The 144179-nt window shown below is 46.3% G+C and overlaps 1 protein-coding gene across 1 annotated transcript; it reads right to left on the minus strand.

The window, feature by feature from the left end:
• Positions 1-12693: 12693 nt before the first annotated feature.
• On the minus strand, positions 12694-112662 carry LOC132400010 (potassium voltage-gated channel subfamily KQT member 2). Its single transcript, XM_059981054.1, has 16 exons — positions 112168-112662; positions 68367-68457; positions 65762-65888; positions 62173-62348; positions 61262-61387; positions 56201-56311; positions 53882-53977; positions 52634-52728; positions 50802-50870; positions 45666-45722; positions 37181-37395; positions 28875-28983; positions 28304-28435; positions 22259-22360; positions 18640-18763; positions 12694-15121 (listed from the first exon to the last, which is right to left on the minus strand). The coding sequence occupies exons 1-16, from the start codon at positions 112485-112487 to the stop codon at positions 14393-14395; spliced, it is 2679 nt and encodes an 892-aa protein (XP_059837037.1). The 5' UTR covers positions 112488-112662; the 3' UTR covers positions 12694-14392.
• Between the last annotated feature and the right edge of the window lie 31517 nt (positions 112663-144179).

A 144179-nucleotide genomic window follows, 5' to 3' on the forward strand; every position in this document is an offset into this window, starting at 1 on the left:
TGTATATTTTACTAATAAACACTGTTTGAAAATAGTATCACCAGACTCCAACGGATTCTTCTATCTTTGCTGGTCTGACACCCAGTTACAGGATACGTAACACTAGTTACTTTTGTACTATTCTAATGCTGTTTAGCATTGTGGCTTTCTGGATATTTACATAACTATTGCTGTAGGCCTAATTGTTTAATGCTATTGTTAGAGCCTTTGGGATAACACCAGCTGTAGCTATTACTTTAGGACAATGGAAACCCTGTTCATGTTCCAAAGTCGTTAAATTTCACCTTGTAATTCAATATTCAAAAGTGTTTCTTACTTTTGATTTCTGTACATTACATGTGCTTGGAATGGCTATTAACTAAGTTGTTCTTCCTTGTTCATCTGCGGCTATTACATCTGGACTGTTATTATGGATTGTCCTAACTGTAAGAACTGATCGATCATAATATAATTTGTGGTATTCTGATTCTAAAACTGGATCAGGCTTGTATTCAAAGTAAGGTGTGATTTCATTTATGAGTTTGTATTTTAAAGCAAGATTTTGGTGAATGGTGTTTGCCCCTTGATTGTGCCTGTGCACGTAATCAGATTGAGTTAAACTGCTACAGGATCCTGGAATGCATTGTTTCTGGGTTTTTCTGGCATTTTCTACATTTATTGTCTTGAATTTGTTGGTCTTTTGGTGTGTATTTTTAATCGTTTTTGTCAATCACCTGGTCCTGTATTGCCACAAGGAGCCCCTCTGTTGCTGGGAAGAGTCTCCAACACTTCCTTGTTGACTTCAGATCATGGGGTTGTCTTCCATGGAGGGTCATACAACCATTGGTTAACTTTTTTGTCAACAGTGATAATGACATCATTGTTCTGGGTGGTGTTCTCACCTAAGTTTAGTTGTGTATTAGCGGAATTGCTCTTGCTTGCGTGGAGTGCTGATTCCCGTTTTCGTTGATGAAAGTTTTATCTGACTGTTGTGTAGATTTTCAATGTCTGTTATTCCTCTTCCCCTTCTGTCCTAGGTAATGTTAATCTAAGCACATACAGTCCATGATGTTTTCTGAAATTTGTCTCTTCACTTCTTACTTTCCTTTGTAAACTTTCCGGATCAGTCTTGGACTGAGATATTATGCCAAAAGGATGGATTATTATAGGTGTAGCAAAAGGATTTATTGCTTTTCTTATGTTTTTACTGTTGAGCTTGCTTTGGCTGATTTTCTGAAGCACTGAAGTAAATTCTGTTAAAAGTTTTTCTTTTATCATGCTGTGATCTATTTTCTTTGCTCGTTGATATTCCAGATACTGATATCAGAATCAGAATCAGGTTTATTATCACCAGCATGTGACATGAAATTTGTTAACTTAGCAGCAGCAGTTCAATGCAATACATAATCTAGCAGAGGGATAAAAATAATAATAAATAAGTAAATCAATTACATTATACGTATAGTGAATAGATTTTAAAAACATGCAAAAACAGAAATTCTGTATATTAAAAAGAGTGAGGTATTGCTCAAGGGTTCAGTGTCTTTTTAGGAATCAGATGGCAGAGATCAAGAATCTGTTCCTGAATCGCTGAGTGTGTGCCTTCAGGTTTCTGTATCTCCTACCTGATGGTAACAGTGAGAAAAGGGCATGCCCTGGGTGCTGGAGGTCCTTAATAATGGACACTTCCTTTCTGAGACACTGCTCCTTGAAGATGTCCCGGGTACTTTGTAGGCTAGTACCCAAGATGGAGCTGACTAGATTTACAACCTTCTGCAGCTTCTTTCGGTCCTGTGCAATAGCCCCTCCAAACCGGAGAGTGATGCAGCCTGTCAGGATGCTTTCCACAGTACATCTATAGGGGTTTTGATTGTGGATATGTGTCATATTCATCCACCGGTTGCACTGTATCCTGCTGCTCTGTTTTATATTCTACTAGCTCTATTGCACCGTTCTTTATGTTTAAAGTTCTGCACTTATCTAGTCCAAAGTTCACGCTTTTATCTTTCAAAGATAGTTCTACTATTTGAATTAATTGCTTTAGCTTTACTACTGAAGGAACATATAATTTCAAATCATCTGAGTATAGAAGAATGTGTCAAGCTATAATTCATTTGGTTGTCTCTGACTTGATACCCTACTTTTGTACAGATTCAGTAAAATAGAGAGTGGCTTTAAAGCGAGGCAAACCATAGTGGGAAAAATGCACTGGCTTGTTTTGATAATGCTAGTTGTTCTCTTTGGGTTAAGACCATAAGACCCAGGAGCAGAGTTAGGCCATTCAGCCCATCGAGTCTGCTTCACCATCCCATCATGGCTGATCCTGGATCCCAATCAGCCTCATACACTTGCCTTCTCTTGATGTCCTGACCCATCAGAAAACAGTTTCCGCTTTCAATATCCTCATGGACTTGGCCTCCACCAGAGTCTGTGACAGAACCTTCCACAGATTTACTCCTCTCTGGCTCAAAAAAATTCCTCCTTACCTCTATTCTAAAGGGTCGCCCCTCAATTTTGAGGCTCTGCCCTCTAGTTCTGGATACCCCCACCACAGGAAACATCCTCTCCACATCCACCCTATCTCGTCCTTTCAACATTCAGTAGGTTTCAATGATATCCCCCCACATTCTTCTAAATTCCAGTGAGTACAGGCCCAAAGATGCCCAATTCTCCTTATATGTCAACCCCTTCATTCCCAGAATCATCCTCGTGAACCTCCTCTGGACTCTCTTCAATGACAACACATCCTTTCTGAGATATGGGCCCAAAACAGTTGACAATACTCCAAGTGTGGCCTGACTAATGTTTTATAAAGGCTCAGCATTATGTCCTTGTTTTTATATCCTATTCCCCTTGAAATAAATGCCAACATTGCATTTGCCTTCTTTACCACAGACTCAACCTGTAATTTAACTTCTGGGATTGCCTCCCAAGTCCCTCTGCACCTCCACACCATTGTTCCTTTTCCCAAAATTCATTATCATATAGTTCTCGACACTGTATTCCATCTGCCAATTTTTTGCCCATTCTTCCAATTTGTCTGTCCTTCTGCAATCACATTGCTCCTCAGCACTACCTACCCCTCCACCTATCTTCATATCATCTGCAAACTTTGTCACAAAGCCACCAATCCATTATCTAAGTCATTGACAAACAGTACGAAAAGCAGGGGTCCCAATACCGATCCCTGCGGAACACTAGTCACCGGCAGCCAACCAGAAAAGGCCCCTTTATTCCCACTCTTTGTCTCCTGCCTGTCAGCCATTTCCCTATCCATGCCAGTATCTTTCCTGTAATGCCATAGGATTGTGTGGTGAACTATGTACACCTGTCTGGACACGCCCCTCTGCTGACTGCTCCTGTGGCTCCTCCCACAGACCCCTGTATAAAGGCGATTGGGGCACTGCTCCTCTCTCAGTCTCCAAGATGTCGTGCTCCCTTTTGCTGCTAATAAAAGCCTATCGTTCACCTCCCTTCTCCAAGAGTTATTGATGGTGCATCAGATTGTGCCTTGTTAAGCAGCCTCGTGTGTGGCACGTTATCAAATACCTTCTGAAAATCCAAGTAAATGACATCCACTGCCTCTCCTTTGTCCACCCTGCTTGTTACTTCCTCGCAGAACTCTAACAGATTTGTCAGGCAAGATCTCCCTTTACAGACACCGTGCTGACTTTGACTTATTTTATCATTTGTCACCAAGTACCCTGAAATGTCATTCTTAATAATGGACTCCAACACATTCCCAACCACTGAGATTAGACTAACTGGCCTAGAATTCCCTTCCTTTTGCCTTCCTCCCTTCTTAAAGAGTGGAGTGACATTTGCAATCTTCCAGTCCTCTGGGACCATGCCAGAGTCAAGTGATTCTTGAAAGATCATGACCAATGCATCCACTATCCCTTCAGCAACCTCTCTCAGGACTCTGGGATGTAGCCCATCTGGTCTGGGTGACTTAGCCACCTTGAGACCTCTCAGTTTGCCTAGTAGGTTTTTTTTAAAAGCTTTCCAATCACCCAACTTCCCACTCACTTTTGCTACCTTATATGCCCTTTCCTTGGCTTTTATGCAGTCCTTAACTTCCCTTGTCAGCCACAGTTACCTACCCCTGCCATTTGAGAACAGTATCTTCTATGGGACATATCTATCCTGCGCCTGTGAACTATTCCCAGAAACTTCAGCCATCTCTGCTCTGCCGTCATCCCCACCAGAATCTCCCTCCAATCCACTTGGGCAAGCTCCTCTCTCGAGCCTCTGTAAATCTCTTTATTCCATTGCGATACTGATACGAGTGACATGCTTCTCTCTCTCAAATTGCAGTATGAATTCAAGTATATTATGATCAATGCCTTCTCGGGGTTCCTTTACATTACGCTCCCTAATAAGATCTGGGTTATCACACAACACCCAGACTAAGATGGCCTTTCCTCGAGTAGGCTCAAGCACAAGCTGCTCTAAAAAGCCATCTCATAGGCATTCAACAAATTCCCTCTCTTGCGATCCAACACCAACTGGATTTTCCCAATCCCCTTGCATATTGAAGTCCCCCATTTCAATTGCGACATTACCCTTAGTACATTCCTTTTCCGGCTCCCTCTGCAATCTCAACCCCACATCCTGGATACTATTTGGAGGCCATGATATTTCTTTACCCTTGTAGTTTCTTAACTCCACCCACAGAGATTCAACTTTCTCTGACCTTACGTCACAGCTTTCTAAAGATGTAATTCCATCTGTTATCAATGCAGCCACACCACCACCTATGCCTTCCTGCCTGTCCTTTCAATACAAAGTATATCCTTTGATGTTAAGCTCCCAACTACGACTCAGTGATACTCAGTGATACCCACAACATCATAACAATCATAACAATCTCTAACTGTGCCACGTGTTCGTCCACTTTATTCTGAATGCTACGCACATTTAAATACAGCAGCTTCAGTCCTTCATTTATCCTCCTTTTGAATTTTGCCTCTGTAGTACAATTTAACTCTTTACTTTGTCTGCATTTGTACCCAGTCATTGGCTTGTCCTTCCTTACATTCATGATACACCCATTATCAACTTGTAAACCTAATTGCTCATCCTTAGCTGATAATCCTGGTTCCCATCCCCCTGTCATATTAGTTTAAACCACTCCAAATAGCTCTAGTAAACCTGCCTGCAAGATTATTGGTCCTCCTCTGATTCAAGTGCAACCCGTCTCTTTTGTACAGGTCCCACCTGCCCCAGAAGAGGTCCCAATGATCCAGGAATCTGAATCCCTGCTCCCTGCTCCAATTCTTCAGCCACACATTTATCTATCACCTTATTCTATTCCAATCTTCACTGTTGCATGGTCATTAATAGATAGGGTTATTACAGATGTGTATAAGATGATGAGAGGCATTGATTGTGTGGATAGCCAAAGACTTTAACCCAGAGCTGAAATGGCTGTCACGAGAGGGCACCGTTTTAAGGTGCTGGGGCGTAGGTACAGAGTAGATGTCAGGGGTAAGTTTTTAATGCAGAGAGTGGTGAGTGCATGGAATGGGCTGCCCGCAACGGTGGTGGAGGTGGATACGATAAGGTCTTTTAAGAGACTCCTGGATAGGTACCTGGAGCTCAGAAAAGTAGGGGGCCATGGGTAATCCTAGGTAATTTCTAAAGTAAGTACACGTTCAGCACAGAATTGTGGGCCAAAGGGCCTGCATTGTGCTGGAGGTTTTCTATGTTTCTAGAATGCCAGTGTTTCATTAAATGTTGCAGGAATTTACAAATATTGGGTGCAGTTTATACTTATTAAGAGCTTCTATTAATCATGAGCATGAGACAGTCAAACGTAACTACATGAAAGATTTCTGTTTGTTTAGAATTACAGAATCTGTTATCAGTTGTTCTTTCCATCCTTTCACACCCTTACAGCATCCTTTCTGCCCTTCTGTGATATTATATCTGTGAGTGGTGATCAGTTGTGAAGTAAACAATGTTACAATTTTAAATATAGTTTGTAGACAGATAACAGGATAGTACATTGATTTCTTATGATTTCCCCTTGAGGCAAAAGATATATTTTACCCTCAGTCAAAAATTCAGGCACTTTTCAGGATTTTTAAGGAAGTTGTTGCTATGCATTGATAAGTACAGATGAGGCAAGGAATTTTTTTCTACCAATAATTATGAATATTACCACTGCCAGTATTTTTCCATCTTGGGTATTTTTATAACCTCTTTCACTTTGACACGAAAGAGTATTTTTCTGTTGATCAGTGTGGAAAAAAAGCTAAATTAGTTCCAGTGTGATTCAATGTTGTAAAACAATAAAAGGTGAAAATTCCAAGGGAGTGAATGCTTCTCTCAGCACTGTATATGTACTTTAATAATAAGTTTATTTTGATCTAAACATCTCAGCCAATGAAATAGTCCGTGCCTATGTGGGGCAGGACCAAGAAATATTCAAGTACTGGGTAGTCAATGCAGGTCAAGAGTTGAGTCTGACCACCTACCCTCGACATTCAATGGCATTTTCTTCAGCCAGCCCCTCCACCATCAACATCCTGGGGCCATCAGTAACCAGAAGTTGGATTTGACCAGTCACAGAAACAGGGTGTCCCCAATGGCTTGCCTCCTCACACCCTGAAGCCTTTCCATCTACAAGCCATAGGTCAGGACTGTGACAGAACACTCTGATTATATCGGCCGAGTGTGGATCCAATAACCTTCAAGGAATTGGTCACCAACCAAGCCACGGTTCTTCCCTCAGCAGAGCACAGTGTCTCCAACTGCAAAACGTGCCATCCCCATTCAGAAAGGTGGCATGGTTCTCCATTCGCCTCTGGGCCTCAGTTATAACACTCGGGCACAGGAGCGGAATTATGTCATTCGGCCCGTCGAGACTGCTCCGCCATTCCACCATGGCAGGCAGCGCCTCTATTATCTTAGGAGTTTGCTAAGATTCGGCATGACATCTAAAACTTTGACAAACTTCTACAGATGCAGTGGAGAACGTATTGACTGGTAGCATTACACCATGGTATGGAAATACCAAAGTCTTTGAACTGAAAGAGTTGCAAAAAGTAATGGATACAGTACAGACCGGTCATCGCGAGTGACGGACGCGGACTGGTCCACCGTGGGTGACGGATGCCATCAGGAAGGGGATACAGGAGCCTCAGGACTCACACCGCCAGGTTCAGGAACTGACATTACCCCTCAATCACCAGAGGAAAACTTCGCTCAACTTCACATGCGCCATCACTGAAATGCTCCCACAACCCATGGACTCGCATTCAATGCCTCTTCATCTCATGCTCACGATATTCACTGCTTTTTTGTCTTTTAATATTTGCAGTTTGTTGTCTTTTGCACATTGGTTGTTTGTCCGTCTTGTGCGCGTATGTTCACTGATTTTGTGTTCGTTTATATTTATTGTCAATATCCGCAAGAAAATGAATATCGGGGTACTTTATGGTGACGTGTACTTTGATAATAAATTTACTTTGAACCCTGAACCCCATTCTACTGCCTTCTCCCAGTAACCCTTGACGCCCCTGAAACAAGATGCTATCAACTTCCGCTTGAGTTCTGGAACTCCTCGCCACCAGCAATGGTGAGCACCTTCATCACATGGACATTGGTTCATCCCCACCTGGAGGGCCCTTAGCGCTCGTCACTGCGTACTGGATAATCGCCAGTAGACAACCCTGTCAGCCATGGAATCATGACCTCAACCAACGAGGCAGAGCTTGCCTGTACTTTGTAAGTGCATATCCTTTATTTAATAATATATAATTCGTGGAATCTTTACAAACGCGGTCAAACTCGCATACAGTCAGACGTCATCTAACCAGGTTGTCCTGGATAATATACAGCGGCACACACTCAGTCTCATTCACCGGAGTAGAGATACCCCCACACCCCTTCAGCCGCCTGCCTCCCCCGCTCATGAATGCAACCAGTTTCCCGACTGTGTAGCAACGTGTGGAACTGCTTCATACACTGCTGGCGTAGGCACCGTCTCCACCGTCACTGTATAGAACAAGGCTCCTCTGTGTATAGAAATTGTAAAAGTCCCGATAAATAGCTTTTATTAACCTTCGGAGTAAAAAGATCTGGGTTAGGAAACAGGAGTAGAGAGTGCTAGTTTTGCCACTCGATGCATGTTATTTCACCATTAAATTTTATAAATGCAATAATTTGTTTCAAAATAGCATTGGGACATGTGTACATGCCTAGCAGGATATCATATTTATTGTTAAAACTAACTACATCTGTTAATGCTGCGGATTCATGCAATATTCTCCCAGCACACCTGCCTTCAAACACAGGGGGAAATCCGGTACTGGGGTGGAGGGGAATCGGGGATTTGAAAAGCTGCAGGAATTCTTTAAGATCTGAACAGCTATTTGATCAATGAAGTGAGTTTTTACACTGAACACCGAGTTTTCCGGGGACAGGTAGTGAACTAAAATCTAGTTCAGGGGTTCAGAGAGCTCAAATGTGAAATTATAGATCTCCAGGGAATAAAGGACTACAAATATTAGTCTATTTGGGTTTTTTTTGTGACTGATCCCCAGGACTGGGGTACAGGCTGGAATTTAATCCGCCAGTTCGGAGGTTTAAATACAAAATAACAGATCTCCTGGAGTGGGTTCCAGGTTGGAATCCAAGCCAGGAACTCAGAGGGTGATATGGAGAATATGCCATATTCGGGAAAGTGCAAACTGCAATCTAATCCCGAGATTGACCGGATATACTCACAGGAATCACAGGGTGGAAATTAACTGAGGGTGGACTGATCCTGCACATGCTTGAGTTTTAACCAAGGGATTGCTAGTTTACAGTGTAGAGACTAATCGAACGGGTCGGGCTGTTCATATATTGAATAACAGATATTCGGGAGAAGGTACTAGGCTGGAATCTAATCGAGAGGTTGAAGGAGCACAGAAGTTTATACATAGAATAAACCAGGGGCAAGGTTCAGATTCAATGCAATTGAGGAACGTGTCTCAAAGATCACATATCTGGGAGATTGCAACTAGTTCACCGTAAGAGCGAAATTAGGGCATTCAACCCAGCCAGTCCGCTCCACCTTAACATGTGCAATAGCAAACCCCTGGGAGATCTCATTGAGGGATTCGGCAAATGATCACACGGTTTAACAAATATTCAAGTCTGAGTTACCGAATGGAAGGATTTGGGGCGAAGGGAGGCACAGGTGGCAACTTAATCCGGGGGCTGGAAACACGCAGGTCAAGAAGCAGCTGCTGGCAGACTGCTTCCACTTCTTGCTCTGCAAGAATCTGAAACTGGCAGAGAGAGGCAGTCTATCGGCATCTGAGAAGATATTGTGCCTTGAAAGAGTATTCAGCCCCCACTATTTTCACATTTTACTCAGTTTCTAAATTTAAAATATATTGAAAGGGTTTTGAGCTAATCGATAAAATATTAAGTCAAATCAAAAGAATTCCAAAACCTGCCAATAATTTGCTAAAAACCAAAATTGTGAGACTGAATAAGTATTTATCTTAACCCTTTGTAATTACGGCGCTACCTTTCCTCAGCTGCAGTAGATAACCCAACCATTACCAACTCACTCAATTTGTAAATGTAGAAAATTGGAAGATCTCCTGAATAAATAACCCCTCTCTCTGTAAAGTTCAAGTTTACAGTAGATTTTCAATGGGCCACACGGCAATGATGACAAAAGAGCATTCAAGACAAATCAGGGAAATGGTAATCTGGGGAAGGGTACAAGACCGTCCAAAGGCAATTTTTATACCCTGGAGCTCAGAACAATCCATCGCGAAGATGAAACCACTGCCTATTCAGGCCAACCCTCTGAACTTAGTCACCAGAGAAGAATGACACCTATAAGACAGGCTGCTACTATGGCACTTTGAGTGAGCTGCAGGCGTCAGTGGCTGCAAATGGAGATGAACTTCATGGCTTCACAATCTCTGAAGGTACTTTTTGTGGCAAGGAAGAAGCCTGACTGAAAAAAAAACTTTGCAAGCACTTAGAAGACACAGTAAATATGTGGAAGAAGACCTTGTGGTCTGATAAGACTGAAGTGGAACATTTTGGCCTCGGCATTAAGCAATACATTGGTGTAAATCATGCTGTTAAATATAGCGAGATCCTGGATAAAAATCTGCTAGCGTCTGACAGAAAGCTCAAACTGAGAAGGAAGTCTACCTTTCAGGACAACGACCCAGAGCACACTGCCGGAGCGGCTTCAAATGAAGAAAATGGATGTCCTTTGAGTGGCGCAGTCAGAATCCTGACGGATCGAACAACGCTAGCAAGACTTCAGGATTACTGTCCACCGCCGGTCATCAACTGACCTGGCACAGCTCCATCATAGTGCAAAGCTAAAAGAGACTCATCCAAAAAGACTACTGGCTGTAATAGCTGAGAGAGGTGGTTCAACTAAGTACTGAGCAAAAGGGGATGAATACGTTTAAAATGCTGCCATTACAGTTTTAGTATTTTTAATTTTTCATACTTTACAAGTGTCCTTGTTTTAGGGGCTCTGCTGTAACATTTTACATTGATTCACAAATTTTAAAAATGTCAGTTAAATTGATCAAAATTCCTGATTCTTACAATCATTTCTGTGAACAAAGTGGTGGTTGGGGAGGTTGTGCTGAATATTTTTAGAAGGCACTATACGTCTCTGTGAGTCTTTGTGTCTATGTTGGTGATAACCTGTCGCCGTTTTGATAACCGGTGTAAGAATTAACTCAAGGCACCTGTGAACCACAGCCCGCAGGACAGCACATCTGAAAACCCGTGACTAACAAAGCGATTCACATAAAATCATTAGCAAGCGGGACACTCTCGGTAACAGCTACCACCTACCTACCGTCTGTAGTGAAATATCCCAATGTGCTTCACAGGCAAAGGTTTGCTGAAAATTGCGGGTGTTATGGAGGAGAGAGGTAGCCAGATTTGGGAAGCGGGGGGGGGGGGGGTTCTGTTGGGTCATTTATTCTATCAGTGGTCAGTTCAGAGGGCACCTGCTTGAAGGACTGGGAGTGGTGTGAACCCCAGACCAGGGAAGGAGAGGTTTACCCATTACTAACGTTGAGTTTTGTTTAAACTAAATCTATCATGATCCGGAAGTAACATTCCTTGGGTTCCACACCCCCTACTTAAACCACTGTGAAAAGGCTCAGCGCCCCCGGGTGAATCAAACGAGCTCGCCGATTAGATTACCGAAATGAGAGCTCTTCGGGTGACCAGTCTGGGGCAACGCCAGTGCTCCTTCACGGCTGAATCTCGGGTGTGGTCGGCATTTCCGTGGCAGACTCGTCACCACTGGGACATGGATGCTGGAATATGTACGGTTTTCCCAGATGTTCCTTATTTACACAGTGCGTGCTCTTCAGCACAGAGGTAAAATACAATTCCTTCACCACTGCCTGAGATGCTACACCAGGGAAGAGTCTACACCTGTTGTTTCGTGAAAACAGTAGAGTGCAAGACCAATTAACTCCGCCACGGATGGTCTCAAGTCTGGCTGTGAAAGGAGGATGATTGGACATGGGACTAGCAACCCCATCCCGTAAAAACCCAGAACTACAGAAACATAACAGAAGTGCAAGGGCCTCATCCCTGGAAGAGGAGCGGTCCGCCAAGAAGACAGGCTACATCTGGGGACATCTTGAAAGACCGGCCCAGGACAGAGGACTCTGGCGACGGCAGATGCCCCAGTAAGGTGGTGGCACACTGCCGGCTCTTGCGTTTGTGAAACACCTTGGGATGTCCAGCTACATAAAGGACGCTGATAAACGCCAGCTGCGGTTGGAAAATCCAAGCAGTGTGTCGGGAGCAGGGCGAGAGGTGGACTTGGTATCTTAATAATCGGGCCACAGGAATTCCTGTGGATAAAGGTTGATGAAGCCTTGTATATACTGGTAGTGGCAAAAATGGTTAACTGTAAACTAGTCCCCAACTTCACAGTGAGTTCCGAGGGAGTCCTTTCAGGAGAGTTCGTGCTAACTACTCCGGAGAGTCGGTTGACCCATGCAAGGCATCTGTTTAAGGCACAAATGTGCAAAGCTGTGGCCGCCCTCTGTCTTGGAGTTGACGATCAGACTCTCAGACGTATATCAGTGAAAGACCACCTAGGTCAGTACGTGACACGCTTGTTCACATGAACATTTCCTTTGTTTGTAGACCGGAAGGGCTGCAGGGAGGTGGGAATCGGCGGAACTAAATTCTGGCCTGTCGGCGTCATTTGCAATTGGCTGTGGGAAGGCGGTGTGCTCTGAGAACGGACCAATGGGGGGGGGGGGGAAGATAAGGCAAGCGGGAGGTCCAATGGTAACAGACCCAAGCTATGGTCTGTTTTGAGCCACCGAGCGCACTGTCCCTGGGGTTTACAGTGGTGAGGGGGAGACTCGGAACGAAACGACGCTCAGCTTCCAAGGCGAAGGCAGGGCTCCCATTCCGAAAGCAACAGCCGCTACTCAGTCGCAAATGAACAAGCAGAACGATCGGTGTAGGTACCACAGTGGGTTCCGGGTCACCTCCGAAACTGTACGGCGGGGAACCCGGAGAGCAAACAGGTTAAGGCCTATTCAGAGAGAGAGCGAGAGAACCCCTCCCTCAGTACCGTTGTTTAGGAGGGATACAGCGAGGATACAAATCAAAAAATTTGAAGCAAGATGGGGGAGGAACTCAGCAGGCCAAGCAGCATCTGTGGAGAAGAAAAACCGTGAACGTTTCAGGTCGAAACGTCGGCTGATTGTTCTGTTCCATAGAAGCGACTTGCCTGCTGAGCTCCTCCCCCATTCTGACTGTGTTTCTTTCGACTTCCAGCATCTGCACATTTTGTCAAAACTAACGTTGAAGACGGTGTGGCAAAGAAGGGGCGGCCCGTGTCGAACTCACAACGATAGGATGGATAGCTGACCATAAACATAAGACATTCCGCAGATGCTGGAAAGCCAGAGCAACACATACTAAATGTTGGGGGAATTCAGCGAGTCAGGCTGAAGGGGAATAAACAGTCGATGACCTGGAAAGGGGAAGATGGCAGGAAAAGGAGGTGAAGGGGGACAAGCTAGAAGTGATAGATGAAGCCAGGGGGGAGAAGGGGTTAAGCACGAAGCTAGGAAATGATAGGTGTAAAGGTAAAAGGCTGCGAAATGAATCTAAAAGAAGAGAGTGGACTGTGGGAGAAAGGGAAGGAGGGCCACCAGGAGTAGGTGAGAAGAGGGAAGAGGCCAGACTGGGCCAATCCCCATAATTGTTCATGCCATCAGGTTAGAGTCTAGCTGACCATTGGGAGGACTGAATTAGAGTCAAATACATTAAATAAGATGCTAAATTTGCTGGGGGGGGGTACTAAGATATTAACAGTCAGTTCTGGGACAGGGATGGTGGGGTAGGGGAGGAACAGATATATTAACAAGTCTGTTCTGGGACAGGGACAGGTGTAGGGGGTTAACCCTTGTGTTCCTTATGGGCCAGGGAAAGTTGGACTCTGGACAGAGTGGTCTGTTCCAGACCTTCATTAACACCTGACCAGAGCCCCACGGGATCTCACAGGGACAGCCACTGTATAAACCGTCCGGGAGAGGCAGCCTGGGTACAGAGTTGTAGCCGCAACTTCACTCTCCCCACAACCTTCAACTGAAGCATTTTACAATGAAGCATATCCAACATGATTAAGGTCAAAAGTAAACGAGATTCTGCAGATGCTGGAAGTCCAGAATAACACACACAAAATGCTGGAGGCACTCAGGTCAGGCAGCAGCTACAGAGGAGAATCAAGTCAATGTTTCGGGCTGAGGTATAACAACGGTCTGACAATCTGATGCAGGGTTTCAACCTGAACACATCAACTACTTATTTCCCTCCGCAGATGCTATCCAACCTGCATTTTAAATGTGTTACTAAGGTCAAAGATACTCAGGAATGTAGGAACGTCAGACGATGAGACGGCTATAGGAGCTGCTTCACCACCTCTTCCTCCTCTCGGGAGAATCTTCCAGCTCCAGTTCCCTAACCTTACCTTTAGCTCCGGCTGATCCGTGCTTTCGGGTTTCCCCGGAAACTTCGCCACTGTTCTTCTCCCCCCAACCCCGCCCCTATCCCGCAACCACCACCCCTACGTGGTGGTGCGGAGGTGCCAAAGGTACATTCAGTAGTCGGACTCCCGGGCAGGCGGCGGAGGATCGGACGGTGGGATTGGGATGTGCCCGCCTGGCGCAGGGCAGGGAGGTTCGGTCCATGGGGAGTCTGTCGAGAACCCCAGGGGTGATCGGAAGGCGGGGTGGAGGCTGCAGCGTGCGGTCAGGACACTCAGGGATGGGGGGCCGCACTGACCCTCAAACTTGGAGCAGTGTGGCTTCCCCCACCCCACGCAAGCGAGGACTTACTCCCCCCGCCCTCCCACACCCCAAGCTGAACCACACCATGTTGTCTATTTTGAAATCCATGCAAAGTCGCAATGGGCCCCGTCAACGGTACAGGACCTCGGGGGTCCGGAGGGGGTGCATGCTTCCGAGTCCGTGTCGCTCTCCCCTTCAGCGATGTACAGCCTGGTCTTGGCCCAGGGGCTGACACCAGGGTAAGGGCCATGGCCAGCGCTTTCCAAGTTGTCCTTGGACTGCGAGATGCTGAAGCCGCTGTAGGAGCGCTCCAGCTCCTCGTGGTCCACCGAGGGGATGGAGATGGATGTGTCGCTGTCCCTCTCTCTCAGCGCCCCATCTGGCCGCTTACAGGCGTGTTCCCTGCCTGGCCCCCCGTGGCTGGACATCCGATCGTGGGAGGTGGAGGGTGGTGGTGGGATCCTGATGAAAGCTGTGCCATCGCCCACAGGCGAGGTGACAAAGGTCAACGTGCCATGGCTGTGACGGCTGAGGCCATTGGCCGAATGTTGGTGAGAGGAGGCTGACGGCGGGCAGCCCTGGGGCGCCAGTGTTGTCCCGGTGTGCCCGGGGAAGGGTCTGAGCACAGTGCACGGGCAGCCACTCTTGTTGGCATTGGTGTTCTTCTCAAGGAGCTCCATGTTGTCCACCGGGCTGTGGTACGGTGGTGCAGGGTCTGGCTCTTTGGAGATGAAGTAAGCCTGGCTCTCCGACTGTGGGATTCCCATCTGCTGCATGTAGATGTTGACTAGGAAGTCTAGCTTCTTCTCCATGGAGTGAACCTGCAACACAGAGAGCCTGGTCACTCATCCCAACCCAGTCACCACTGAACAGCTACCCAATAACTTGCTCATTAATGAGCTTACCCCCCTGACCAGCTACCCAGCAACAAGTCCTCTAACTTGACACCAACAACCCTACAACCAGTCCATTAATGACTTGCTCACTAACCAGCTCATTATGAGTTATGTTCTGACCAACTACACAATTGCCATCCCATTAACTACTTGACCACTAACCAGTTGCCCAATAATCAGCTCACTTAGGAGTTACCAGCTACCCAACAAACCCCTAAATAGCCACCATTAGCTGCCCAAGAACCAACCTATTAACTAGCCACCACTGACTAACCAGCCCATTAACCATCCATTCAGTAACCAGCTGCCCACCAACTAGTCACTCAATAACCATCTACCAAGTAAGCAGTCACCGTGAACCAGCCACCTAATTTTTCCATTTACTAGCTAACCCTAACCAGTAGCCCAACAGCCAAATCCATCCACGAATCAGTTGCCCAGTAACCAAGCCTGTTAAAAAGCCATTCGTTAACAAGCTGGCTATTGAACCCTCATCCACAGACCATTCACACACTAAATCACAACGTTCCAGTCTGCCTTGCTCCGATTTCCCTGTGCCCGTAGTCAGAATGTGACTGCTGTCCTTGGTTTATCACCTCATCGTCCTTTCTCAAGTTAATAACAAGCTCTTTTGCTTTATTAACTTTGAGGGAAGGCTGTCACGTCACATCACTAGGCTCCCCATCACCTTCCTGTGCTCAGACATCATTACATGAGATACGGCTCACTATGGTGATATCATCCACGGAGGGGGTGCTTGCTTCCAAGTCCGTGTCACTCTCCCCTCTCCACGCAACTTCATACATCTTCTTTGCAAAGACCCTTCCTCTCCCGGGGATAAGGTCTTTGGCATTTCTATTGTTCTGTTTTTGTGATGGGGTTGCAAGCCTCATGCCCACCCCATTTTGTGTCCTGCAGACTAAAAGAAAGAGAACTGAAGCCAGCCAGGGGCAGCCGGTTCACTGCCCTTCTCTACAGATACAAAAAGCTCGATGTACCTACACTCACGTCCGCATTAATACACAGACTTCCATGGAGGTGCATTTCAGAGCCAGGTGCAATATGTAACTACTACCTGATGCACTCTGTACACATACCCAGGGTCAAATCTCACTACCCTGCATGAAGTTAACCCCTAGGCTTAACTTATCAGCAGCATCTTCAATAATGAACCAAACTTCACACAGAGGCAAACAGAATCTCGAAATGTGACAGACTATCCCTCTGATCCTGAATCTAATGCTACAGAGTTCTGCCCCATAAGGATTGGATGTCTTATGAGGGCGAGCTAGGACTTTTCTCTTTGGAGTGAAGCAGGATGGAAGACAACTTGGTAAAGATGTACAAGATGATAGAAGTGGGATGCCATGGTATCACAGCGACTATCGTGATGCTGTTGCAGCTCAGGGCATCAAAGTTTGGAGTTCAATTCCGGCATCCTCTGTATGGAGTCTGTACGTCCTCCCCATGGAATGCCTGGGTTTTCTCCAGGTGCTGCGGTTTCCTCTCACAGTTCAAACAAGTAGCAGGTAGTAATTTCATAGATTATTGTAAATTGTCCCAAGTTCAGACTGGGGTTAAATCAGGATTGCTAAGTGGCAAAACTAAATAAAAATAAGAGGCACAGATTTAGTTGATAGCCAGAGACTTTTTCCCAGGACGGAAATGCATAATTTACTGTTATTGGAGGAAAGTATTGGGGGTGGTCAGAGGTAGGTGTTTTACACAGAGACCAGTGGGTGCATGGAAAGCCTTGCTAGTATGGTGTTTGAGGCAGATATATTAGGAACGTTTTATTAACTCATAGACCTAGGAGCAGAAATTCAGCCATTCAGCCCACCATGTCTGCTCTGCCATTCCTGCATGACTATTGTCCCTCTCAACCCAATTCTCTTGCCTTCTCCCCGTAACCTTTGACACCCTGATTAATCAAAAACCTATAAAACTCCACTTTCAACATACTCAATGTCTTTGCTTCTAATGACATCTTGTGGCAATGAAATCTAGATTCACCACCTCTGGCTAGAGATTCCTCCTTATCTTTGTTCTAAAGGGACGTCCCTTTATTCTGAGGCAGTACCCTCTGCTCCTAGACTCCCCAACTACAGGAAACATCCTCTCTACAACCACATTATCTAGGACTTGCAATATTCAAAAGGTTTCAATGAGGTGCCCCCCCCCCCCCCATCATTCTTCTAAACTCCAGTGACTATAGACCCAGAGCCATCAAAAGCTCTTCATATGTTAAGCCTTTATAATTCCCATAATCCCATTTCTTTTGTATTCTAGCCCTCTCGAAATAATGCTAACATTGTATTTGCTTTCCTTACTACCGACTCTACCTACAAGTTAACTTTTGGGGAATTCTGCACGAAGTCTCCCAAGTCCCTTTGCACCTTTGATTCTTTAATTTTCTCCCCCTTTAGAAAACAGACCATTCACTTTTCTACACTATTCCATCTGCCGCTTCTTAGTCCATTCTCCTAATCTGTCTAAATCTTCCTGTAGAGAGCCTGCTTCCTCAGCACTACTTGCCCCTCTTTGTATCATCCACAAACTTGGCCTCAAAGCTATCAACCCCATTATACAAATCGTTAACATTTTAATGTGTAAACTTCCTGCAGCCGCTGAGACATCCTGGACCCTAGCACCTAGGGGGCAACACAATCCTGGCATCTCTTCTGTGGACTCAAACTCCTGGTCTGCCCCAACTATCACCATCACTCTGCCTGACTTTACGCTTCCCTCCTGAGCCTCAGAACTGATCACAGTGCCACTGGGGTATATTTGTGCTGGGGAACTTTACACTGATGCTTTGCTTCTCAAGCCTGCACTAGAAGTGTGAGCATCTCAGAAACAGCCACTCGGATGATCCTGAGTGTATCCATCTCCAGCTTCCGTTCCTTTACCTTGTCAGTCAGGAGCTGCAGTTGGATGCACTTTCCACTGAGGTAGTCATCAGGGAAACTGTCAGGTGCCCTGCTATTATACACATTACAGGAGGAGTGTTCCTCTGCCTACACTTGTTATCCCTCCAACTTCGAGCTTAAGTGCTACCCTGCTCCTTTATCTTAAAAGCCTGACCACTCTAACACTGTCCACTCCAACATTGGCCACTCTGCTTACATGCTTCTTGTTGGTCCCTGCAAAGTACTTAAGAGATTGTTATGATTGCAGCCCGCCAAAGATAGGCACATGGTTTAAAAAAAAAGTGGAGTTGTATGTGAAAGAGAAGGGTTGGCTTGATCTTGGAGTAGGTTTAAAGGTCTGGGATAACATTGTGGGCCAAAGGGCCTGTATTCTATGTTCAATGGACCAATGGGCCGTCTCTGTGCTGTGTGTTTCACTGTGATTGGATCCTCCCTCAGTTTATGCCTCAGGTATCAGGTGACAAATCCTGAACTTGGTAGAGACCACTCTCTACACTAGTTGCCATTCGTTACCTGTCGTTCCATCTTGCCCAGCCGCCCCATCATACTGGGATCTTCTGGAATCTCTGTCTCCGCTGGAATCTTGGAGCGGTCTTTCTCCTGAATCTGGGGACCTCGGCCGACGATTTGGTCGACTCTGCCATTGGGGAGGAGACACACAGACAGCTCAGGAAATAGATTAGAATGTGAAGCAGCCCTGGGCCCAGCAGAACTATGCCATGACGAGCAGAGGTTAGAGTCAGAATGCAAGGCAATAGGTTAGAGGTTACTGGGGCTCTTTAAAGAGAAAGATTTGTCAGAAGAGGAAAGAATTCTTTTTAAGAATAGGTGGAAAGTTTTCTTTTTGTGAAGGGTGGAGGAGGAAATGGTTATGCAAAAAGCCTGAAATTGATCTGAACAGCAATTATCAGAAAGACATTTCCCACGATGCAACTGCAGAGTCATGCAGGTAAGTGAAACCAACAGACAGAAAATTAAGCACAGTCATGAAAAGCTGGCAGCTGAGACATTTACACAGATAGCAGCTGACGGCAAAGGCAATTGTCTTCTACAAACAAGCTGGATAAAGGTAGGCACTCAATAAGCCACTGAAGGGGAGATTACAATCTCCCCAGCCAATGGCATAAGAGTCAACATTGAAGTGAAGAGGAGTGAGCTTTTTTGTATCTCGGTCTCGGTGATTTATATGCAGAGTTATGATTCCACATTCAGCTGGGGTGGTGGCAATAATAATCCATTTATACAGGAGTACCACTCTGAGCCAGAGGTGTAAATTGACAGCAGGGTCAAAACATTCCACTCTGTGGATAGCGAAGTTCTGTCAGTACTAGACCATGCAAAACTTTCTAAATTCAGAGACTAAGATAAACTGCTGGAGCAACTTAGCGGGTCAGGCAGTACCTGTGGAGGTAAAGGGGTGGTCGATGTTTCAGAACCTGCATCGGGACTAAATGCAGTGTCAGGCGCCTTCAGCACAAGAAAGAGTGACCTCAGTTCTCACCTCACTGATGTGCCTGAAAGCCAGCCTCCAAGTACAACTATGTCCAAAACTTGGGAGGGGTGGTGTGCCAAGTGATGAGTGGGAAATGGATTCAGCATGTGGACAAACACACTTCATGTGGGGCTGATGCAGACACCCTCTGGGAGAGAAGGCATCAGGTTGGACAGGGGCCCAGGTCCTCACAGATGTTGCACCATGCCAGGGTGCTGCAGAGAAAGACTCCAGCTTAGGGGAGGGTGAGAAATGCTTGCACTAGTGGAGGTTGTTCCTCTGAGTGGCAGAGCGGGAAAGGGCAACTGCTGTTGGGAGCACTGAGTGTACACAAGAAGGGAGCCAAGTTGGAAGGCACTGTCAGTTTAAGAATTGACACTACCAGGAAGAATCCCCTCTCTGCACTACAAAGGAAGTGCATCGTGGAGCCTAGGATGTGCAAGGAATTTATCTTGGGCACAAGTCTGGGGAAAGGTGTCATAAAAGAATACGGCTTGTAGTCTTGGGCCACATCCAATAAGAAGTTGACACAGGTCAGTCAGATAAGGCTGAGCCAACAAATTTGAAACAACTCATTGAATCGACAAGAAAAAGGGTATGAATGGAGGATTTGGGGAGTACAGCCAGCAACAACTCTGTGGGGACCAAACATCACAGAAGGGGATGCCCCCATGTCTGAAATGTGGAGATTACATTGGGATCAAAAGGAAAACCTGTGCAGCAGAGACTCCTTTTCACAGGTGTTATCTTTTCTGTTCTTTGGCTGTTCATGGAGGCTCAGGGAAACCAAGTGGGTGTGCACACAGCTATTTAGTTTTGTAAATTCACATGCTTTTTAACCAAGCCAATAAAGGCACTTGTCAGTAAATATAGATTCTCTCTGTGCCTAACTCATCATTATTGTTGATGGTTAGTACCTATAACAAAGGAGAAAGGCAAGGGGTGAATTAGAAGACTACAACATGGAGAGGGTTCTGTAAAACCATACTTTGTGTTTTAACCTGTACTGGTTTAAGACAGAACTACACTTGCTTTTATAAAGCACTGAATGGAGAAGTGTGCTGCAGGCTCATCACAGACACTCAGTTTTACGGGATATCTTGAAGAAGACAGCTGCCAGGGGTTTGGAGAAGCAAGTCTAGAGTGAAGGAGCTGACGGGTGTTCAGAGGCAGTGAGGGGGTCAGTGGAGCTGCAGGATTACAGCTTTACACAGCAGCGCAGGGTTTTATCACAAGGTGGAAATGTCTTTAGTTCATCAGGAATAAGCTAGGGAGCAACACAGAAGCGTGGCAGTTAGCACAATGCTTTACAGCACCATCTGTAAAATTGGGGTTCAATTCCTGCTGCTGTCTGTAAGGGGCTTCTTCATTCTCCCTGAGACCATGTGAGTTTCCTCCAGGTGTTCTAGTTTCCTCCAACATTACATATATGGTATTGTGGGCATACTATGTTAGCGCCGAAAGTGTAGTGACATTTGCAGGTCGCCCAGCACAATTCTCACATTTGATTTCACACAAATGGCACATTTCACTGTTTGTTTCAATGTACATGTGACAAATAAAGCTCATCTCTTTTTCAAGAGATATTTAGAAACAGTTGGAAAATTTGTCCTCTCAAGCACCTCGAACCAGCTAATGAGAATCCAACTTGAGAGCTGCTCTTTAAGTTTGTTTAATGTATGAAGAGTGTTTGATAGTACTGAGCCTGTACTTGCTGGAGTTTAAAAGAATGAGGGGTGGTCTAAAAGAAACCTATCAAATGGTGAAAGGCCTTGATAGAGTGGATGTGGAGAGGATGTTTCCTATTGCATGAGAGTCTACGGCCAGAGGGACCTCAGAATAGAGCGACATCCCATTTGAACAGAGATGAGGATGAATTTCATTGGCCAGAGGGTGGTGAATCTGTGGAATTCATTGGGTATATTTAAAGTGGAGGTTTATAAGTTCTTGATTAGTAATCTGATCAAAGGCTATGGGAAGAAGGTCAGGAGAAAGGGGCTGAGAAGGAAACTAAATCAGCCATGGTGGAAAGGCAGAGCGGATTCAATGTGCCAAATGGCCTAATTCTGCTCCTCAGACTTATGCAGGACAGTGCTGGAAGGGTCTAGTGGTTGGGCAGACAGAGGCTGCCCTGGGAATACTTCTATGTTCCTTTGCCCAAGGCCTTTAATTCTGGTGGTCCACCATTTATCCAAGGCGAACTTTGGCATGCCAGCATTGCATGGGTCTCCAAATGGAAGCAGCTGACATGGGTTCCGGTGCCCTTGCCTCAAGGGCAGCCCATGCTTCATTCAACCACATGCTCTCATGCAGCGCCAACCCTAAAGCTCTGATATGGTTTGGTTCCTGTTCAGTCCCCAGCAGCAGGATCACAAAAATTCCCAATTGCTTAAAAAGAAGGCAAAAAGCTTTGAGAACTCTGCAGCACACTACAAGCAATAACAGCTAAACCCCTTCGTCAGTCAACCTAGACTCTCACATAGTGCTGAGGGATCTGGAATTTAACAAAATAATTAGAGGATATTTTGAATAGATCTTACTGTTTTTGTGAAGCAGGTGTATTCTTGTAGAAGGGGTTTGGCTGTTTGAATATATAATTCTTGAGTGAAAAGAAAGAACATTCTGTTGATGAGTCCTAACCTAGGAGAGTATTGGATTGAATCTTTGGAAGTGGTGAGGACTCCTTTAAGCTTCTTATGCCGGGGAGTTGAAGGGGGTGGGGGACCCACAATCATATCTATCCTGGCAGAGTAAATAAGAGAGAACAGCAGCAAATTGCATAGTGAAGTAACGTGAGGAGACAGAAGGAATTCGTATCATCACAGTCAGAGAAACAGCCAACCCCATGGCAGGCATGCCAAGGGCTGGTGGAGAGGTTGGGTAAGGAACTATTTGTCAGTGAGAGCTCCAACATTTGGCTTTCTCCAAAGGAAGGATGAAACGATCAGTTTCCATTGAAGATCATCAAAGCAGCTCCAAATCATGGGCTTTGAATTGGTGCACCTTACTGCCAACCCCACCACCACCACTCTGTGATAGACACAGGAGCATCCGCAGATGCTGGAAACCTTATGTTGCACACGTACAAATTACTGGAGGGACTCAGCAGGTCAGACAGCATCAGTGCAGGGAATGATCATCCCCTTCTTTTCCAGTCTTGGACCTCAACGTGGACTGTTCACTCCCCTCCATAGATGCTACCTGACCTGAGTTCCTCCATAATTTTGTTGTTGCTCACTCTGTGCTTATACATTTCTGCTCTTGTTCCATTCACCTGCCAACGTGGGGAAACATAGACCAAGGGTGAAGGTCGTGGGTCAAGAGTAGAAGTCAAAGAGAGAGTGTGAAGCAGAGTTTGTGACTAAGGATCGCTCAGCCCAGGGGTAAAGGACGAGGCCTCCACAATGTGAAGAGATGAAACTGATCACCAACCATTGTCAGCTGGTGATCTCAGCATCTCTTGTATCAGTGTGCCTCAGAACTAACAGCTGTAAGCCCCACACACCTGGGCTTTAACTCTCCTCTCTCTTATTACACTTCAGCAATCCATCACAGGACACTTTCAAAAGGCAATGCCTCAAAAAGATGGCATCTATCATTAATGAGCCATCACCCAGGACATGCCCTCTTCTCATTGATACCATCAGGCAGGAGGTACAGGAGCCTGAAGAGACACAACATTTCAGGAACAGCTTCTTCACCTCCACCATCAGATTTCTGAATAGACAATGAAAACTACCTTGCTGTTTTTGGACTACTTGTTTCATTTAAATACATACTTTTTTTTTGTATTTTTTAGATTTTTTATTATTATGCACTGCAAGGCAAAAAAAAAATTTCAAACATAAGCTGGTTAAATGAAACCCGACTGATTCTGACACTAGTTCAGACTGCACGATTATCTTTGCATTGTTCTGCTGTTTTAAGCCTGTCATTGTATTGACATCACATTTGCTTTGTGAGCTTTTTGCAAGAAAGGAATTTCATCTTACCCTGGGTGTATATGACTATAAACTTGTCTGAATCTAACAGGCACTGGAGAACAGAAATATGAAAATCTGCCAAACCTTTGCAAGAGTCCATACGGAAAAGTATTGTTTTAATCGTGCTGCAGACACAGGGTTCTGCAATGACGAGGGATTCAGCTTCTCTGCATGTGACGCTGGCTCACCTCACAAGACAGTGGGTGTTAGTTGGCCAGAGATCTCCCCAAGTGCCCTCCACCTCTCACCAACAGTGGGTGTCTAACTGTTGGAGCTCTCTCCAAACAGAAGATATGTGCCCTCTGCCTCTCACCTCCGACCACTTTGGGCATCAGCCATCCAGATCATTCCCCAGTTGTACCAACACCAACATCAGACAGCCCTAAAGTCACTGGTGAAGGTGGCTCCCTTCTACCAGGGAGCTCTGGAACAGGATTCATTCCTGTCACTGAAATGAATTTTGGAGATGGTGGCTCTTTTAACCTGCCTTGTGTCTATTCTCCAGCACCCACTTACCACACCAAAACCCCTCAACCTCTGATTGATTTCCAGCCCCTGACACATTCTGAGGAACCAAATTGAGATGCCACACCCCTTGCATAAAGAACATTTTTCGCCAGTCCTCACCTGCAGCGTTCTGAATTGAAGGATCAGTGGATTTGGCCTAAAGTTTCCTATACACGTTCTACCAAATCCTATAATCTCCTTAAATACCTCAGTCCTTCACTCCTTAATCTCTTTGTTCAGATTACAAGACGGCTGCAATCTGATCTCACAGTTTAACCATTTCAGTCCTGCTAATACAAGTGACTGCGTGGACACCACATCCATCTCGTTCCGTGGTGGGGTTCCCCCACCCCCAATGGAACTATCATACGAGAATTAACCAGAGCTCAGTACAATTTTAAAATAACTCGCCCAAACCCCTTTGAAGAAAAGACAACATCTTGCTAACACTTTGAACTCTTTCGTACACATAAAAGACTACTTAGTGATTGCAATCTCTATAGAGCCAGGCATTGTGTATAAGAATGAACAGCCAGCGTCGATTTCCCCAGGGTGGTGAATCTGTGTCACAGACGGCTTTCGAGGCCAAGTTGCTGGGTATATATAAAGTGAATGTTGATAGGTTCCTGCTTAGTAAAAGTGTCAATGATTATGGGGAGAAGGCAAGAGAATGGGGTTGAGAGGGATAATAAATCAGCCATGATGGAGCAGACCCAATGGCCTAATTCTGCTCCTATGTCTTATGGTCTAATTTTAAGGTGATTGGAGGAAAGTGTGAGGGAGATGTCAAAGTTTTCTTTCCCCCCACAGAATAGGGGGGAGCCAGAGATGGTGATAGAGGCAGATCATTAGAAACATTCAAGAGACGCTTAGAAAGAAAGGCACATGATGAAAGAAAAATGGAGGACTATATAGGAGGGAAGGGTTAGACTGATCTTAGCATAGGTTAAAAGGTCAGCACAACATCATGAACCGATGGGCTGTAAGGTGCTGAAATGCTCTATGTTCATACCAATTAGAACAACTCTTTCTAATATCCAATGGATTGCCCTCAAGAGTTCCCTGCACTAAAACGCAATGTCCACAGTTTGGCTCCCTCACTTACCAAATCAGTGATTCTGAGCAACTTTAGGAAAGTATGCAAGATACTAGAGGTGGTATCAAAACCTTCTGTTCCAAGGAAAAGAGTAGAACTGTCAGCTTCGAACAACCATGAGGTATAGAGCAAGCTGGGGCTCGCCTGAACATAGTGAATTCCTACAGCCGCATTTCTAGAACATAGAAAATCTACAGCACATTACAGGCCCTTCAGCCCACAATGTTGTGCTGACCATGTAACCTACTCTAGAAGCTGACTAGAATTTCCCTACCGCATAGCTGTCTCAGCTCCATGTATCCATTTAAGAGTCTCTTAAAAGACCATGTTGTATCTGCCTCTTACCATCTTCACTGGCAGTGCACCCACCAGCACCAAAACCTACCCCTGACATCCCCTTGTACCTACTTCTAAATGCCTTAAAACTATGCCCCCTCGTGTTAGCCTTTTCCACCCTGGGCTTCATCATCTTCTGGTGATTTTGGTCACGGTGACAGAACCCACTGCACTGATACCCCTCCCAGCAAAGAAACCAGTAAATTCCACCTGCCTCCTGAGTTCCTGCCCCAATATCCTGTTGACCTCATGGTACCAGGGATCAACCCTGTTACAAAGGCTTCCCAGACACCAGCAGGAGCTGGGAACACCCTCTGGGAACCACATCTCTACCAATACACTCCGTCTCTCTAACTACAAGCAACTTCTCACAGGAGCTTTCACATGGTCACACATTAATGGGGGGTTTTCAGTTGGGCAGGAACGCTGCTGTCAAACTGCGCACAGCAGCTCCCCACAGCTTCACGGCAGTGAACAGCTCCAAAGGAGTCTTTGGTCCTGAAGCAGGAAGAGATGGTGATTTAACATCTCTGAAAGATAGCACAACACCCCCAGGATCCCAGTGGGTGCAGCAGAAGGAATTATGTGCGCACTCATAATTCTTTTATAATCCTGCTCAAGATCTTACCTCTCTTACATTTCAACAATCTCCCTCATAACAAGTCAGATTTTTTGAACTATGCTGCTAAACTGGAATTCACCAGGATGATTATGGGAATGAAGGGGGTAACATATGAGGAACGTTTGGCAGCCTTGGGCCTGTACTCACTGGAATTTAGAAGAATGTGGGGGGAGAACTCATTGAAAACTACCAAATGTTGAAAGGACTAGATGTGGATGTAGAGAGGACATTTCCAGTGGTGAGAGTATCCAGAACTAGAGGGCACAACCCCAAAATTGAGGGGCAACCTTTTCGAACAGAGGTAAGGAGGAATTTTTTTAGCCAGAGGGTAGTGAATCTGTGGAATACTCTGCCACAGACTGCAGTGGAGGCCAAGTCTGTGCACATATTTAAGGTGGAATTTGATAGTTTCCTCATCAGTCAGGGCATCGAGGGATATGGCGAGAAGGTAGGTGTATGGGGTTGAGTGGAATCCAGGATCAGCCATGATGGAATGGCAGAGCAGGTTCAATGGGCTGAATGGCCTAATTCTGCTCCTATGTCTTATGATCTAATCAATACCTAAAACTATAAAGGATGCAGACACAGCTGATACACCAGCTCAAAACCTGTCTATTTAACCTTGCTTATAACTAACAGAATTTTGTCTTTTAGTTTCACACTCCCACTTTTTCCCATTGTAAAGCAATTTGTGTGAAAAGGGCTCTATCGGTAAACTATTATTATAATACCACCTAATCAGAGTTTAGAAAGGAAGGTTTTACAGGGCCAGTGAGACATCTATTACCTTATCCGATTCACCTTCTCAGCCTCTTCAGAGAGCAATTGAAATGAAACACATGGGAGCAGAATTAGACCATTCAGCCCATCAAGTCTGCTCTGCCATTCCATCATGGCAGGTTTATTATCCCTCTCAACCCCATTCTCCTGCCTTCTCCCTGTAACCTTTGACACTCTTACTAATCAGGAACCTATCAATCTTCACTTTAAATATACTCAATGACCTGGTCTCCACAGCCATTTGTGGCAATGAATTCCACACATTCACCACCCTCCAGCTAAAGAAATTCCTCCTCATCCCTGTTCTAAAGGGATGTTTCTCTATTCTGAGCCTCAGAATAGAACTTCTAGTTCTAGACTCATTCACTATAGGAAACATCCTCTCCACATCCATTCTATCTAAGGCTTTCAATATTCGAGTTTTTAATGAGATCCACCCCCCTCCCCCCGTTCTCATTCTTCCAAACTCCAGCGAGTACGGGCCTGAAGCTATGAGGCACTCCTCATTCCCAGAATCATTCTTGTAAACCTCCTCTGAACCCTCTCCGATGTCAGCACGTCTTTTCTTAGATAAGGGGCATAAAACTGTTCACCAACTCTGAGTATGATCTGACTAGTGCCTTATAAAGCCTCAACGTTACATCCTTGCTTCTGTATTCTAGTCCTCTCAAAATGAATGTGAACATCGCATTTGCCTTCCTCACACTCACTCACAGATATGGTCATACAATACGATAAACGGCCCTTCGGCCCAGATCGCCCATGCTGACCAAGGTACCTGCCTGAGCAGGTCCTAGTTGCAGATGTTTGCCCTCTATCCCTCTAAACTTCTCCCTCCAAGAGCCTGTGGCTCTATGTGTCTGGATCCAGACTAGAGCATTAACCCTCCTCGATGCTGGCCCTGGGTACTACCCCCCCCTAAAACCTTTCCCTGAATAAGGACAGAACGGCTGGCCCCACAAGCAGCCATCAGTGGATATGGAGAGGATGTTTCCTATGGTGAGGATATCCAGAACTAGAGGGGGATCTTTTAGATCAGAGGTAAGGTGGAATTTTTTTTAGCCAGAGAGTAGTGAATCTGTGAAGTGCTCTGCCGCAAGACTGCGGTGGAGGCCAAGTCCGTGGGTATATTTAAAGCAGAAGTTGATAGTTTCCTGATCAGTTAGGGCATCAAAGGTTACAGGGAGAAGGCAGGAGAATAGGTTTAGAGGGATAATAAATCAGACACATGGGATAGCAGAGCAGACTCGATGGGCCGAATGGTCTAATTATGTTCCTATGTCTTATGGATGTGCACTGTTGCCTGGCTGACACAACTTGAGAGGGGGTGCAAGGAGCAGTAAGTGAGAGGGGGAACTTGCCTCGACTGCAGGTTTTTAATCCTAGACAACATGTCCAAGTGCCCGGCGGAGTACTGCTCGATCACATCCATCACGTCGTAAGGCCGCAGGCTCTCCTTGAACTTCCGCTTGGAAACAAGGAATCGCATAATGCTGCAAAGGAGGTTTCCAGAATATTAGATACAAAGACAGGGGGACGGAGGCAAGGGGCAACTGGAGGAAATTCATTCGGTCACGGGGAGAACAAACAAACTCCTTCACAGGGAATTGAACGGGTTGCTGGTGCTGTCATACCACCCACGGTAGTTCAAAGTGGATGTGTTGGGTAAGGCTCTTTTTTCCACAGAAACGGAGGAGTGGGTGCCTGGAATGCACTGCTGTGGACGATGGTAGCCCATAAATGTGCAGGAGATGGAATGATATGGACAATGTGGAGGCAGAAAGGATTATTACTAGTTAGATTGTGGACCAACGGGCTTGTTCTTGTGCTGTACTGTTCTAGATTCTCTGTGCAATCCCAGGATCCATCTCCAGGGGCCATTCCCACAAGCCATCCCTCAGGGGCCTGTGTTAGCATCCAGCCAGATCTTACCATAACGCTCGGATAGAAACCTTCAGCCCAGGGGTGAGGTCATCAGTGACAAACTCACACTGGCAGCTCCTGTTGTCTGGGATGAGCTCCTCAGGCAGGCTTCCTTGATCTGCAAAACACAACAGCGAGCAGACGGGAAATATGGGCTACACTGCTACCTCAGGGCAGTCCGCCTCTCTATCAGCAACCTCCACAAAACAGGAGGAGGAGGAGCCACAGGAAGAGGCTCATTCAGTCCCTTAAGTCTGCTGAGACTAGGTGTCTCCACTTGACAGTATCCACCCTCCACCAAATCCCCTGGTTCCTCAATCTGCCGTTTCAGGTCTGGTTCATCGGTCTGCCCCAGAGGAGGCTGCACTATCCCAGTCCGGATACTGCAGAGGTTTGCAGAACAGGGACTGCTCTGTCCAGTTCTCTCGGTGACAGGTTGCAACACTCCACTGCCCCACTCTTCCCATAACTTGTCAGCACTCCTCTGGTGCCACAACACTCCCACAGTGTGACTCTGTATTTACACAAAAAATTCTACAAAGTACAAACATTAAGTATTTACAAGACTGAATAAATTCAAATTATTTGTACAGTCAATTCCCTGGGGGGTGGGCACCAATTCTGGAATCCCTCACTGTACCCATTGTGACTGCATGCACCCTCTCCAAAGATAGCTGGGCACAAATGCATCTTCTGAACAGAGGCAGGCAGCTGGCCCTGGCAGAGCCCTTGACTTTCCGCCCCATGGACCTGTGTAAGGCCATCTTGGCCAGGCCCAGGACCAAACCCACCAGGGTATCCTCCTCTCGCCCGCCTCTGCCAAACTGGGTGCCCGTAGATGAGGAGTGAGGGACTAAAGTGCGGGCAGAACCTCAGCAGCAGCTCCTGAGAAACTCAACCTCTCACACTCCACGTACAGGTGGTACACCGACGCCTCCCGCCCACAGAATGTTAAAGCTGGATGGGGTGTCAGTGAACCCGCTCGGGAATCTTGTATGGTACTGCCCGATGCAACACCTTCCATCCCAGGTCCCCAACGTACAGGGGAAGCACCTCCTCCGCTGTCTAATGGTAACATGGTGTGTCCAGTTGGCAGAGCAAGGGGAGGAACTGGAACGTGTGTAGCAGCAGCCACACAAGAAGCACTTTGGAGTGTTGTGGATCGGCACGGTGGGCATCCCAGAGAGACGGCTCACGTTGTGTGGGAGCCTCTCCCGCGTGGTCTCCCGAGGCCTGGGTCCGACGCGCACATTGGTCTGCGGTGGTGCCGGAACCCCGCGCCCTCCCGACCCCCACCATACTATGAACAGGACCGGTCTCCCAGCAACCAGAACGTCATTCCCTAACAGCCCAGGAGCACCCTGCCCCAATGAGGCCAGACCCCAAACCTGCCACGGTCCCCGACAGAAATGGGGTAGATCCCTCAGAGTGGCATGGCCAACACTGTCCGCCGGGATTCGCGTGTCCTCCCGCAGGCAGCACTCTGGTGGAGAAAATGCGTCATCTCAGAGGGTGGTCACGGTACAAGTATCTCTGCAGGCAGAGATCCGCCAGGGAACTGGCCACCCTCCGCAATCGGAAGACTCGGGACCGCTGCAGAGATCCGATGCCTCCTATTTCCCCAGAAGAAGTCCAACAGCCCCTTCTGGGTCCTGGATACAAATACCACGGGTGGGACCAAGGCAGACAGCTGGTACCACACCATGGAGGCATCCAGCAGATTGATCACCAAAGCCCTCGCATGAAGGTGGCCTGACCAACGCTCCAGACAGGCAGAGATCTTGGTCTCCAAATCCTGCCAGTTCGCCACCCAGGCCTCTGTCAAACTCAGGTAGACCTCCAAGTGGAAGAGGTGTGTGGTGTTCCACGCAAATGGCTCAACCCCTCTGGCAGGGAGTCCACTTGGCACTGAACCACCAAGAGGCCCACACTCTTCTCCCAGTTGACCCTTGCAGAGGACACGGCTGAGAAGACCTGACGGCATTCTCACATTCTCTGCAAGTCAACCGGTGACCATAAGGATATCGTAATTGGCGTAAGCCGAGAGGACGACCTCCATGTCCAGATCGCATAGAATCAAACTCATTAACCTCTTACAGAGAAAGCACAATAACAGCTCCACACAGAACGAGTACAGCTATCCCGACTTGGGGCACCCCTAACGCACCCCCCCTCCCAAAGCTCAACACGCTGTCAAGGACCCGTTCACTTTAACTAGGCTTTCCGCGGCAGCGGACAGTAGTCAGACACAGGCCACAAAACGTAGCCCAAGCCTGAACGCTCACAGAGTCCTCAAGAGATGCTCATGGTCATCGAACACCTTCTCTTGGTCGAGAGAGAGAAAGGCGACTGACAGACCAGCCTCCCGGCACAGGTAGATCAGATCCTGGACAAGGTGGATATTGTCCTGGATCGACCACACCGGGACCGTGTAGGACTGGTCAGGATGGACCACTTCCTCCAGCACGGAGCCCAGACACTGGGTCATCACCCAGGCAAAGACCTTGTACTCGCGCTGAGGGGGAATACTGGGCGCCAATTCTGCAGGCAATGGAGATCCCACTTCTCTGGCAGCAGGGCCATGCCTGCTCTCTGCCAAGAGAGGGGCATCTCACCTGTCACCAGGCTCTCCCCCAGTACCCCTGCAAAATCAGTCCCTAGGATGTCCCAAAAGGCCCAGAGAAATTCGACCATCAACCCATCTAACCCCGGGGACATGTCTTTCTGCAGCTGGTTGAGGGCACTGGTCAGATATCGGAGCGTCTAGCCACTCAACAGCCCCCTAGGTCTAACCTTTGGTAAGTCCTCCCACAAAGCCCTGCGTTCATCCTCACTGCACAGGGTCAATGAGAATAGAGCCTCATAAAAGGAACAGACTTCCGCAACAATTTTCACCAGATCCATGACGCGGGAGCCATGAGCTGCCTGCGGACACCCATTCCTTTCTCGAGAGTAGAAGAAGGGCGAAGCATCCTGCAGCATCTGGACACGCAATCTCACATAAGCACCCGGGGGCCTCTCCAGTTGCAGGTCCCCATCAGTCCACCCTAACCGGGACTCCAAGTCAATCAGCTCCTTCTCAAGCTGATCAAATCCGGACATCCACCACCTGGTCGAGCCATGCATGTATTCCTGGCAGAACAGTCAGACGTGAGCATTGCCCACATCCCAACAGAGCCGCAGAGAGGGGAAACTTCCCCGTTCTTCCTGCCAGAGCTGCCGGAACAAATCCCGAAACCGGCCGTCCTCCAGCAGCCGGTTGTTGAAATGCCAGTACGCGGACCCCACCCGTGCAGGCAGCACATTCAGCTCCGCCCACTCCAGCAGCCGGTTGTTGAAATGCCAGTACGCGGACCCCACCCGTGCAGGCAGCACATTCAGCTCCGCCCACTCCAGCAGCCGGTTGTTGAAATGCCAGTATGCGGACCCCACCCGTGCAGGCAGCACATTCAGCTCCGCCCACTCCAGGAGGTGGTCCGAGCAGGCAACAGGCCGCATTGAGGCAGCCAACACCCGAGACACGTACACCCTGGAGACGTACAGTTCATCAATCTGTGACCCCCCACCCCATCTGTAATTGCTTGAGAAAGCAGAGGTCAGGGTGAAGGCTTCACCAGACATCCACCAAGTCAGAGGTTACAGCTAGCTCCCATACCTTACTGATCAATGCTCGACTACTCTGAGGACCCCAGTGTGATCCCTCTCCTGGAGAGTGCAATTGAATTCACCACCCCCCCACCCCAGGGTAAGGCACTCACAATGATCTATGGACCCCAGCAATGTGACCACTCTCAGAACAGGCACGCCTGCATTGGGCCAGGCTCAAGGGCGTACATATTTACAAAATGCGTTGGCACACCGTACCGATGCACAGCGACGTGAAACAGCCGGCCTGGCACGAGTTCCTGAACCTGCAATATGTCAGGCTGGGAAAACGTGGCCAGAAAGGCAGCCACCCACGTGGACCCCCACCACCTCGCCATTCCAGGAGCCATCTCCCGGAACAGTGAGGGGACCCAGCAAGATCATCACCGCAGGTCTGCCGGCCCACTGACAGGGCCCCACTACCACCATTGACATGAAGGGTTGCCACACTGAATTTGACAGGGCATCTTACTGAGACCCTCACCAGAGCCCCTGGGAGAAGGAGCAGAACACTCCTTTCAGTCTTCTCCCATCTTCACCTACAACCCTTCTCCAGGAGTCTCTTAAACCGGCACTTCTCCTGACAGGTCATTTCGGCTCTCCTCCTGTCCTTTGGAGGAATGTGCAGATAGACTGAGCGATCCCTTTGCAGACCCCATGAACGGTTTCCTCCGGTCGTCCTTCATGAACTCCCGGATCTCCTCCATGGAAACGGGCTGGGACTCACTGCTGGGATCAAGAAAGACGGCCAACTTGGCTTCAAGAGAGCTCCTCTCTCCTCTCACCACATCCAACACTCTCGTCTCCCTCCAAGTAGCCATTGTCTGCACCCGACGTGACCACTCACTCCTCACCACAGTCCTAACGGGAGACCCCACCACAGGCCTAAAGGGAGATCCCACCACAGGCCTAACGGGAGATCCCACCACAGGCCTAACGGGAGACCCCACCACAGTCCGAACGGGAGATCCCACCACAGTCCTAACGGGAGATCCCACCACAGTCCTAACGGGAGATCCCACCACAGTCCTAACGGGAGACCCCACCACAGTCCGAACGGGAGATCCCACCACAGTCCGAACGGGAGATCCCACCACAGTCCTAACGGGAGACCCCACCACAGTCCTAAAGGGAGACCCCACCACAGTCCTAACGGGAGACCCCACCACTGTCCTAACGGGAGACCCCACCACTGTCCTAACGGGAGACCCCACCACTGTCCTAACGGGAGACCCCACCACAGTCCTAACGGGAGACCCCACCACAGTCCGAACGGGAGATCCCACCACAGTCCTAATGGGAGACCCCACCACAGTCCTAAAGGGAGATCCCACCACAGTCCTAACGGGAGACCCCACCACAGTCCTAACGGGAGACCCCACCACAGTCCTAACGGGAGACCCCACCACTGTCCTAACGGGAGACCCCACCACTGTCCTAACGGGAGACCCCACCACAGTCCTAATGGGAGATCCCACCACAGTCCTAACGGGAGACCCCACCACTGTCCTAATGGGAGACCTCACCACTGTCCTAACGGGAGACCCCACCACAGGCCTAACGGAGACTCCACCACAGGCCTAACGGAGACCCCACCACAGGCCTAATGGAGACCCCACCACTGTCCTAACGGGAGATCCCACCACTGTCCTAACGGGAGATCCCACCACTGTCCTAACGGGAGATCCCACCACAGTCCTAACGGGAGATCCCACCACAGTCCAAACGGGAGACCCCACCACAGTCCAAACGGGAGATCCCACCACAGTCCTAACGAGAGACCCCACCACAGGCCTATCGGGAGATCCCACCACAGTCCTAACGGGAGATCCCACCACAGTCCTAACGGGAGATCCCACCACAGTCCTAACGGGAGATCCCACCACAGGCCTAACGGGAGACCCCACCACAGGCCTATCGGGAGATCCCACCACAGGCCTATCGGGAGATCCCACCACTGTCCTAACGGGAGATCCCATCACAGTCCTAACGGGAGATCCCACCACAGTCCAAACGGGAGACCCCACCACAGTCCAAACGGGAGATCCCACCACAGGCCTAACGGGAGACCCCACCACAGGCCTATCGGGAGATCCCACCACAGTCCTAACGGGAGATCTCACCACAGTCCTAACGGGAGATCTCACCACAGTCCTAACGGGAGACCTCACCACAGTCCTAACGGGAGATCTCACCACTGTCCTAACGGGAGACCCCACCACAGTCCTAACGGGAGACCCCACCACAGTCCTAACGGGAGATCTCACCACAGTCCTAACGGGAGATCTCACCACAGTCCTAACGGTAGATCTCACCACAATTCTAACGGGAGACCGCACCACAGGCACTCCCCCATCCCCAGGACCAGTGACAGAGGGACGCCCCACCACCACTGGATCCAGAATCCCTCCCACAGCCGGATACGAATTTGCTGGGCCTCCCATCCCCACACCCTCTTCACTCTCCCCGGAATCAGCACCAGGAGAGTCATCGCCTCCTGGGACACACTCCCTCTGATGAGCTGCCCGGGATGGCGATCCAGGAATGCCCTGTGACCTGGGAAACTAATCCCACCGGTGACCCTCCAGCCACAGGCTTTACAGGGCTTTGACCCTCTCCGTGCTGAAGGTCAGTGTGCCTCCCCACACGTCCTCTCTACATACAGTGGTGCTGCTCACCAGCCCGGAGGACATTTGCTCAGAAGATGCCTCCCCAGCAGAGAGGTCCTGCACGACAGGGCTCCCCTCCAGCTCTGAGGGGACATACTCCGTACACACGACCTTTTCCAGGGGTACATCTTCCTCCTCACCGACTTTTCAGTCTGCAGATACGCTGAGGCACATTGACCTCCATTTCAGTGGCGTCCTCAGTCTCCGGCAGCACTTACCCCTCCCTCAACTTCCCCAGGCTCTTGCTGGATCTCAGGAGCCACAGGACCTTCCGTCCTTGATTCAACAACTACCCACTCCTTCTCCAGGGGAAAAGCCTTCGGGTGCTTTTTCTTGAACTCACCCCTCAGCGTCATTCACACCGTGCCCAACCATGACTTCCACAGCCAGTGGGACAGAGGGGTGGGCGACAGGGGGAGGAACACAGCAGGGAAAAGTCCAGCCATCATATTACCGTGCCCCTGAGAACTGGCAGCCCAACGGTTCGGGCAATTCTTCCGAATATGCTCAAACTCCTTACAGGCATGGCACCTCGGGCGGCCTGTAGCTCACAGGATGGTATAGTAATGCTCTTCAAAATAAACCTGAAGCTGCCCCACCCTGCTCCAGCTGCATATGATGACATGAGAAAAGGTGCTCATTACCCCTCGGGCTGCCCTGTACCGTACTGGGGTCATTTTGGATCGCACCTCACCTACGAAGCGCATGGGGGGTATCACCGCTGCACCTGCATGAAAACCCTCCCCACCCTTAACCCCTGACTGAGGGCCAAAAAAAAACACATCACTCGCCAACTTCGAATAGAAAATAGTCTTCCCGTTGGAAACCGCTGACACAACAATACCCTGATGGCCTCCAGCAGTCTCCGCCATGGCTTTTACAGTGGCATTCCTACCAGCCGAAGTAGGCACAGCGTTCTTTAAAGTCAGTAATTTGAACGGGTGGTCCTCTTTGTGAGCTGGATCTCCCCAGCCCGCAGTCTCCGCTAACGACACCTTGGAGATGCAGCAGCCATAGGAGTCAGAAATTCAAAAGTTCAACACCAGCTCTGAAATATTACACAGTTTACACCCAGCAGAACAGCAGCAAAGTCAGAAACAAACACTTCATAGACAAGATGGGACAGGAGGGAAAAAAAAGGAGTGAATAGGCAGGGAGGTTTGTGGGGTGTTAAAAGTAAAGGCTTTACCCCGGGCCAGTCCTCTCCAAAGTCCTCTTCACCTCGTCACCCTGAACAAGGCACTCAAATTAGAGGGGTTTCCCGCTGTTACAGATAAATTCGTCCCCACTCCCAGCAAAGTTAGACTTTGGCAATCCATCAGCCACACCATTGCTCAGCGCTGAAGAGACACGGACCAAAAGCTTTGCCGAGCGGAATCCTTCCAGGAAAGGAAACTGTTTCAGTCTGCTGCTGAGATGAGTCTTCCACACTCCCAAAGCCTTCAGACCGATACAAATCCTTGGTGATTTTGCCGCAAATTTTCAACTTGAGGAGAGAGAGCTCCAACAGTGTGACTCTCTCTAAGGACAGACCATCCCAGTGTGACCCTCCCTCAGTCCCACACTTTAACACTATATTTACAGTTTGTTTACAACACAAATACACAAAGGTACAGACAGTCAATATTTACAAGAGAATAAGTATACTCAAATTAAACTAAGGTTACTACCATCTATAAAACAGTCTATACCACGGGGGACCACTGTTCACGGCACTCCCCCAATGTGCCTGCTATGACCACATGCTCCCCCTCCAAGGACAGCCAGGCACAAACTTGGCTTTGGAAAAGGGGCAGGCAGTCAGATGGGCAGCTCCTCCACCTTCCACAGTCTAGACCTGTGAATGCCACCTTCAGTCCCGTACTTCCCACAGTGTGACCCTCCATCGCTACCACCCCTCCCTTGCACGGCACTACGATTAGAGAGGCAAGCAGAGCCCTGTTGCAGAGGTACAGACGATGGTGATCAGTTGCCGGCGTCTCAGTGGGACTGAACACTCACCCTCGGAGTTCTGCCTCGAGCCCGCTCCCCTCAGGCGGAAGGCCTGCCTGAAGCGGGTCCGGTCGGTGAAGCTCCAGCTCTTCTGCACCTTGTCAGGACTCTCCTCAATGTTGTCTGCACTGGGTGATCGCCGCACGCCTCCCTGCTCCGAGGCTTTGGCTTTGGCACTTGGACCCTTGGGGCTGGAGAACCTCTCCCTCAGGCTGACCTTGTTGCTGTAAAACACAGTTCATCTGTCAACTGTGACCCAGTGATACACCCTCCCGACAGGCAACAACCCCCCCCCCCCAACAGGCAGCATCGTCCTGGAAACACACTATCCCGACAGGCACCATCACCGCATCTCCCTGGCAACACACTCTGCCCAAAACATAGAGAACCCTCCCTGCACACCTCACAGATCAGTGGCAATGCACTGCAAACCACAGTAGCTCAACTACTGAAGTCCCAGTGGCCTTGGTTATGGAGTATAATTGCTGTAGGTAGAACATTTCCCTATAGTTCTGATGTTTAGTTTGAGTTTCCCATGGGAGGTTTGTTGGAGATGAACTGCATCATTGCAACAATAAATAGTGGCAAAAGTGTTAAATGTTCTCTATCCTTGGTGTATCTCCTCCCAGACCCCACGTACACTCTCCCCCAACATTAAATTTCCTCCCACAAACCATAGGCATCCTCCCTCTCAGAGACTCAACCCAACAGTCCATCACCCATGGTCACTTGCCCCGATCACAAACTCTGCCTGTGCTTAAGCTGTTACAGAAGTGATAGAAAAAACTCCAAAAATTTCCTTCAGTCTCATGACTATTCAACCCTAGTTTACTGACACAGACCCTCGGCCCTCATCCTGGGGGCTTGGGAACTTTAACCAACAGAGGATTATTCATTAATGTCTGTCTGTAGAAGCACAACACCAAGCAGAGACACTGCCCCATCAAAGTGCACACCCCAGAGATTCCAAAGCGAGAGAGGTCTGCAACATAATTTGCCACTCTTTTGGTACAGAATTTTTTGGGGTGCACTGTTCCACGCTGGGAATACAGATCCACTTTGATATTTAGCATGAAAGGTTGTGTAATAGGATCTCGGAATCGTTAGAAGTGCAGAAACAGGTCTTGCATTCCAACAGGCATCACTGGCGCCACTCGGGAGCTCTCCACAGAATCACAATATGCGAGCTTCCCATGCAGGGAGAGCATCCGGGAGCATGCAGACAGTCCAAGAACAGTGCTGGGCACAGGGAGAGGGCGGGGAAGGCCAGTGGGGGAGGAGAGAGAGAGAGAGGCGGGCAGACAACTTTGGAGACTCTTACAAAGACAAGGCAAGACAGATTCATGCAACAGATCATTGACACCAGAAATGAAAGTAGTCCTTGTCTTCATCCTGAAAGATACTATGGGACAAATTGGAAAGTATAAATAATGCTAACTCTCCAGCTGAGAACAATGCTGAATGCGTAACACATGTCCTTCCATCATTCAGAATTTGCTATAATTTATTTGACCTCTGTGTTCTCTCTCCTACCCAGTTTAACTCTCTGCTTTGAACAGGGCTGGTTGGAACCCAGCGGGTGAACGGTCCTCAACCATTGACCAATCACAAGCTGTTGAGTGTTTTCAGCTGCATTACTCCATTTCTTCCAGGGTTACAGAGTTGCGGAGCTACAGCTCAACCGAGGAGGGGCTAACCCGATGCAAGGACTGAGGGGCCTGCAGGTTGCCAGGGAGTAGCAGAAGGATGTCTACCCTCAGGACTATGGAGTCTGAAGATGGACAGACAACAGGACAGTTAGATCCCAAAGGTCTGGCTGGTCCCCTTCACACTTCCTGTTGACACAATACTGTAATAATTTTAATTACGAAATGTCGCCTATGCCTCTGCCTTCTACAAATGCTGCCTGACTAAGTGAATTCTTTCAGCAGCTTGTTTTTTTGCTCCAGATTTCAGCACCTGCAGCCATTTGCAGCTCGGTTTCCCTCTCCACAGGGACTGCCACCCGAAGGGCATTTCCCATTGGTATCAGGATTGGCACTGGCCTGCCTTTCACATCTCCCACTTTCCAACTGCCCTCATCAACCAGACACCATCAGGATCACCTGTTTTTTTACTTCTCCAGTGCGTTCAACACCATCCTGAAGCTGACAGTGATGCAGGTGGATGCTTCCCTGGTGTCATGGATTATTGATTCCCTGACTGGCAGACCACAGTACGTGCACTTGCAACACTGTGTGTCAGACAGAGTGGTCAGCAGCACTGGGGCTCCACAGGGGACTGTCCTGTCTCCCTTTCTCTTCATCTATACCTCGGACTTTAACGACTGCACAGAGTCTTGCCACCTTCAGAAGTTTTCTGATGACTCTGCCATAGTTGGATGCATCAGCAAGGGAGATGAGGCTGAGTACAGGGCTACGGTGGGAAACTTTGTCACATGGTGCGAGCAGAATCATCTGCAGCTTAATGTGAAAAAGACTAAGGAGCTGGTGGTGGACCTGAGGAGGGCTAAGGCACCGGTGACCCGTTTCCATCGAAGGGGTCAGTGTGGACATGGTGCAGGATTACAAATACCTGGGGATACGAATTGACAATAAACTGGACTGGTCAAAGAACAGTTGAGGCTGTCTACAAGAAGGGTCAGAGCCATCTCTACTTCCTGAGGAGACTGAGGTCCTTTAACATCTGCCGGACAATGCTGAGGATGTTCTACGAGTCTGTGGTGGCCAGTGCTATCATGTTTGCTGTTGTGTGCTGGGGCAGCAGGCTGAGGGTAGCAGACACCAACAGAATCAACAGACTCATTTATAAGGCCAGTGATGTTGTGGGGGTGAAACTGGACTCTCTGACGGTGGTGTCTGAAAAGAGGATGCTATCCAAGTTGCATGCCATCTTGGACAATGACTCCCATCCACTCCATAATGTACTGGTTAGGCACAGGAGTACATTCAGCCAGAGACTCATTCCACCGAGATGCAACACTGAGTGTCATAGGAAGTCATTCCTACCTGTGGCCATCAAACTTTACAACTCCTCCCTCGGAGTGTCAGACACCCTGAGCCAATAGGCTGGTCCTGGACTTATTTCCACGGCATAATTTACTTATTATTATTAATTATTTATTGTTTTATATTGCTATATTTCTACACTATTGTTGGTTGGTGCGACTGTAAGTAAACCCAATTTCCCTCGGGATCAGTAAAGTATATCTGTCTGTCTGAAACAAAGATATGTCCTTTATTCTACCCATCCCTCCCTGCACTCTCTCTGCAACTTGAAACTAAATTATTTTCTCACTTCACAAACAAGAGAGAATCTGCAGATGCTGGAATCCAAGCAACACACACAAAATGCTGGAGAAACTCAGCAGGCCAGGCAACATCTATTGAGAAAAGTACAGTCAACATTTGGGCCAAGGTCCTGCCAAAGGGTTTTGGCCTGAAATGTCAACTGTACATTTTTCCATAAAGGCTGCCAGGCCTGCTGAGTTCCTCCAGCATTTTGTGTGTGTTGTTATTTTCTCACTAGATCATTGAGTTGGGTCTTCAACTCAAACATTAACTCTGTTTCTCTCTCCACATATGATAACTGCTGAGGGTTTACAGGATTTAGGACTAAGCAAAAAAAAATGGGTAGAGGGAATGACCATGATGTAGAAGCAGAATTAGGCCATTCAGCCCATCACATCTGCTCCACCATTCCAGCATGGCTGGTTTAGAGATGCAGCATGGAACAGGCCTTTCCAGCCCTACGAGTGTCACCATCCAGCAACACACCTGTATAAATCTAGTGTAACTGCAGGACAATTTACAATGACCAATTAACCTACTAACCAGTATATCTTTGGAATATGGGAAGACACCAAGCACCCAGAGGAAACCTACGCGTATCACAGGGAGAATGTACAAACTCCTTACAGATGCCATCTTCGACGCCCCAAGCTAAACTTTCAACTCCATTCTCCTGCCTTCTGCCTGTAACCTTTGATGCCCTGACTAATCAGGAATCCATAAACCTCTGCCTCAAATATACCTAATGAATTCCACAGATTCATCACCCTCTAGCAAAAGAAATTCCTCATTTCTATTCTAAAGGGACTACCTTCTATTCTGAGGCATGGTCCTCTGGTCCTAGACTCCCCTCACAAGAGGAAACATCCACTCTATCCAAGCCTTTTGACATTCAATGAGAACCCTGCCTTATTATTCTAAATTCAAGCAAGCACAGACTCAGAGCCACCAAAATGCTGCTCATATAATAACACTTTCACTCCTGGAATAACTTTCACAAACTCCACTGAACCCTCTCCAACATCACCACATCCTTTCTTAAATAAGGGTCCCAAAACTGCTCACAGTACTCCTGGTGAGACCTCACTGGTGTCTTATAAAGCCTCAGCATTACATCCCTTGTTTTTAATCCTCTTGAAATGAATGATTTGCCTTCCTCACCACCAATTCAACCAGCAAGTTAACCTTTAGGGAATTCCGCATGAGGACTCTCAAGTTCCTTTTGCACCTTGGTTTTTTGAACTCTCTCCCCGTTTATAAAATAGTCTATGCTTTTATTCTTTCTACCAAAGTGCATGAGCATTCACTTCCCAACATTGCATTCCATCTGCCTATTCTAATCCAGACAAGTCCTTCTGCAGCGTCCCTCTTCCTCAACACCATCTGTCCCTCCACTTATCTCTATATCATCTGCAAACTTGGCCATTCTGTCACTGATGTACAACATAAAAAGAAGCAAGCCCAACACCGATCACTGGAGAACACCAGCAACCAGTCAGAAAGGTTCTTAAAGACCTGTACAGATTAGATAAGGCAAAGGGGATTCTAGGACAAGAGGGCACAACTTCAATATTGAAGGACGTCCATTTAGAACTGTGATGCAGAGAAATTATTTTAATCAGAGGGTGGTAAATCTATGGAATTTGTTGCCATGAACAGCTGTGGAGGCCAAGTTATTGGGTGTATTTAAGACAGAGATAGATAGATTCTTGATTAGCCAGGGTATCAAAGGGTATGGGGTGAAGGCAGGGGAGTGGAGATGACAGGATGAAGTGAATCAGCCCATGATTGAATGGCAGAGCAGACTCAATGGGCTGAATGACTTACTTCTGCTCCTAAATCTTAAGGTCTTCATTCCCAATCTCTGTCTCCTGTCAATCACCCAATGCTCTATCCATGCTAGTATCTTTCCTGTAATATCATGGGCTCTTATCTTGCTAAGCAGCCTCATGCGCAGTATCTTGTCAAAGGCATTCCGAAAATCCACATACAAAATTCTCCTTTGTCTGTCCTGCTTGTTATTTCCTCAAAGAATTCCAACAGATTTGTCAGGCAAGATTTCCCCTTAAGGAATCCATGCTGACTTGGTCTTATTTTATCACATTCCTCCAAGTACCCCAAAACCTCTTCCTTAAAAATAAACTTCAGCATCTTCCCAGCCACTCCTTAGGACTAACTGGCCTACAATTTCCTTTTTTTGCCTCTCTTCCTTCTCGAAGTGTGGAGTGACATTTGCAATTTTCTAGTCTTCTGGAACCATGCCAGAATCTAGTGATTCTTGAAAGATCATTACTAATGTCTCCACCATCTCTTCAGCCACTTTTTTCAGAACCCTGGTGTGTAGTTTATCTGGTCCAGGAGACCTATCTACCTCTCAGACATTTCCCTAGTAATAACAACTGCACTCATTTTGCGCCTTGACACCCTTGAACTTACAGTCTTCCACAGTGAAGACTAATGCAAAATACTTTTTCAGTTCATCCGCTGTTTCGTTGTCCCCCATTACTACCTTCCCAGTGTCATTTTGCAGCAGTCCACTATCCACTCTTGCCTCTCATTTACTCTTTATATATCCGAAAAAACTTTGGCCATCCTCTCTGATATTATTTGCTAGCTTTGCTTTATATTTTATCTTCTCTCCTTATGGCATTTTTGTTGCCTTCTGTTGGTATTTAAAAGCTTCCCAATCCTCTAACTTCCCTCAGATTTTTGCTCTATTATATGCCCTCTTTTTTTTAATGTTGGCTTTGACTTCTCTTGTCAGCCATGGTTGTGTCATCTTGCCTTTAGAATACTAGTTCTTCTTTGCAACGTCCCGATCTTGTGCCTGCCAAGTTGTTCCTAGAAACTCCGGCCTTTGCTGCTCTGCTGTCATCCCTGATAGTGACCCCTTCCAATCAGCTTTGGCCAGTTCCTCTCCCATGCCTCTGTAATTCCCTTCACTACACTGTAATACTGATAGATCTGACTTTATCTTCTCCCTCTCAGATTACAGGGTGAATTCTATCATATCATGATCACCGTCTCCTTAGGGCTCCCATACTTAAGCTCCCTAATCAAATCTAGTTAATTACACAACACCCAGTCCAGAATAACTGATCCCCTAGTGGGCTCAATGACAAACTGCTCTAAAAAGCCATCTCGTAGGCATTCTACAAATTCCCTTTTGGGATCAGCACCAACCTAATTCTCCCAATCTATCTGCATATTTAACTCTCCAATGACTATTGTAGCAGTTATGGGGGATTTCAATATGCAGGTAGATTGAGAAAATTAGGTTGGTCCTTTTGACAAGTCATTTCAATCTTCTATTGTATTTTATAGCCCATACCCTGGCTACAGTTTGAAGGCCTGTATACAACTCCCATCAGGATCTTTTTAAACTTACACTTCTTCAACGCAGCCCATGTCAATTCTCCATCTTCTGATTCCATGCCATCTCTTTCTAAGGATTTGATTTCTTTTTTTTTAACCAACAAAGCCATGCCACCCCCTCTGCCTACCTACCTATTCTTTCAATATATCCTTGCAAGTTAAGCCAATTATAATCTTCTTACAGGCACAACCTACCAATCTCTAACTGTGCTACAAGATCATCTACCCTATACTGTGTACTTTCAAATGTAATACCTCCAGTCCTGTATTCATCAATCTTTTCAATTTTGTCCCCATGTTACGCACTGCAACCCATCCTACTGACTGCAATTTTGCCGTCATCTGCCTGTCCTTCCTCACAATCTCACTGCATACTGCCCCTACTTGTAAACCAGCTGCCCATCCTCAACCCTGTCACTCAGGCTCCCATCCGCTTGCCAAATTAGTTTAAACCCTCCCTAAAAGTTCTAGCAAACCTGCCTGCAAGGAAGTTGGTCCCCTTTGGACTTAGGTGTAACGTGTCCCTTATCTACAGATCATGCCTTCCCAGAAGAGAAGGTACGTAGACTAGTACTGCACAGGACAGGCCCTTGTTGATGGATCTGATCTGAACCTCTTTAAACCTCGGGGCCAGCATGGTAGCAACATGGTTAGCTCAACCCTACTACCGTGCCAGCAACCCGGGTTTTATTCTGCTGGAGTCTGTAAGGAATTGGAGCGACTGGGCTTGTATACACTGGAATTTAGAAGGATGAGAGGGGATCTGATTGAAACATATAAGATTATTAAGGGATTGGACACACTGGAGGCAGGAAGCATGTTCCCGCTGATGGGTGAGTCCAGAACTAGAGGCCACAGTTTAAGAATAAGGGGTAGTCCATTTAGAACTGAGATGCGGAAAAACTTTTTCACCCAGTGAGTGGTGGATATGTGGAATGCTCTGCCCCAGAAGGCAGTGGAGGCCAAGTCTCTGGATGCAGTGAAGAGAGAGTTAGATGGAGCTCTTATAGATAGCAGGGTCAAGGGATATGGGGAGAGGGCAGGAACGGGGTACTGATTATGTATGATCAGCCATGATCACAGTGAATGGCGGTGCTGGCTAGAAGGGCCGAATGGCCTACTCCGGCACCTACTGTCTATTGTCTATTGAGTTTGTATGTTTTCCCCGTGACCACTTGGGCTTCCTTCAGGAGCTCCACTTTCATCCCACGTACCAGAGATAGACCGATTGGTAGGTTAATTGGTCCCATGGGCGCAGGGGGCTCCTTGGGCCAGTAGGGCCTGTTACCTTGCTGTATTTCTAAATAAAAAAATACATTTTCAAAAATTATATGCTTTGTTAAAAGTAGATAATATTCTCCTGGGGATGGAATATCACACCCATCTCATAAAAAAACCCAGTGCAACAAAACCACTGGAAGCTCCAAAGACCTCATCCCTGAAAGAGAAAGGATCTTCGTTCAAAAGATGGGCTGGCCCAGGACAGAGGACTCTGGTGTGCAGCTGTCAGCAGTGTGCGCTCCAGAAGGGGTGATGTGCTTAAAAAGAAGATAATATTCTCCAACAATTAAGCAAATCTCTTCCAATTATCATTAGACTGGAGAGAGAGCAAGAGGGGAGCAGGCAGGATAAATAGTTCTCTAAATATGTTATCAAGTGCACAGGATTGCCAAACCAAGCAGAAGAGAGAGAGAGGGGAGGGAGGAAAGGAGGGAGACGATGGTGGGGGTTGTGGGAAAGGTAGGTAACACACAAGGAGGGAGGAGGAGAGTTGTGAAGTAGCTGAAAGGTGCCGAGCATGGAGCAGAGGGAGAGTTCCATATGGATACCTAGGGTCTCCTGAGCAGCACATTCCACACATGGAATCACGCCGGGGTTTGTGTTTACTGAAAACAAGGGGAAAATGGGAATTGATGAGTATAATTCCCGTGATTCCACCACAGAATCAGTAGCTCAGCATTCTCCAAACAAAGCGGTTCAGCTGGAAGGAACGACCCAAGGACCCACACCCTTGCCCATTTGATCTGAGTCCAGGGTTGACCCAGGGGGTTGGAAACATGCAGGGACACCACTGGGATCCAGGGCATGAGATGAGAGAGCAAAGTGAGGAAATTGGGTGGGGGGGGGGGGGGGGGGAGAAAGATCTCACACAGACCACACCTGCTCACCTTCTAATGTTCGGCCGTTGGATCTGACCCCAGTCCCTGGTCAGTGGGCAAAGCTAGAGAGCCTCAGGTATGGGCCTAGGGCATTGGTCTGCTTCACAGGCTGGGGCCTGGACTACTGACTCTTTCCCCAGGCTGGGGCTTATGGTATTCGCTGACCTGTGCCCCTAGGCTGCAGCCTGTAGTTCCAGTCCTGTTGCAAGACAGGGACGTGTGATACTGGTCTGTCCTCAAAGCATGGCTCCTCTCCCCAGGCCCTGCCATGGATTGCTGGATCCAAATCTTTCCTCCCTGCCTTGTCCATTCCATCAACTCCTGGGTGCCTCTGGACCACTCAACCCCAGTCACTGCTCCTCCCACCCCAGTGCGACACCACCTTCAATTCCCCCTGGCCTTTGTCCATGGAGCCTTTCTGGGGTGGGCGTGAAAGATTCCAGCCCCCGTCCTTGTGGCCCATAGGGGTCTGGTGGAGCCATCAGTGCCCAGAGGAAGCCCACTCCCACCTGTTCTCCAGTGGACCATATCCAGAGGGAGCCCACTCCCACCTGTTCTCCAGTGGACCATATCCAGAGGGAGCCCACTCCCACCTGTTCTCCAGTGGACCATATCCAGAGGGAGCCCACTCCCACCTGTTCTCCAGTGGACCATATCCAGAGGGAGCCCACTCCCACCTGTTCTCCAGTGGACCATATCCAGAGGGAGCCCACTCCCACCTGTTCTCCAGTGGACCATATCCAGAGGGAGCCCACTCCCACCTGTTCTCCAGTGGACCATATCCAGAGGGAGCCCACTCCCACCTGTTCTCCAGTGGACCATATCCAGAGGGAGCCCACTCCCACCTGTTCTCCAGTGGACCCCAGGATTCTGGATCCTCTTCTACATGAAGGGGTGCCCTGAGGGACAGAACATGCTCATCACCCACTGTGATACTGGTTCTCTCCAGGACCAAGTATCACTTTGAGCCACTTGAAGGTCAGAACTAAGTGTTAAACCCCTCACTGAGAGTCTGGAGTCAATTGCAGGCCCCACTGGACTCCCCTTCCTAAAGCCTCAGTAAACCAGCTGGATTTCCGCAACAGTCCCCTTCACCACAAGATGACAGGACCACCGTGCTATCCGTTCCCAACTGAGACCCTGACCCTCTGTTCTACTCAGGGACATTGCGTCAGTGTGGGGAAGTGGAAGAGTAGCCATGAATGACTTGGGGGGGGGGGGGCCAAATGGCGATGTCCTGAATTCTGCTGGCATGGAAAGGAGTTTTGAGGAGGGAGGAACTTAACGCAGGCTGACTTCAGGGGACCAGGAAGAGGTTTAACGCCAGTTTAGTGCATGACCACCTTCAAGACCTCAGCCCCTCACCCAGCTATAGGACACCCCTCCCATCCCCCCAACATCAGCTGCGCCTGCTTGGACAAAGTCCCCACCCAGCCAGACCACAAGACCACAGGACCGTGGTAGGGCAAAGATGTCGTGCCAAGACTGCACACTGCCCACAAGAGGGGGAGCAGAGATGGGGCGGGCCGGTGCCAGGAGTACAAATAGGTAAGTTGACTGGCGGGGGAGCAAGAGTTGGGTGATAGATGAAGTGGGGAGCGAGGAGCAAGGGATACTTGTGTTGGGGAGGGGGGTTGCAAAAACTTTGACCATCATTAAGTTCACAACATAGCCCATGAGCCCAAGGTTGGGAACACTTTAAAGCAAAGGCCAGTCCTGTATGAATAAAAGCGGGGACACAGAGCAAGGGCGACTCCTTGCTGCTACTCAGCACCCTAACCCCAGCGAAACCACTACTGCAGGGACAAAGGCCCAAAATAGAGTGTTTTGTTTTAATCAGAGCTTTAAAATCGAGCAAACCTTGGCGTACTCTCGACATTCTCCTTCCTGCAGCACAGAACAGAAGACACAGAACATTAACAAGGAAACAGACCACCAGACAGATTTCACCACAACACACATCAGGCTGCAAGTTCGTAACCAAGATCTCCCATCTCTCAGCACTCAGCTTCTGCAACTTGAGATTAGAGACCAGGTCAGCGTTTATCACCCCTCCCTAATTGCCCCCCATGTACTCATCGGTCCCAGGAGGTCCATCTGCTTTGATTCTGCCTCAGTTCCATCACAGCAGTAACTCTGGGCCATTTAGAGCCATACAGCACAGAAACAGGCCCTTTGGCCCAACTGGTCTCTGCTGACCCATCTAAGCTAGTCCCATTTGGCTGCATTTGGTTTATATTTCTCTCAGCCTTTCCTGTTCATGGACCTAACCAAATGTCTTTTAAATGTGGCTATTATACCCACCTCAACTACTTTTTCCAGCAGCTCCTTCCATGCAGGGCCCCCCCAGGTCTCTTTTAAATCTTTCCCCTCTCAACTTAAATCCACCTTCCGGTTCCCTTCTCCTGCGAAAAAGTCTGTGTATACTCACCCTATTTAGAGACATAGTATGGCAACTGGCCCTTCCGGCCCAACGAGCAGGTCCACCCAGTAACACCCATATGACCAATTAATCTACTAACCCGTCTGTACCTTCTTGGAATGTTTTGGCTATCTCTGCCCCTCATAATATACACAGCTCCACATGGTCATCCTTCAGTGCTTTACGTTTAAAAGAACATTATCCGTAAAATTCAGGCCCTCAACTTCTAGCAACATTCTCGTTTGCCTTACACAGGAGAGAGAACAGTGCTTAAGGCGAGGGACTAGAAATCCATCGAGCTTTTCCCATGCAGGCTCAATTCACACCATCATCACACCGATTGACCTCAAAGAACTGAGTGGTACCAGATGCATGAGCTAGGAGACGATACTTGCACAGCCACTCTACACAACAAACAGAGGACAGAAAGGGCTAGCAGGGGAAGGGAACGACTCCCCCCCCCCCCCCACAACACGCATCCCCATGGACTGAGACGCTCGTCACGTCCCCCAGCCTCTTTGCTGGACATCAAAGTCGAGAGGAAAATGGGACAGACCAGGGTCATTCAGCAATAATGAAGAGAACGATTAAAGGACACGACTGATCATTCAAAGATTGAACACAATTGGTAGAAGCCTGTTAGTGTTCTACACTTGTTTCGAGGGATTGGATTTTCAGTTACTGCTGCAAAACAAAGGCCAAATAAGAATTTTCACATCATACTATTTGTCTGATCACAGTGGGATCCAACTGAGAGGGGTAGGCGGGGGGAATTGTCCAGGAGAGGGGTAGGTGGGGGAAGACGACCAAATGGGCAGAGGGACTGAGGGGGGAGGGGGGAATGCCCAGGTGGAATGGGGGAGGGGGAATGCCCAGGTGGAGTGGGGGGGGGAATGTCCAGGTGGAGTGGGGGGGGGGAATGTCCAGGTGGAATGGGGGCGGGGAATGCCCAGGTGGAGTGGGGGGGGGAATGTCCAGGTAGAGTGGGGGGAGGAATGCTCAGGTGGAATGGGGGCGGGGAATGCCCAGGTGGAGTGGGGGGGGGAATGTCCAGGTGGAGTGGGGGGGGGAATGTCCAGGTGGAGGGGGGGATGTCACGGTGGAGGGGGGGATGTCCAGGTGAGGTGCAGGTGGGGGGGGTGAACATCCAGGTGAGGTGCAGGTGGGGGGGGGGTGAACATCCAGGTGAGGTGCAGGTGGGGGGGGGGGTGAACATCCAGGTGAGGTGCAGGTGGGGGGGGGGTGAACATCCAGGTGAGGTGCAGGTGGGGGGGGGTGAACATCCAGGTGAGGTGCAGGTTGGGGGGGAACATCCAGGTGAGGTGCAGGTGTGGGGAACGTCCAGGTGAGGTGCAGGTTGGGGGGGGAACGTCCAGGTGAGGTGCAGGTGGGGGGGGGGGGGAACATCCAGGTGAGGTGCAGGTGGGGGGGGGTGAACATCCAGGTGAGGTGCAGGTGTGGGGAACGTCCAGGTGAGGTGCAGGTTGGGGGTGAACATCCAGATGAGGTGCAGGTGGTGGGGGGGGAACGTCCAGGTGAGGTGCAGGTTGGGGGTGAACATCCAGATGAGGTCAGGTGGTGGGGGGAAACGTCCAGGTGAGGTGCAGGTGGGGGGGGAATGTCCAGGTGAGGTGCAGGTTGGGGGTGAACATCCAGATGAGGTGCAGGTGTTGGAGGGAAACGTCCAGGTGAGGTGCAGGTGGGGGGGGGGGAATGTCCAGGTGAGGTGCAGGTGGGGGGGGAACGTTCAGGTGAGGTGCAGGTGGGGGAAACATCCAGGTGAGGTGCAGGTGGGGGAAACATCCAGGTGAGGTGCAGGTGGGGGGGGGAACGTTCAGGTGAGGTGCAGGTGGGTGTGAATTTTCAGTTGAACAAAAGGTGAAAAGAAAAAGTCAATGATTGAGATATTCTGAGGCCTGGAGTTAACTCCAATCACAGAGGACATCGGAAGGACCAGACCATGGGTAATCAGAGATTGGGCCAGTGACAGGGAGATAAAGAACAAAGATGGCCATGTTCACTACCTTTCACCAATACAGGATATTCAAACAGGATCTCATTCTGTCTCAAGTTTGGTAATGATAATACAGGAGTCACTGTGCCCAGTGTGACTGCAACACACTCTCACAAACGGATCTGGGATAACTAAGTGGACAATCTGTTTGAGATAATTAATGGGTAGTTAGTGAGCAAATAATCAGAAAGAGCCCTCCAACTGATTAAATCTCACCCTCTTTTCTCAAGTCAGAGTCAACAACATTTCTTTGCATCATCATGATTAACAGTTACTGTGATGTGCTCAGGGAGCGAAACATTTTGTATGAACCTAACAGGATTTTCACTGTCCTACAAGATACCGGCACACAGATGAAGGGTCTCAGTACCTGAAGGTCAGTCCCGACTTGCTCTTGAGGTTCCGCAGCAGGTCCAGCTGGTTGAGAGGAGGAATCAACCTGTGACGACATGAAAAACAACTTGTATCCCTACAGCGCGTCCAATGTGGCAAAACACCGGAGGGATGTCAGCCATCTATGTTCCTCCCACAGGGAGACAAATCAGAAGACATTGGTGTACAGCGAGTGACCAAAGGGTGAGTCAGAGAGGAGGGTTCCAAGGAGCATCTGAGAAAAAGGTGAGGCAGAAAGTGGGAGAGGCTCGGGATTCAAGCAGGGAGTTCCAGAGTTCGTGCCTCAGTAGTTTTTACTTTATCAGTGATGCAAATAAAAATTCCCAAAGGTCAGGGATGGAGATAAGGGGTGGGCAGAGGGTCTCCTCAGTGGAGACACGTTTTAAAACACAATTCTAAGAGTTAAAATCCTGTTTCCTAACTGGGAGCTGCTGGTGGTTTGGGCAATGGGTCAAGGACTGGGCAGCAGAGGGAGGCCGACACAGAGTAGACTGGAGGAATCAACTTCAGGGGAGCACACGTTGCTTTTAATCAGCTCCCAGGATAGGAGGGCACAGCTGAACCTCCCACACTACCATCTGCCATGTCATCACACGACACCCAGTATTATCGCTTAGAAATTGCCACAAGTTTAAATCATTGGTTTATAGAGAAATCTAGGACCAAAACCACAAAGTGTCAAACAGCGGGAACAGGTTCACCAATATGCTTTCACTCAGGAATATCTGACCTGCCATGAACTCCCATTGGACAACTCATTCCAGGCTGTCTGACTGATATTCACTGGGTACCAACACCCATGAACTGTGCTGGATTGGAGGATTAATGTACAGGACAGTGTCCCAATAAATCACAGGAACAAAACAAAAGGAATTTGAATTGTCTGAACGTTTTTATTCTTGAAGTTATTGAAGCTGGAGATGATCTGGTTGATAGGGTCCAAATGGGTATGCTAGGTCATGATCAAATCTCTAGGATTACAATCCTTTGGCCTATGAGGAAAATGTGGGAATGTGGTGATCCTGTACTTACCACTGTCAGATATTCCTGCCAGCCCTTACGGTTGCCTTCAGTTTCTCAAGGGCTCACCATGTACTGTTTAGTTAGAATGGTATCAAATTAGTAATGACACCATTAAACTGTCCAACACTAACCTGGTTCCCTAAAGCTACCACAGACGGCTGTGGAGGCCAAGTCTTTGGATATATTTAAAGCAAAGATTGACAAGTTCATGGCATCAAAGGTTACAGAGAGAAGACAGGAGAATGAGTTGGAGAGGAATAATGAATCAGCCATGATTGAATAGTGGAGCAGACTCGATGGACCAAATGGCCAAATTCTGCTTCTATTTTTTATGGTCTAAACCTGCCAGGGATTAGGTGTCCTCCTAAACCCTTTGTATAACACAAAATAAGATTACAGATGGTGAGGTCACAACACCAGTGCATCTGTTTCAACCAAAGGTCAGAAGTTTAAGTCAGCATGATTTGGGGTAAGTAGGAAGAATTAAATAATTTCCCCAACAAGAGGCAGACACGCAGTGCAGAGCAATACAGACACACAGTGTACCTACTTGTCCAAGTCCCCAATTCACACACGGATTCGAGCTTTCAATAGGAACACCTGAATGACAACGGCATTGACACTACACTGAGGCGATGGAGCAAAAAGAAACTGGTGTGGAACTGAACTAAAATGGAAGGAAATAAAAGAAATTGGAAATTAAACAACTTAATTAAATGAAATTAGAAAGCCAAATCTGACAATCAAGCGGTGGGTGGGGAAAGGAGACAGTGACACCGCACATACCTGTACATTGGGACAGTTAGGGTCTGCTCAAAGCACTGCCAGGTGGCGTGGAGGTCAGTCCTGCACAGGCTGGTGGAGTAATAGCGCCATGCGGCCTGTTGAAAACACAAAGCATCAACACAAGATCTGGGGTTGGAGATCAGTCCTGCACAGGCTGGTGGAGTAATAGCGCCATGCGGCCTGTTGAAAACACAAAGCGTCAACACAAGATCTGGGGTTGGAGATCAGTCCTGCACAGGCTGGTGGAGTAATAGCGCCATGCGGCCTGTTGAAAACACAAAGCATCAACACAAGATCTGGGGTTGGAGATCAGTCCTGCACAGGCTGGTGGAGTAATAGCGCCATGCGGCCTGTTGAAAACACAAAGCATCAACACAAGATCTGGGGTTGGAGGTCAGCCGCACAGCCCCTTCCAACTCCTGCTTCTCTCTGATCCCTGTTTGCTCCAATGCTCAAAGGTCTACCACCCTCAGCCACTGAGCCCCAGCCAATAGGTACAAACCTGCAGGGGAAGAGAGTCCAAGGTTCTCCTCACCCGAGGGGACTCGTTTGAAAACAAAATTCCAAGTGTTTCCTGAGAGCCACTAGAGGTCATGGGGTGGCGGTTCAGGGAATGGACTGGGTGTAGGTTGTGGCCTCGGCAGCAGAGTCTTGATGAAGGAGGGAGGTCGACACAGAGTAGACTGCAGGAATCACAACTTCATGGGGACACACGTTGCTTGTAACCACAGCATCCAGGGTAGGAGATCACAGCTGAACTGACATCGGTTCCAGCCCCAATCCGGAGCCCAGCCTCTGGCTCCCGAACTTCCAGCCTGACGAACTGGTTCACAAAATCTCCTCCCCCCCCCCCCCCCCCCCACCCCCCACCGCACCTGTCCACGTATATTCAGGAACAGCAAGCCTTATACTTGTGTCAGGAAGACAAGTCACTCCCAGCTGATCTCTGCAAGTCTGGGGCCTGAACTGGGCAATCCAAGTCAGTCAAAGGATCTGGGCTGTATGAGTCCACACCAGTCTCAGGGTCTGACCGGGGTGACTTCAGTCCAGTCTTATCGATCCAGCCTATTCCCTTTCCCCATGCATGGGCATGCAGGAGAAGCTTGTGGAACAGCCTCGCTCAGGAAGTGGTGTGGTGCCAACACCGTTCTTCAGCACTGTGGGTAATTCATATTCTTAGCCTATCACCGGAGAATTCACCCACCCATGTGCCCTTTCACTCCGCCCACAGTAACCACCCTGCATTACCTGGATGAGCCCCGCTGCAGGATTCCGTCGTTTTTCGAAATGTTTCTGTCGATGTTGTTCCTGAACCTTCAGGGCAAATCCAGAACCAAGGATCCCCTGGAGGGAAGAAGACAGAAATGTCAAGAAGACCTTCAGGATTTGTCAATGAGATTTCTGATTCAAAATCCCTACCCAGTAAGGGTACTTACTGAGGAGCAACCATGGAGCTTTGGGCAGAGGCAGGATGGTAAATGGAGGGAAAAAGACTGGCAGGGAGTCTGAACAACCTCCCTCCACTCCTATGTGGCTTTCCAGTTTGGCAACCAGCACCAGAACCCATCAACAGACGGCAGAGTCAGAAGACCAACCAGGTCAGTGAACTGGTCATTGTAAATTGTCACCTGATTGGCTTCGGGTTAAACCGGGGCAGCGCGGCTGTATCGCTAAAATAAAAATAAAATTTTAAAAAAACACAGAAGCAGCATGTTATCTGCTTTAACTCTCCCACACAAAGCAGGCCAAGAGACCAGCAAGGGGTGGGGGAGGGGGAGAAATGTCTCTTTGCCACTCCCACCATTCAACAAGATCACTGTCAATCTGATCTTGGGCTCAGCTTCTTTCTGTTCCCAGAGCCCCCAGCTCCCTTAAAGCCTAAATCCAACAATCTCTCTCTTGAACATGGTGACTTCCCCCTCCGACGCTTTTGGGGTTAAGAATTCTAAAGAATCATGGGCCTCTTTGTCTTAAATTGTGGACCCCCCTTACACTGAAACCAGGCTAACTTGTTCTAGATCCCCCTCACTGAGGGAAGCATCCTCTCAGTGCCCACCATCATGATCAAAGACCCCCTTCAATTGGACACAAGATGCAGGAGCATATATCACCAGGCTTAAGGACAGCTTCTACCCAGTTGTTATAAAACTACTGAACAGCCTGGTAAGCCGGACTCTTGACCCCACAACCTGCCTCGCAATGGCCTTGCATCTTATTTTCTGCCTGCATTTTCTCTGTAACATTTTATCTTGCACTGTTATTGCTTTACAAAGCAAAACGAGCTTTTCACTGTTCCCTATAATAATAAACCAATTGCATTTTAGATGGATGTGGATGATAGAGATCAGATGTAATTGTTGGAACAGGGAGTAATATCATGAGACAGAAGAGCAGAATTAGGGCTTCTGGCCATCAGGTTTCCTCCACCATTCTATCATGACTGATTTATCACACTGGAAACAAAGCTGTTGCTTCCTCAATACTTTTGGGTATATTTTATGGATTTTGGACAGGTGATCATGAAAATCACCATGAAATTTCTCTATCGCACACCATTGTTTTGAAATCACCTATATTTGTTATTTAAAATCAGAATAACTGATGCCAAGATTAAAGAAGGCAGTTTTGTGGGTCCACGAATCAAACAGGGCATTAACGACAGGCAATTTGTAGGACTTCTTGTAAGACCAGAAAAAAACTGCATGGAAGGCATTCAAGGATGCTGTTGAATATTTTCTTAATAACTACAGAGTACCAAACTACGTGCAGCTGGTTAACAACATGCTTCAAGCATACAGGACCATGAAGTGCAACAAGTAACAGCATTTCATTTAGATTTCTTCCCTGCAAATCTTGGCGCTGTCAGTGACGAGCATGGTGAAAGTTTTCACCAGGACATTGTGGTCATGGAGAAATGGTATCAGGACAATTAGAATCCACCAGTGCTGGCTGATAATTGTTGGACACTTACATGAGAAGCCTCAGACTCTAAGTACAGATGAAAATCATCAACAAAACACTTTTAGCTCAGTTGAACTATTGCAAAGCATCAGTACTGTTGTGCAATTAAATGCTTTATATTCAAAACAATTTAGTTTCTTGTTTCTCCAAATTCCTACGTGATACGCGGTCTGAAATTCTATTTTGGTTCAGCTTCAAGCAGACTATTAAAACTAAAAGAAAGAATTCTGAGGCACCTTAGTGTCCAATGTAATTCATCTCAACCCATTCTTCTGTCTTTTCCCATAACCTTTGATCCTTATTAATCAAGAGCTTATCAACCTCTGCTTTAAATATACCAAATGATTTTGCCTTCTATGGCAATGAATTCCACAGATTCGCCACCTCTGGCTAAAGAACTTCCCCCTCACCTCTGTTCTAAATGGATGTCCCTCTATTCTGAAGCTGTGCCTACTGGCCCTAGACTACCCCACTACAGGATACATCTTCTCCATGTCCACTCTATCTAGATGGGTTATTCCTAGGCTTCCAGACTAGGGCCAGAATCTAGCTGATTGTGTATTCCATCTCATGTCCCCTCCCTCACAATGTTCACCACCGACTTACTGCTGGTAGGGCGAAGAAGGAGACTCCAATCAGAGTGAAAGTCGCAGCCAGGAGCCGACCGTTCCAGGTGATGGGAAATTTATCGCCATATCCGATGGTGGTCAATGTGATCTGTGGAGTCAGATCACATCTCAGTGAGGAGCTGACCATCCGAAACAGAGTCAAACCCTTCACAATCCTGCATTTAGCTGCCCTTGTTAGTCACGGAATTTGGAAGTAGATCCAGGAACTCTAGGAAGAATCCCCTGATTAAGTGTTGGAAACCCCAAACCTGGAATATCACCCAGAAATGGGGACAGCCAATTGGAAAAAAAATCCAGGAAATTCCCTCGGTGACATTGAATCTATACAAACGTAGTCAGGAAGATGTGTTTACCATTTTTTTTAGACAAACCAAGTGAAAGGGACTCATGGACTGATGAAGCAAGTTGACCAGAACAGATGGTAATGAAATCAAACTGTAACTTTCCTTGTTCCTGACAAGTCATCACGCTATCAGCTGGATGCCCAAGCACGACCATTCGTACAGTGGCCTGCTCCACCCTCCTGAGCCCTCTGAAAACCCACACTGGCCAGACTCCCAGAAACTCCAACAATGCATGCTATCTGTGCCCTCTGGTCAACCCACATGACTGGAGAGGACACGCTGTGAGACTGACCAGCTCAAGATAAGACAGAAAACTCACCTAAATACTTGCTAATGACTGTTGGATGCTCCACTGGAAATGTGACGGGGTAAAGGGAGCCTCAGAGTCTGACCCTGGGAGTGTGTGATGGGATGGTGTGGAGGGAGCTTCACTCTGTGTCTGACCCCGGGAGTGTGTGATGGGATGGTGTGGAGGGATCTTCACTCTGTGCCTGACCCCACAGAGCGTGTGATGAGATAATGTGGAGAGAGGTTCACTCTATGTCTGACCCTAGGAGTGTGATGGGATGGTATGGAGGGAGCTTCACTCTGTGTCTGACCCTGGGAGTGTGTGATGGGATGGTGTGGAGGGAGCTTCACTCTGTGTCTGACCATGGGAGTGTGTGATGGGATGATGTGGAGGGAGCTTCACTCTGTGTCTGACCCTGGGAGTGTGTGATGGGATGGTGTGGAGGGAGCTTCACTCTGTGTCTGACCCTGGGAGTGTGTGATGGGATGGTGTGGAGGGAGCTTCACTCTGTGTCTGACCCGGGGAGTGTGTGATGGGATGGTGTGGAGGGAGCTTCACTCTGTGTCTGACCCCGGGAGTGTGTGATGAGATGATGTGGAGGGATCTTCACTCTGTGTCTGACTCCGGGAGTGTGTGATGGGACGGTGTGATCTTCACTCTGTGCCTGACCCTGGGGGTGTGTGATGGGATGGTGTGGAGGGAGCTTCACTCTGTGTCTGACCCCGGGAGTGTGTGATGGGATGGTATGGAGGGAGCTTCACTCGGTATCTGATCCCAAGAATGTATGATGGGGTGGTGTGGAGGGATCTTCACTCTGTGTCCGACCCCACAGAGCGTGTGATGAGATGATGTGGAGGGAGGTTCACTCTATGTCTGACCCGAGGAGTGTGTGATGGGACGGTGTGGAGGGAGCTTCACTCTGTGTCTGACCCTGGGAGTGTGTGATGGGACGGTGTGGAGGGAGCTTCACTCTGTGTCTGACCCCGGGAGTGTGTGATGGGACAATGTGGAGGGAGCTTCACTCTGTGTCTGACCCCGGGAGTGTGTGATGGGATGGTATGGAGGGAGCTTCACTCTGTGCCTGACTCTGGGGGTGTGTGATGGAATGGTGTGGAGGGAGCTTCACTCTGTGTCTGACCCTGGGGGTGTGTGATGGGATGGTGTGGAGGGAGCTTCACTCTGTGTCTGACCCTGGGGGTGTGTGATGGGATGGTGTGGAGGGAGCTTCACTCTATGTCTGACCCCGGGAGTGTGTGATGGGATGGTGTGGAGGGAGCTTCACTCTGTGCCTGACCCCACAGAGTGTGTGATGAGATAATGTGGAGGGATCTTCACTCTGTGTCTGACTCCGGGAGTGTGTGATGGGACGGTGTGATCTTCACTCTGTGCCTGACCCTGGGGGTGTGTGATGGGATGGTGTGGAGGGAGCTTCACTGTGTCTGACCCTGGGGGTGTGTGATGGGACGGTATGGAGGGAGCTTCACTCTGTGTCTGACTCCAGGAGTGTGTGGAGGGAGCTTCACTCTGTGTCTGACTCCGGGAGTGTGTGATGGGACGGTGTGGAGGGAGCTTCACTCTGTGCCTGACCCTGGGGGTGTGTGATGGGATGGTGTGGAGGGAGCTTCACTGTGTCTGACCCTGGGGGTGTGTGATGGGACGGTATGGAGGGAGCTTCACTCTGTGTCTGACTCCAGGAGTGTGTGGAGGGAGCTTCACTCTGTGTCTGACTCCAGGAGTGTGTGGAGGGAGCTTCACTCTGTGTCTGACTCCAGGAGTGTGTGGAGGGAGCTTCACTCTGTGTCTGACTCCAGGAGTGTGTGGAGGGAGCTTCACTCTGTGTCTGACTCCGGGAGTGTGTGATGGGAAGGTGTGGAGGGAGCTTCACTCTGTGTCTGACCTCGGGAGTGTGTGGTGAGATGATGTGGAGGGAGGTTCACCCTGTGTCTGACCCTGGGGGTGTGTGATGGGATGGTGTGGAGGGATCTTCACTCTGTGCCTGACCCCACAGAGCGTGTGATGAGATAATGTGGAGAGAGGTTCACTCTATGTCTGACCCTAGGAGTGTGATGGGATGGTATGGAGGGAGCTTCACTCTGTGTCTGACCCTGGGGGTGTGTGATGGGTTGGTGTGGAGGGAGCTTCACTCTGTGTCTGACCCCGGGAGTGTGTGATGGGATGGTATGGAGGGAGCTTCACTCGGTATCTGATCCCAAGAATGTATGATGGGGTGGTGTGGAGGGAGCTTCACTGTGTGTCTGACCCCGGGGGTGTGTGATGGGATGGTATGGAGGGAGATTCACTCTGTGTCTGACCCCGGGGGTGTGTGATGGGATGGTATGGAGGGAGATTCACTCTGTGTCTGACCCCGGGAGTGTGTGATGGGATGGTATGGAGGGAGCTTCACTCTGTGTCTGACACTGGGGGTGTGTGATGGGTCGGTGTGGAGGGAGCTTCACTCTGTGTCTGACCCCGGGAGTGTGTGATGGAATGGTGTGGAGGGAGCTTCACTCTGTGTCTGACCCCGGGAGTGTGTGATGGGATGGTATGGAGGGAGCTTCACTCGGTATCTGATCCCAAGAATGTATGATGGGGTGGTGTGGAGGGAGCTTCACTGTGTGTCTGACCCCGGGGGTGTGTGATGGGATGGTATGGAGGGAGATTCACTCTGTGTCTGACCCCGGGAGTGTGTGATGGGATGGTATGGAGGGAGCTTCACTCTGTGTCTGACACTGGGGGTGGGTGATGGGATGGTGTGGAGGGAGCTTCACTCTGTGTCTGACCCTGGGGGTGTGTGATGGGACGGTGTGGAGGGATCTTCACTCTGTGCCTGACTCTGGGGGTGTGTGATGGAATGGTGTGGAGGGAGCTTCACTCTGTGTCTGACCCTGGGGGTGTGTGATGGGACGGTGTGGAGGGAGCTTCACTCTGTGTCTGAACCCGTGAGTGTGTGGTGAGATGATGTGGAGGGAGGTTCACCCTGTGTCTGACCCTGCGAGTGTGTGATGAGATAGTGTGGAGAGAGGTTCACTCTATGTCTGACCCTAGGAGTGTGATGGGATGGTATGGAGGGAGCTTCACTCTGTGTCTGACCCTGGGGGTGTGTGATGGGTTGGTGTGGAGGGAGCTTCACTCTGTGTCTGACCCCGGGAGTGTGTGATGGGATGGTATGGAGGGAGCTTCACTCGGTATCTGATCCCAAGAATGTATGATGGGGTGGTGTGGAGGGAGCTTCACTGTGTGTCTGACCCCGGGGGTGTGTGATGGGATGGTATGGAGGGAGATTCACTCTGTGTCTGACCCCGGGAGTGTGTGATGGGATGGTATGGAGGGAGCTTCACTCTGTGTCTGACACTGGGGGTGTGTGTTGGGATGGTGTGGAGGGAGCTTCACTCTGTGTCTGACCCTGGGGGTGTGTGATGGGTCGGTGTGGAGGGAGCTTCACTCTGTGTCTGACACTGGGGGTGGGTGATGGGATGGTGTGGAGGGAGCTTCACTCTGTGTCTGACCCTGGGGGTGTGTGATGGGACGGTGTGGAGGGAGCTTCACTCTGTGTCTGAACCCGTGAGTGTGTGATGGGATGGTGTGGAGGGAGCTTCACTCTGTGCCTGGCCCCACAGAGTGTGTGATGAGATGATGTGGAGGGATCTTCACTGTGTCTGACTCCGGGAGTGTGTGATGGGACGGTATGGAGGGAGCTTCACTCTGTGTCTGACACTGGGGGTGGGTGATGGGATGGTGTGGAGGGAGCTTCACTCTGTGTCTGACCCCGGGAGTGTGTGATGGGATGGTGTGGAGGGATCTTCACTCTGTGCCTGACCCCACAGAGCGTGTGATGAGATAATGTGGAGAGAGGTTCACTCTATGTCTGACCCTAGGAGTGTGATGGGATGGTATGGAGGGAGCTTCACTCTGTCTGACCCTGGGGGTGTGTGATGGGTTGGTGTGGAGGGAGCTTCACTCTGTGTCTGACCCTGGGAGTGTGTGATGGGATGGTATGGAGGGAGCTTCACTCGGTATCTGATCCCAAGAATGTATGATGGGGTGGTGTGGAGGGATCTTCACTCTGTGCCTGACCCCACAGAGCGTGTGATGTGATGATGTGGAGGGAGGTTCACTCTATGTCTGACCCTAGGAGTGTGTGATGGGACGGTGTGGAGGGAGCTTCACTCTGTGTCTGACTCCAGGAGTGTGTGGAGGGAGCTTCACTCTGTGTCTGACCCTGGGGGTGTGTGATGGGATGGTGTGGAGGAAGCTTCAATCTATGTCTGAACCCGTGAGTGTGTGATGAGATGATGTGGAGGGAGGTTCACCTTGTGTCTGACCCTGCGAGTGTGTGATGAGACAGTGTGGAGGGAATTTCACTCAGTGTTGGGACCCTCCAGCTACAAGGAGCAAGTCCACTCACCAACCCCCACCACAGAGCATCAGCATAGGTTGCAAATTCCTTGTTGTCATCTTTCTCAGCAAGGAAGACGAGGAAGGAGGCAAGGATGAGACAGAGGAAGCCGATGTACCAGGCAGTAATCAGCTCCTGAAAGGAGGCAAACACAGTGAATGAGAGAGGACAGAGAGACCAACAGCTGGAGCTAGGAGCACTCCGTGTATGTATTGGAGCTGAGACAGTACATGTCACTTTTTTTTTACAAAATACATCTATAATACATTTAAACTTCTACCGTACTATTATACACCTGCATTACAAACAAAAGTAGACAAATCATGACCAACACATTCCCACTTCCACTGAGGATGGCATTTATCCCCTATCTTTAACGATGGCACTCAATGATGTCAGAGCACTTCTCTGTTCTTTTTTCCATAGAAGCACACCTGACCCTCTCCCCTGTCAGTACAGACACACTGAATCTGTGTACCACATGTGAGGACAGAGATCAGCTGCCAGGAATGCTCACATCAAGGACAGTTCATCATGTCACACCCCTTGCCAGCCAGGGTCAAGGATGAGGACAAGCACGCACTGCCAAACACTGACCAGTGACTGTGGCAGGAGTGGCGGCTTGGGAAGAGCCCGTCAGCTCTCCTGTGCAACTCTGACCCAGCACAGATGGCTAAGGGGGGATCAGACAGAGCCCACTGAAGCTAAGAGTGTCTTCCTCCTCCAGAGTCCCAGCCAAGGAGATAAGTCGACCTCCATCACTACAGCAGCATCACTGGCTTCCCCTCCCATTGCCCTCCGCAGTCCCCACACTTTATCACGAGAGCTCCTGGCCAAGGATTCACGTGCTCCAAACCAGAGGAGGGACAGCCCCTCCCTCTGTGACAGGGCATACCCACCCCCCCCCCCACCACATTTACCTTGCTGTGTGCATAGACCACAGATCCCAACAGCTTCCAGGTGCCTCCCCGGCGATCCATGCGGATCATGCGCAGGATCTGCAGGAACCTCAGGCTCCTCAGTGCTGAGGTGGCGAAGACGTTGCCCTGAGTGCCGGCCGCGAGCACGGCGATGGAGGCCACCAGAACCATCACATCTGGGCAGCAAGAGCAGAGAGCAGAGCGCGTCAGTTCACTAGGGTGCTGCGTGGGTTAGTGCTCTTCCTGAACAAATCGCTGACCAACACTGAACCCTCACCCTGACCCCACCCACAAGAGCATATGAGATAGGTGCAGAATTAGGCCATGCAGCCCATCGAGTCTGCTTCGCCATTCCATCATAGCTGATTTAATTATCCCCCTCAACTCTATTCTTCTGCCTTCTCCTTGTAATCTTTGACAGCCTGACTAATCAAGAACCTATGAACCTCCACTGTAAATATACCCAATGACCATTAGGGAACCATGCATCTTTATTCATTCATGTTCCATTACAATCACAATTTTTATTGTTTATGGGATCTTTGGATTATGCCCAGTAACAAATATTTAATGAGATACACCTTTATAGGGAAAGATTCAATAGGTTAGGACTTTATTCCCTAGAACGTAGAAGATTGCGAGGAGATTTGACAGAGGTATACAAAATTATGAGGGGTACAGGAGGGTAAATGCAAGCAAGCTTTTTCCACTGAGGTTGGGTGGGACTAGAACCAGAGGAAAGATAAAATTTTCAGGAGAGCACGAGGGGAAGCTTCTCACTCAGAGGGTTGTGAGAGTGTGGAACGAGCTGCCAGTACAGGTGGTGCGTGTGAGCTCGATTTCAATGTATCAGGGAAGTTTGGATAGGTACATGGATGGCTGGTTGATAAGTTTAATGGCTTGGCACAGACTAGATGGGCCAAAGGGCCTGTTTCTGCACTGTGTTCTATGACTCAGCGACCTGTGAACATTGCTCAATTTTGTGTTAAATTCAGTGTATGGAAACTGAATTTTCTTTAAAACCAGGTTGCAATTAAAGAGTTATATTTCTAATGAAATGCAAGATTCTCCCAGATATATAGGAACACTTACATTTAACAGGATTATACATAACTCTTGAGTGTCTGTTTTAGATAAACAGAGATTTTCACACCCTCAATGACATTGACTCTGAGTGTCCACAGTCCTGACAACAACCCTACACTCTTACTGACCCCTCACCCTCAATGACAATGAGTGTCCACAGTCCTGACGACAACCCTACACTCTTACTGACCCCTCACCCTCAATGACAATGAGTGTCCACAGTCCTGACGACAACCCTACACTCTTACTGACCCCTCACCCTCAATGACAATGAGTGTCCACAGTCCTGACGACAACCCTACACTCTTACTGACCCCTCACCCTCAATGACATTGACTCTGAGTGTCCACAGTCCTGACGACAACCCTACGCTCTTACTGACCCCTCACCCTCAATGACATTGACTCTGAGTGTCCACAGTCCTGACGACAACCCTACACTCTTACTGACCCCTCACCCTCAATGACATTGACTCTGAGTGTCCACAGTCCTGACGACAACCCTATGCTCTTACTGACCCCTCACCCTCAATGACAATGTGTCCACAGTCCTGACGACAACCCTACACTCTTACTGACCCCTCACCCTCAATGACATTGACTCTGAGTGTCCACAGTCCTGACGACAACCCTACACTCTTACTGACCCCTCACCCTCAATGACAATGAGTGTCCACAGTCCTGACAACAACCCTACACTCTTACTGACCCCTCACCCTCAATGACAATGAGTGTCCACAGTCCTGACGACAACCCTACACTCTTACTGACCCCTCACCCTCAATGACATTGACATTGAGTGTCCACAGTCCTGACGACAACCCTACGCTCTTACTGACCCCTCACCCTCAATGACATTGACTCTGAGTGTCCACAATCCTGATGACAACCCTACGCTCTTACTGACCCCTCACCCTCAATGACATTGACTCTGAGTGTCCACAGTCCTGACGACAACCCTACGCTCTTACTGACCCCTCACCCTCAATGACATTGACTCTGAGTGTCCACAGTCCTGACGGCAACCCTACGCTCTTACTGACCCCTCACCCTTATCACACTGACCCTGATCAAACCCAACCCCTTAAGCTCACCTTGACCCGGACCTCTTGTTCTGACTGCGATCCCACACCTTTACCCCAGCAAAACCCCCCAGACCATTTACAGACTGTCTATAATTGGGCACTGCTGAAGGATGGACAGGCTTCTCCTGGGGCAGGAATGGTTGGTCAGAGGGGATGGGTTGATTCTCACACGAGAGAAAACATCCTCTCCACATCCACTCTATCTAGGCCTTTCAATATTCAGTAGGTTTCAATTAGATTCCCCCCCACCATTCTTCTAAACTGCAGTGAGTACAGAAACAACAGCATCAGAACTCTTCACGTGTATTAACATCCGTTCCCTCCTGGAAGCATTCTTGTGAACCTCCTGTGGACACTCTAAATGGCAGCACATCTTTTCGTACATTAGGGGCCCAAATCTGCTCACAATACCCCAATGGCTTATAAAGCCTCAGCATTACACACTTGCTTTTAAATTCTAGTCCTTTCACAATGAATGCTAACATTGCATTTGCCTTCCTTACTACTGACTCAACTGGCAACCCTGTACCTCCCACATGTCTGGACCCAATCAGAGGGGACATCACCCTCAGCTCCACCCGCCCATCATGGACTGAAATGCCCAGAGCTATTTAACCAGGTGCAAGGGTTAGAGATGACTCTGATCATGTCCACAGCATTCTTAAGGGGAAGGACGTCACGGTCCACATGGGCAGGAAGGGTAACAAGGTCCTGCAGAGTGAGTTCAGGGAGTCAGGTGAGAAGGTAAATGCCAAGACCACCAGGGTTGCCACTCATGCCACATGCTAGTGAGGCCAGAGAGAGGAAGATAATGCAGTTTAACATGTGGCTAAGGAAATGGCATACATGGGTGGGCATCAGTTTTTTGAATTACAGGGAAAGGTTCAATAGGTTAGGACCTTATTCTCTGGAACATAGAAGACTGAGAGGAGATTTGAAGAAAATATACAAAATTATGAGGGGTATAGATAGCGTAAATGTCAGCAGGCACTTTCCTTTGAGGCCAGGTAAGAGGTCATGGGCTAAGCATGAAAGGTGAAAACTTTAAGGGGTTCGTGAGAGAGAGCTTACTCACTCAGAGAGTGATGCGAGTGTGGAATGAACTGACAGCAGAAGTGGTGGATATGGAATCAATGGCAACATTTAAGAGAAGTTTGCATAAGTACATGGATGGGAGGGATTTGGAGGGCTATAGTCCAGATACGGGTAGATGATAGTAGGTGGCAAAATAAGCTGCCGTGAACTAGATGGGCTGAAGGGACTGTTTTTCTGACACTAAGTGTGGTTTTGTATCTGGGATCAGTGTTGTGCCCATTGGGCGGCTGTGGATGCACCATTCACCAGGGCAGCCAGGGAAATGAGCCGGGATCACCCTGTGCCCAGAGGAGAAAAGGGGGGCAGTGGGGGGCACTCCCTCACCGATCACACAGAACGGCTTCCTTGCGAATTTCAGCCGGCCTCTCCATCCTCTGTATCGACAGCAACATCCTGCAGACCAGACCCGCACGAGGTACTCCACACCGAACACCACAATCGTGACAATCTCCTGCAGGTGGAGAGGAGGTGGTAGGGAGAGGGGGAGGGGGAGGAGGGGGGGTGGGAAGGGGGTAAGAGGATAGCAGGGGGGGGTGGGAGGGAGGGGATAACAGAGAGGGGGAGGAGGGGAGTGGGGGAGAGGGAGTGGGGGAGAGGGAGTGGGGGAGAGGGAGTGGGGGAGAGGGAGTGGGGGAGAGGGAGTGGGGGAGAGGGAGTGGGGGAGAGGGAGTGGGGGAGAGGGAGTGGGGGAGGGAGTGGGGGAGAGGGGGTGGGAAGAGAGGGGTGAAATAACACAACCCACACCACACCCAAACCCCAACCCCAGCTTTACTTTTCATCCCCTCACTGGAGAATAGGGATGGGCAGACTTTCACCCCTCCCTCAGGACTGCACATCCCAAATGTGACATTCCCTCTGTACCACCCCCTTTTTTTTTAAACAAAACTTAAAAGTTTGTTGACATCACATATACACAAGGTACAGACATTCAATATTTACAAGATAATAAGTATACTCAGATAAAAATACGGTTACTACTATCTGTAAAATAGTCAATACCCCAGCGGGAGGGCCCACTGCTTCCAGAAATTCCCCAGTACGTCTCCCTCGCCAAGGACAGCCGGGCAGGAAAAGAGGCAGGCAGTCGGCCCGGGCAGTGGATTCCACTTTCTCCTGCCTAGACCCAGGAATGGCCATTTTGGCCAGGCCCAGGAGCAATCCCACCAGGAAATCCTCCTCCACACCCTGAGCCCTTTGGTATTGCCCCACTCACAGTGTGACCCTCTCTTGGTACTGCTGCCTCAGAGTGTGACCATCTCTCAGTAATGCTCCTCCTATAGGGTGACACTCTCTTGGTTCTGCCCCCGCACCCCCCACAGCATTGCACAAGTGTTGGCAGTCATGATCTCTGCTCCACACTTCCCACGTGGAGCCGCAGTTGGACAGAACTTGAAAAAGATTTGAAGCCAAAATTGAATTGAAGAGCAGATGTGCTGGGTGACCCGAATCATTGCTGAAAATTTCAGTACAATCCAACAATGAAAATTCTGAAACCTCTTCCACCAATACAGGAGAGCTAACTGTGACCAATAACTCTAAAATGACTGATACAGTATCTCCATTTTCCTCATGCAATATTTTTAAAGTTCATGCACGCAGTTTATGTGGAGTCGGTTGCCACAGATGGGAGAGTGCCTCCAGCTGAGGGTGATTTGATCACAGTGTTTATCCCACATACTAACCTGCATGAACAGCATGCAATAGACAGAGTCTCACACAACAAATCAACCAGGTCAAAGTACTGCATTCCCAATTATAGGGAGTCTCACAGAGGGAACCTTATCGAGGTGGGCATGGACAGGGGAGATAGCCGCAGACATTTGAGGGTAGAGCAAGAGGACATTGTTTTAAGTTGAGTTGGGAAAGATATAAAGGAGTCTAAGACCACACAGAGTAATGTGTTCACCTCTTTATTTGAAGGTTGTGGAAGCTTAGAGAAGGCGCAGAGATTTACCAAGATACTGCCTGGACGAGAGCATGTTGTTTGAGGATCGGTTGAGTGAGCTTGGGCTTTGCCCTTTGGAGTGAAGGAAGAGAAGTGAGTTGATAGAGGTGCACAAGATGAGAAGAGGCATCGGGAAAGTGGAAGCCATAGACCTTTTTCTCTGGGTGGAAATAGCTAATACCAGGGAGTATAATTTAAGATTATTGGTGGAAAATGTAGGAGGGATGTCAGAGGTTGATTTATTTTTTATTGTTTAGATAGTGGTGGTTGTATGGGTGACAGAGATGGTAGTAAAGGCCAATACATCAGGAATATATTTCAGAGACTCTTGGAAAGGCATGTCAATGCAAGAAAAATGGATGCTATGTGGGAGGGAAGAGAGATTGATCTTAGTACAGGTTAAAAGGTCAGAACAACATTATGACCCAAAGGGCCTGACTATTCAATGCTCTGTTTGGCATGGACTCGGGTGGCTGAAAGGATTGTTTCCACACTGGATCTCTCTGTGACTGGGGGAATTGTTTCTACATTGGACCTCTCTGTGACGTCAGAGGGGGGAAATTGTTTCTACATGGATTGCTTCCACTTCAGATCTCTCTGTGACTGGAGGGAATGGTTTGTAAGTACAACTGCCCATGATGGAGTGATGGGACCTGACGGTGTTCGAGCCCATGAATGAAGGAGAAAGTACTCCAGAGCAGGAGGGCATTACAGACCAGGGATGGTTGGGCAGGGAGTTAATGACAATATGGAATTGTCAGTGGAATGGAAGTCTCAGTGGATCAGTATGTTTAGGGTAATGAATCTGTTGTAGATCAGCTCAAGTTTACAAAGTGTACTATAAGAGGTCTCAGACAATGTTGACTAAGCAACCCTGGCAGCGAAGGCATGCTTTTTGCTCGTCACTGCATCTGCTGATGTCCTCTTAACATCTGAAGATGGCGTGTGCTCTGGTTGCACACAGCCTGGGTGGCAGGGACTCACCAGAATATAGAGTGCTCCTTCAGAACCTTTCTCGTATTCCTTGATGGTGGAGAATACAGACAGAACCAGGCAGGAGAAGACGAGTAAAAAACTGCAAAACAAGCAAAAGTTTATAATTAACCCTTTGCAAGAAAAGCACCACACACAGGCTGGAAGCCAAGGGCGAAAATTACTCAGAAGTAACAGCTTTTCTTCTGAATCTTCTGAAGGCTGACTGTTCTTGTGTCACTCTGGGATTGACCATCACTGGGACTCCCACTGCCAAGAACAAGATAAAATGTCTGGGCCCATGCACTCTTACAAGTCAACCACACTAAATTTTGCTTGTGCACAAGGCGAACGGCGTAGCCCCGTCACCCACACCGTTCTGACATCTGAACAGAAAACTGCTATTTTTATACAGAATTGGCCTATCAGTTGCAGATATTAACCATTTGTTAAAATATGTATGTTTGAATTCCTCTGCTATTAAAAGTCAATAAAAACTACAAATGGATGGTTTTTTGACGTTAGTAAAGCAATTGTCCATTAGTTGGCATGTGTGCCTTGGATTGCTATTTTTTGCTTTGCAAAGGAAAGCTAAGCTGTCTGCAGTCTATCCTTGCCCAGATATCATGTTAACCCTTGCCTTACTGCTACATGTGCACCACCACAGCAAACCCAATTAGCATATACAGTACAGAAACACAAGTCTGTGCTAAACATCAACCTCCCATTTACATCAACCCACTTTATTCTCCCCAACTTCCAACTCCCCCCCGTTTCCACCACCTACACACACACCAGTGACAATTTGCAGTGGACAATTAACCTACTGGCTTGCACATCTTTGGTCTGTAGGAGGAACCCAGAGTATCCGGGGAAGATCAAGCGGTCACAGGGAGAACGTGCAAGCTTCGCACAATGTCCAAACCCAAGTTCCTGGACATGTGATGCCCCAGCACATCCCACTGCACCACAGTGCCATCCCTCCAGTGACAATCCCATTTTGAATTTCCTTCCTTGGGAACCACTCCATGGCCTCAATGAGCACTCTCCATGACCTCTTCCAGACCTACAACCCTCCCATCACTCCCTCCTCTAATCCCAGCCTCTTGCAGATCTCCACAACTTCATGTCTTACCACTAATGGCCATGTCTTCAAATGATTGGGCCCTAAGCTCTGGATTTCACTCCCTAAACTTTGCCACTAGCCTTTAAGATGCTCCTTAAAAAAACACCTTTTTAAAATCAAGGCTTTGGTCATTTGACACTAAATTTCTTTATGTCAGTATCTAAGTTTATTTAATAAAGTCCTTGCAAAGTCCCTGGGATGGTCAATGCAGCACTCCACTGATAGGGGGTTAGTTTTTGAACTAATCCTGGCAACAGGAGATCATGAATTAGCCATTGCCTCAGACTGAGAAAACACTGGACAGTGGAACAAGGTCTAGGGTCTAGTGGAAGATTGTGCAAAAGGAAAACATGATCAAAATATTGCCAGCGCTCTCACCCACTTGCTCCCCAATTCACAATTCCACAATTTTCTCCCCATATCCCTCAGTCGCACTCACCCATCCTTCTCCCTCCATCCCTTTCTAACCTCCAACAATCCAATGACATTGCTCAGTCCAGTAGATTAGCTGAACTGGTGTTTTTAGACAAAGGTCCTTGATGACTTTATACATCCCTCTAAGGCCATCCTCATTCACTTACGTTCCAATGAACATAAACCTAACCTCTCCCTATAACTCAGGCTCGAGTCCTGGTAACATCCTCAAAACAGGCTGCAGAGGTTTGTAAGTTCAACCAGCTCCCTCCCCACCATCAAGAACATTTTCAAAAAGCGATGCCTCAGAAAGGCAACATTCATCTTGCAGGACCCTTATCACCAGCCCATGGTCCTGTCTCATTCCTACTATCACACAGCAAGTACAAGTGCCTGAACAAGCTTCTTCCCTTCTGCCACCAGATTTCTTAACAGTCCATGAATACGACCTCACTATTCCTCTCTCTATTTACTGATTGTAAGCTTTAGTCATTTTATAATGTCTTTCACTATACTGCTGCAATAAAGCAACTGATTTCACAATATATATTAGTAATAAATGTAACACCTGATGAATTGATCTGTATGGAGAGCATGCAAAACAAAGCTTTTCCACTGTACCTCAGTACTTAAGATAATAATAAACTAATTATTTCGCATTTCAATCTAACAGCAACCACACAGACGGTGTCTGAAAAACACAAAGAAAGGTTACTTGGACAAAGAAATAAACTAAACCAAACATTGGTGTGGATAGTGTAGAAAACCAGCAAGGGATACAACAGAATATAGATCAGATTCAGATATGGGCAGAGAAATGGCAGATGGAGTTTAAACCAGCCTAATGTAAAGGGTTGTACTTTGGTCCAATACCAGAGAGCATGGTGAGAGGGAATCATTGTAAAGGAGATGTGTGGGACGAGTTTATTTTACACAGCGAGTGGAGGGTTGCCGAAATGCACAGCAGCTGGTAGCTGATACATTAGGCACTTGTAAGAGACATTTTGATAGGCTCGTGAATGTGAGGAAAGTGAAGGGATATGGACATTGGGTGGCAAAAGGGATTAGTTTAGGCAGCCATTTGATCACATTGTGGGCCTAAGGGCCAGTTCCTGTGCAGTACTGTTCTGTGCTCTGAACTCCTCACTGCTGAATAAAATAAAATGCTAAGGCATTACAGGGAAGATACTGACATGGATAGAGGAATGGCTGACAGGCAGGAGGCAGCAAGTGGGAATAAACGGGGCCTTTTCAGTCTGGCTGCCGCTGACTAGTGGTGTTCCTCAGGGTCAGTATTGGGACTGCTTTTCACATTGTTTGTCATTGATTTGGATAATGGAATTGATGGTTTTGTGGCAAAGTTCGTAGATGATATGAAGACAGGTGGAGGGGTAGGTAGTGCCAAGAAAGCAATGTGATTGCAGAAGGACTTAAACAAATTGAAAGAATGGGCAGAAAAGTGGCAGATGGAATACAGTGTTGGGAAATGTATGATAATGAATTTTGGTAAAAGGAGAAATAGTGCAGACTATTATCTAAATGGGGAGAAGGTTCAAACATCAGTGGTGCATGGTAACTTAGGAGTCCTCGTGCAAGACTCTCATAAGGTTAATTTACAGGCTGAGTCTGTGGTAAAGAAGGCAAATGCAATGCTGGCATTTATTTTAAGGAGAAAATAAGAGCAAGGAGATAATGCTGAGCCTTTATAAAACACTAGTCAGACTGTACTTGGTGCATTGTCAACAGTTACGGGTCCCATATCTCAGAAAGGATGTGCTGTCATTGGAGTGAGTCCTAAGGCAAGGATGATTCCAGGGATGAAGGGGGTAACATATGAGGAGCGTTTGACAACTCTGGGCCTGTACTCACTGGAATTTAGAAGAATGCAGGGGGATCTCATTGAAACCTACTGAATGTTGAAAGGACAAGATAGGGTGGATGTGGAGAGGATGTTTCCCATGGTGGGGGTATCCAGAACTAGAGGGCACAGTCTCAAAATTCAGGGGCAGCCCTTTAGAACAGAGGTAAGGAGGAATATTTTAGCCAGAGAGTAATAAATCTGTGGAATGCTCTGCCACAGATAGCGGGGGATGCCAAGTCAGTGCATATATTTAAGGCAGAAGTTGATAGTTTCCTGATCGGTCAGGCATCAAAGGATATGGCGAGAAGGCAGGTGCGTGGGGTTGAGTGGGATCCGGGATCAGCCGTGATGTAATGACGGAGTACACTCCGTGGGCTGAATACCCTAATTCTGACCCTATGTCTTATGAACCAGTACATGGAAGCTGTTGAAATCACAAAGATTTCAAAGGTGACCTTGGCACAGAAGTTTCTTCTGTTGGTTAACCTGACTCCAGTGACCTGTAACACTAACAGTGCTGCACAGCTCCCTATAGATTAGGCATCTGTGACCGAAAGGCTTGAATTATCAGTGCTGATGGAGCTGTCTATAGAGGTACCAAAATGAGATGGCTTCATTTATATTTAAAGCGAAACAATATCTTGGTTGCAGAATCTATTCCTCGTTAAATATTCATCTCATTCCTCCTATTTCTTTTGTAACGTGGCTTCCTCAAGTTCTGAACGTGCTCGACAATAATTGCATACTTCCACTTGCTGACACATCATCCTCAACATTACCGCAGACAACAGGCTCGCTGGTAGGGTCACAAGAAACATCACAATCAGGCAACTAAATTTACATGACGGTGTCCAAGTCAATGCTAAGCATTCGCTCAGAAAAAGGGTCACCTGTCCAAAACACTGAGTAGATTCTCTTTCCACAGATGCTGCTTGATTGGCTGAGACTTTTCCAGCATTTCTATCACTGTTACAAAATATTCATGCAGCACTGGGTTGATGTGCAGTGTCAGGACAGTGCAGGGGTGGGCTTCATTCTGTGTCTGAGCCCAGGAGTGTGTGATGGGATGGTGGAGGGAGCTTCACTGTGTCTAATCTCATCCTGGGAGTGTATGATAGGATGGTGTAGAGGGAGCTTCACTGTATCTGACCCTGGTAGTGTTTGATAGGACAGTATGGAGAGAACTTCATTCTGTGTCTAGAGTATTTTTTCCATTAATTTTAGTTTTCTTTATTTACAATTATTTTTAATTTATGGCTCCAGTGAAACCCCTCCCCCAACCCGACTGACACACATATACACACACACTCACTCACTCTCTGGGACTCCACTTTGACATCCCCTCCTCTCTCCCCACTGCCCGGAACCCAGCTCTAATGATCCATCTGCCCACACTAAGTTCTTGCTCCTGGTCTCCCAGACCTTTACCTAGAAGTCAAACCTCCAATGTGAATACTTCCACTCCCTCAACCACCCAACCTACCAAATTATTCTGACCCTCCCTGTTTATTTTAGGATACCAGCACCCAGAATTCTCTGAAGCACCCCCTTGTATTCTAGAACAGTGCCTCCTTGCGAGCTTCTCATACTGGATCGATTCATCACACTTATCACAATCGTTCTACTCTTTCAAATTTTCACTGGCTCGATTATTCTCCATCCCTGGGCAAGAATCAGAATCACTGACATATGTTGTGAAATTTGTTGTTTTGTGACAGCATTACAGTGCAGTACTATGTTACAAGAAGAAATATATATTTTTTAAAAAAGAAATGAGTAGCACAAATAGAAAGCAGAATACTGAGGTAATGTTCATGGGTCCATGGAACATTCAGATATCTGATGGTGGAGGGGAAGAAGCTGTTCCTAAAACATTGAGTGTGTGTCCTCAGACTCCTTCAGCTCTTCCCTGATGGTGGCAATGAGAAGAGGACATCTCCAGTGTGGTGAAGGTCCTTAATGATGGATACCACTTCCTTGAGGCTTCACATTTAGAAGATGTCCTCAAAGCTGGAGAGACCCATGTTGGAATCAGATAAGTTTACAACTTTCTACATCTTTTTCTGAACCTGTGCATAAGCTCCTTCATATCAGATAGTGCTGCAACCAGGCAGAATGGTACATGTCAAGAAACTTGCTGGAGACTTCAGTGACACATCAAATCTCCTCAAAGTCCCAATGAGATATAACCGCTGGTGTGTCTTCATAATTGCATCAATATGCTAGGCCTAGGATAGATCTTCAGAGACTCCCAGGAACTTGAAGCTGCTCACCCTTTCTACCACTGACTCTCAATGAGGACTGTGTGCTCCCCTGATTTCCCCTTCCTGAAGTCCACAACTAACTTCTTTGCCTTGTTAATGCTGAGTGCAAGATTATTGCTGTGTGCACTTATCACACCCGTATTTTTCCAATTCTTGACTTCTCACTTCATCTGTGGTTCAAACTCTCGCCTAAAACAGCTTGAAACTGAATGCAAATGAACTTGAGTGACTCACAGCCGATGCAGTGTTATCATTTCCATGGTACCAGGTGCGGAGTGAGCAGGGCTACATTAGACCTTTCTAACTGGTGACTTTTAATGGGGTTGGTTACTTATTATGTAGGAATAAACACGACACACCAAAAGTTAGATGCAGGGAACTAAAGCTCTCTGTGTAATTAATCTAACCCTGAATTAACCATCTCCTTCCTCTGTACTTTGGGCTCTGTTTAACCGTAATGAGTTCACTATTCACTCGCCCTGTGGGATAGCTCTCCAAACATTAATTAGCTCATTGAACGAAATCCTAATGAGCTGTTGGTCACCACTGAAGCTCCGCCCACATCCCAGTGTTTCTGAGGCTCCAACGTACCCAGGGCTCTGCTACCAACTGTCTCTTTCCTCTATGTCTCTGTCCCACCTTCCCCTTCTCCCTCTCCATCAAGATAGAAACACTTGGAGTTAATCCTGCAATTAACAGCAGTCACTCAGGATATGTTGGATTAAACAGTTATAGATTCACAGATATACAGTATTCAGCACAAAAGCCATTCAGGCCATCTAGCTCATTCATTTGGGGAGGTGGGCCGTTGTACTCCGCACAATGCTCTACTGTGGCACTGTAAGATTGGAGTTCAATTCCCACTGTTGTCCGTAAAGAGTACATACGTTCTCCTCGTGACTGTGTGGGTTTCCTCCAGGTGCTCCAGTTTACCACACATTCCAAAGATGTACGTTTAGGGAAAGTAAGGTGCTGACATGCTATGTCAGCACTGGAAGCTGTTTTGATTTTAACACATTTCACTGTATGTTTCAACATACGTGACAAAGATCAATTTTAATCTTCACTGGTAATATCATGATGATAAGACGATGTTTCCTGGTGAGACGCTTGTGCTAAACAGTAAAACCAAAACTCGAGAGAGAACAACACACACAAAATGCTGGTGGAACACAGCAGGCCAGGCAGCGTCTATAAGGAGAAGCACTATCGACGCTGCAGGCTGAGACCCGTTGTCAGGACACTAGAGAGAGAGCTGGGTGTTCTCACCACAGCAGATCAGATCCAAATTCTGCTGTCCTGCTACAGTGTCACCAATGGGGGAAGATAATTACACAGGGAAAGGAGGAAGAAGGCTCCTAGAGCATCCCCATCCTCAATGTAAGACCTTGCACCACATTTAACTAGAAATTCTGATTGGATGATTACCCTCACTATCCCCTGCTATCCTCATTGTCACAGACGCCAAAATTCACCCTATTCCATTCTCTGTTGAGTACAACAAGGGCCATGGGAACACGGAACATAGCACACTACAGCACAGTACAGATTCTAAGCCCCTCCCTTTTACTCTCTGTATATCCATGACTGTGTTGCCGCCCACTGCTCCAATCTGCTAATTAAATTTGCTGATAACACTATACTGATTGGCCTAATCTCAAATAATAATGAGACAACCTGCAGAGAAGAAGTCATCACCCTGACACAGTGGTGTCAAGAAAACAATCTCTCCCTCAAAGTCGCAAAAACAAAGGAGCTGGTTGTGGGGTACAGAAGGAATAGAGACAGACTAACCCCTATAGACATCAATGGATCTGGGATTGAGTAGGTGAACAGCTTTGAGTTTCTCAGCATAAACATCACCAAGGATCTCACCAGGTCTGTACACAACAGCGCCTCTTTCACCTCAGACGGTTGAAGTTTGGCACGGAGCCCCAAATCCTAAGGACTTTCAACAGGGGCACAATTGAGAGCATCCTGACTGGCTGCATCACTGCCTGGTATGGGAACTGTACTTCCCTCAATCACAGGACTCTGCAGAGAGTGGTGCAGACAGCCCAGCGCATCTGTAGATATGAACTTCCCATGATTCAGGACACTTACAAGGACAGGTGTGTAAAAAGGGCCTGAAAGATAATTGGGGACCCAAGTCACCCCAACCACTAACTGTTCCAGCTGCTACCATCCAGGAAACGGTACCACAGCATAAAAGCCAGGACCAGCAGGCTCCGGGACAGCTTCTTCCACCAGGCCATCTGACTGATTAATTCACGCTGATGCAACTGTTTTTCTATGATATATTGACTGTCCTGATGTATATAATATTTATTATAAAGTACTATAATTGCACATTTAGATGGAGACATAATGTAAAGATTTTTACTCCTCGTGTACACAAAGGATGTAAGTAATAAAGTTAATTCAATTCAATGTTGTGCTGACCATTTAACCAACTCTAAGATCAATCTAAACTTTTCCTCCCATATAGCTCAATAACAAACAAGAGAAAATCTGCAGATGTTGGAAATCCAAGCAACACACACAAAATGCTGGAAGCACTCAGCAGGCCAGGCAGCATCTATGGAAAATGAGTACAGTCAACATTTTGGTCAGAGACCCTTCAGCAGGAGTTCCTCAACTTTTTGTGTGTTGTTTCCATATTCCCCTCTATTTTCCTATCATACATGTGTCTATCCGATGAGACCCAAATCCAGGAGATAGGACAGAGATGGAATTCAAATTACCCCTTTATTCACCCACATATAAATCTCAAAACTCAACTGTACATCCCAAAGCACAACTTTTTAAATACTCTATCCAAAGAACATTCAAGATTTCGATTGGAACAATGATCAATTAGTGAAAGTCAGCCTGGGACTGGTTGTCAACTGTGTTAACTGTTGGTGTTAATTGTTTTGGCTCACCGTAACAAAGAGACCCTTAAATATCTCTAATGTACCTCTTCTACCACCATTCCTCGCAGGGTGACATGCCCCCCATATTTTCCTCCAATCACCTTAAAATTAAGCCTTCCTTATATTAGCCATTTCCACCTTCGAAAAAGTCTGGCTATCTACTCAATCTATGCGTCTTATTATCTTGTATACCTCTATCAACTAGCTCTGCCTCGAACCAAGTTTCTTCTCAGATTACAGAGATATGTGGATTGGTAGTTAACTGATCACTGCATTGGCTGGATATTAAACAGTTCTAGTGCAGGTACAACACTGGTATTTGTGGAAAATTGACCAAGCGCATCCTGTTCAAGAGAAACAGGACCAATCCAATTAATCACCGCGTAAACACGAGGAAATCTGCAGATGCTGGAAATTCAAGCAACACACACAAAATGCTGGTGGAACGCAGCAGGTCAGGCAGCATTTATAGGGAAAAGCACTGTCGACATTTCGGGCTGAGACCCTCCGTCAGGACCAACTGGAAGGAAGAGATTTGAAAGTGGTAGGGGAAGGGGAAAATGCGAAATGATAGGAGAAGACAGGAGGGGGTGGGGTGAAGCTGAGAGCTGGAAAGGTGATTGGCAAAAGGGATACAGAGCTGGAGAAGGGAAAGGATCATGGGATGGGAGGCCTAGGGAGAAAGGGGGAGGGGAGCACAAGAGGGAGATCGAGAACAGGCAGTGAGGGGTAGAAAGAGAGGAAAAAAAGAAGGGGGGGAGAAGCTAAATATATCAGGGATGGGGTAAGAAGGGGAGGAGGAGCATTAATGGAAGTTAGAGAAGTCAATGTTCATGCCATCAGGTTGGAGGCTACCCAGCCGGTATATAAGGTTTTGTTCCTCCAACCTGAGTGTGGTTTCATCTTGACAGTAGAGGATAGACATATCAGAAAGGGAATGGGACTTGGAATTAAAATGTGTGGCCACTGGGAGATCTTGCTTTCTCCAGTGGACAGAGCACAGGTGTTCAGCGAAACGGTCTCCCAGTCTGCGTCGGGTCTCACCAATATATAAAGGGCCACACTGGGAGCACCGAACACAGTATACCACACCAGCCGACTCACAGGTGAAGTGTTGCCTCACCTGGAAGGACCTGGAATCACCACGTAAATCAGTCTCTGCTCAATCAGTGATGGAAGTTGCCATTCATAATGCTACCAGATGGCACTTCCTCATAGGCTGGCTGCCCGCCATCATCCAGCCTGGGTTTTAGCAGAACCACTTGTATTCACACCTCACCACAGCCCTGGTCCTAACACAGACCACAGAGCTGAACTCCAGACAGGTACCGAGAGTGACAGCACTTGACCAAGTGTGGCATCAAGGTGCCCCGATAAAACCGAATTCAGTGGGCATCAATGTTCCAGTGGTTAGAGTCATCAGTTTACTCCATATTCCAAAGACATACAGGTTGGGGCTAGTAAGTTGGCATCGGATGTATCACGACACTTGTGGGCTAACCCCAACACAGCTCAGACTGTGTTGGCTGTTGACACAAATGACACATTTCACTGTATGTTTTGATGTTTCGATATACATGTGACAAAAAGCTAATCTTTCCTCAAGGGAAGATGGTCACAGTGGTTGTACGTCAGACATCCCAGGCCCAGGACATCTCTGCAGGAGTTCCTCAAGGTAACATACTCAGCACAACCACTTTCAGCTGTATCTCCTTCCGTCATGAGGTCAGAAGAGGGGAAGTTCACAGATGACTGCATACTCTTCAGTTCCACTGGCAGCTCCTCAGTCAATGAAGTAGCTCACACCTGAATGTAACAGGACCTGGACATCAACAGGCATGGGATGATCAATGAATAGTGTCAGCCACAAAAGTACTAGGCAATGCCCATCACCAAACAAGTGAATCAAACCACCTACACATAACTTTCAATGCCATCATCAATGTCATAGGGATCACCATTGGTCATGAAATGAGGGGTACGGAGAGGGCACATATAAGCAGGCTTTTTTCCAGTGAGGTTAGGTGTGACCAGAGCTAGAGGTCATGGGTTAAAATTAAAAGCTGAAATGTTTTTGGGGAACCCGAGGAGGAACTTCTTCACTCAGAGGGTAGCAGAAGTGGTGGATGCAGGTTTGATTTCAACATTTCAGAGAAGTTTGGATCAGTACATAGATGGTAGGAGTATGTAGGATTATGGTCTGAGTGCAAGTCACTGGGACCAGGCAGAAACTATGCCTGCTTCTGTGCTGTAATGCTCCATGCCTCCAGGACCAGCCACATAAGAGACATGAGAAGAACAGGTCAAAGAATGGGTATCCTGGGAGGAGTGACTCACCTCCTGACATCCCAAGGCCTTTTCATCATCTACATAGGTCAAGTAAGGAATGTAATGGAACACTCTCCACTTACCTGGGTGAGTGCAACTCCAACATCTCAGGAATCTTAACGCTATCCAAGGCAGAGCAGCCCACTCAGTCAGCACTCCATCCATCCCTCCATCACTAGTACATGGGATATGCCATGTACAAATATGAGGGGGAAGGGACAAAGTCCAGGAGTCAGAGTCAAACAGCACAGAGACAGCCTCTACAGCCCAAATTTTCCATCTAAATACTTTTCCATCTAAAGTATAGAAGTGCGAGACCATTCAGCCTATTGTGACATTTCATCTCAGCATCACTTTCCTGACCGACTGCATCCATCCCTTTAATACCAAGAATCTACTGCCCTCGCTTGCATATATTCAGTGACCAAGTCTCCACTGCCCTTCCAGAGATCCACCACCCTGTGGGTGAACAATTCCTCTCAGTCTGAATAGTTCCTTACTCTAGGATTGTGATCCCTGCTTTCAAGACACCCCAGTCAGGGAAGCCATTAACTCCGTATTTTCCCTCTTCCAGAATCAGAGAATGGCCTCAAGACTGACCCAGGAATGGGAGAGGCTGAGAGTGTGACAACAGAACTGTCCTGAGACCAAGTATCCAGGAGCACCAGGGCTGCCTGCCTGTGAAGAGGACCACTTAGTCTGAGTGAGCTTCAGTGGAAGGCTGGAACATCAAGCACGGTCTCTACATGTAGACAGATCTCACTCTGGAGCAAACAGAAGGGTGCACATCCTTCAAGTTACCATGCAAGTTGATAGAGTTGTTAAGAGGATGTACGGCATGCTAGCCTTTGGGGAATTGAGTTCAAGAGCCATGAGGTAATGGCTCCGACCACATGGAGAATTGTGTTCAGTTCTCATTATCAGAAGGATGTGAAAGCTTTACAAGGTGCAGAGCATGTCTCAAAAGGATAGGTTGACTGAACTATAGCTCATCTCTTTGGGACAACATTCATGGACTCGGGCACTTGAACTACATACCTTTTGTGTGGCTTAAGGAAATAAGCACAAAATGCTGGAGGAACTCAGCAGGTCAGGCAGCATCTATGGAAAAGAGTAAACAGTTGATGTTTTAGACAAAATCCTTCAAAGTCCCGATGAAGGGTCTCGTCTGAAAGGTTAACTGTTTACTCTTTTCCATAGATACTACCCTGGCCCATGTCCAGCATTTTGAGTGTTTTACATTGATTTCCAGCATCTGCATTACATTAGCAAATGTAAGTAACATTAGCAAATTTGCCGATGACACAAAGCTGGGTGGCAGTGTGAAATGTCAGGAAGATGTTATGAGAATGCAGGCTGACTTGGACAGGTTGGGTAAGTGGGCAAATGTATGGCAGATGCAGTTTGATGTGGATAAATGTGAGGTTATCCACTTTGGTGGCAAGAACAGGAAGGCAGATTACTATCTAAATGGAGTCAAGTTAGGAAAAGGGGAAGTACAATGACATCTGGGTGTTCTTGTACATCAGTCAATGAAAGCAAGCATGCAGGTACAGCAGGCAGTGAAGAAAGCTAATGGCATGCTGGCCTTTATAACAAGAGGAATTGAGTATAGGAGTAAAGAGGTCCTTCTGCAGCTGTACAGGGCACTGGTGAGACCCCACCTGGAGTATTATGTGCCGTTTTGGTCTCCAAATTTGAGGAAAGACATTCTTGCTATTGAGGGAGTGCAGCGTAGGTTCACAAGGTTAACTCCCGGAATGGCAGGACTGTCATATGTTGAAAGATTGGAGCAACTGGGCTTGTATGCACTGCAATTTAGAAGGATGAGAGGGGATCTGATTGAAACATGTAAGGTTATTAAGGAATTGGACACACTGGAGGCAGGAAGCAGGATGGGTGAGTCCAGAACTAGAGGCCACAGTTTAAGAATAAGGGGTAGGCCATTTCGAATAGAGATGCGGAAAAACTTTTTCACCCAGAGAGTGGTGGATATGTGGAATGCTCTGCCCCAGAAGGCAGTGGAGGCCAAGCCTCTGGATACATTCAAGAGAGAGTTAGGTGGAGCTCTTATAGATAGCAGGGTCAAGGGATATGGGGAGAGGGTAGGAACGGGGTACTGATTGTGTATGATCAGACATGATCACAGTGAATGGCGGTGCTGGCTAGAAGGGCTGAATGGCCTACTCTTGCACCTATTGTCTATTGCAGATATTCTCTTATATGCTTACTTGCTCTCTTCTACTCTATGTGCTACATGTGCCTTGGCTGTGTGTGACAGCTGGTACTGCGTCTTTCACCTTGGCCCCAGAGCAACACTTTCATTTCACTGTATTCACGGGTATTTGTGTATGGCTGAAAGATAATTAAACAAACTTGAGCGAGGGAGGATGATCGTGAACTTGATCAAGTGTAAAGGATGATAAGAGGCAGAGATAGAGTGAACAGCCAGAGACTTTTTACCCCAAGGGTTGAAATGGTAATAAGGTGGGGCAAAATTTTAAGGTCATTGAAGTATAGGGGGATGTCAGAATTAAGTTCTTTACACAGAGAGGTGGGTGCATGGAATACTCTGCCAGGGGTAGTGGTAGAGGCAGATACATTTGGGACATGCAACAGATGACAGAAAAATGGAGGGCTCTGTTGGAGGGGAGGGTTTGTTTAATGTTGAAATAGGTTAAAAGGTCGGCACAACATCATGGCCGAAGGGTCTGTATTGTTTTGTAGTGTTCTATGTTCTGGGAAAGAGTAAATGATGGATAGGATAGAAGAGGAAGAGACTAGTTTCACTGTTGGTCAGTAGGTATGATCCCATCCCCACTGACCCCACCCATGGTTACAGTTGATGTTGGTAGTGTGGCAGCCAGGAAGGGGAAGGAAAAAGAGTAAAGCACAAAACTTGTGGAACTGCTCAGATGTATAAAATTAACATATCAGACCACAGTATCTGATGAATCCTGGATGGATTCTGCCTGATGTGGTTTTGATGCAAATGGCTGCATGCCAGGAGCCTACATGAGTTTACTACCAGCTCCTGTGGTCAGTGCACTCCATGCCCTAATACATGGTAGGTCTCAAGGGCATCACCACGGGAAACCTTCGTCTTAGCACAAACACACCAAGGACTGAATGTACAACCGTGGGTGCAGAACACACACAGCAGTGGCTTCTGCCTCAGCTCACACCTGTCCAAACTAAAGGAGGTAAGTGGGTTTACAGAATATACATGCGGTTCCTCTACTCTGCACTCTACTGCTGCAACCATTAGGAGTTGCTGAACAGGAAAAAAATTCTAAGAAAAGAAAGAATGAAATTCATGACCTTTAGGTTATTTCTGGAAATGAATCTCATTATGGCTCACCATGCCTTCCAGACAATGGACTCTTACTGTCGGACAGCAAGAAAAACAGCAGCCATCGCCACACAGCAATGTATTAAAGCACTGCTATAGAGCAAGGGATCATGGGAATTAGCCTGGGTCAATGCCCAGTGAAACTCAAGGCATCCACTCTCCAATGGAAGGTTCCATTTACTGGCTTCTCCTATCCCAAGACATCCCCACGGTGTGTCTCCCCCCCCTCAAAAGACATCCCCCACAGTGTGATCCTCCCTCAGCAAAGTCATCCCCAACGTGACCCACCCTCAGAACCAGCCCCTTCACAGTCTGACCCTCCCTCAGTACTGTCCCTCCCACAGTGTTTAGGGACACTTAGTGGGGAAAAACTATTCAGAAACCTGGAGGGACCACCCATCATTAACCCTTCAGTCCCTGGTCCTGCCCATCTTCACCATACATCACCCATGCCTAATCTGCAAACCAAATTTGGACCCAACTGGAGATCCAGAAATTCTAAATCCTACATAAGGTAGTAGATTTGGCCCAGTACATCACAGGTAAAACTGTCCCAAACATTGAGCACATGTACATGAAACATTGCTGTAGAAAAGCAGTATCCATCAAAGATCCTTACCACCCAAGCCATCCCCCTTTCTCACTGCTACCATCAGGAAGAAGGTACGGGTGCCTCAGGACTCACACCACCAGGTTCAAGAACAGTTACTACCTCTCAACCAAAGGAGATAACTAAACTCATTTTATTTCTGGTGTTCCCACAACCCAAAGGTCTCACTTTAGGACTCTTTATCTTGGGTGGGGTCAGTGAGGATGGGATCATACCTACTGACCAACAGTGAAACTAGTCTCTTGCTGTTCTATCCTATCCATCATTTGTCTTTTGGAAGAAGACAGCGAGGCTTTGAGAAGAAGTGCGGCGGCGGCCATTTTCAAATTGCTTCTCAGATCGGAGTTCTGAGAGGCGGGACTGCGCAGGTGTGCGAAGGAGGCCTGGGAAGGAGTGAAGATATAAAAAAAGAACACAGCCTTAAGCAGCGGACAACTTCGTTTGCGGGCAGCGAAGTGAGCCGGGAGCAGAGTGTAGGGCTTGGGCTCAGAGGGCTTAGGTGGAAGAGGGCACAGTAGGCTTATCTTTTAGATCTCCTTGTTATTTTCAGTTATTCGGGAAGTATGAGTGTGAGGGCAGCTTGTTGTTCTCGGTGTCGGATGTGGGAGATCCTGGAGTCTCCGAGCCTCCCGGACGTCCACATCTGCGCCAGGTGCGCCAAACTGCAGCTCCTGAGGGACCGAGTTAGGGAACTGGAGCTGCAGATCGATGACCTTCGCTTGGTCAGGGAGAGTGAGGAGGTGATAGAGAGGAGTTACAGGCAGGTGGTCACTCCGGGGCCACTGGAGGCAGATAGGTGGGTCACGGTCAGGAAGGGGAAGAGGCAGGTAGTAGAGAGTACCCCAGTGGCTGTACCCCTTGACAATAAGTACTCATGTTTGAGTACTGTTGAGGGGGACAGCCTACCTGAAGCAAGTGATGGTGGCCGGGCCTCCAGCAAAGAGGACGGCCCTGTAGCTCCGAAGGGTAGGGATAGAAGAAAGAGGACCATAGTAATAGGGGATTCGAAAGTCAGGGGTTCAGACAGGCGGTTCTGTGGAGGTGATCTGGAGTCCCGGATGGTAGTTTGCCTCCCTGGTGCCAGGGTTCGGGACGTTTCTGATTGCGTCCAAGATATCCTGAAGTGGGAGGGTGGTACATGTAGGTACCAATGACATAGGTAGGAAAAGGGAAGAGGTCCTGAAACGAGAGTACAGGCAGTTAGGAAGGCAGTTAAGAAGAAGGACCGCAAAGGTAGTAATCTCGGGATTACTGCCTGTGCCACGTGACAGTGAGAGTAGGAATGGAATTAGGTGGAGGATGAATGCGTGGCTGAGGGATTGGAGCAGGGGGCAGGGATTCAAGTTTCTGGATCATTGGGACCTCTTTTGGGGCAGGCGTGACCTGTTCAAGAAGGACGGGTTACACTTGAATCCTGGGGGGACCAATATCCTAGCGGGGAGGTTTGCTAGGGCTACAGGGAAGACTTTAAACTAGTAAGATGGGGGGGCGGGAATCAATTTGAGGAAACTATGGGAGAGGAGGTTAGTTCACCAGTAGAGCAAGTAAGTAGACAGTGTGTGAGGGAGGAAAGGCAGGTGATGGAGAAGGGATGCGCTCAGCCTGAAGATGTAGGGGAGAAGAAAGAAAAGGATAATAAATTTGAATGCATTGTTAGGGATGAAAAGAGAGGAGGAGGTGGAGAGTATCTTAAATGTATCTATTTTAATGCTAGGAGTATTGTAAGAAAGGTGGATGAGCTTAGAGCGTGGATTGCTACCTGGAATTATGATGTTGTAGCTATTAGTGAAACATGGTTGCAGGAAGGGTGTGATTGGCAACTAAATATTCCTGGATTTAGTTGCTTCAGGTGTGATAGAGTAGGAGGGGCCAGAGGAGGAGGTGTTGCATTGCTTGTCCGAGAAAATCTTATGGCAGTGCTTTGGAAGGATAGATTAGAGAGCTCCTCTAGGGAGGCCATTTGGGTGGAATTGAGGAATGGGAAAGGTGTAGTAACACTGATAGGAGTGTTTTATAGGCCACCTAATGGGGAGCGTGAGTTGGAAGAGCAAATGTGTAAGGAGATAGCAGATATTTGTAGTAAACACAAGGTGGTGATAGTGGGAGATTTTAATTTTCCACACGTAGATTGGGAAGCTCATTCTGTAAAAGGGCTGGATGGTTTAGAGTTTGTGAAATGTGTGCAGGATAGTTTTTTGCAACAATACATAGAAGTACCGACAAGAGATGGGGCAGTGTTGGATCTCCTGTTAGGGAATGCGATAGGCCAGCTGACAGATGTTGGGGAGCACTTCGGGTCTAGTGATCACAATAGCATTAGCTTCAATATAATTATGGAGAAGGACAGGACAGGACCTAGAGTTGAGATTTTTGATTGGAGAAAGGCTAACTTTGAGGAGATGCAAAGGGATTTAGAGAGTGTGGATTGGGTCAAGTTGTTTTATGGGAAGGATGTAATAGAGAAATGGAGGTCATTTAAGGTTGAAATTATGAGGGTACAGAATCTTTATGTTCCTGTTAGGTTGAAAGGAAAGGTTAAAGGTTTGAAAGCACCATGATTTTCAAGGGATATTAGAAACTTGGTTCGGAAAAAGAGGGATGTCTACAATAGATGTAGGCATCATGGAGTAAAGGAATTGTTCGAGGACTATAAAGAATGTAAAAGGAATCTTAAGAAAGAGATTAGAAAAGCTAAGAGAAGATACGAGGTTGGTTTGGCAAATAAGGTGAAAGTAAATCCGAAAGGTTTCTACAGTTATATTAAAAGCAAGAGGATAGTGAGGGATAAAATTGGTCCCTCAGAGAATCAGGGTGGTCAGCTATGTGTGGAGCAGAGGGAGATGGGAGAGATTTTGAATGATTTCTTCTCTTCGGTATTAACTAAGGAGAAGGATATTGAATTGTGTAAGGTGTGGGAAACAAGTAAGGAAGTTATGGAACCTATGGCAATTAAAGAGGTGGAAGTACTGGCACTTTTAAGAAATTTAAGAGTGGATAAATCTCCGGGTCCTGACAAGATTTTCCCCAGGACCTTGAGGGAAGTTTGTGTAGAGATAGCAGGAGCTCTGACGGAGATCTTTCAGATGTCATTAGAAATGGGGATTGTGCCGGAGTATTAGCGTATTGCTCATGTGGTTCCATTGTTTAAAAAGGGTTCTATAAATAAGCCTAGCAATTATAGACCTGTCAGTTTGACATCAGTGGTGGGTAAATTAATGGAAAGTATTCTTAGAGATAGTATTTATAATTATCTGGATAGACAGGATCTGATTAGGAGTAGCCAGCATGGATTTGTGCATAGAAGGTCATGTTTGACAAACCTTATTGAATTTTTTGAAGAAGTTATGAGGAATGTTGACGAGTGTAAGGCAGTGGATGTAGTCTATATGGACTTCAGCAAAGCCTTTGACAAAGTTCCACATGGAAGGTTAGTTAAGAAGGTTCAGTCGTTAGGTATTAATGCTGGAGTAATAAAATGGATTCAACAGTGGCTAGATGGGAGATGCCAGAGAGTAGTGGTGGATAATTGTTTATCGGGATGGAGGCCAGTGACTAGCGGGGTGCCTCAGGGATCTGTTTTGGGCCCAATGTTGTTTGTAATATACATAAATGATCTGGATGATGGGGTGGTAAATTGGATTAGTAAGTATGCCAATTATACTAAGGTAGGAGGTGTTGTGGATAATGAGGTGGGTTTTCAAAGCTTGTAGGGAGATTTATGCCGGTTAGAAGAATGGTCTGAACGTTGGCATTTGGAGTTTAATGCTGAGAAGTGTGAGGTTCTACATTTTGGCAGGAATAATCCAAATAGAACATACAGAGTAAATGGTAGGGCATTGAGGAATGCAGAGGAACAAAGAGATCTAGGAATAACAGTGCATAGTTCCCTGAAGGTGGAGTCTCATGTAGATCGGGTGGTGAAGAAGGCTTTTGATATGCTGGCCTTTATAAATCAGAGCATTGAGCACAGAAGTTGGGATGTAATGTTAAAATTGTACAAGGCATTGGTAAGGCCAAATTTGGAATATTGTGTACAGTTCTGGTCACCGAATTATAGGAAAAATATCAAATAAATTACAGAGAGTGCAGAGATGATTTACTAGGATGTTACCTGGGTTTCAGCACTTAAGTTACAGAGAAAGGTTGAACAAGTTAGGTCTCTATTCATTGGAGCTTGGAAGGTTGAGGGGGGATTTGATCGAGGTATTTAAAATTTTGAGAGGGATAGATAGAGTTGACGTGAATAGGCTGTTTCCATTGAGAGTAGGGGAGATTCAAACGAGAGGACATGATTTGAGAGTTAGGGGGCAAAAGTTTAAGGGAAACATGAGGGGGTATTTCTTTACTCAGAGAGTGATAGCTGTGTGGAATGAGCTTCCTGTAGAAGTAGTAGAGGCCAGTTCAGTTGTGTCATTTAAGGTAAAATTGGATAGGTATATGGACAGGAAAGGAGTGGAGGGTTATGGGCTGAGTGCGGGTAGGTGGGACTAGATGAGATTAAGAGTTCGGCACGGACTAGGAGGGCCGAGATGGCCTGTTTCCATGCTGTGATTGTTATATGGTTATGTTATATGGTTACTTGATGCTCGCATCACTTATTTATATTTTCATTTGCAGTTCGTTGTCCATTGATCCTGTTTACAGTTACTGTTCTATAGATTTGCTGAGTACATCCACAGGAAAAAGTATCTCTGGATGTATGTGGTGACATGTATGTACTCTGATAATAAATTTCTCCTTGAATTATTTTGAACTTTGAAAGTCACCTAATTCAGGAACCATTCCCTTAGACCAAATAATTCCTATCACACAGCCATTTGTGGTATACAAAGGAGAAGTGCAAGCATTTAACCTAACATCTGTTAAAGAGAGATTACGAGATGAACCAGAATGTATAATTAAGCGGGGTGAGAATGAACACATCAAGTAATTTCAGCTAATCAGGCGCACCCAGCATGGATTTGTAAAATTACTTTGCAAACATAATTAGAGGCCTGGGCCTAACCCCCACCAGGGGATTGGTTGGGATTGTTTGTAATGACTTCCAGTGGTTAACTCAGAAACTCCCTAAACTCAAACTCCTGTAAACTCCTCCCTAAACATTTTATCCATTTGAGATGCCAACTTCAAGGATCTGAGATACCTTTTTGCACCCATTCACTCCACCATACATGGTCTAGCCTCGTTAGTGGTTCCAGAATGGATCAGCTCACATTTGACAAGATTAAACTCCATCTACCATTTCTCAGCCTATTTCAGAAATACATTGATATCTCTCCGCAGCTGACATGACCTTCCACACTATCAAAATCTCCACCAATAGTGTCATCTACAAACTTACTGCTTCTCCTACATCCACATCCAATTCATTAATGCATGAGGACTGTTTGACGGTTCTGTTTCCTGGAGTTTAGAAGAATGGCGGGGGCAGGGGGCGGTGGAATCTCACTGAAACCTACTGAATAATGAAGTGCCTAGATAGAGTGGACATTTCCTATAGTGGGTAACTCTATGACCAGAGAACACAACCTCAGAATAGAGAACATTCATTGAGATCAGAGATGGAGAACTTCTTAGCCAGAGGATGGTAAATCTGTGGATTCATTGCCACAGACAGCTTTGGAAATTTCCCCTCATCTCTGATTAAGTGATAATCCCTCTATTAAGTGTACTTAAAGCAGAGTTTCGTAGGTTCTTGATTAGTCAGGATGTCAAAGTTATGAGGAGAAGGAAGGAGAATGAAGTTGAGAGGTATAATTAATCAGTCATGATGCAATTGCAGAACAGACTCTATGGGCCAAATGGCCTAATTCTGTTCCCATGTCTTATCTTATTCTCAGCCAGGGCCCCTGTACCAGTCAGTGTGGGACACCACTAGTCACAAACATTAAATCACAAGAATAACTCTCTACCATCGCCCTGTTTCCTGCAGTCAAGGCAATTTTGGATGCAATAGTCCTGGGTCCTATGGGCTCCAAACTCTTGGCCTACACTCCCATGTGGGACCTTATCAAAGGCTTTACTGAAGTCCATGTGAACTATCCTGCCCTCACTAATAGGCTTTGCTACCTGCTCAAAAAATTCAATCACCTTAGTCAGAGACGTCTTCCTCTTGACAAAGTCATTATATCCTTGATCTGTTCCCACTTGAGTGATCATCAAGGGTAATAGAAAAGTCATAGAACAGACACCTTGGCTCATCTAGTCTGTGCTGAACCATTTAAATTGCCTACTCCCATCAACCTGCACCAGGAGTACAGCACTCCAAACCCTTACCATCCATGTACCTAACCAAACTTCTCTTAAACATTGAAATCAAGCTTGCATGTACCACTTGCACTGGCAGCTCATTTTTTCCTGATAATCTCCCTACCACAGATATTGGCTTCATAGGTCTATCATTATCAATTTTTCCCTGTTGCCATTCCTGAACAAGGGAACTCACAGTCCTCCAGTCATCTTGCCTGGTGAAGAGAATTATTCATTTAACAGCTCATACCTTCTTAGGGTGGAGGGTGGGGTTGAAAAGAGAAAGGGAGAGAGAAAAAGGGAAGGGATGTGGAGGGATGAAAAACAAGGAATGGGAGAGAGAATAGAGTCACAAACTGGTGGAAAAGAGAGAAAGATATGGAGAAAAGCAGGCCAATGCATATAGGGTGAGAGATGGGAAAAACAAAGATGGATAAGGGGAGAGAAAGAAATGCAGAGACAGTGGGGTTAAATGGGCAGATGAAAAGAAAATACATCTCATACCCAAAGCAATTTGTGCATTCACCACCTTGACAATGGGATAAAACTGGTACGGCACTAGTTTGCTAAGTACTGTTGGCAGTGTGGGCAAAAATAAACTCCAAGAGAGCAGATTTACAACAAATTAAAATCAATGCAAAAATGAAGTAACCCACTTTGGTCTTGATAGGTCAAACCGGAAGTCCATCCACCACTTTGGGCTAAGATTAGTCCATATACAGCAATAAAAGCGACTCTATACTTAGGACAAACCTCTCACCTGAGAAATAATCCTGGTGCATTTCCTCTGGGCTGTCTTCAAGGATCAAGAATCAACGTAACTCACCATTTCCTTTACATATATTAGGGAGTTATTACTAGGTCAAAACAGTTATTACCCCTCAACCATCAGACATCTTGAACGAGAGAAAATAACTTCACTCAATTTCACTCACCCATCACTGAAATGTTCCCACAACCTATGGACTCACTTTCAAGGACTCTTCATCTCATGTTCTTAATATTTATTCCTTATTTTTTCCTTTCCTTTTGAATTTATAGAGATTGTCATCTTTTGCACATTTGTTGGTTGCCCATCATGTTGGGTGCGGTCTTTCATTGATTCTATTGTGTTTCTTGTATTTACTGTGAATGCCCACAAGCAAAAAGAATCTCAGTATTGTATATAATGACATATGTACTTCGATAATAAATTTACTTTGAACTTGCTGTGGTGTGTTGGCAATGTAACGGTGTCCTTTTTTCCAAAAAGGTAACTATTGGGCTGGTGAACCTTGGTAATTTTTGTCCAGTATCTCCACCATAAGATCACAAGACAAAGGAGTAAATTAGGCCATTCAGCCCATTGAGTCTGTTCCAACATTTCTCTTTCTCACGAGGATAATGAAGGCGAACAATCACCGCTCGTGGTTTATCAGGCACAGACGAAAACCTCGCAACTCTGTGAGCGCGGTCGATAACAGGTTTAGTTTGCAAACCTTCATCACCGAAAATTTCCCATAGTAAATTAGAGAAAAATTCAGTTAAATCACCGGACTCAACTTTTTCGGGAAACCCGATAATACGCAAGTTCTGTCTGCGAGATCGATTTTCGAGATCAGAAATTTTAAACTTATACTGATCTACAGTCTTAAGAGTCGATTGTACCTTCTTATCCAACACTTCAATTGTACGTACTTTTTCAACAATTAATTTTTCAAGAGTCGCCAACTTATCTTCATGCCGCTGAATAACCGATGCCTGCGACTGAAACTTAGTATCAAGCGATTTAACAGCTCCTTCAAGTTCAGACATTTTCGTGGTAAACGTGTTTTCCAAACTTGCCATTTTACTTTCCAAACTTGCCATTTTACTTTGCAGCTTGTTATCCAAACCTTCTAGTCTGCCTTCCAGACCCGCAAGTTTAGCATCCAGTTTAACGTCCAAAAGATTAGAAATTGCGTCGATGGATAAAGGATCCTTAGCCGATTTCTTACTTGTAGCCATTTTAAGTTTGACAAAATTAGATCAAATATTATTTTAGGAAAAAAGGGTCAATCAGAAGTAGCAACTCATATGATTAAGTTCGAAAAGATCTAATTAAAGGGTGATTATAGTTGAAAAAATAAAGAGCGCCTAAAAGGCAGATGCTTACGTCGCCATCTTGAAACTCCACCCCTGTTCCAACATTTCTTCATGCTTTATCCCTCTCAATTCATTTACCTGTTTTCTCCCTGTAACTTCTGTTGCCTCAAATAACCAAAAACCATCATCTTCTGCTTTAAATCAATAACTTGGCCATTACAGTCATCCATGGAAACGAATTCATCACCTCTGCCTAAAAAAATTCCTCATCTCTGTTCTAAATGTACATCGCTCTATTCTGAGGCTGTGCACTTTGGACCTAGACTCAACCACTGCAGGAAACACCCTCTCCACATCCACTCTATCTAGGCCTTTCAATATTTGATAAGCTTCAATGAGATTTCCCCCCTCCCATTTTTCTAAACTCCAGTGAGTATAGGTCCAGAGCCTTTAAACGCCCCTCATATTTTAACCATTTAATTCCTAGAATCATTCTCGTCAACCTCCTCTGGACTGTCTCCAAAGGCAGCACATCTTTTTCTTGGACACGAGGCTCAAAACTGCTAACAATACTCCAACATTGCATTTGGTTTCCTCACCACTGACTAAACCTGCAAGTTAACCTTTAGGCAATCCTGCACAAAAGCTGCTCAAGTCCCTTTGCACATCTGATATCTGAATTTTCTCTGCATATAGAAAATAGTCTATGCCTTTATTCCTTTTAACAAAGTGCATGATCATACACTTCCTGACATTGTATACCATCTGCCCATTCTCCCAATGTTTAAGTCCTACTGCAAACTCCGTGCTTCCTGAACACTACCTGTCCCTTCAACTATCATCATATCATACACAAACTTGGCCAAGAAGCCATCAACTCAGTCATCCAAATCAGAGACATTGTATAATATGTAAAGAGGTGGTCCCGACCCCTGTGGCACACCAGTGGAGACCAGCAGCCAACCAAAACAGGCCCCCTTTATTCACCCTCTTTGCCTCCTGCCAATCTTCTATCCTGAAATATCATGGGTTCTTAAGTTGTTAAACAACTTCATGCGTGGCACCTTGTCAAAGGCCTTCTGAAAATCCAAATAAACATCCACCAACTCACCTTTGTCTATCCTGGCTGTTATTTACTCAAAGAATTTCAACAAATTTTTCAGTTAAGATTTCCCACTTAAGGAAATTATGCTGACTGTGGCCTACTTTATCATGTGCCTCAAAGTACCTCAAAACTTCATCCTTAATAATAGACGCCAACATCTTCCCAACCACTGAAGTCAGGCCTATAACTCCGCTTCTTCTGCCCCCCCCCCCCCCCACTTCTTGAAGAATGGAGAGACATTTGCAGTTTTCCAGTCTTCCAGAACTATTCCAGAATTGAGCAATTCTTATAAGATCATTACTAATGCCTACACAATCTCTTCAGCCACCTCTTTCAATTCACTGGGGTGTATTCCATCTCGCCCAGGTAACTTATCGACCTTCAGACATTTCAGTTCCCCAAGCGCCTCCTCCTTATTCATAGCAACAACTCACTTTTGACCTGATATTTATGAATTTATGGCATATTGTAAATGTCTTCCACAGTGAAGACTGATGCAAAGTACTTATTCTGTTCACCTACCATTTCTTTGTTCTCCATTACCACCACTCCAGCTTCATCTTCCAGTGGTAATGATTCACTCTCATCTCTTTTACTCTTTATATACCTGAAAAAATAATTTGATACCCTCTTTTATATTATTGCCTAGCATACCTTCATATTTCATCTTTGCTCTCCTTGTGGATTTTTAGGTTGCCTTCTGTTGCTTTTTAAGTTTCCCAGTCCTCTAGCTCCCCACAAATTTTTACTATATCATATGCTTTCTCTTTTGCTGTTACACTGTCTTTAGCTTCCCTTGTCAGCCACGGTTGCATTATCCTGCTTTTAGAATAGAAACATAGAAAACCTGCAGCACAATACAGGGTCTTTGGCCCATACAGCTGTGCCTAACATGTCCTTACCTTAGAAATTACCTAGGGTAATTTCATAGCCCTCTATTTTTCTAAGTTCCATGTACTTATCCAGGAGTCTCTTAAAAGACCCTATCGTATCCGCCTCCACCATCGTCGCTGGCAGCCCATTCCACGCACTCACCAATCTCTGCATAAAAAATTTACCCAACATCTCCTTTGTACCTACTTCCAAGTGCCTTAAAACTACATCCTCTTGTGCTAGCCATTTCAGCCCTGGGAAAAAGCCTCTGACTAGTAACACGATCAATGCCTCTCATCATCTTATTCACCATTATCAGGTCACCTCTCATCCTCCATCGGTCCAAGGAAAAAAAAGGCCAAGTTCACTCAACCTATTCTCATAAGGCATTCTCTCCAATCCAAGCAACATCCTTGTAAATCTCCTCTGCACCCTTTCTATGGTTTCCACATACTTCCTGTAGTGAGATGACCAGAACTGAGCACAGTACTCCAAGTGGGGTCTGACCAGGGTCCAATATAGCTGCAACATTACCTCTTCAGTTCCTAAACTCAATCCCACAATTGATGAAGGCCAATGCACCATATATGCCTTCTTAACCACAGAGTCAACCTGAGCAGTGGCCTTGAGTGTCCTATGGACTCGGATCCCAAGATCCCTCTGATCCTCCACACTGCCAAGAGTCTTATCATTAATATATTCTGCCATCCTATTTGACCTACCAAAATGAACCACCTCACACTTACCTGGGTTGAACTCCATCTGCCAATATCCTTCATCTTTGGAAAGTATTAAACCTGCGCCTTCTGAAATACCCCCAGAAACTCCAGTCATGCTGTTCTGCCATCATCCGATAGTGTCCCCTTCCAATCAACTTTGGCTAGCTCCTCTGTAATTTCCTTTACTCCAGTGTAATACTGCCACTGTAATGCTGGTACATCTAACTTTAGCATCTCCCTCTCAAACTGCTGGGTGAATTCTATCATATTATGATCACTGTTTCCTGTGGGTTCCTTTACCTTAGGCTCCTTAATCAAATCCAGTTCATTACACAACACCCAATCCAGAAATGCCTTCCATCTAGTGGGCTCAACCACAGGCCGCTTTAAGAGCCATCAAATAGGCATTCTACAAGTTTCCTCTCCTGGGATCCAGCTCCAAATTGATCTACCTCTTGACACACCTTTACTGTCTCCCGTTGGAATCTGTACCCCACATCCCGGCAACTGTTTAGAGGATTGTATACATCTCCCATTATGGTATTTTTAAACTTGCAGTTTCATAACTCTACCCACAATAATTCCAATCCCATGTCACCTCTAAGGATTTGATTTCATTCCCCCCCCCCCCAAAAAAGAGACACCCTACCCACTCAGCCTACCTGCCTGTCCTTTTGGTACAATGCGTATCCTTGGATGTTAAGCTCCCAACTATTATCTTATTTCAACCACAACTCTGTGATGCCCACATCATACCTAGTGATCCACTAGCAGAGCTACAAGATCATCTGCCTTATTCTGTATACTGCATACATTCAAATATAACACCATCAGTCCTGCATTCATCACCCTTTTCAATTTTGCATTGCAACTTATCCTATAGACTACAATTTTGCCTTATCATCTGTCTGTTCGTCCTAACAGTCTCACTACATCTGCATGTACATCAACTGTTATATCCTCAGCCCTGTTACTCCAGTTCCTATCCCCCTGCAAATAAGTTTAAACCCTCTGTCCTCTGCACATCCCCAACTCTTCAATGTGACCTGAGACATTACGTCCCTCACCACAGATGCTACCTGACCTGCTGAGCATCTCCAGCATGTTCCACTTCAACTTCTGTTCTATTTGCTTCTGAGTCTTCCCAGGAACAAAGATTTGCTAAGCCGACTGGAGTAACTCTTGCACTCAATATGTTTGCAAACCTGCATTCATTGACACATTACCTCCAACATGGAGATCAATTCTCTCAGTTCCTTCAAATAGAAAAGATTTTCTACAAGTCCATTACGTCCCTCAAACTGATCCCACCTGATCTATCCTTCATCACTCACTGCCCAACACAGGGTTCACGAGGTTGACTCCTGACCCAAAAAGCTTGCTTAATGAGGAATGGTGACCACAGCTCAGACTGATATGCACTGGAGTTTGAGAACATTCAGGATTCTTACCGCAAGTGACAGTATGGCTCCACTCTCAGTGCACTGCGCAAAGGGTGAGTTGGGAGGAAAGGGGCTTATTTGCTGTTGTTTTTCTGCTGAACAGTGTGGCATGCTACGTTAGCACCAGAATGCGTGTTGGTTGCTAATGCAAACCAACATATTTCACTATATGTTGCAATGTACATGCACTGTAATAAATAAATCTGCATCTAAGAAACAGGCCCTTTGTCCCATCGAGGGCTCTGCTGACTATCAACCACCCATAAATACCGATCGCATTAATCCCACTTTTTATTCTCCCTAGGCTCCATCACCAACCTGAACACTCTGGGCAATTAACCCACCGAGAACCCTGAAGTAGCCCACGCAGTGGCAGGGAGAATGTGCAAACTCCACAACAGCAGCCGAGGCCAGGATTGATTTCAGATCACTGGAAATTAGGCAGCAGCTCATCAAGACCTATGCCTCCATTCAAGTTGATTTATCTATCATTTCATTACTTGTCCAGCACCTTTTCGAACTACTGCCACAGTTATTAACAAAATGATTGTCAGAAGGATTACTTCTAACAATTACTCAGAGCTTCCCATTAACAATTTATCAGGTTCACCTCTCCCATCTCTGAATCCCAGCCTGACAACTCTCCAACATCTCTGCATCCATCTGATTCTGGTCTCTTTGAAGACTGCAGTTTAAAACCCACCACCACCCCATGGCATCTATAGCATCTGCTGCTGAGTGTCCAACGTGCAAATAACCTCCCTAACGTTCCTGCCTCTCCACTGCCCACCCCTGCTCTTTATATTTCTTTGACCCCAGATCATTAATTTATTTCCAGAAATAGCTCACATTCTCAACCTTTCTTTCAGCTCTGCACTAGCCATTGCGGTAGTGTAACGGTTAGTGTGACACTCTTACAGCTCAGAGCATCGGAGTTCAGAGTTCAGTACCAGCTTCCACCATTAGCAGTTTGTACATCATCCCTGTGGAATACATAGGTATCCTCCACGTGCGCCAGTTCCTCACACAGAACAAAGCTTACCAGTCATTATAACTTGTCCTGTGATTAGGCTAGGGTCATATCAGTGGGATACAGTGGCACGGGTCAAAGACCAGAAGGGCCTAATCTGCACTGTATCTCCAAATAGATTCACCAGCAAAGGCCCTTGTAATCAAGAGCATGGAGCGACTGTAGAGCAATGAAGCACAAGACCATCAGATATAGTAGCAGAATTAGGCCAACCAAGAATCTACAACCTCCCCCTTAAATATAGATAAAGACTTGGCTTCCCCAGCATCCTGTGGAATCAAATTCCACAGATTCACTACTCTCTGGCAATAAAAAAAAATCATCTTCATTCAAAAAGAACATCCTTCTATTCTGAAGTTGTCTCCTCTAGTCCTAGACTCTTCCACACAGACCCTTCAGCCCAGCCAGCGAATGCTCACCAGTGCCCACCCACTAGTCCCAATTGCCTGCACTTGATCAATACCCCTCTAAGCCTTGCTCCTTTATGCAGCTATCCAAGTGATCAGGTTGATCTAGGGCATACACTGTTGCGTTTTCAGACATGGCAAAGCCTCACATTCACAGCTTGTTCATTCCTCACATGCAGGCATCGCTGAAAGGTTTCTAGCTTCCAGCATTCTTTTCTCTCTGATGTCCAGCACTGATGTGTTTGGCATCTCACAGTTCCTGCATTGTATGTCTCTCATTCATCTCCCTCTGTTCACTCTCCTGCAGCCCTGACACAATATCTTCATCACTGTTACTGACAGCAGCTTCATTATATCTGTTGCCAGAACAATTATCTTCACCCCACTCCCTTCACTCTACATCCTGTCCATTTTCATCAACAAAACGCAAATGCTTTCTCACTTATATAAAACCAATAAGCACTACGAGCACTCAGAAAGGCATTCTGCACAAGAAACAGAGTTAACCTCTCAGGTCCAGAAGTCTTTGTCAGAACAATGTTTCTTGCATTTGGTTCCTTTAGTTCAGATTTTCAAAATCTGCATTCCTTCGAATCTTCATTTCCAGTTCACCCATCAACATGAAACATTAAATGTTTCTCTCTCCACAGATGCTGCCTGACTTGCTGGGCGTTTCCAGCATTTTATTTCAGATTTCTGAACTGCACTTCTCCCATTGATCTTTATTGTTATCGGAGATTGTCACCGTCTCGCCCTTGTGAAAGAATGTTACCTGCTCATGTCCCTTGATGTCCAGATCTTGTCACATGCAGACATGAGCTACTTCATTTACTGAGATAAGAATGAAGTTTAATATTGTGTAAGTAAATTTTCCATGGAGAGGACGTAGACTCCTTACAGAACAGCACTGGAATTGAACTCAAAACTGTGGAATACTCCAAGGTGCAAAAGTGTCGCACTAACCACAACACTTCCATAGCACCTAGTACTCAAGTAGCACCAGAGTACTTCAACCTGATGCCCTTTCACCAGGGCTGAGATACCACAAGGTCAAACACTGCCTTGATGCAAGCTCTCTCAACTCCAGACTCACCAGAGTATTTCAACCTGATGCCCTTTCACCAGGGCTGAGATACCACAAGGTCAAACACTGCCTTGATGCAAGCTCTCTCAACTCCAGACTCACCAGAGTATTTCAACCTGATGCCCTTTCACCAGGGCTGAGATACCACAAGGTCAAACACTGCCTTGATGCAAGCTCTCTCAACTCCAGACTCACCAGAGTATTTCAACCTGATGCCCTTTCACCAGGGCTGAGATACCACAAGGTCAAACACTGCCTTGATGCAAGCTCTCTCAACTCCAGACTCACCAGAGTATTTCAACCTGATGCCCTTTCACCAGGGCTGAGATACCACAAGGTCAAACACTGCCTTGATGCAAGCTCTCTCAACTCCAGACTCACCAGAGTATTTCAACCTGATGCCCTTTCACCAGGGCTGAGATACCACAAGGTCAAACACTGCCTTGATGCAAGCTCTCTCAACTCCAGACTCACCAGAGTATTTCAACCTGATGCCCTTTCACCAGGGCTGAGATACCACAAGGTCAAACACTGCCTTGATGCAAGCTCTTCACCAGAGTTTAAGAGGGGAGGGGGAGATTTCATTGAAATAGAGTGGAAGTGGAGGGAATGCTTCCAATAGTGGGACAGTCCAAGGACCAGTAGGCACAACCTCAGAACAGACATCCATTTACACAGATTAGGAGGAATTCCTTTAGTCAGAGGATGGCGAATCTGTGGAATTCATTGGCCCAGATGGCTGTGGAGGCCAAATCATTGTATATATTTAAAGCAGGGGTATATTTAAAGTGGAGGGTGATAGGTTCTTGATTAGACAACGTGTCAAAGGTTAGAGAGAAAGCAGGAGAATGGGGTTGAGTGGGAAAATAAATCAGTCATGATAGAATGAATCAATGGGCTAAATGGCTTAATTTAACTTTCTGGTCTATGTTTGGAAAAGGCTGTGATGTGGTGCAGGTGAAACCACATTGGGCACTGGTAAGTGGGCGGGTTGGTGTCATGCTATTTTGTTTACTTGGATTATTAGGCCTTTGACAAGGTCTTGTGCATGAAGCTTATAAAACAAAATAGAAGCCCTTGGTATTACAGGAAAGATACTAGAACAGTAAGAAGATTGGCTAACTGGTATGAAGCAAAGAGGGAGCCATTTCTGATTAGCTGCTGGTGACTAGTGGTGTTCCACAGGGATCAGTGTTGGGACCAATTCTTTCCACATTGTATCTCACTGATTTCTTGCCTGTGCAAGAAAGTAACATTTCAACATCAACATTGCACAGTGGCACACCAGGAAAAGTATGCACCAGACTCTGACACAAGGTTAGACAGAAAGTGAAACTCCCTCCACACACTCCCAGTTAGACACCGAGTGAAACTCCCTCTACACTGTCCTGTTACATGCTACCAGAGATGGACACAGAGTCTGATCACACCACTCTCAAGAACAGATAGCAGAGGTTAGGGTTCAGAAGTAAATTCAGACCTGCTTCTGTGACATTTCAGAGACCTACAGCTATGGGCAAAATTGCAATATCTACTCTCTCTGGAAACCAGCTATCTCTGAACTTCTGGTTCCTCATCTTTCCAAAGTCAAGTTTATTGTCATCCGTAGAAGTACATCAATGCACAGGTGCAGTGTAACTTACCTGAAGCATTACATATGGTTGTAATGGATACATTGGTCATAATTTTTCAAAAATCACTCGAGTCTGGCATGGGCTGAGGACCAGAAAATTGCAAATGTCACTCCACTCTTTATGAAGAGAAGACGAGGAAATTATAGGCCAGCCTCTGTGGTTGGGGAAGTGTTGGAGTCCATCTTTAAGGAAGAAGTTTTGCGGTACTTGGAGATTAATGATAAAAATAAGTCAAAGTCAGCACGGTTTCTGTGAAGGGAAATCTTGCCTGGCAAAACTGCTGGAAGTCTTCAAGGAAGTGACAAACAGGATGGACAAAGGAGAGGCAGTGGATATTCAGAAGGCATTTGATAATCTGCCTCACACAAGGCTGCTTAACAAGATAAAATCCTACAGTGTTACAGAAAATATACTGGCATGGATAGAGTAATGGCTGACAGGAAGAAGGCAGCAAGTGGGAATAAAGGGGTCCTTTTCTGGTTTGCTGCCAGTGACTAGTAGTGTTCCTCAGGGGTCAGTATTGGAACCATTACTTTTCACATTGCTTGTCAATGACTTAGATAGTGGAATTGAAAGTTTTGTGGCAAAATTTGCAGATAAGGTAGAGGGGTAGGTAATGCTGAGGAACTGATGGTCCGAAACGTCGACAGTGCTTCTCCCTATAGATGCTGTCTGGTCTGCTGCATTCCACCAGCATTTTGTGTGTGTTGCTTCAGTTTCCAGCGTCTGCAGATTTCCTCGTGAGTGGTGAGGAACTGATGGGATTGCAGCAGGATTTAGACAAATTCGAAGTGGCATGTTGAATACAAGCATACGGAAATATATGATGAAAGGAACAATAGTGCAGACTATTTTCTAAATGTGGAGAAAATTCAAACATCAGAGGTACAAAATGACTTGGGAGTCCTCATGCAAGACTCCCTGGTCGAGTCTGTGGTAAAGAAGACAAATACAATCTTGGCCTTTACACCCGTGTCTTGTCACCATTTTCCCTCCAGTTTCATATTTTTCAGAGGTTAGTGGTCATTACTTTCCTACTATAACCACACATAACCCAAGACCATAAAACTTGGGAGCAGAATTCGACCATAGGTGCATCAAGTCTACTCCACATGCCATTTTGTTCCCATGAGGAACAACATTTAATCTGATAGTTCCTCCTTACCCCTTTATTATCATGTGGCTGCTCCCCTCATATGCGGCAAAAAGATGTTTCCCGTATTCTGAGATGTACGTGATTATGGGCTGTATTTACATTGAGTTCCTCCAGTTTGTGTTTTCTTTCTTGTAGTGGATTGGCAGTGGGTGAACTATTCATTTTTGTGTGTAGGTGGGGTTGGGTTTTGATACAACTGTCGCTGTTCTTTTCTGCGAGTGAGGGCATCAGGGATTGTGATATGTAGGGGTCAGTGATCGTCTTTGCGGCTGTTCTTGCTGTGGGGGTCTGAGAGTTTTGTTTCTTTTCATGCTGGTTGGAGGATGGGAGTTGATGTCCAACACCCATGGTATTTCTGAATTTAATGGCTATCTGAAGTGGACATATACCAATTATTATTGATACTTTGACTACGCATACTTTGACAAAGAAATTAACTTTTTTGGCTGTAGTGCTCCAAAAGGTTTGCATGCCTCAATGACCCAACGAGCCATGCTGGCTGGAATCAGGGCTTTATGCTTTGGCTCTTGGTAGGGTCACTCATGCCAAACAGGTCAAAGGGTAAGGGCCATACTACGAGTCCCCCAGGTTTGGGGATTCAGCTCAGGGTTAAAAACCCTGACTGGTAAAAACAAAATTGTTACAGAAACAGCAATGAAGAATCCTTCTACATCTGAGTGGCCAAGGACAGACATGTAGAGGACCTTTGCTGCTGCTCTAAACCCTAGCAGGTGTAACAAGCAGAAACTAATGACTCCACAAATGCTAGGGTTTCACTACCAGTAATCTGTAGAGATTTCTACAGACGTACTGCGGAGAACATTCTGACTGGCAGCATCAACGTCTGGTATGGAAGCGTCAATGCACAGAATTGGAAAAAGCTGCAGAGGATTGTGAACTCAGCCAGCATCATGGGTACGTACTCGCCTCACCAGCATGAAGGACATCTTCAAAATATTGCCTCAAGGCAGCATCCATCATTAAGAACCCTCACTATCCTGCACGTGCCACCTTATTACTACCAGGAAGGAGGTAACAAGCCTGAAGACCCAAATTCAGTATTGTGAAGAACAGCTTCTTCCCCTTCACCAGATTTCTGAAATGGTCCATGAACCCACACTACCTATTTTGCTCCTTATTAGTGTAATTTGTAACTTATGTATTATACTATACTGCTGCCACAAAACAGATTTCACAACATAGACCGGATTCTGACCATACACACAGAGCACTTGAAGGTGTAGTCTGAGGCCCTCTCACACTGATAGCACTGGCTAATGGGCACAGTTGTGATCAGAACCATCAAAAGCAGATGTATCTGAGCAAATATGAAACTACAGCTACAAAGAATGGAAATATTTTGACCTAGTCACTGCAAAACAAAGCAACAGCAGCAGTAATCAGGAATGATCACTGACTCATAGCCGACAAAAATAACTGGCCTTTGAAAGCATCCCCACTGGATGGAGATCAGTTCTGGTGCTGCTGTTGAAAAAAGATCTTCTCCCAAACAAAAGAAAATCTGCAGATGCTGGAAATCCAAGCAACGCACACAAAATGCTGGAGGAACTCTGCATCTATGGAAAGCAGTAGTCGACATTTTGGTTTGAGACCCTTCATCAGGCTGGAAAAAAGATGACTCAGTCTAAGAAAGTGGGGGGAGGGAAAGAAGAACCACAAGGTAATAGGTGAAACTGTGAGGGAGGAAGGGGTGAAGTAAAGAGCTAGGAAGTTGATTAGTGGAAGATACTACGTTCCACACAGAAGGTTCAATTGTTAGGTATTAATATTGAAGTAGTAAAATTGATTCAACAGTCGCTGGATGGGAGATGCCAGAGAGTAGTGGTGGATAACTGTTTGTCAGGTTGAGGCCGGTGACTAGTGGTGTGCCTCAGGGATCTATATTGGGTCCAATGTTGTTTATCATATACATTAATGATCTGGATGATGGAGTGGTAAATTGGATTAGTAAGTATGCAGATGATACTAAGGTAGATGGCGTTGTGGATAATGAAGTAGGTTTTCAAAGCTTGCAGAGACTGAGGCCAGTTAGAAGAGTGGGCTGAAAGATGGCAGATGGAGTTTAATGCTGATAAGTGTGAGGTGCTACAATTTGGTAGGAATAATCCAAATAGGATATACATGGTAAATGGTAGGGCATTGAACAATGCAGTAGAACAGAGTGATCTAGGAATAATGGTGCATAGTTCCCTGAAGGTGGAATCTCATGTGGAGAGGGTGGTGAAGAAAGCTTTTGGTATGCTGGCCTTTATAAATCAGAGCATTGAGTATAGGAGTTGGGCTGTAATGTTAAAATTGTATATGGCATTGGTAAGTCTGAATTTTGAGTAATGTGTACAGTTCTGGTCACCGAATTATAGGAAAAATATCAACAAAATAGAGAGTGTACAGAGAAGACTTACTAGAACGTTACCAGGGTTTCAGCACCTAAGTTACAGGGAAAAGCTGAACAAGTTAGGTCTTTATTCTTTGGAGCGTAGAAGGTTGAGGGGGGACTTGATAGCGGTATTTAAAATAATGAGGGGGATAGATCGAATTGATGTGGATAGGCTTTTTCCATTGAGAGAAGGGGAGATTCAAACAAGAGGACATGATTTGAGAGTTAGGGGGCAAAAGTTTAAGGGTAACACGAGGGGGAATTTCTTTACTCAGTGGTAGCTGTGTGGAATGAGCTTCCAGTAGAAGTGGTAGAGGGAGGCTTGGTATTGTCATTTAAAGTAAAATTGGATAGGTATATGGACAGGAAAGGAATGGAGGGTTATGGGCTGAGGGCGGGCCAGTGGGACTAGGTGAGTGTAAGCATCGGCACGGACTAGAAGGGCCGAGATGGCCTGTTTCCGTGCTGAAATTGTTATATGGTTACATATGGAGAAGGGCGAATCTAATATGAGATGACAGAAGGTCATGGAAGGAAGGCAAGGGGGAGAGGCAGCAGTGGGAGGTGATAGGTAAGGTGAGAGGGAAATGGGAATGGGGGATGTTAGAGGGTGGGGAGGTAATAGGCAAGTAAGGAGACAAGGCAAGAGGGAAATAGTGATGGAGAGGGTGGGGGAGGTGATAGGCAGGTCAGGAGATATGGTGAGGTGAAATGGGACTGGGGTATGGTGAAGAAGAGGGTGGGGGGAGGTGATAGGCAGGTTAGTCACATAAGATGATAGGTGCCTTTTATGAACATGAACTGGAGAAAGAACAGCTTTTGCTCAAATGAGGCTAGCTCCAACAATTTTAACATTATGTAATTTTTGGAAGAACCTTGTGAGAAATTAAATAATTCAAAGAACAGAAGCTCAATTTTAACAATAAGCATAGGAGACTTTTCAGTTAAATGTAGGGATAATGCCTCAAATAGCTGTGGTCTTTCTGGGGAGAGTCTGGGATCCGAGAGCACAGCCTCAGAATAGGATCAGAAACAGGTTTAATATCACTGGCATGTTGTAAAATATGTACCTTTTTAGAAGAGATGAGGATGAATTTTCTTTAAGCAGAGGGTAGTGAACACAGGATTTTCTTTAACCAGACGATGGTGAATCAATGGAAATCATTGCCACAGGCAACTGTGGAGGCCACAACATTCAGTATGTTTAAAGCAGAGATTGATTAGTCAGGGGATCAAAGGTGAATGGATTTGACAAATAATAAATCAGCCATGATTGAATGGCGAAGCCAACTCAATAAGCCTAATGGCCTATTGTCGAGGAGTGGAGGGATTGACACTGTCAGTGCTGGGACAGATGTGGAATGGCACTACCATACAGTCCAGTCTCTCAGGAATTGTTTTAATTAAAACAAGGTCAACGGCACAGACAGCACCCACCAGTTTAACCCATCGCCTTAACTCATGGTCCACCTGGACGCAGGGTAGGAAGGGCACTCAGGAGTCCAGAGAGGCCATGGGGATTGTACCACTGAGGTCCTTTCACCAATGTGGTTAGACTATCTTTGGCAAGAGGCAGATGCACTAACAGGCACTCAGAAACTGTTTAAAATTGCAATAAATGAAGTTGCAACAAGTTTAAAAATAATTACAATTTAAATACAGTCAATGAATATAACCAAAGTAAAATCAGCAAGTCCTTCTGTCGCAATTCTGCAAGCCGGAGATCTGAGGGACAAGGTTACTGCTCAGAGGGTGCTGAACACAGGAATTCCCCTTTACGTTACGGGAAGGTGTTCTGAGAAAACTGTTCAAACGGTGATTTTCCACTTCATCTGCATTGAAAAAATAAAATTGATCTTTTTTTATTTTACACAAATTCTGAGAGAGAATATCTCATAATACAGTTTTTTTTAAAGTAGTATACCATTTGTGAATTCTGTAAGGGTGAGTTTGTTATGTGAGCTGCCGTAACATGGGAGTTTCTTGCATATGGAAGATTCGTGTCTTTTTAAATCTCTGACCTGAAGGCTATGCCCTCTTGTTTTGCCACATAACAAGTGACTGCCATTCATTGAAACTAAGACATTCTTCTTCAAACTCCTGGGAACCCCAGATCTGTGTCCATCGAAATCTGCTCCGTAAGGCTCCGAACTCCTTGCAGAAGCCACCTGCGAACAGAACAATCCACTCACCGGTCACACCTCTGCCAGACTCTCCGTCCTCACAGAGGGCTGCACAGCAGAGCAGCAAGTAGAGATGAAACGCAGGTTTGATCCAGACTCTGGTGCTGTCTGTGTAGAGTTTGCACGTTCCTGGGGACTGAGTCCAGATTCTCTGCTTTCCATCCATTTCCCAAATATATGTTTTGGTAAGTTAAATGTCCACTGGTGTATGGACATGTGGCGAGGGGTGGGGGCAAAAACAGGAATGCAGGGAGAATAAAATATGCATTTAATGTTAGGATACGGTAAGTGAGTAACTGAAGAGTCTGTTTCCAAGCCACACATCTCCATGACTCCAAAGGATTCATCCAGCTTCGAATGCACAGAATGGAGAAGAGAAGGAAATAGCAGAGGACTAACAAAAGAAATGTAATTCAGGGATCTGTTGATTGAGTAAGCTGTAGGCTGTGAGGTCTTGCACAGAGCAGGAACTGGCTTCCTAAGATGAAAATAATTTCAAAGCAAGTCTGAAGCAAAGGAGCAAGTGGAGAAATTAGAGGTCACAGAAGAATTAATGGAAGCCTTGAAGATTAGGTGGTGGGGAAAGATTTGGATAGAGAGCACTCTAGAAAATAGAAATTGGCAGGAAGGTTGCTACCAGAGTGCACAGATTCATAGTAAAAGCAAGCTGCTGTAATCTGGAACACACTGCCCAAAAGAGAAGTGAAAGCAGACTGAACAGGAACTGGAGGAATCAGTGACAGAACAAACACATACCAGGTCCTGGAGAAAGAGCAGTGATGTGAATTAAAGCAGAAAGCACACTCAAAGATCTATCACTGTCAGAAGCTGTGCTACAGGCTTGAAAGACAAGTGTAACCATCACCTGAAGACAACGATAGAGCCTTTTAAATTTGTTCCACAATACTATTTATTGAAAATATTCACCTGCACACACCCGTGCAGTTTTCACAAAACACTGAATCCTCTAGGTTTAAAGAGAGCTTTAAGTGACAAGAGTTTGATAAGACCAGTTTTTAGACTAATCCTGACAGATCACGAAATAATTGGCGCTGCAGCTGTGGGAATATCAGCACGCTTTCATCCTGAAACTAAAACTGTTTACAGTGCACATTCCCAAAATTGAAACGTTAATCTCAATAGACCGTAAGGTTTTCAGCAGCCAGAGAGCCAAGTTTTCTGCCTGTGAGGATCCCACTCCATCTCTAATTCTTTCTCACTCACTTTCCTTCTCATTACGTAACTGGAAGTGAAGAAGAAAAAGTCCAAATAATTAAAGTATGTACTTGTCACCATATAATACCTTCAGATTCATTTTCTTGCAGGCATTCCCAGGACTATAAACACAAGAGAATTTATGGAAAACCACACACACAGACTGACCCGCACACCCAACTAACATGCAAAAGATAGACTGCAAAAAAAAAATAAAGCCAAGAATATGAGCTGCAAAGAGTCTGGAGGTTGTGGAGTCAGTTCGGAGTTGAGGAGAGTGAAGTTATTCCCTCTGGCCAATGGTAGTAGTGAGAAGAGAGCAAGGCCTACAGGTATTTGTCCTACAGTATCAGGACAATCTTGAAAGATTTACAACTGATGAAGTTGGTTTTGAAGTTGTAGTTACTGTTGTATTAAAAGAAACATAACATCTGCTTTATAAACCACTTGAGCACTGACTCAGTCAGTGGGCTGGTTGGTTGAGCTTTGATGTATTTTGACTGGGTCCTTGACTACAGATCTAAACCAAAACATCTGGTTTTCCAGTCTGTCGCAGTACATGACAATCACTATCTGCTCAAAAACATAGGAGAACCTGCAGACGCTGGAAATCCACAGCAACACACAAAACTGCTGGAGATATTCAGCAAGTCAGACAGCATCTATGGAGAGGAATAAATAAACCAAGACCCTTCACCAGAATGGAAAGGAAAAAAGCTTGTACTCTTTCTCCTGGCCCCATCATCTTATTCAGGCTTCTACCTCCTTCCTTTCTAGCCCTGATGTAGGGTCTCAGCCAGAAGTGTCAACTGTTTACCCTAACCTTCCCTTAAATGCTGCCTGACCTCCTCCAACATTTTCTGCGTTGCTCCTTAGATGAGACAGTTAGCAAAATGTACAGATAATAAAAATAAACAAATTGTTAGGGTGGAATAAAGATTAGCCTGCAGAAGCTCTGGCATTGGGCAGTATCTTCTCAGCACCTAAGAGCAAACTGATTTCATCACCAGTCTACTCATCCAAGACTCTTCAGGACAGTGGGTGCAATCAGAATGCAAATAAACACATTCTGGGTGGTGGCACAGAGCAGAGGTCCCTAACCTTTTCATACCATTAACTGAGAGGTCTGTGGACCCCAGGTTAGGAACCTGTTTTGGAGGATGATTCCAACACTGGGGGCATCAAGGGCCAGAGGGCAGACTCAGAATCGAGGAAAGTCCCTTTAGAACAGAGATGAGGTAGAATTTCTTCAGCCAGATGGCCGTGAAGTTGCAGAATTCACTTCTACGTTCTCCTGTAGTGATCAAGTCAATGGGTATATTTAAAGTACAGACTGTGTCAAAGGTTACAAGAGAAAACAGGAAAATAGGGTTGAGAGGGAAAAGAAATCAGCCATAATGGAATGACAGAGCAGAATCAATGGGCCAAATGATTCTGCTCTGTCTAAAATACCATTAACTCATTCATCTAATCCCATGAACCTTCTCTGCCCAATATAAAGATCCAAAATGACCGACTCAGTGGCAAAAACACTGCACGGCACCGGGGGATCGGTCTGAAGTGCTCACACTTACTCACTGGGTGGATATGGCTCAGAGTGGGCGATCAGCTCTGTGGGAGCTCATACAAGTACCTGAATGATGGGCCCTGAAGCACCAAACAGAACATCTGGTTTCATCAGGATATGGATTTGCTGAAACTCTTCCCAGCCCTACCCATAGATGCTGAAGTTAGTTATACGCAGAGATCGATTAGCTCGAGAGATTGAATCAATCAAGAGTTCTCATTACACAATGAGCATATCCCACTTATACTGTTACAAACACATATTCCAAGCATTTTCCCAGAACATCAGACAGCAAAACAAGCCGGAAACTAGGGCAACCAGTAGTCAGCAGCCTTAGAACAGATTTCCCCCGCCTCCATCAAAATGAGTAACACTGTCACACTCTGAGCCAAACAGGAAGGTAAAGCAGGTGATAGCTGCAGCCCACAGTGAAAAGGTGCATTAGAAAGGAGAGAATCTAAACTAGTTATACTAGCAGGCAATAACTAATATATTAATAAACCATCAATGTCACATTCCAGTCACTGCAACAAGCTGACATCGCTGCAATACGCTTAGAATGAAATCCAACAGTCGAGAGTGAAATCTTGCAAATGCTGAAAATCTGAAATTAAAAGAACAAACTGCTGGAAATTCTCAGCAGGTCAGGCAGACAGAAACGGGGTTAATGTTTCTCAGGTCAGGTAGTGAGAAATGGGGTTAATATTCCTCAGGTCGGGTGAGATATAGGGTTAACATTTCTCAGCAGGTTGGGCGGTGAGAAATCTGGTTAACATTTCTCAAGTCAACAGCCTTCAACCAGGACCCCTCACGTTCCAATGCAAAGGCATCAACTGTCCACCATTTCTCTCTCTACAGATGCTGCCTGATTTACTGAGTTTTCCAGCACTTTCTGTGCTGTGAACAATATTTGAATTCCGTCAGACAAAAATTCAATGAACATTGATTAATAGCACCAGTTAATGAAGGAACAAATTTGATTTAAAATTGGTGGCTAGAACTTAGGGGGAGTGAGAGTTTGCTGGACATTATGTGACTGCACACCAACAGTGCTTCACTCTCTCACTACCTACCTCCCTCCCTTCCCCTTGCTGTCTCGGTTAACCCTTCCAACACTTAAAAGAGAGACACAGAGACAGAATGCATTTCCTCTCCCCCACCCATATTCTCACCCCTTTCCTCCCACTGTACAGGCCCTGAATTACCTTCCCCCTGCCCCCTCTCAGCCAAGAGCGCCATGGTCAGGCTCATGGGAGAAGCAAAAGCTGTGCTGCTGAAAGGATATACTGCACACCTGCAGATGGACTTCTCAGATGGGAACGATCTCCCAAGACTGATGAATCTTCCCCCTCTCCCCCAACCATGGTACTCACACAGTGGCATGGTAGATAACAGCCCAGGGTTCTGTGGTTGATCTCTACAGTGATGGGTACACAAGGCACAGGAGCAGAATTAGGCCATTCAGAACATTGAATCTGCTCCACTATTCCATTATGGCTGATTTATTATTCCTTTCAGCTCCATTCACCTACCTTGTCACCTTTGACACCCTAACTAATCAAGAACCTATCAATCTCCGTTTTAAATATACCCAGATTTGGCCTGTGTGCAACGAATTCCACAGATTCACCACTCTCAGGGTATATAAATTACTCCTCCATATGTCAATAAGACAGGATCAGTATTGGAGCATCCACCCATCAAGTCTGCTCTGCCATTCTATCATGGCTGATCCCAGATCCCACTCAACCCCAAACACCTGTCTTCTTGCCATACCTTTTGATGCCCTGACTGATCAGGAAACTATCAACTTCTGCCTTAAATTTACACACAGACCTGCAGAGCATTCCACAGATTCAGTACTCAGTGCCTTAAAAAATTCCTTACCTCTGTTCTAAAAGGTTGCCCCTCAATTCTGAGGCTGTGCCCTCTAATTCTGGATAACCTCACCATAAGAAATATCCACATCCACCCTATCTAGTCCTTTCAACATTCAGGAGGTTTCAATGAGAGCTCCCTACATTCTTCTAAATTCCAGTAAGAACAGGCTCAAACCTGCCAAACACTCCTCATATTAATCCTTTCATTCCTGGAATCATCTTTGTGAACTTCCTCTGGACTCTCCCCAATGACAACACATCCTTTCTGAGATATGGGGCCCAACATTGTTGACAATACTCCAAGTGAGGCCTGAATAGTGTCTTATAAAGGCTCAGCATTATCTCTTTGCTTTTACATTCTATTCCCCATGAAATAAATGCCAACATTGCATGTGCCTTCTATACCAGACTCAACCTGAAAATTAACCACCTGGGATTGTTGCACGGGGAGTCCTATGTCCCCCTGCTCCTCTTATGTTTGAACCTTCTCCCCATTTAGATAGAAGTCCGCACTATTGTTCCTTTGACCAAAATGTATAAACGTATATTTCCAGACACTGTATTCCATCTGCCACTTTTTTGCCCATTCCTCCAATTTGTCTAAATCCTGCTGCAATCACATTGCTTCAACACTGCCTACCAGTCCACCTATCTTCATATCATCCGCAAACTTTGCCACAAAACCATTAATTCCATTACCTAAATCATTAACAATGTGAGAAGTAGTGATCCTAATACTGACCCCCGGGGAACACCACTAGCCGCTGGCAGCCAACCAGAAAAAGCCCCTTTTACTCCAGCTCATTGCTTCCTGCCTGTCAGCCATTCTGCTATCCATGCCAGTATCTTTCCTATAACGCCATAGGGTTTTATCTTGTTAAGCAGCCTCACGAGTGACACCTTATCACATGCTCCTGAAAATCCAAGTAAATGACATCCACTGCTTCTCCTTTGTCCACCCTTGTTACTTTCTCGACGGACTCTAACAGATTTGTCAGGCAAGATTTCCCTTTACAGAAACCACGCTTTGTCTTATTTTTGATCCTCATCTCTGTTCTAAATAGAAGTCCCCCTATTCTGAGGCTGTGCCCTCTGGTCCTAGACTTGCCCACTATAGGAAACATCCTCTTCTTGCCAACTCTATCTAACCTTTCAATATTCACAAGAAATTCTGCAGATGCAACACACACACAAAATGCTGGAGGAACTCAGCAGGCTCGTCATTATCTATGGAAATGAATAAACAGTCAACTTTTCAGGATTGAAAGAAAGGGGGTAGATGCCAGAAGGGGAAGAAGGGTAGCTGGAAGCTGATAGGTGAAGCCAGGTGGGTAGTAAAGGTAAAGGGCTGGAGAGGATAGTGGACCACAGGAGAAAAGATTTCAAAGAGATCCCTCTCATTCTTTTAAACTCCAGCCAGTACAGGCCCCGAGCCATAAAATGCTACTCATACATTAACCCTTTCATTTCTGAGTTCATTCTCGTGAATCTCCTTTGGACACTCCCCAATGCCAGCACATTTTTTCTGAGCTAAGGGGCCCAAAACTGCTCACAATACTTCGTGCAGTCTCACCAATGCCTGATTAGCATACACCCTTACTTTTATGTTCTAGTCCGCTCGAAATCAATGCTACCATTGCATTTGCCTTTCTCACCACTGACTCAACCCGCTAATTAACCTGCAGGGAATCCTGTTGGGCTGTCAGTGCGTTCCCCCGGGATCGTGAAGTACGGTCCATGGAGGCCTAGCCTCCAAGTCAGGCAGTCGGTTCCCCCCGGGTTCTGGTGAATGATCGCTCGGGTCATGTAAGGTATTAACTGAGGGGCCAGCCGCTGGGTTCGCTCCCCAGGGTCGAGTTGGTGCTCCAGCACGCCACCCCCCATTCTCACACACAGACGTGGGCTGGCTTTCATCTACCCCCGGGCCCGGTACTCACACATAGGCGTGGTAGATAAAGGCCCAGCCCCGCGGTCGCTCCAACACGTTGTACATGAAGTTCTGCAGCTTCCGATACGCCGCCTTCCTCCTGGGCCGCTTGGCGCCGCCGGAACGCGGTTTGCCCAGGACCCCGCCGCCCTCGGCCCCCGCGATCAGCAGCGCCCCGTCCCGGGTGCAGGAGGGGTCGGGGCCAGGGCCGCCCGCCGGACCATCGGCCGCGCCGTCGATGCCCACGAACCCCACCCGCAGCTTCTTGTCGCCCGGCCCGGGCCCGGGCTCGGCCTCGGCCTCGGCGCCCCGCTGGCCTCGCTGCACCATGCTGGGCGCTCAGCGACCTGCCCATGCCCCTGGGATCATGCCGTGCGGTCGCCCATGGGTGCGGTGGGGGGGGAGGCTCGCGCTCCTCCTCGCGCCCCCCGCCGCCCGCCGCCCAGTCCCGGGCTGCAGACAATGGAGCGGGCGCCGGCCGGACGCGCGCACATCCTCCGGCTGCCGGCTGCCGACCGCGCATGCGCGGCCACGCCCCCCCCGTTCGCGGCCGCTCGGTCCGTCCACCCCCTCCCTTCGCAAACAGGAGACAATCTGCGGATGCTGGACATCCAAGCAACACACACAAAGTGCTGAAGGAACACAGCATCTATGGAAAAGAGTATAGTCGATGTTTCGGGCCGAGACCCTCCATTAGAACTTGAGAAAAACAGACTCCTCATCTCTTTTTTTTTCAGTCCTGATGAAGGGTTTTATCCATAGGTGCTGCCTGTCCTGCAGAATTCCTGCAACATTTTGTGTGTGTTACCTACCCCTTCTGCCTGCCACCCTCTCGTGCTCAATTGACCCGTCCAAACACTTCTACTCTCTGCCCATCACACTGTGCCTACCCTTCCTGCCCACCAATCCCCCCACTTCCCTCCCCCTCTATAAAGCTTGACCACACGGCCCATCCAACAGTTCCCCATTATCCACTGCACAAGTCATTCATTTACAGAACTCTAGCCTGACCTGGTTGGTCTAAAATCCAGGGAAAAGTCAGGAAGTTTTTATTGTAAGGCTTTATAACAGGGACTCAAACATCAAAACAATCAGTTGACATTAAGTATATGTTCAGGAGAGAATCGCAGAGTGATGAATCCAGGTGCCTGGACAGACTGCAGGAGAATGGAGATCTGGATTTCACCCTTCACCCAATTTACTGCAACCAGCTAACCCACGTCTAGGATGCAGGGGAAAGCCAAGCAGTCACAGGGAGAAATTCCAAACAGCGGCTGAAGACGGGATCAAGCCTGGGTCCCTGGAACTGAGTAGTGGCTCTGCCAGCTGTGTTAGCGATCTTGATAAAGATGGTGGTCACTCCGTCAGCACGGAGGAAGAAAATGTCATTGGAACAAAGAAGTCTGAAGTTTATAGAGGTTTATAAAATCACAAGGAGCACCAATAAGGTGATTGGACACAGAGTTGTTTTCCAGGACAGGAGAGTCTTAAACTTACTGCACTGGGGAGGGCAGGACTGCTCAAAACTGCCCAGTGCATCACCAGCATGCCATCCATCAGGGACATATACACAGAAAGGTGCTGGAAAAGGGCCAGTACCATCATGAAGGATCCCACCCAGCCCACTCATGGACTGTTTGTCTCACTCCCATCAGGGAGGAGGCTACGTAGCATCCACGCCAGGACCACCAGTCTCAAAAACAGTTCCTTTCCCCAAGCAGTAAGGCTGATCAATACCTCCCCCCCCACCACTAACCCACCCTTCCACACCCCCATCCACCACTACTTTATCATTTCCTGTCAAAGTCACCTTATGTACAGTCACTCCTGTGCCCTGAGTCACTTTGTGGAATTACATGTAAGACCATAGAAGTAGAAGTAGGCCATTTGGCCCATTGAGTCTGCTCCACCATTCAATCATGGGCTGTTCCAATTCTTCCAGTCATCACCACTCCCTTGCCTTCACCCCATACCCTTTGATGCCCTGGCTAATCAAGAACTAATCAAGAGATAGATATCTCTGCCTTAAATGCACCCAATGACTTACCCTCCACAGCCGCTCATGGCAACAAATTCCACAGATTTACCACCCTCATACTGAAGTAATTTCTCCAAATCAATGTTCTAAATGGACGTCCTTCAAACCTGAAGTCGTGCCCTCTTGTCCTGGACTCCCCTACAATGGGAAATAACTTTGCCATATCTAATCTGTTCAGGCCTTTTAATTTGGAATGTTTCTATGAGATCCCCCTCATTCTCCTGAACTCCAGGGAATACGGCCCGAGAGCTGCCAGACGTTCTTTATACAGTAACCCTTTCATTCCCGGAATCATTCTCTTGAATTTTCTCTGAACCCTCTCCAAAGTCAGTATATCCTTTCTAAAATAAAGAGCGCAAAACTGCACACAATACTCCAAGTGTGGTCTCACGTGGCCTTATAGAGTCTCAACATCACATCCCTGCTCTTATATTCTATACCTCTAGAAATGAATGCCAACATTGCATTCACCTTCTTCACCACTGACTCATCCTGGAGGTTAACCTTTAGGGTATCCTGCACAAGAACTCCCAAATCCCTTTGCATCTCTGCATTTTGAATTCTCTCCCCATCGAAATGATAGTCTGCCTATTTATTTCTTCCACCAAAGTGCGTGACCATACACTTTCCAAATTTGTCTTTCATTTGCCACTTCTTTGCCCATTCCCCTAAACTATCTAAGTCTCTCTGCAGGCTCTCTTTCCTCAACACCACCTGCTCCTCCACCTATCTTTGTATCATCAGTAAATTTAGCCACAAATCCATTAATTCCTTAGTTCAAATCATTGACATACATCGTAAAAAGCAGCTGTCCCTGTGGAACTCCACTGGTAACCGGCAGCCAGGCAGAATATTTATTCCCACTTTATTCCCACTCTCTGTTTTCTGCCGACCAGCCAATGCTCCACCCATGCTAGTAACCCCTGTAATTCCATGGGATCTTACCTTGCTAAGCATTTATGTATATAGCATATCTTATATATTAATATTTATTGGTCTTTTAATTTATTATTGTGTCTTTTATCTAGTTGATAACTGAGTTCTTTTTGTGCTGCATCAAATCAAGAGTAACAATTATTTTGTTCTCCTTTACACCTGTGTGCTGGAAATGACGTGAAACAATCTTGAATCTTAAAGCTTGCATCTGTTTAAGGGGGCACGCATATGAAGGGCAGGTTTTTATACAGAAGGTGGTGGATGTGTGGAGCAAGCTGCCAGAGGAAGTGACAGAGGTGGGTACACGGCACTTCAAAGCTCAAGTTCAAAATTTGTGAGTGTCTTTGCGGATATACCAAGTCTCCTCAAACTCCTAATGAAATATAGCCACTGCCGTGCCTTCTTTGTAATTGCGTCAATACATTGGCCCCAGGATAAATCCTCAGCTACGTTGACAGCCAGGAACCTGAAACTGCTCGCCCTCTCCACTGTTGATCCCTTGATGAGCACTGGTGTGTGTTTCCTCAACTTCCCCTTTGTGAATTTCACAGTCAACTCCTTTGTCTTACTGAGGTGAGTGTAAGGTTGTAGTCATGTCTTCAGAGTATACCTTCGGCCTCTCAGATTTACATTGGCAACCCGTTCAAATCTGGCCATTTGTGAGCTTTAGTTAACATTCTTCCTCCTTATGTCATTTCTAATCTCTGGTGCCCAGCTGAATTGGTGCTTTGTTAATGACTGAACCAAAGCAATTATTTAAAATGGTAGTGCCTGATATGATCTATCCAACCCTTCAAACACTTATTCTTATCTTGGGTTTTCCGGTTTCACATACTGTATGTGCCTGTGAAGTATTTCAGGACTTTGCTTAATATTTCATTATAATTTATTTTATAATTCCTCTTGCATTCACAGAACATGCTGTAGACATATAACATATTATGGAATATTACAGATCATTACATACTACAGGCTCTTTGGCCCACAACGTTGTGCCAACATTTTAACCTACTCTAAGAACAATCTAATACTTCCCTCCCATCTTGTCCTCCATTTTTCTATCATCCATGTTCCTATCTAGGAGTTCCTTAAAGATCCATAACGCTATACCACCACCCTGGCAGTGTGTTTCTTGCACCCACTCCTTAGAAACGTCCCTGACATCCCCTCACTATCTTCCTCCAATCACCTTGAAGTTATGCCCCTTTGTTCCACCCTGGGAACAAATCTGTGCCAGTCCAGACGATCTATGCCTCTTATCATCTTGTACGCCTCTATCATGTCCTCCTTCGCTTCAAAGAGAAAAGCCCCAGCTTGCTCAATGTATCTTCACTATTCTCTAGTCCACTGTTCGGCTGTGCCTTTCCCTGAGTACACCCATTCCCAGATCCTTCCTAACAGCATTATAATTCCCTTTCTTCGATTAAATATTCCCCACATGGTATGCTCCTATCCCTGCCCACAGCTACGTTAAAGGTCAGAATTTGTTTACTGTCTCTGAAATGCTCACCCTCCAGATCTGACACCTCTCCTTTAGTTTAATTTTTACATTTTTGTCCTAAGTTCTTCATCTCCTCAGGACCAGGTTTAGTATCACAGACCATGGAACTTATTGTTTTGTGGGAGTGGCATAAAAATATTGTAAGTTACAAACTAAACAGTGCGACAAAAGGAATAACAAGGTGGTGTTTTTGGGCTGACAATCTGCTTTTTCTCTTTCCTTACCATCTGTAACCCCTACTTGTTTATCTTCATGCAGGCTGGGGCATATGTACAAAGTTAAGGGAGAAAAGTTTAGGGGAGACATCAGGGGTAAGTTTTTTTACACAGAGGGTTGAGCTCACAATGCCCCAAGTGAGGCCTCACCAGTGCTTTATAAAGCCTCAGCATTACATCCTTGCTTTTATATTCCAGTCCTCTTGAAATCATCACATTTGCCTTCCTCACCACTGACTCAACAGAGAAGTTAACTTCTAGAGAATTGTGAACGACTCCCAAGTCCATTTGCACCTCTCATTTCTGAATTTTCTCTCCACTTAGAAAATAGTTTATGTTTTTATTCAGCCTACCAAAGTGCATGACACTGTATTCCATCTGCCACTTCCTTGTCCATTCACCTAACCTGTCCAAGTCCTCCTGCAGGCTCCCTGCTTCCTGAACTGCCTGTCCTCCATTTACCTTTGTTAACTTGGCCACAAAGCCACCAATTCACCAAATCATTGATAGAATATGGAAGAGTACCACACAGGAAAAGGCCATTCAGCCCACAATTTTGTGCTGAAACAACTAAAAGGCAAATCAAGAACACCCAAATACTGATCTCTCCTACCTACAGTGTGTCCATATCCCTCCATCTTCCTCACATCCATGTGCCTATCCAAACATCTCTCAAAAGCCTCTAATGTATTTGCCTCTACCATCATTCCAGATAGCACATTCCAGGCATTCACAGCTCTCTGAATAAAAAACCTATCCCTCACATCCCCCTTGAACCTACCCTCCCCCTCTCCCCACCTTTAGTGCAAGTCCTCTGGTATTAGACATTTATATATTTAGTCATTGATATACAACATAAAAAGAATCAGTCCCAAAACTGACCCTTGTGGAATGGGCAGCCAATCAGAAAAGGCTCCTTTTATTCCCACACTTTGCCTCCTGCCAATCAGCCACTGCTCTATCCATGTTAGTATCTTTCCTGTAATTCCATGGGCTCTTATCTAGCTAGGCAGCCTCATGTGCGGCACCTTGTCAAAGGCCTTCTGAAAATCCAAGTACACTAAATCCACCAATTTTTTTGTCTTTGTCTATCCTGCTTGTTATTTCCTCAAAAAACTCCAACAGATTTGTTAAACAAGATTTTCCCTGAAAGAAACCATGTTGACTTTGACCTATTTATATCATGTGCCTCCAATTATCCCAAAACATCATTCTAAATAATAGACCCCAACATCTTTCCAGCCACTGTGGTCAGACTAACTGGTCTATAATTTCCTTCCTTCTGCCTCTCTCCCTTCTTAAAAAGTGGAGTGACATTTACAATTTTTCAGCCCTCCAGGACTGTGCCAAATCAATTGATTCTTGAAAGATCATTACTAGTGCCTCCACAATATCTTCAGCCACCTCTTTCAGAATCTGGGGATGTAGTCCATCTAGTTCAGGTAACTTATCAACCTTCAGACCTTACAGCTTCCTAAGCATTTTCTCCCTAAAAAATAGCAACTGTGCATACCCCCGCCCCCTGACACTCTGGAACTCCCACTGTTCTGCTGGTGTCCTCCACACTGATGCAAAATACTTCAACTGAAAAAACATTTTGTATCCTCTTTGATATTGCTAGCTAGCTTACCTTCATATTTCATCTTTTCCCTCTTTATGGCTTTTTCAGTTGCCCTCTGTTGGTATTTAAAAGTTTCCCGATCCTCCAACTTCCCACTAATTTTTGCTCTATTATATGTTCTTTCTTTTGCTTTAATGTTGGCTTTGACTTCCCTGTCAGTCATGGTTGTGTCATCTTGCCTTTAAGATACTTCTTCCTCTTTGGGGTGAATATATCCTGTGACTATCTCCCCGTAGCTCTTATCTATCATCTCCTTATACGAGCCAAAGGTCATTGAGCTGCAGCTCCAGTTCCTTGATCTCTGAGGAGCTGCATCTTTTTTTAAAAACTTTTTTTTATTGAGTTTTCAAATAATTACAGAAAGAAAAAGAAAATATGTAAAAAAAAATACCCTTCCCCCTCCCCTTAACCCCTCCACCCTAACATCCCTATAGAAAAAAGAAAGAAAGAAAGAAAAGAAAGAAAGAAAGAGTGCCTGGATATTGGAAGATCCCCACATGCTCCATGGAGTTCGTAATAACTTTAGTATATATATTTATTTCTTTCCCCAAATAACCAATTATGTTATCTTCGGAGCAGTTATATATTTAATTCTGCCTTTTGTAAATAAGGGCACCAAATTTTCAAAAATGTTTCATATTTATCTCTTAAATTATAAGTAATTTTTTCAAGTGGAATACAGCTGTAAATTTCATTCTTCCAACGATCTATACTTAAGTATGCATCCGATTTCCAAATAACTGCAATAGCCTTTTTGGCTACTGCCAGTGCAATTTTTATAAATTCTTTCTGATATTTATTCAATTTGGGTTTTGATTTTATCCCTTCAATGTCACCTAATAAAAATAATATTGGATTATGTGGAAGTTGTGTTCCAATAATTTGTTCCAATAAAACTCTTAAATTTGTCCAAAAAGGTTGAATTTTAGAACAAGACCAAGTAGAATGTAAAAAAGTACCGATTTCTTGTTTACATCTGAAACACTGATCGGATAAATTTGGGTATAATTTATTTATTTTTTGTGGTGTAATATATAATTGATGTAAAAAAATTATATTGCACTAATCTTAACCGGACATTTATTGTATTTGTCATACTATCAAGACATAGTCTTGACCAATTTGTTTCTTCAATTTTAATATTCAAGTCACTTTCCCATTTTTGTCTTGACTTATGGACTCCTTGTTTAATTGCCTGTTTTTGAATCAAGCTATACATACAAGAAAGAAATTTTTTAGTCTTTCCTTTTTGAATTAAAGCTTCTATTTCATTAGATTTCGGCAATAAAGGAGCTGCATCTTGATGCTTCTGGTGCAGATGTGATTATCCAAGAGGCTGGAGGTCTCCCAGAATTCCAATATCCCACACAAAGAACACAACACATTCCTTTAAGCCACCTTCACAGCTCAAGCGGTACTAATAGATGAAGAATGAAGAAGAAACTTACCAGATACATACCTCGTACAAGCTTGTTCAGCCAAAGACACACCACTCTAACAATAGTCCACTCATATGATGGCCACTCCACCTGTCTCTAACTTATTTTTATTTATTCTTACTAATGAATCACTATTTGATTGGGTCACTGGAAAACAACGAAAGCCTTCAAAAAATCTCACTCACAGCCCTATGAGCTGCCCCCTCCCTTGCTCCCAATTCGATTGTATCATGAGAATTCCACACCCCTATACTACCTTTCCAATATCTTCTGGTCAATTAGTTCTATGTCAGCTCAAGAACAGAAAAGCCTACAGAAAGAACTGAATAAGGTCTAGCCCGTCACAGGTAAAACCTCTCCATTACTGAGCACAGTTATATGCAGCGCGATCATGAGAAAGCAGCATCCATCATCAGGAACCCCCACCATCCAAGCCATGATCTCTTCTCACTGCTAACATCAGGAAGGAGACCAGGAGCCTCGGACTCACACCACCAGTTACTACCCCTCAGCCATCAGGCTTCTGAACCAGAGAGGATAACTTCACTCACCTGTTATGTACTCCTGGGGGTCATTTTTTCTGTGGACTGTCACTTTAAAATGTCTGGAGAATGAGACTGACTTTTGCTCTATTGGATTTCTACTGACTACAGTGTGTTTGGACTTACGCAAGGACACTGCCTGCTTCTGAGTTGCTATGGCAAAGAGAGGTGGAGTTATTTGATGGACAATTGATGTTATGGTTTCTCTGCAGCTTGTTTACATTTTTCCTGCAGCTTGTTTCGGATATACAAGGACACACAGACACTCGCAGTCAGACTCGAGATGGATTCGGTCAATGGACGACACCAGTGAGTCAGTCTCTGGTTTAAACTTTCAGGAGCCCAAAAGGGGTGAGTTGAGATCAATCCAGAGTATTGATAAATGACTCTCTCAAGTTTTCTGCAACTAGAACAAGATTGCAGGAAGAGAAGAGAGGAGAGGAAGGTTTGGAACAGAAGAAACCTAGTGACAAAGAGATCACTATCTGGACTCTCTCTTGAAGTAGCCTGTGAGGGTGAGTTTGTTTCCATTTAGCTACGGAAATTTGATTGTCACTTAGTTAATCCACAGGAGTGGGTTCTCCGGTGAGGGGAAAACCTTTGTGAATACTATATGTGTGTTATTACATGTGTAATACTACACCCTTTGTCTGGGTGTGGTAGTTCACTGAAGAAAGGCACCCCTGTGGCAAATCACTGTTGGAGTTATTTCGTATGTCGTGGAACTGGATAAGTGGCTATCACGTTGTGTGTGAGTGGGGTAACCTTGTGGAATCTACCGGTGTGTCGACCCTCGACTGGGTGGTGATTCCCCTGAAGAGGGTCCCCTTTGTGATGAGCTACTGTCGGTGATAATCCCTACGTGGATTTTGTTTGAGTATCCTGTGGTCACCACTTTGAGATGTCCCGTAGCTGAATTCAGGTGTGGTGCCACTTGTGTTGAAAAGTTATTCATTGACGATCAATATCGGTGATACTTCGTGCGTGGAGTGGAACAACTTCAGAGATAAAACCTACTGCTATTGTTATTTAGTGTTGCTGTCGTGGAATCTGTGGAATATCAATGTAATTGCCTCTTCACAACATTCGCCTTTGGGTTACAAATCTCTCTCTCTCTCCTCGATTCTACTCAACTCAATATCACAAACTGAACTGATTTCATTCCTATACCATCATAAGACTGTATCATTTACCATCTGAGCTTGAATGAGTTTGGGAAACATATATATGCTTATATATGCCTAACACTGTTAATCCTCAGTTTGTCTGGTTTGAAGTTTACTATTATTGGTAGATACTAATAAAATAGAGTTTTGTTAATAACAAAGCCAGCCTCCAGGTGTGTTCCATTTCTGCTGGTTCTTTTAACCCATTACGGGGTACGTAACACACCTCAACACTGAACTGTTCCCACCACAACCTACAGACTATCAGGTTCTCTACAACTTGTGCTGTCAGTTTTATTCTTTATTTGCTCTGTTTATCTTCTTTTACACATTGGATTTTTCTGAGTTTATCTGCATCTGGATTTTTAAAATCAATCTTATTGTGTTCTGTTATTTTCCTGTGAATGCCCATATGGAAACCAGTCTCAAGGTAGTATAGGTTGTTAACATGTACCGACAGTGGTAATACATTTACTTTGAATTAAGAAGCGAAAATTAGTGGAGACTAGGAGTTCTAGACAGACATTCAGCTGGGAAGGCAATAAGGGCCAGTATAAAGCAGGAGGCCATCACTGCAAAAGACCGCCACCCCAGCGAGCCACAGTTCTGAGCACAAACTCCCGTTAACGCTCAACACTCTCTCTCTCTCTCTCCCTCTCCCACCTATCTCTCCCCACTCACTCTTCCCCCTCTCTCTTCCCCTCTCCCTCTCCCCCTCTCTCTCTTCCCCCTCTCTCTTTTCCCTCTCTTTCCCTTTCTCTCTCCCCCTCACTATCGCAGGAACCAGATACATCCTTTACCACTCTCTCTGCCCTGCCATGATATTCCAATCATATGAAACTTTGCATATGCAAAGTAGTTGACATAGCATCTTCTAAGTTGACATAGCATCTTCTAAGTTGCTATGGTTACATAGGGAATATTTTGCATTTACAGAATGAGTGCAGTCAGGTCCCTATGAACACCACCGGACATTCAGCACCAGACCTGGATTCCGAGTGAATATAGCGGTTCCAACCCTTTGTACTTTCAATCCCAATAATAATTCCAGGATTGAAAGGGTTGTCATATGAGGAGCATTTGAAGGCTCTGGGCCTCTACTTGCTGGAATTTAGAAGGATGAGGGGGGATTTCATTGAAACCTTTCGAATGGCCCAATAGAGTGGACGTAGAAGAATGTTTCCTATGGTCTGTGTCTAAGACTAGAGGATGTGGCCTCAGAATAGATGGATGTCCATTTAGAACAGGGATGAGGAGGAATATTTTTGGCCAGAGAGCGGTGAATTTGTGAGATTCATTGCCACAGGTGACTGGTGAGGAGAGGCCAAGTCATTGGGTATATTTAAGGCAGAAGCTGATAGGTTCTTGATTCATCAGGGCATGAAGGGTTATGGGGAAAAGGCAGGAGATTGGGGCTAAGAGGGAAACTGTATCAACTGTGATGAAATGATGGAGCAGACTCGATGGGCTAAATGGTCGAATTCTGCTTCTATATCTTATGGCCTTCAGGAACTGTGTCCCTGGAGTTTGGCAGATCTCCCTGAGGTGTCAGGGCTTCTACTGTATATACTGTATTAATGAAATGGATGCAGGAAAGCCAAAGTCAAAATGAATTTGTTATCAGAGTACATCTCTATCACCCTATACAACCCTGACATTAATTTTCTCACAACAAAATAAAGAAATACAATAGAATTTATGAAAAACTATACATAAACAGAGATAGCAAACAGCCAACATGCAAAAGAGGACAAATTGCTCAAATGAAAATATATAATACTGCGAACCTGCATTGTGGCTCTTTGACAGCGAGTCTGTAGGTTGTGGAAACGTTTCAATGTTTGGGTGAGTGAAGTTATCCTGATGGCCAGGAGCCTGAAGATTGGAGGGTAATAACTGTTCCCGAATCTGGTGGGGTGGGATCTGAGGGTCCTGGACCTCCTGCCCAATGGTAGTAATTACCATTAGAGAATGGTAGGGGTCTTCGATGGTGGATTCTGCTTTCTTGTGGAACCGCTCCTTGTAAATGTGCTCAGCGGTGGAGAGGGCTTTGCCTGTGATGGACTGGGCAGTATCCATCACTTTCTGTACACTCCTGGGCATTGGTGTTTCCATACCAGGCTGTGATGTAACCAGTCAGGATACTCCCCACCGTGCATGTCAAAGTTCTAGGTGACATGGCAAACCTACGTAATTCTGAGAAAGTAGAGATTTTCTGTGCATTCTTTGTGATGGTACTGGGTCCCAAGAATTCGAGGGAAGATGTCCTTTATAAATCACAGCATTGATCAGAGCAGGGAGATGAGATGTTCTATTGAAGTTGTATAAGACATTGTGTGTTTGCACGCCCTTAACTGGTGGAGTCATCATGACAAGCTTTTCGCACCGATCTTTTTGGTGATTGCTCATTATACAGCATGGCTTGGGCATCTGAAACCTGACGGAGCCCATCCCTCTCCAGGTTTTTTTTACAATAGACAATAGACAATAGGTGCAGAAGTTGACCATTCGGCCCCTCGAGTCTGCACCGCCATTCTGAGATCATGGCTGATCATTCACTATCAATACCCAGTCCCTGCCTTGTCCCCATATCCCTTGATTCCCCTATCCATCAGATATCTATCCAGCTCCTTCTTGAAAGCATCCAGAGAATTGGCCTCCACCGTCTTCCGAGGCAGTGCATTCCACACCTCCACAACTCTCTGGGAGAAGAAGCTCTTCCTCAACTCTGTTTTAAATAACTGACCTCTTATTCTCAATCCATGCCCTCTGGTACTGGACTCTCCCAACATCTGGAACATATTTCCTGCCTCAATCCTATCAAATCCTTTAATTATCTTAAACGTTTCAATCAGATCCCTTCTCAATCTCCTCAATTCCAGCGTGTACAAGCCCAATCTCTCCAATCTCTCTGCGTAAGACAGCCCTGCCATCCCAGGAATCAACCTAGTGAATCTACGCTGCACTTCCTCAATTGCCAGAATGTCCTTCCTTAAACCTGGAGACCAAAACTGTACACAATATTCCAGGTGTGGTCTCACCAGGGCCCTGTACAAATGCAAAAGAACATCCTTGCTCTTGTACTCAATTCCCCTTGTAACAAAGGCCAACATTCCATTTGCCCTCTTCACTGCCTGTTGCACTTGCTCATTCACCTTCATTGACTGGTGAACTAGGACTCCTAGGTCTCTTTGCATTTCTCCCTTACCTAACTCTACACCGTTCAGACAATACTCTGCCCTCTTGTTCCTGCTTCCAAAGTGGATAACTTCACATTTATTCACATTGACTGACATCTGCCAAGTATCTGCCCACTCACCCAGCCTATCCAAGTCTCCCTGTATTCTCCTAACGTCCTCTTCGCATGTCACACTGCCACCCAGTTTAGTATCGTCAGCAAACTTGCTGATATAGTTTTCGATGCCCTCATCTAAATCGTTGACATAAATCGTAAAGAGCTGTGGTCCCAATACAGAGCCCTGTGGTACCCCACTAGTCACCTCCAGCCAGTCCGAGAAACACCCATTCACTGCTACCCTTTGCTTTCTATCTGCCAACCAGTTTTCTATCCATGTTGAAACCCTGCCCCCAATGCCATGAGCTCTGATTTTACTCACCAATCTCCTATGTGGCACCTTATCGAATGCCTTCTGAAAATCTAGGTACACGACATCCACTGGCTTACCCTCGTCTAACATCCTTGTTACACCCTCAAAAACTCCAACAGATTAGTCAAGCATGATTTGCCCTTGGTAAATCCATGCTGGCTCGGCCTAATCCTATTTCTGCCATCAAGATGTGCCACTATTTCGTCCTTAATAATGGACTCAAGCATCTTCCCCACGACTGACGTTAGGCTAACAAGGCGATAGTTCTCCGTTTTTTCCTTCCCTCCCTTCTTGAAAAGTGGGATAACGTTAGCCACTCTCCAATCTTCAGGAACTGATCCTGAATCTAAGGAACATTGGAAAATGATTACCAATGCATCCGCAATTTCCTGAGCCACCTCTTTTAGAACCCTCGGATGCAGACCATCTGGACCCGGGGATTTATTAGCCTTCAGTCCTACCAGTCTACTCATCACAGTTTCTTTCCTAATGTCAATCTGTCTCAATTCCTCTGATATCTTATGGCCCTGGCCCATCCATACATCTGGGAGATTGCTTGTGTCCTCCCTGGTGAAGACAGATCTAAAGTATGCATTAAATTCTGCTGCCATTTCCCTGTTTCCCATAACAATTTCTCCCAATTCATTCTTTAAGGGGCCAACATTGTTCTTAACTATCTTCTTTCTCTTCACATAGCTAAAAAAGCTTTTGCTATCCCCTTTTATATTCCTGGCTAGACTGAGCTCATACCTGATTTTTTCTCTCTGTATTGCTTTTTTAGTTAAGATCTGCTGTTCCTTAAAACTTTCCCAATCATCTGTATTCCCACTCATCTTAGCCCTGTCATACTTCTTTTTCTTTAATGCTATACAATCTCTGACTTCCTTTGTCAACCACTGTGGCCCCTTCCCCCTCTTTGAATCCTTCCTTCTCATTGGAATGAGATCAAGTTGCTAGCTCGACACTCAACCCAGGCACGGATGGAGTGCATGCAAGGGAGCCGGCCGGATTCAAACTCAGGACCTGTCCAGCTCCCGTGTCCGTTCACCCCTCGCCACTGATCTCCCTCCTGGCACTTATCCTTGCAAGCAGAACAAGTGCCACATCTCCCACCTCACCACCATTCAGGGTCCCAAACAGTCCTTCTAGGTGAGGCAGCTCGGGAAACCACTTCACCAAGCACCTATGCTCTGTCCACCAGGAAAAGCAGAATCTCCCAGTGGCCACTTCCATTCCCATTCTGGCATATCAATCCATGACCTTCTCTACGTCACAATGAGGCCAAGTGTTGTACGTAAGCTCAACGCCAACATTTAAGAGCAGCTTGGAAAAGTATGTGGGTGGGAGAGGTATGGAGGGCTATAGTTCAGGTATAGGTCGATGAGAATGGGCAGAATTACATTATGGAAAGTTCAGCACTGACTAGATGGGCCAAATGGCCTGTTTCTGTGCTGTTACACTCTATGACACTAGCACTCTATAACTGCTTGTCTATAGGCAATGCCACTGAGAAATAGCCAGTGATGAGAATGACTATCAGGAACCATGAATAGTAACTTCTGCAGATGGATTCAGGATACTGAGAGATAGATCTTTACTTTTAATAAACTGTCTTTTTATTTCCTCATCAAAGTGCTTCCATCCTTGAGAACTCATGGAGAAATCTCCCCAGAACATCATGGATGGTTTCCTACAGTGTAATTATCAACCAGGGTGGGCGGGGTGGAGATGTGTCTCTACCAAAGGAGGTGCAAGGTGCTCCTTCCCACCGCTAGACTGCATGTTATCCTTGGGCAAGGTGTAGCACCTGCTTAGCCCCCGATCAGGCTCATGTGAAGCCATGGGAGCAGGTTGTATAAGCCTGATGCCTATCACAAGCCCTGGTTATGTGACCACTGACACCAGGCAGATGATCTCTGAAGGGTATTGATAATGGCTGGGGTCACCTGTCTTGTAAAGGCACTGCCCAGAAGAAGGCAATGGCAAACCACTTCTGTGGAAACATTTGCCAAGAACAATCATGGTCATGGAAAGACCATGATTGCCCATATCATAAGACACGGCACATTAACCACCAAACAAATGATCTACAATTATGTTGGTGTGAGATCAGGATGGATAGGTTATCTGCAGAGTTGGCTCTGAGCAGTCTATTTTGGCAACACAACAGCAAAGTCTAAATTCGTAGAAATAATGACAAAATTAGTGCAGCCTCTAAATAGAAGTGAGCATTTCTCCTGAGAAAATGCAGGATCCTGACTGGTTACATACGGAAATGCCAATGCCCAGGAACACAAAAGTCTACAGAAAGTGGTGAACACAGCCCAGTCCATCACAGGCAAAGCCCTCCCCACCACTGAGCACACTTACAAAGACTGCTGCCACAGAAAAGCAGCAACGATCATCAAAAATCACCACCATCCAGGCCACACTCAATTTTCACCACCTCCATCAGGAAGGAGGTACAGGAGCCTTATGTCCCACACCGCCTGGTTCAGGAACAGTTCTTATCCTATGTGACAGGCAAGCTTGTTTACACAGTGTGATGGTACCTAGAATGCACTGCCTGGGGTGGTGGTAGAGAAAGATACATTAAGAGCCATTTAGATAGGCACATGAATGTGAGGAAAATAAATCATATTTACCTTGTGAAGGCAGAAGAGATTAGCTTAGTCGGCTATATGATTGAAAATTTAGTTGGTTAGGTGCAAGATTATGAGCTGAAAGGCCTGTTCCTGTACTGTACTGTTCTATGTTCTACAAACAATAGGCTCCTCAATCTGTGTTAATGACTTTATTCACCTCAACTCTGAACTGCTCCCATAACCTACACACAGAGTGCTGGAGGAACTCAGCAGGTCAGGCAGCATCTATGAAAAGGAATAAACAGTCGATATTTCTGGATGAGACCCTTCATAAGGACTGCCCAAAACATTGACTGTTTATTCCTCTCCATAGATGCTGCCTGACCTGCTGAGTTCCTGCAGCATTTTGTGTGTGTTACTCTGGATTTCCAGCATCTGCAGAATCTCTTGTGTTAATGAGATTCCATAACCTACAAACTCACTATTGAGGACTCCGTACAAAACATGTTCTCAGTATTATCTTTATTTGGACCACTTGTCTTTTACACATTTGATCCTTTTCAGAGTTTGCCTGTGTATAGTTTTAAAATCATTTTTATTGTATTTTTTTATTTTCCTGTAAATGACAGCAAGAAAATGAATCTCCAAGTGGTATGTGGTAAAATATAGAAAACCTACAGCACAATACAGGCCCTTTGACCCACAAAGCTGTGCCAAACATGTCCCTACCTTAGAACTACCAAGGCTTTACCCATAATAGCCCTCTATACTTCAGGGAGCACGAAGCGCAGAAACTAATATTACTGTGATGATGGTACGCTCTAGTATCAATTGTTTGGTGACAATAAAGTATATTTTTCTAAGCTCCATGTACTCATCCAAAAGTCTCTTAAAAGACCTATCATTTCCGCCTCCACCACTGTTGCCAGCAGCCCATTCCTCACACTCACCACTCTGCATAAAAAGTTACCCCTGACTTACTTATAAGCACCTTAAAACTGTGCCTCTTGTGTTAGCCATTTCAGCCCCGGGAAAAAGCTCTGACTATACACACAATCAATGCCTCTCATTATCTTTTACACCTCTATCAGGTCGCCTCATTATGTACTTTAATAAATTTACTTTGAATTTTCAACTTACACAGATGATGTTTTCAAAGCAGCCCCATGCATCTGAAGCAGTGTGAGTGACAAGAGTATTATCCAATCACCTCCATCTGCTTCAGGCACCATATCTGGTTGCCATTCATGGGACGAGAACTTCCACAAGCACATACGGTACTGAGCTACCATCCTGGGTGGTATCAAAACAACAACCTTGCACTCAGCATCAGTTAGACCAAGGAATTGATTGTAGACTTCAGGAAAGGGAAATTGAGGGAACATATATCAGTCCTCATTGAGAGATCAGCAGTGGAAAGGGTGAGCAGTTTCAAGTTCCTGGGTATCAACGTCTCTAAATATCTATCCTGGGCCCAACATATCGATGCAATTACAAAGAAGATACGACAGCAGCTGCGTTTCATTAGGAGTTTGAGGAGACTTGGCATGTCACCAAAGACCCTCAAAAATTTGTATATCTATACAGTGCGGAGTATTCTAACTGGTCGCATCACCATCTGGTATACTGGGGCCACTGAACAGGATCAGACAAAGTTGCAGAAAGTTGTAAACTCAGACAGCTTCATCATGAGCCAGCATTGAGGTCATCTTCAAACTGCAATGCCTCAGAATACTAGCATCCATCGTTAAGGACCCCACCACCCAGGACATGCCCTCTTCTCATTGATACCATCAAGCGGGAGGTACAGGAGCCTAAAGACACAATCAATGTTTCAGGAATAGCTCCTTCCCCTCCACCATCAGATTTCTGAATGGACAATGAACCTAGGTACATAACCTCATTATTTTTCTATTTTTTTCTTTTTTTTTGCTTTTTTTGCACTACTTGATTAATATATCTGCTATTGTAATTTATAGTTTTCATGTATCGTAATGTACTACTGCTCAGTTAACAAATTTCATGACATTTGCCTGTGATATTAAACCTGATTCTGACCATCAGATCCCAAGATCTAAGAAATGATATTGCTGAGATTGCATTAGCCCATCTCATCCGCTCTGGGAAGGGACTCTTCCCAGTGTTGCAGTGTATGTTGCTGATATTCTTGTTCTGAATCTGTTCCTAGTAATAAAGAACATAGAACACTACAGCACAGTACAGACCCTTCAGCCCATGATGTTGTGCCGACCTTTTAATTTACTCCAAGATCAATCTAACCCTTCCCTCCCATATAGTCTTCCATTTTTATTTCATCCATGTGCCCATCAAAGATGTTTTTAAATGTCCCTAATGTATCTGCCTCTGCCACTACCCCTAGCAGATTGTTCCATGCAGCCATCACTTTCTATGTTAAAAATCTTATCTCAACATCTCCTCTGTATTTTCCTCCAGTCACTTTAACAGTATGCCCTCTCATATTAGCCATTTCTGCTCTGCAATAAATGCAGTGGCTGTCCTCTTATTCTATGTCTCTTATAATCTTGTACACCTCTATCAAGTCACATCTCATCTTCCTTCACTCCAAAGAGAAAAGGCCAAGCTCACTCAGTTTATCCTGATAAGACATGCTCTCCAATCCAGGCAGCATCCTGGTAAATCTCCTTTGCACCCTCGCTAAAGAACTTGCCAGGGAGGAACCACTGACCGGATTACCCAGAGCCTTTCAATGGCCTACATTTTCTTTAGAGTACCTTCAGTTCCACCAGAACTTAACACTCGGCCTTTTCTCCTTGGAGCGACAGAAGATGAGAGGTGACCTGACAGAGGTGTACAAGATGATGAGCGGCATTGATTGTGTGGATAGTCAGTGGCTTTTTCCCAGGGCTGAAATGGCTAGCACAAGAGGGATATAGTTTTAAGGTGCTTGGAAGTAGGTACAGAGGAGATGTCAGGGGTAAGTTTTTTTACTCAGAGAGTGGTAAGGGTGTGGAATGGGCTGCTGGCGACGGTGGTGGAGGCGAATATGATAGGGTCTTTTAAGAGCCTGGACAGGTACATGGAGCTCAGAAAAATAGATGACTATGGGTAACCCTAGGTAATTTTTTAAGGTAAGGACATATTCAGCACAGCATTGTGGGCCGAAGCGCATGTATTATGCTGTAGGTTTTCTATGTTTGTCCTCTTCAACAGTGTAGATAAGATTTTATTCGATGTTTTTATTTAGAGATACAGCATGGAACAGGTCCTTCTGGCCTAACGAGCCGCACCTCCTGGCAACATATTTGCTGATGGTAGGTGTTTTATAATCTATTTAACCCTGGCCTGATCATGGGACGATTCACAATAATCAACAGTACATCTTTGGACTGTGGGAGGAAACCACAGTACCCACAGGAAAGCCTTGCGATTCACAGGGAAACATTCAAACTCCTCACAGACAGCACCCAAATTTAACTCTGAACTCTGGAATGCCCAGAGCTGTCACAGTGTCATGTTAACAGTTGCACTACCGTGGGTTGAGATGGTTAACAGCTTCAGATCCCCAGTACCCATATCGTCGGCAATGTAATGTTCCAGGTTCTATATTCCTGAAAGTTCATGATCACTAGGACAGTGAGCTGTTTACTCTTTGCTGTTCACCATTTACCTGAGCTTCACTTTACCACATGCATTTTGAATTATGTTTTATTTATCTATTTATAGTATAATATTTTGGTTGATGTGCTATGTGTGATATATCTTGAGCAGGTGCATTGTGGTCGAGGAATGTTGTTTTGTTTGGATGTGTACACACACACACACACACACACTCTAAACTTGAAGTTTTGCTGAGATGCTGCAAACATCGGTATACCAGTAAATCAGATAGATAGATATATCTCAAAGGAAATTACAGTGTCACAGTAGCATTACAAATGCATAGCTATACCAATATAGAAATATTAGAAGAGAAGTAAGAAAGAATAAAAAGCAAACAGTCAAACATGAGGGAGTCATCATTTCCCTGGCTATAGGTTGACTCATTATAATGGCCGAGGGTAAGAATGGCCTCACATAGTGCTCTTGGGGGCTGTGCAGTTCTCTTAGTCCAATACTAAAAGGGTTCCTCTGTTCAGCTGAGGCAGCATGCAGAAGGTGAGAAACATTGTCCGGAATTGCCAGGATTTTCCGTAGGGCCCTTTGTTCGATCAAAGCCTCCACTGTGTCCAGTTTGCTAATCAGTTTATTGAGCCCATTGGCATCACCTATGTGCAGAGAGCCCGGTCCTGGCTTATCTCTGACTTCTGGTCAGAGCAGCCCTCGATCCCCCGCAGTTTGCACGTTGGAGCCAACGATGCTGTTAACTACCTGCTGAGCTGAGCCAACTCCCATTGGGATAAGCAGGGCAGTACTGTGAGGAGTGTATGTTTTTTTTATTTCTCCAGTGCCTTCAATACCATACAGCTCTCATCGCTGGAGGTGGGGGGAGAAACTCCGTTCAATGCAGGTGGCACTTCCAACACACTACCTGACTGGCAGACCACTCAGAGCTGTGTGTCAGACATATATAAGCAGCACTGGGGGCCCACGGGGGACTCGATTGGCTCCCTTCCTGTTCACTCTGTATACCTCAGACTTTAGATACAACACCGAGTCATGTCAACTGCAGAAATTCTCTACTGACTTAGCGATAGTTGGTGTATAAAGGGAGAACGAGCGAATGAACACAGGGCCCTGGTGAGGACTTTGTCAAATGGTGCAAGCTGCATCATCTGCAGCTCAACATCAGTCCGACAAAGGAGATGGAGCTGGACTTTAGGTAGTCCAAGCCGGCGCTGCTTCCTGTTACACATGGATGTGGTGAGAACCTACAAGTACCTGGGGGTGTGTGGTGAACTATGTGCCTGTCTGGACACGCCCCCTGCTGACTGCTCCTGTGGCTCCTCCCACAGGCCCCTGTATAAAGGCGATCTGAGGCCTGACGCTCGGCCTCAGTCTCCAGGACATAGTATGATGGACACTCACTCCTGGTTCCTTCTTCCAGTCAATAAAAGCCGATATCTCGCCTTACATCTCAGTGTGAGTTATTGATGGTGCATCAGGGTGGACCTGGATTTCAGACATGAATGGAGCACCAACACAAAGGCTTTGTGCAAGAAAGGCCAGAGTCACCCCTACTTCCTGAGGAGATGGAGATCCTTTAGAGAATGCCGGCATCTCCTTGAGATGTTCTACCAGTCTGCTGTCACCAGTACACTCTCCTCTGTGGTGGTGTGCTGGGTCAGTCAGCTCAGGATTGATCTCAGGCACCAACTTGCTCAGAAAACAAGTTTATTTTGAGTCCAAATGAAACAAGTTCATAATCCATGTTGACCACAGACTCTAATATTTCCATGACATTGACAATATCGTCCCATTTAAGGGAAACATATCCTTCTCACTAAATGTTACAGGTAACACAATCAGCTCAAGATTAGGAGGTTACAGGGAAATAATACACCAGCCATCAGTGATCCTCCTAGACAGACTAGATGTCAGCTATAGACACAGAAACTCTGTTTTAACTTCTATGTCCACATGTTTCAGTTAGCACTTCATGTGACCATCAGTTCTGTTGGTACGTGGGTGAGTGACATGAGGCTGTGTGAGCATCAGCCCTATCAGTACACATGTGAGCAACGGTGAGGCAGTGTGCCTGTCAGTGAGACTCCTGGCAAGGAGACACTGATGACAGTCAACAGGATGAGTTGCAACATAAAAGGCAGACAAAAATCAAAAGGTGAATACAGAACTAAAGGTGTTATATTCGAATGCATGCAGTATACAGAATAAGATTGATGAACGTGTAGCACAGTTATGATTGGCAGGTATGTTGTTGTGGGCATCACTGAATCATGACTCAAAGATTATAGCAGGGAGCTTAACATCCCAGGATACACATTGTATCAAAAGGACAGGCAGGAAGTCAGAGGGTGTGATGTGGCTCTAATGGTAAAAAAATGAAATTATATCACGAGAAAGAGGTGACGTAGAGTTGGAAAGTGATGAATCATTGTGGATAGAGCTAAGGAATTGCAAGGGTAAAAAGACAATGATTGGATTTGTATACAGACCCTGCAATAGTAGTAAGGATGTGATCTACAAGTTACACCGGGTGAAAGAAAATGCATGTCAAAAGGGCAAAGGTACAATAGTCACAGGGGTTTTCAAAATGCAGGTACACTGGGCGCAGGATTCCAAGAGGGGGGATTTCTAGAGTGCCAATAAGATGGCTTTTTTGAGCAGCTCATGGTGAGTGTCTAGGGGATCAGCTGTTCTGGATTGGGTGTAGTGCAATGAACCAGATTTGATTAGAGAGCTTAAAGTAAAAGAACCCTTAGGGCAAGTGATCATTATATGACCACCCTGAAATTTGAGGAGAAGCTAAAGTCAGGTGTATCAGTATTACAGTGGAGTAAAGGGAATTACAGAGGCAGGAGACAGGAGCTGGCCAGAATTGACTGGAAAAGAACACTGGTAGGGAGACGGCAGAGCAAAAATGGTCTGAATTTCTGGAACCAATTCCAAAGGCATCCCAAAGAGGAAAAATACTCTAAAGGAAAGATGACAACCATGGTTAACTGGGAAAGTCAAAGCCAACATAAAAACCAAAGAGAACATACAATGAAGCAAAAAAAGGTGGGAAGTTATGAGATTGGGAAGTTTTTAAATGTCAACAGAAGGCAACTAATTATGAAGGTAAAGATGGAATATGAAAGTCAGCTAGACAATAAAATTAAAGATGAGATCAAAAGTTTAAAAAGGTGAATGGCAGACAGCTGGAAAACAAGGTTGAAGAAGTAGTTATGGGGAAATAATGAAATAGTGGATGAACTAAATAAGTATTTTGCAGCAGTATTCACTGTGGAAGACAAACAGTATGGTGGAAGTTCCAGGTGTCAGGGGTCATGAAGTGTGTGAAGTTACTATAAACAGAGAGAAGGTTCTTGGGAAACTGAAAGGTCTTAAGGTAGATTAGTCACCTGGATCTACTGGTTGCTGAAGAGACTGTGGAGGCATTAGTAATGATCTTTCAAGAATCACTAGATTCTGGCATGGTTCCAGTGGGTGGAAATTTGCAAATGTCACTCCACTCTTTAAGAAGAGAGAGGCAGAAGAAAGGAAATTATAGGCCAGTTAGTCTGACCTCAGTGGTTGGGAAAATGTTGGAGTCGATTGTTGAGGATGTGGTTTTGGGGTACTTGGAGGCACATGATAAAATAGGCCGTAGTCAGCATGGTTTCCTCAAGGGAAAATCTTGCCTGACAAATCTGTTGGAATTTGTTGAGGAAACAAGAAGCAGGATAGATACAATAGGAATATTAATATTAATATTCCTATTGTATCCAATTGTTTTTTCCACCCTTCAATTATAGACCAAGCTTATTTGGCTTGGAAGATTAAAGGATTACTATGATTTGCTGATTTATTTTTGGATAATTGTTTTATGTCTTTTGAACAATTATCTAATAAATATAATTTGCCTTGATCTCATTTTTTTAGATATTTACAGATTAGGAATTTTTTAAATACTGTACTTCCTACTTTTCCAAACTCTGTGTCTTCAGGCATTTTGGAGAATTTGTTTGAATTAAACCCCTTTCAGAAAGGGCTTATATCAAAACTTTATAATATAATTATGAAGATACGTTCAGAGCCCCTTTATAAGACAAAAAATGATTGGGAAAGAGAGCTTAACCTTATTATTCCTATTGAGAATTGGGATAAAATTCTTCAATTAGTTAATACATCATCTATATGTGCCAAACATTCACTAATACAGTTTAAGGTCGGACATAGGGCCCATATGTCCAAGGATAAATTGGCTCATTTTTATTCCTACATAAATCCTATTTGTGATAGATGTCAATCTGAAATAGCGTCTTTAACTCATATGTTCTGGTCGTGTCTGCTTTTGAAAAAATATTGGAAAGATATTTTTGATATTATCTCTGCGGTATTGAACATTGATTTACAACCCCATCCTATTACCGCAATTTTAGGTTTACCAATGATGGACTCACTTCATTTATCTTCTTCCGCCTGTCGAATGATTGCATTTCTTACAATAATGGCTAGAAGATCTATTTTGTTGAATTGGAAGGAAATTAATCCTCCTACTGTATTTCATTGGTTTTCTCAAACTATGTTATGTTTAAATTTAGAAAAAAATTAGAAGTGGTGTATTTGACACTTCTACTAAATTTGAAAAGATATGGAGACCATTTATTCAATATTTTCATATGATGTAATGGGACCCTGTTCCAGGCCTATTTGATTTTCCAGTTTTGATTTCATATATGTCAAGAGGATTGGAGTTGACGACACTGATGATTTTATATTTTTGTGAGATATTATAAACAGCCTTTTTTTCTCTCTTTTTTATTCTTTATTTTTTTCTCTTTTTTGTTTTTTTTCTTCTATTAGTTATTAGATTTTTAGATTAGTTTTTTTGCATAATGATTTTTTTCTTTTTTCCTTTTTCTTTTTCCTTTTTATTCTATATTATGATACACCTAGGTTTGCCTTGTCTATTTGTATATTGTATCATTTACGATGTGGAAATACTCATTTATACTGTAATCATTGTTCTTGTAATCTTTTATAGTTAGTTGAAATATGTACATTTGTAATCCCATTATCTATTATCTATCATTATCTATTTATTCAAATGAGAGGACATGATTTGAGAGTTAGGGGGCAGAAGTTTAAGGGAAACACGAGGGGGTATTTCTTTACTCAGAGAGTGATAGCTGTGTGGAATGAGCTTCCTGTAGAAGTAGTAGAGGCCTGTTCAGTTGTGTCATTTAAGGTAAAATTGGATAGGTATATGGACAGGAAAGGAGTGGAGGGTTATGGGCTGAGTGCGGGTAGGTGGGACTAGGTGAGATTAAGAGTTCGGCACGGACTAGGAGGGCCGAGATGGCCTGTTTCTGTGCTGTGTTTGTTATATGTTATATGTACCAATTTTATTTTGTTGTTATTAATAATGATAATAAAAAGATGGAAAAAGAAAAGCAGGATAAACAAAGGAGAGTCAGTTGATGTCTTTCAGAAGGCCTTTAACAAGGTGTCATACACGAAGCTGCTTATCAAGCCACAAGTCCATGGTATTACAGGAAGGATTCCAACACGGATAAAGCTGTGGTTGATTCTTTTTTCTGGTTGGCTGCCGGTGACTAGTGGTTTTCCACAGGGGTCTGTGTTGGGACGAATTATTTTTACGTTAAATCTCGACGATTTGGATGATGGAATGAATGGCTTTGTTGCAAAGTTTTCAGACGATATGAAGGTAGGTGGTGGGACAGGCGGTTTTAATGTTACCAGATTCGGAGAGGGCCCAAGTGCGGAGAGAGAGACACTGAAGCAGGTCGATAGTTCACAGACTTTAATGTGAACAGTGTTAAAGGGAAAATAAAACAATAACCGCTCGGCCAAATAGAGCCATTAACTAAAACTCTCAAATAGGAAATGAAGCCTACACTGCGGCTGAAAAGAAAATCTAAACGTTCAGCGAGTACTACTGGTCTTCAGAGTCAGTTGACTCGACAGTCCAGTTTCTCAGGGAAGGCCGAAAGCAAACAGGCAACGAAACGTTACTGTGTTGTGTCCAAGTGTCGACCAGCACAATGACAAAGTGGTTACTACTATTATGGTTAAATAATAATTAGCTGACACGTGCAAATTCACAAGCGCAATTGCCGTAACTACTGTGCTGCTGAATTCATGGTTGTGTCTGCTGGAAGTCCAGGATCAGTGACTTGTCCAAGATGTCCTTCACTGGGATCCAAGTAAGTTCTTCTGGGCCATACCCTCCCCGGTCCACAAGGTACTGGACCTCGTACTTGGCAAGACGCACAGTATAGACAAGGGAACCATCTATCAGGTGGGGAGGAGGGAGAGGTTCCACGTAGCGCGGTGCCAATTTCTGGTTCTCGACCTTCAGGGGAAGATCCCTTGATACCAACCAGACCTCCTCCTTGCCTGTCTACGGAGCTGATCAGCCGCCGGGAATGCCGTTTTGGGCGCGCAGCAGAGAAGCCCTGGCTCGTCTTCAGGGGCGCTTGTAGCACTGGATCAGCTGTTCAGCAGCAGGAAATCCTACATCGATCTCCTGATCAGGGAAGAGCGGGCACTGGAATCCCTTCTGGCATTCAAAGGGAGACGTACCAGTGGAGGACGTCTGGAGTGTGTTGTGAGCAATCTCTGACCAAACCAATTGGGAGCTCCAGGATGTGCGGTCGGAAGAGGCAGGACAGCGCAGGGTTGCCTCCAACTCCTGGTTCACTCTCAGTCTGGCCATTAGATTGGGGGTGGAAGCCAGATGAGAGACTGACTGTGGCTCCTAAAAGAGAGCAGAAAGCCTTCCAAAAGCCAGAAGTGAACTGTGGTCCACGATCAGACGCTGTCTTGAGGAAAGCCATGGAGGCAGAACACATGTTGAACCTTGAGTGTGGCGGTCTCACGAACCTATGGGAGCTTGGTAGGGCAATGAAGCAGGCAGCCTTGGAAGATCGATCCACAATGACCAAAATGGTTCCATTAGGCTGGGGGGGGGGGGGAGACCAGTGATGAAATCTACTGAGAGGTGGGACCAGGTGGTGGGTACATGCCGTGGACATAACAGACCCGCAGGATGCTGGCGTGATGTCTTGTTCCAAGCGCAGATGGGACAGGCAAATACAAAGTCGTGGACATCCTGGGACCTAGATGCCACCAAAATTGTCTCTTTATAAACTCCCGAGTCCATTGATTCCCAGATGTCCAGCCAGACGGGAGGAGTGACCCCATTCCAACACTTGGGAACGCACCGCTTCAAGGACCAACAGCCATCCGGGCCTGGATCTGACTGAACGACCCTCACCTCAGCCTCTGTTCCCCAGATCACCGGAGCAGCGATACACGAGCGAGGAAGAACGGGCTCTGGATCCGCATCCGGGAGAGAGCTTCAGCCTTTGTATTCTTGCTGCCGCAATGATAAGTGAGGCTGAAACTGAACCGTATGAAGAAGAGAGCTGACGAGAGTCGAGTCTCTTAGCATTCTGGTTATAGGAGGTTCTTGTGACCTGTCCAGACCAAGAATGGATGCTTTGTCCCTCCAGCCAGTGTCACCATTCCTCCAGGGCCTCCTTGACAGTCAGAAGTCTCGGTTCTCGGCTGAAGTCAAGCAACGGGAAAGAAAGGCACGAGGGTGCAGCCGGCTATCCGCAGACGAGCGCTGAGAGAGGACAGCTCCTATGCCGACACCAGATATACTCACCTCGACAGCGAATGGCTGAGATGGGTCTGGGTGTTGCAGCAGTGGGGCAGTGGTGAAACGTCGCTTTAGCTCGGAAAATGCTCGGTCGGCATCGTCCGTCCAGTGGAATCCTGCCGAGGTCTTCATGGTGAGGGCATTAATTGGAGCGGCGTTAGAGCCGAAATTCCGGATGAAGCGCCGATAAAAGTTCGAGAACCCCATGATGCGCCGTACCTGTTTGACTGTGGACAGTTCGAGCCACTCTGCAAATGCCTGAACTTTACTCGGGTCCATTTGAACACTGGATAGGGTAAGTATATAGCCCAAAAACAACACCTGGTCTTTATGGAACTCACATTTTCAGGCTTGGCATACAGGTTATTTTCAAGAAGGTGTCTGACTCTCCGGACATGGTGGTCGAACTCCTGAAAGCGGGAATAGATAAGGCTGTCATCTAAATGCACAAACTGGTTCAACATGTCCCTGAGCACATCGTTAACCAAAGCCTGGAATACAGCAGGGGTGTTGGCCGGACCAAAAGGGATCATCGTGGCCATTGGCCATTGAAAGCCTTTTTCCCGCTCATCCCTTTCTCTTATGCGAAAGAGATTGTAAGCATTGCGCAGATCAGTTTTGTAAAATATAGATGCTCCCCGGAAATGTTCAAACACAGGTGCCAGCAGGGGAGAGGGTAGCGGTTCTGCACAGTGATATTGTTCAGGGGCCGATAATCGACGCAGGGACGGAGCTTGCCATCTTCCTCGCTCACAAAAAAGAAGCCCGCTCCTGCCGGAGAGATTGACGGACAGATAAACCCCAGGCTCAATGCCTCCTTAATGTATTCCTCCCTGAACACCGTTTCCAGAAGAGAAAGGGAAAAGAGCCCACCCCGGGGAGGACTAGTGCCGGGTAGGAGGTCTATGGCACAGCCGTATGGCCAGTGAGGGGGCAGGGCGGTGGCCTTTCTTTTACTGAAAACCTCAAGGAGATCCGCATATTCAGTCGGAATCCCAGACAGGTCCACATCCTTAGCTGACACAGGAGGGAATCCAACGGATGGAGCTTGAGCTGGACCCAGACAGGTAGACAGCTATGCTGGTCCCCACTCGTGGAGTACATTCAGAGACCAATTGATCCGTGGGTTATGTCGGGATAACCAGGGGAGACTAAGTACTAGTGGCAGTTCAGGCGAATTAACCAGAAAGAAAGATATTTCTTCATGATGTTTGCCTCCGAGCACCAGTTGGAGGGGTTGGGTTCTGGTCGGTTCCCCAAGGTCGAAGGTCCAGCGCCTTGACGTTGATCCTTTTTCTTAATTCCTGAATTGGAACTCCCCATCTTTGAGTGAGAGAGATGTCCATGAGATTCCCGGCTGCACCAGAGTCGATAAACGCCTTAAGTTCCTGGGTCTGAGACCTCCACGACAGGGAAGCTGTGAGCATTACCAAGTTAGGGGAAGCTGACTGAAGACAGAACCGACCTGCCAGGATTCCCCTCCCTGCTGACGGGTATTGTTTTAACGGAACAGGCCGCCCGAAAGTGTCCTGGATCACCAAAATAGAGGCAGGAACCTGTTCTCCGGCACCGCGCTCATTCCCCCCAGGACAGGTGCATGCGCCCCAATTACATAGACTCCTCCTTGGGCTGGGTGCTGAGTGGGGTGGGGGGGGGGGAGAGATGGCGAGGAAAGACGGTGATCAGGAAGTTTGAAACATTCTCTCCCTGTGCCACTCAGTCACCCGGTCATCAAACTAGTTGCTGGGAAACTTCCTGACCCTGTACTGGAAGATCAAAAGCCCTCCTTAACTCCGCTACAAAAAGTCGGACCGACTGGGCTGCAGGGTATCCTTGATCCCATAAAGCGCTGAACAGCTGAATGGAGGTCCATCAAGAAGATTGACCATGTACGCCAATTTTCGCACATCATCACCAAAACGACCAGGCTGGGGTTGGAATGCCAGCTCGCACTCGGTAATAAATCTCCTGCAACCAGAATACCTGCCTGGTGGTGTAACACTCGATTCCTGAACAGTCGTGGATGTCGGCTGTGGTCCGGGCACGGGAACGGGAGCACTAGTAGCAGAGATTGTCAGGGCAGCAGGAAAGGAGGACCTGTGAGATGCGGGAACTGGGACTGAGGCGGCCTGAGGCTGCTGAAAGGAGTTGGTGAGAATGTTAATGGCTGTCAGCCGATGCTGGCTGGTCACAGTAAGTTCGTGAACGGCGGCCATGAGTGTGGAAATCGCAGACACCTGAGTCGAATTGTCTGTGGTGAGCTGTTGAACGGTTGCGACGAGGCTAATACTTCAAGTGAGATTGGACTTGTCAGCACGAGATTATCTGCCTTATTGCCTCCGTAACTTCACTGAGAACGGATCCAATTCCCTGTAGCTTGTCTCCTACATGACCAATGAATCTCAGGGCTAAGTTCAGCTGCTCTCTCTCTGCTGGGTCAATCTTGGTGTGAGCCAAACCATGCTGTTACCAAGTTCGGATATGGCCCAAGTGCGGAGTGAGAGACTCTGAAGCAGGTGGATAGTTCACAGACTTTAATATGAACAGTGTGAAGGGGAAAATAAAACAATAAACGCTCGGCCAAACAGGGCCATTAACTAAAACTCTCAAATTGGAAACGAAGCCTACACTGCGGCTGAAAAGAAGATCTAAACATTCAGCGAGTACCACTGGTCTTCAGAGTCAGTTGACTCGACAGTCCAGTTTCTCAGGGAAGGCCGAAAGCAAACAGGCAGCGAAACGTTGCTGTGTTGTGTCCAAGTCTCGACAAGCACTACGAAGACAAGTACGGAGTTTAATACTATCAAGATTAAATAATAATTAGCTGACACGTTCAAATTCACAAGTGCAATTGCCATACCTACTGCGCTGCCGAGTCTGTGGCTGTAACATTTAAAGAAGTAGAGAGATTACAGAAGGACTGAGATAAATTAAGAGAATGGGCAATGAATTGGCAGATGGAATGCAATACTGTATCAGAAAGTGTATGGTCATGCAATTTGGCAGAAGAAAAGAAAGGTTTGACTGTTTTCTAAATGGAGAAAAAACACAAAAAAAAAATGAGTTGCAAAGGAACTTGAGAGGCCTTGTGCAGGACATCCTAAAGGTTACTTTGCAGGTGGAGTCTGTGGTGAGGAAGGAAAATGTAATGTTAGCATTCATTTCAAGAGGACCAGAATATAAAGGCAAGGATATAATGTTGAGACTTTATGAACCTCTGGTGAGGCCTCACTTGGAGTATTGTGAACGGTTCAGTGCTGAAACTGGAGAGGGCTCAAAGGAAGTTCACGATTAAACTACCTGTCCTTTGAAGAGTGTGTGATGGCTCTGGGACTGTATGCATTGGAATTCTAAAGAATGAGCGGTTACATAACTGAACTGATCAAATGGTGAAAGTCTTGAGAGAGTGGAAGTGGAAAGGATGTTTCCAATGGCAGGACAGAACAAGACCAGAGAACAAAGCCTCAAAATAGAGGAGTACCCTTTCAGAACGGAGATGAGGACAAACTTCCTAAAGCCAGATGGTGGTGAATCTGTGGAATTCATTGCCATAGGCAACTGTGGATCTCAAGACTTGATGTATGTTTAAGGCAGATGTCGATAGATCCTTGATTGGTCGGCACGAAGGCCGACGGTGAGAAGGCAGCAAAGGAAAAATGGATCAGTCATGATGAACTGGCAAAGAATTTGATACACCAAATGGTCTAATTCGACTCTTATATCGTATGGTCTTATGGTACGTGTCAGTGACGATGAGGTCATGTGACTGTCAGTCCCATCGGTACGTGTGTTAGTGACGGTGAGACTGTGTGATCGCCAGTCCCATCGGTACGTGTGTTACTGACGGTGAGACCGTGTGTCTGTCGGTCCCGTCCGTACACGTGTTACTGACGATGAGACCTATGACTGTCAGTCCCGTCAGTACTTGTGGTCAGTGACGCTGAGACAGTGTAAATGTCTGTCCCATCTGTACCTGTGTCAGTGACAGTGAGACTGTCAGTCCCATCGGTACGTGTGCTACAGGTGGTGAAACCATGTGATTTACGAGAGAGAAAACTGCTGAGCCTCTGGCAATGATCTTTTGCATCATCAATAGGTACGGGAGAGGTTCCGGAAGATTGGAGAGTTGCAAATGTTCCTTTATTCAAGAAAGGGAGTAGAGATAACCCAGGAAATTATAGACCAGTGAGTCTGACTTCAGTAGTGGGCAAGTTGTGGGGAGGATCCTGAGAGGCAGGATTTATGAGCATTTGGAGAGACTTAATCTGATTAGGGATTGTCAGCATGGCTTTGTCAAGGACAGGTCGTGCCTTACTAGCCTGATTGAATTCTCTGAGGAGGTAACAAAACACATTGATGAAGGTAAAGCAGTGGATGTAGTGAATATGGATTTCAGTAAGGCATTTAATTTGGTTCCCCGTGTCAGCTGCTTCAGAAAGTAAGGAGGCATGGGATCCCAGAAGACCTTGTTTTGTGGATCCAGAACTGGCTTGCCCACAGAAAGCAAAGGATGGTTATAGATGGTTCGTATTCTGTATGAAGGTCTGTGACCAGTTGCGTTCCACAGGGATCTGTTCTGGGACCCCGCCTCTTTGTGTCGTATGGGGGGGGGGGCTCTGGGAGCGGACCCAAATGCAAGACACAGACACTGAAGTACCAGGAACTGGACTGGACTAGAGTTGGGGACAGAACAGGACACAGACTAGGAGCTGGGACAGGAACACAGAATAGGGCTAGGACTTTGGCTAGGAAAGCGGGACCAGGACAAGGAACTGGGAACTAGGATGTTGGGCTTGGACTCTGAGTCAGAGACTGGACAAGGACCCAGAACCTGGGTCTTGACTTGGGGCACAGACCCCGAAGCTAGGCGAGGACATGCTGTGGCTACAGGACTGGACGTGGCTTGGGTTCTACAAGGCTTGGCTGCAGGACTAGATGAGGCCTGGGTTCTTTGAGGCTTGGCTGCAGGACCAGGTGGGGCTTGTGTTCTTCCAGGCTTGACTACAGGACCAGGTGGGGCTTGGGTTCTTCCAGGCTTGACTACAGGACCAGGTGGGGCTTCTGTTCTTCCAGGCTTGGCTACAGGACCAGGTGTG

This window comes from Hypanus sabinus, chromosome 9 (genome assembly GCF_030144855.1).
Source record: "Hypanus sabinus isolate sHypSab1 chromosome 9, sHypSab1.hap1, whole genome shotgun sequence".
Taxonomy (NCBI): Eukaryota; Metazoa; Chordata; class Chondrichthyes; order Myliobatiformes; family Dasyatidae; genus Hypanus; species Hypanus sabinus.

What these genes read in the sequence shown, in the direction of transcription:
- LOC132400010 (XM_059981054.1), bottom strand. Translation starts at nt 112,487, where the DNA reads ATGGTGCAGCGAGGCCAGCGGGGCGCCGAGGCCGAGGCCGAGCCCGGG. An exon ending in CTCGAGGCAGAACTCCGAGG is followed by an intron (nt 28,984 to 37,180) that starts GTGAGTGTTCAG and finishes TGTGTTTTGCAG; the next exon opens with ATCAAGGAAGCCTGCCTGAG. An exon ending in ATTAAAAACCTGCAGTCGAG is followed by an intron (nt 22,361 to 28,303) that starts GCAAGTTCCCCC and finishes TTACTCTGCCAG; the next exon opens with GATAGATATGATTGTGGGTC.